We start from the raw sequence: 142,485 nt of genomic DNA on the forward strand, positions 1-142,485 counted from the left end.
CTCATACTTCCAGCTCGTCCACTTCCAATCCCACCGCTTGGGAATTCCTCGTCACTCGTTCGGAGCAAAATCTCAGCCCAACCGCCTTGAGTATGTACGTGAAATTTACGCGTCGAGAACACAAATATGTACACCATTTTTTTCACTTTGCTTGCTGCGCTGCGCAGTTACATAAACTACACCACTTACTTTGTTTTTTCCCTCTATACGTAAAGGGGGTTGACACAAAAATTAAACTTTTCGGATTTTCCGCCAATATTTTGTGATCAATATTTCCGGCTTGCAATTACACTATCAATAATATTGTCAATATTTATAAGGGGCTATTCATTAGCTACGCAGACAGTTTTGTGGGATTCTATGCAGCCGACAGCCTAACTAATATTACAACGACGACCACAGCGACATGCAAAAACATGCAGCAGCAGCGACACTAACATGACCTCCTCGGTCGATTGCTCGGATAGCACTCCAAACGAGTTGTGGCACCATATACGATTTAATCTGTAATAAAAAAAATCATTTTGAAAAACCTTATGATGTAATCCGATTTAATTTGTGATACAGTACGATTGTAGTATCGCGTCCTCCTCGCTAGCTGGTCGTAACTTGAATCCCCTCTCTATCTCAATCTCTGACCGTTCTCGTCTATGCTTTCACTACCTCGTTCACTACCACACCCTTATCATGGCCAAGGTAGCTTAACCCAAAGGCAGTCCTATATTCTTAGAAACAAAGGTTGTTGGTAAAGGTATGGCTAATATACTACAACGATGGAAAACTTATTCATCGCATATAAGTCGGAAATTTGCATTTAAACATAATGCGATGATATTTTTATATGCGATGTTGACTTAAACTTTAGCAATTAACGTTACTGTCGGTTCATTGTTATACGACCTCTTGATTTTCTGGGTTCTTTCATGATGATGATACTCAAGATCTCCAGGATATCAAAGATCTAAAGGAAGTCGTCTGAATATTTTCTCAAGACTTCAGTATGGTCATAGGTATTAACTGTCCCACAATTCAAGTCACGTTGCTCAGAATTTATTTTCAAGACCTTCAGAAGATCAAAGATCTCAAGGAATACCTCAAGATATTTTCTCAAGACTTTAGGATGACCAGCTTTTATTATGAAGATCAAGAACTGTCCAAAAAGCACGTCTCTCAGATATTCATTCATGACACCAGGCTGCTCAGAAAATAGTCTGAGGACCTTCAGGATATCAAAGATTTAAGGACGTCCTCTGAATATTTTGTCAATTCTTCTGGATGGTCATGCATTATTTTGGAGATCTAGAACAGTCCAATAATTCAAATCAAACCTTAAATATATCTGCGCCTTTACCGACTGAGCTAAGAGAGGTCTCAAAACAGGGAGCAGGGAATAGGTAAAATATGTTTATCATAACACATTAGATAATCAACGAGAACTTTTCTGAATCTCAGTGGTAATCCAAGAAGTTCACGTAATACCAGAGAAGTTTAAAGATTTCTGAACTTCTCGCAAGTTCACCAAACTTCTGAGGTGGTAAATGAACTTCCGAAAAGCTTTTGTTCTATTTGGAAGAACTGTTTTTTAGAAAATTCTCTAAACTTTCAGAAAAATTCTGATCTTTACGGAAGTTTTTCGAACATCAAGAAAACTTTCTAAAGTTCTCGGAATGAGTCTGAACTTATAAATTCAATCCAATTATTTTTTACTACCGGCTGGATTGGAATCCTAGCAGCGCCGTAATGTAGTGGTAAGTATGATTGCCTCTCACACCAAAAGGCCTGGGTACAATCCTATTCAGCGCCGCCTGGATTTTCTGAGGCATAACATTTCTGATCAGGGAAGTAACCCCGTAGGTCCCCAGTCCATGAGTTGATGGGTCGATAGGTACGGTCCAGGTTTGGGAGCTGCCTCCCTGGCGTCAGTAACAATGGTACTCAGTACGGATAACAAGATAGACGGAAAACAAGATCGACAGAAAATAAATCAAGGAAAAAAATAAATGTGAATCATGCTTTGCTGACAAATACTTCCCAATAAGATGTAATTCTAATACTTGCTTGAATTTCTCACCAAGCTTACGATGAACTTATCGGGAGTTCCTTTAACTTATCGAAAGTTTCAAAAACTTCAGGGAAGTTTGTTACTTCAAAAACTTCAGGGAAGTTTGTTTGTGGCTCTAGACCAGGCTCTTTTGGTTTAGCTCACGACTCTTCCCCAGGTCGACTCTCGAGAAAGGCTGGGATGGTGAGGCTGATCAGGGCGCAAATAACACTGAACTCGGTCTTCTTTTAGGCACTTCTTCGAAACGTCTGTCGAAGTGCATTCGTGACGGAAAGAATTGTTTTTTTTCTTTTTTATAATAGTCTCTTTATCGGTCTTGGGTCAGTCGTGACTTGACTGGGAGTGAGATTTGAACTCGTGACTTTAGCGTGAGAGGTATGGATTCTAACCACTACGCCGGAAAAATGCTACTTTTAATTTCGTGTTCACGTAATGGAAAAAATTCTTTGGACATCATTTGACTTCAGTTTCGACTTTACGATTGTATTCTTCATGTGCTGAAGAAATGGCTGTGTTGAATTCATTGCATATGTTGCGATAGTTTTACAAATTCTCAGATGTTTTTTTTTTTTACTTTTTGTATAATTTATGCGATTTCTGTTTCTGTTCTTAAAATGTTTCAGTTGCGGGTTGAACCACACTGGTAATTTAATACTATGAGTCCTTCTTCTTCTTCTTTTTACTGGTACAGTTCCAGAAATTAAGTTTTTCATAATTGCATGAAATTTGTCAACTTCAGTGTTTGCATTTCCTGCAATACTTATTACATGTTGCCAATTAATTGTACTTAGTCTACTTTTTACTGCTTCATAATTTGTATTATTATAGTCCAGTACTTCTTCGTATTCCCAGTCGCTGGGGGAGGAAATTTTATGAATAAAAATTGAATACATACACAGAAGTCCTCAGTAAAATTTATAAATAAAAGGTCTATATATGAATTCTGTTTATTTTTTACATGATTCCTGCTTTAAACTCATAAAACCACTCAAACGTCAATTGATAGCATGCTTATGCATGTTGTATTAGTTTTCCAACCTCTGATGCACAAACGCGGAAAATCGGTGTGCGTGATTATGGACGATGAATCATACGTGATCGTGGATCGCTGGGCGGATGACCCGACGGATGATCTGCTACTAGCTTCGTCGCTCAGGATACTGAAGGGTATGAAATGATCGCACCAAACCTCGTGCTGGTCACTGGGTATCACCAGCTGCCGTTTTCCAACTACCAAATCGCGATTTCGTGTCTCCCGACGCTTGCTTGGTTGACCGCTCCGACGGTCTAGAAAGCGTTCGGTGGCTCGACGCTGAACAGCGGAGACTTAAACTGGTTCTTTTGATTAACGCGTTCCACATTTTTTTTTTCCACTTAATTTAACTGGAAAGTCACTTCAACTTGAATTATCACTTGTTTAAACACTTTGACTTTTATCTGCGAACTATTCTCCAAACCTCCTTCGACAAGAGCTGAAGTGGAAAAGCACTTGCCCATTCGATCTGACCCATTAGTAACCTCGATTTTCTCCTATTTGAACATACTCCCTGTTTCCACCCGTCGTACTTTCCATTTATTTCCCTCTACTATGATCCGATCCTTTTTGTGATATCTGTATGGGAAGTGTACCTTATGTTTAACAAATTGTGTTCTGATAATTTTGATTTGACGGTATTTGGAGTAGTATTTTTAATCTGTTCTGTTATCTTTTACGCATTTTAATTTGTTTTTAATAAATGAAGTTTTATAACACAGCACATTATATAAATAAACAATAACTTTCTGTATAACAGTTAAATAAATAGCTTAATATAATAAATAACTCAATAGCATATTGATAGAAACAGTCGGCTATGTTCGTTCATACTTAATAGCAGTATTGATTGCCGATACCTACACTCACTCTCATCGCTCAGTGCTGGTGATATAGGGTAAACTACCCTAACGATAACAAGCTCCGTGAACTTCTTGGAAGATTTTCAAACTTCTCGGAAATTTTCGGAACTTATCGAATATCCGAAACTATCAGAAACGGATAGTGCTTACATGCTAACCCGGGAGCTCAGCTGCAATAGTTAGACCGTAACTGGAGAACACAAATGTTCAAATCTGTGACCGGGCTTGGTTCGAATATGGAATTAATCCCTAGGATCCCTTTCTTAGCTAAGATAATCTCGATGAATGGGAGCAATGGGAGAAGCATTGTAGCTGAGAGAAATTCCTAGACTGGCGAGTAGCCTTCGATCAGTCCAGAAGTGAAGTGAATTATGTGGTTTGCAGCCGGAAATTTGTCAGTATTGTTCATCACTTCATGTCTCTGATTCTATGTCCGCAATGTGACGTACTGACAATTCCAAGAGCTTTTGAAGAGGAATATATGTACGAGAAGTTTACTACCATTCCTTCCGATGAATGTAACGATGGGACCAATCATGTGTGACCTGTGTTGTATAGAATAATTAGATGTCGGAAATTCTAGGCCTTAATTACCCTTCTTCCTTCCTCTATAATCGCTTACTAATAGAATATAATCAAACACGTTTAGCATATTTCATGTATGCATGAAGTTCAACATTTCAACTTCTAGGGTAGAGCGCTACTTCGTCGTAATCGCTCATTTCCGTTCTATCGATCAGAAAAGATCAATAATATCAATGATTTCACCGTGTACAAATCAATAATAGGTTTGTTCCGATACGTAAGTTCATTAGCTACAACATAAATCCTATAAGAGCGCATTGTATGAATATTTACGCTCATTGTTCTCAAAACAAAAAAAAAAGCGCACCTAGCGCACCCCTTTTTTTCTACGTGTATCCGTAGGACGAAAAAAATCTAATGGCGTTTCAATGCGTTTGGACGGAATTGAAACTTGTAGGACGATTTTAGAATGAAGACGCAGTATTATAGTTTAAACAATATCTCAACAATTTGTAACTCTTTACCAAATCTAACGGTACGTATGGAAAGGTGAATAAATTTAAAAGTCATCTTTGACATAAATATTCCAAAAATATTTCAAACCCGTTCAAAAAAGAGAGGTTAAACACGGGTTGTGCTAAGTATGACGGAAATTAGATCAAAAACCCTATTACTTCTGGCTTAAAGTAGAAATAAAATACCACAAAGAAATAAACCCTCCTAACGACATAGAATTTTCCATAGCGGAGCCGTGGTGTAGTGGTAATCGTGATTACTTCTCATCCCAGCAGGCCTGGGTTCAATCCCAGTCGCCGCCGCCGGGATGTTCTGAGGAATTGGTCATGTTTTTGGTCAATGGTTTTTTGTCTTTTTCATTTCGTGTTCTATCTACGCTTTTGACTATACCAGTAAGCTTGTCGAACGACGCACATTGTAGAACATTGTAGAACGACGCACACACTTGTCTCGAATCTCTCCAGCAGAAAAAGCATACGAAGTCGAGCATGCGAGAAAATGAGCGCTTCATGTTTGCTTTTAGGCTATCAATATACAGGAGCATGGAGAGAGCAGTGGAGAAAGCACAGGTCTGATAATCGCAACGTTCGTGGTTCGAGTCCAGTCGGCAACCAAATTCCTATTTTTTTTCGACACAATAAATTTACCTCACTAATACACTCTACATTTTTCGGTCTCCAATTTTCTTGCATTGGACCGCAGCTAGGTATATCGCATCCTCGGTTTATGCGGTCTCCACTTACATCCTCTGATGATGAATCCCACATAATTGTAAGCGAATCTTACATCCACCGGTTGGGTGTAGGTTTTTTTTTCGTGTATTGTGTCCGAGCAATTTCGATTATCGTTTCAGTGTTATAGCGTTTTTCGCTCCCACTAGTACACCCAACCGGGGGATGTAAGATTCTCTTACAATTATGTGGGATTCATCATCAGAGGATGTTAGTGGAGACCGCATGAACCGAGGATGCGATATACCTAGCTGCGGTCCAATGCAAGAAAAGTGGAGACCGAAAAATGTAGAGTGTATTAGTGAGTGAAATTAGTTATGTCGAAAAAAAAGGAAACAAATTGCCGCGACTGGACTCGAGCCACGAACGTTGCGATTATCAAACCTGTGCTTTTTCCACTGCTCTCACCATGCTTCTGAATATGGACAGCCTAAAAGCAAACATGAAGCGCTCATTTTCTCGCATACTCGACTTCGTATGCTTTTTCTGCTGGAGAGATTCGAGGCAAGTGTGTGCGTCGTTCTACAATGTTCTACAATGTGCGGCGTTCTACAAGCTTTCTGGTATAGTCGAAAGCGAAGATAGAAAACAAAATAAAAAAGACAAAAAACCATTACATCGCCTGCATGGTCAATTTCTAACATTCGTTGCGATGTTCATGAACAGAGGATGATAGGAAACGGAACTAACATTCATTGTAATAGATTTTTGGTTTGCGTGTACGGCAAAATGGACATTTTGTCGCAAGACGAAATGGACGTTTTGTCGCAAGGTGACACTACTTTGCCACGCGATGGCAAGAAAGGTCGAAAACGTACGTCATCTCAGAAGACAGATGATGCCATCCCTGGTTCGTCGTATCAGTCTGGCAAAGGTCAGGCTCAGAAAACCCCCGATCGCGAGCCTATCCAGATGACTCGTCTGGCCCATGGGTTGTCTACTTTCAGCCCAAAAACAAACCTTTGAACGTTGTTCAAATCTCAAATGATTTTACGAAGCGATTCTCGGCCGTGACCGAAATCACGAAGGTTAGGCACAATCAACTTCGTGTGTCCATCTTTAATGAGATTGCTGTTTCCCAGCTCTTTACGCTCGAGTATAGAGTTTACATCCCAGCTCGTGATGTGGAGATCGAAGGTGTGGTCACCGAAGCGAGTCTGACCCCCGAGATTTTGAAGAAACAGGCGGTTGACCGTTTCAAGAACCCCTTGCTTCCCCCGGTGAAGATACTGGATGTCCAAAAACTGGGCTCAGTATCTGTCAGCGAGGGTAAAAAGAGTTTTACCCCCACAAACTCGTTTCGTGTGACCTTTTCTGGGTCAGCCCTTCCTCCCTACATCGAGCTGGGAAAACTTCTATTACCTGTGCGTTTGTTCGTTCCCCGGGTCATGAACTGCCAAAACTGTAAGCAGTTTGGACATACGGCTTCTCACTGTGGCAGCAAGGCACGCTGTTCCAAATTCGGGGAGAAGCACGAGGATGGCGTCTGCACAATCACTGCACCAAAATCCGTGTACTGTAAGAGAACTCCTCATGGTCTCGTCGTGTCCGGTGTACAAACAACGCGGGGAGAGTGCTTATTGGGTACACATCTAGTGGAAGAGTTTTCCAAAGTGTGGTAAAAATTTGAGCCCAAAATTATAAGAAATAAAAAATACCGCCCATGGTGAAAATAGGCCATTTTTTGACAATTTGTATACCTGCTGGTAATCAACCTTTTACTGTAGTTACTTTAACAAAAACAAAAATTTTGTACATTTATAAAAATCTACATTAAAAAACCTTCAAATTGACGTTCTAAGATCACAAATAACTAATTTGGTTGTGGAGTACTCTCTTCTGAAAGTTGAAATTTTAAAAAATCTCGTAGCTCAGAAGGATCTAGGCACTTTAGAGCAAAATCAAAAAAGGTGTTTGTTCAGAATGCCAAAATGAGCGTTTTGGCCATGTTTGGCTCAAATCGGTGACATCGACCACAACTTTTTTAAATTTTGTACCCACTTGAGCTGGAATGACCCTAATACTAACCATGGTAGAGTTTTATAAACGAAAGAGAATGGATGCGTGCTTTCATAGTTTAATCCTGGGTACTGCGGAGTCGTTCGATTTTATTTTGCAAGCCAATGGAAAACTGCTTGAAAATTTTCTTAAGTTTAAAACTGTTTTGCTAGTTCTCAGTTGATTCTCTCTGACTCTGTTCAAGTTTGTTTACATACATGTTTGGCCAAATTATGTTTTACTGCAATTGAAAACTCAGCTGAGTCATAAAAACTATGCTGGTTTTTATTTTTTTCATCACTGAGCCAGCTGGTTTTTAGCTTTAAGCTTAAAATTAATAATATGAAAAAGTATGGAGAATTTCCTTGAGATTACAATGCTTGACGATGGATAAGAACAGTAACTGCATTTGTTGCTTCTGAATGTTTGGCTACCGTTTGACAGTTCACACTGGCTCCCAAGTGATAAGCACATTGAGTGAATCCGCAGTACTCAGGTTTAATCGTCTCTTGGAGCTTACCGAATCCAGGGTGAGGATTTAATCTTAAGTCGCGTATTATCCTCGATGATGCTTACCGCTATAAAAGTATATATGTAATCGTAACGGATATTTAGGTATTTTGGAACCCCCAGGCTCGCTTATGAAACTAAATTCGATTTTTTTAGGATTTTTTTTTCAATTATTTTTTTAAGTTTCTCCCAAAGAGTAAAAGTTATGCTATGTCAATTCAAGCTGAACATTTCATTAGTTCCTACGTAACATGGACATATTCTCTTCGTCGACTTTCTCATTGTATCCCCACGGCCATGTAAAGACTTTCCTAGGTATTTTCAGCTCTCAGATCGATAAAAGAAACTTTTATCTAGCATCTCATACGACAAACACAACAAGAAATGGTTATGTGCTCAAGTTATTAACGAAACAGAAAGTCGAAAAAGAGAATCGATCAATGTTACTTAGGACCTAATGCAATGTTAAGGTTGAATTATCTTCACTCGTTTCAAAATCTCTGACCTGCGAGAATACATTCCTTTCCTTTTTCCGGCTACTTTCTCACCATAGCATACCGAAAACATTGTCATACGAAATGCTTCCACTGAAGTCGGACAGCTAGAAGGAAGCATCTTTTTCGGTATAGGATGAAGCTTGTTTTACTACAATCACTCCGAGCTATGCTCCTTTTACTACACTTTTCTCTAACTTTAAGTCATAATCTTGCAAGCAGAGAAAGCTGGGAGAAAATGGAAGAAAGGAATTTAGGAATGTACTTATTCATCAGTGAGCTGAGTGCAATTTCGCATTCAAGGTTGAGGATAACAGGGTGTGGTGAATAGTTTTCACGCATCACTGGTTATGATGTCGTAGCCACGATTGTAACACAAAGTGTTTTATGCTTGAATTCCTTTGTGCCATTAATTTTGTTACTTTGGCAACTTTGAGGTGAAACATAATCAAATATATTAGGGAAAATGGATGTAATGTCGGCCTGAATGCCCCTAGTTTGGGCCCATACATAAATTCAGCAATCGACTAAATTTTCAATAGCGACTAAAAATATCCATAAGTACCGTCCCAATGACGCGTTCTTCTTGATAAAATTGATAAATAGTAGATTTTTAGCGATGGGTCCAATCTTAGATCCATAGGCCAACATTAGAGCCATTTCCCCTATATCTGCTGTTGTATGTACGTTTTCCATTATTTATGTGGTGTGACTCACTCATAATCCATTTATATGACAAAGGTGAACAAAAAACGAAAGTGTAAAACAAAGCTAGGAAAGATAAAAAATAACTTTTGTCATTGGGCAGCTGGAGTTCTACCTTTTTTGAATGTGCGTAAAACAAGTAGCTCCTTTCATCGATCTCTTTCATTGTTAGGACATTTGAAAAGGATAATCCCACCAGACAAGAAACCCTTTTGACAGTCTATTAAACATGAAACAATGAATCATCCTTTTGGCTAGGGGATCACTGCGAGGGTTTTGGTCCCAGGTCAGCCTGTCTGTTACCAACATGGAAAGCAAAAAATTAAAGAAAATGCCAACAGGTAGAGGAACTCGGAACTCGTCAATCTAAGCAGCGTCAGCACTACAATGACAATTTACACAGCGTCACGCACACATACACAACAAAAATAGTATTTTGATAAAACATGCACTTGGATGCACTTCAATCGTGTCAAAAATATGGTGTAATATTACTTGCCAAAAAGGACTAAATCATCATTAATACAGTGCATGAACAGACATTACGCTACTTTTACTGCATTTGTTTATTTTTGTGGCCATAAAAATTACATGAGATTTTCGACATGATTGAAGTGCATGTAATATTAAAATTTATTGTATGCTGTGTATGACGTGTTTGTTTGTTTACATTTGCATATGACGTGTTTGTTTGTTAACATTTGTCTACTCCATACATTACAATCGACAGAATTGATCAAAACTCTTTGAGACCGTTTTTAGAATGCTTCCAATTTCTCAGATGAGTGTGTCTTTTGTCGGTAACCTTTTATTCATTTTCAAATTCTAATTCAGCGAAGTGTTTTGGTGAGAAAAAACAGTGAAAATAACTTGCTTAAAACAGTCAATGGGTGCTGAAGCCGATATTTCCACCAATCCACATGATGCATTTACTGATCACCATTTAATATAAATTCTCTGTTATTTTTTATTCAACTTATAGACGGCAGTAATAATTTGACATAACCAATTTCACATAAAGGAAGTACTTTTACATGGTAATAAAATGTTTTACCAAAAGCTTACAACAAATTTCTTTAATATTTTCATGAGATCATTGAAAATAAACCAAAAATGAGGCTCTTGGCGTTGCACGGGAATTTCATGATAACGAAATCTGTGTGAAAATATTGTTATTATCTGATAAATTATTAGTACATCAAATAAGGTGGGAGCATTGCATTATTTATTCTGAAAAGAACGCTTGACTTACTTAATGTTTACTCCCTACACCGTTTGAAAAATTCACTTAAATTTCTACGAGATATAGCGCAGATAAAATTAACGCTAGATTTGGCATAAATTTACGCGATATTTCGTGTAAATTTAAGCGTAATATCGCATCAATTAGCAATATTGTAGCAAGCTTGTAAACGATTTCGCTGTTTATGCCAAGTATGTATAGCTCAAAATAAAACGAAGGGAAATTTTACGCAATACACTGGAGTCGCTTTTTACGCGGTTTTTTACACGGTTTTTTACGCGGATTTCGGAATTTACGCGATTTTTTACGCAGATATCGAAATTTACGCGGTTTATCGTTCTACACTGGAGTCGCTTTTTACGCGTTTTTTTTAGCAGATTTCGGAATTTAAGCGGTTTTTTACGCGGATTTCGGAATTTAGGCGGTTTTTTTTTACGCGGCGCGTACCCCCGCCTAAAAAGCGACTCCAGTGTAGTTAAAATTCAGATTTTTTTTCTGTGTATGTGTGAAAGTCTTAAAGTTTGAAAATATGAACAATATATCGAATAGCTAGCAAATTTACATCACTTAAAACTCCTGGATACTATACAGTACTACCTGCACATGTAGCATCGGTTGTATATATTCCTTAGCCTTGTAATGCTTATGTGTTGCATATTTTTATAATTTTCAAGGATAATCAGTTATTTTAAATTTTAAAATACCTGTCGCTACGCTCGACGAACAAATAAAGGGAGATGTGTCCGAGAACCGAAACATGACCACGTTATTGGCATTTCTCCTAGCCACTGGTCAAGCCAATGGAGGTCATCTAGAATGGGTTGCATTTGTCTCTTTTACTTGCTAGCTGAACCTTAAGGCCCCGTAGAATAAAGGTCGGTTTTCGGTTTATCCAGTAGGTACTTATAAATCGCCATAAATAACACTAGTTTACAAATAAAATTAAAAGAAATGAACCTCAATGTCTTTCCTTTAATTTGACGTTACAATAATTGATATAGGTTCAATCCTTCTGAGTTTTTTTCTGACTACGTTTTTGGATTCAACATACGATTTTACGTGGGAAATGACCAACACCGTACATAGTTGAAATATCCTTTAAACTGGTATCGGAAGGACAAAGAACAGCAATTAATATTGTTATTACCTTACAGAAAACTGAACACAATTGTTATTCTTGAAATCCTGAAAGATTTTTATTGGATAATTTACCACAAAGTTTCGTCTATACGTAAGGTAATGTTATGGTGACATGTGCGTCAGTTTTCTTTACAATTAGTTTATTTATTAACGCTCAAATGTTCATAATCCTTCTACGGAGTAGAAAAACAGTACAAAAATTTAAAATATACAAACATATTCATAAGAAACATCATTTATTTATTCTCCTTATAACGTTCGTCTACGAGGGGGGAGGGACGGTATTTGTCACAGTCTACGTAGCTTAAATTTGTTTTCCAAAATTTCGGATTTCTCATAAACTGCAAATTAAAATTGCTGCAAATTTCTGATTCAGTGCGATCTCCGAATATCCGAAACATTTTTGACAACGTCTTTGTTGACTATACTGAGGTGCAAATCAAAACATCCTGTTACGAAATAGTGTCTGGTTTTGAACGCTTATAACATGGTTATTTATAAAAGAACATCAATTTTAATTACACCTTTTGATTCAGCTTAGGTATAAGAACTGTTTGGTATAAATATGATGATGAGTTGTTAATCAATGGTTAGCTATTGAAAATTGATCTAACTTTTAAGCCGTAATGAACCAATCACGTGTTTGCCCTTCATTTCACATCCATTGAACCACTTTGAACAGTCATCTCGTTGTGGCATATATAGCATTGCTAATAATGTTTATATCTATATCTTTTCCGGTACCATGGAATCAACAAAGTAAAAGTAAAAAGAGAGCAGAAAAATTAAGCTCATGTGATACGGCAATGGAGTGAAGCTCGTTAAGAAAATACACAGATATAAATTCTGAATTTTAATTGTGATGTAAACATTCATGCACGTAGACTTGTATTTCATTTCACGCAACCGAGCAACTTGCAAACAATATTGTTTACAGGGATGGGCTTTTGAATACAATATTTGCTACATTGCATGAAATGTCTTAGATTTTTACATGATATTTAATGTAAACGTATATGATATGTGACGCTCCATTTATGTGCATCATATTGATAAGAAATTTACACTACTTTTTCGAACTGTGTACCGGGAGATGGACAATGTCTATTTTTCACGCTGGTGTTACAGTTTTATAAGACGCAACTAGGAACAAATATAATGGACTTGCTTCGAAATGACGTGGAACACATCAGAAATAACATGGTAGACTTTCGGGAGACAAGACTGGAGAAATACGAAGTGTTGGTTTATTTCTATTCAAAATAATGCACATAAATGTAGCGTCACATATCATATAAGTTTACATTATAAACCGTGTAAAGCTAATGAAGTGTTGCAAATATTGTATGCAACTGTTCATCTTTGTAGGCAAAATTTATTGCAAGTTGCTGGTTTACGTGAAATGAAACATAAGTTTACACGCATCAATGTTTATAGCATAAGTAATGTTCTTAATTTTTTGCTGTGTAGGTGGATGAATTCAGTTTTTTTTATAATTGTTCTGTTTCTTATATCTTAGGGGCTGTTCATAAACTACGTAGACAGTTTAGAAGGGGGGGGGGTTGACAATTATCCACGGCCCATACAAATTTAAAAAAAAATTGTCTGAACAACTGTCTATGCATGGGGAGGGGGGGGGGGTCCAGAATCATAAAAACCGTCTACGTAGTTAATGAACAGCCCCTTATTGAGAATTCTGTTTCATGCTGGTGTTTTACGAAAATACATGGAGTTTTAACGCCTATTTCAACAAGTCTAATAATCACAAATTTGCTTGCCCCATCAGGCATCATTAAGGCAACACAAATTTGATGAAGAGAATGAATAAGATAATTTTATACTTGCCTCTGAGGGGTTTAATTCCTATTCTCCTTCCCTTCACTGTGAAACTGAACTAACGATTATTCTTTCCGTTACTTTTGCACAACCCCCCATTTAGAATCCTCTTGTTTTGGTTACGAATACCACACAGATAAAAAAAAGTCTGAATTTTAATTATGATGTAAGCGTTGATGCGTGTAAACTTGTATTTCATTTGACGCAAACGAGCACCTTGTAAGCAATGTGGTTTACAAAGATGGGCTTTTGTATGCAATATTTGTAACAGGGCATGAAATGTCTTAGAGCTTTACATGATATAAATGTAAACTTGTATGATATGAGACGTTCCTTTTATGTGCATATTATTGAACCGAAATTTTCGTACTGTACATAATATGGAATGTTAGTTTACTTCCCAACGGTAAAAAGAATCTTCGCAAATATTTTCATATAAATAGCTGCTCTCAATTGTTACTGATAGTGATGAACATGGGCGACAAAAAAAAACAGTAATGAAAGCTTAAACATTCCTGGGAATTCTACTAACAGCGGACAAACCGCAATCGTTATCGCCATAATGAAGAATAATATTTATTTAACACGCAAGGGCCTTTCATGTGGAATCCACTGGTCTGGGGCTTCCACATTGGCTACCTCCCACGCGGGAAAACACAGCCACACGCGATGCGTCGTTCTTCACCGGAAAGTGATCCCCTACGCCGAAAATTGGGCTGAAAATTTGGGTGCAAATAAATTCTTCGTTACTCGCGCACTGCTTGGTTTGGTGTAATGTTTTCTCTTATTTTATTTATGAGATAAACAACGGTTAAGAGGGGAATTCAATGTGTTGCTCCTTTTCATTTATTGTGCGGTTTTGATCGGATGGTAAAGTGCTGACCGCAATCCAGAATGGAATTAAGTGTTTTTTTGGCCAGAATTTCGGCAGTGTTTATTTTTGGTCAGAACAGTCGCTGCAAAGCTGTCATATGTCAGGACTGTTTGGGGTTGAAGTATATTTTGCTCAAACATACATAAAAGATATTAATCTTATTTTCAAAAAGCAACATTTAATGGAAATATATTTGCATTTCATGACATAAAAAAAAACAATTAAATTCCCTTCGTTTCAGGAGCAGTATTTATCATAAACACCAATGACAACACATGACACATCTAGTATTAGCCCAATCAACTGCGTGGATAGAGGTCTTGATGTCAAGTTAGACCTTTAATTTACTTTTCGACCACATTACAAAATCAAACTCAAACTCAAACTCATCCTCCAGTTTGCTACTGGATTCCACGATCCTTTTTGCGTATCAAACATTTGCTCAGTAATTCATCTGCTTGGAAACGATATATTTTCCAAGCACATGGCTAAACAAAATCAAATATATGCACCACATTTAGTCACACTCGAAAGATAGGGTTAATAAAAAGCATGCATATTTTAGTGACACTTTCCACATTTCAGTGCTCTGCCCAAAACACACATGGCTGCCTCGAAAAAGCCGGAAGAGAGTCGCCTGATGTACGCATTTCATTTTCATGAACAATCTAACAATGCCACATTCCTGTTTGTAAATCTGCATGTGAAATTTCCTGATAAAACTGAACTCATTTCGAAAGCGACAGCAGAAATAGGAAGAGCTGTGTCAACCTCGAATGAAACTTGTATTTCTATTCGACGAAACATGAAGGACACACGCTTCTGCTGGTACTCGGCAGGGCCCATTCTGGAGGGAGAGGTACCAACTGTAACTGGGAAACGGAAGCAAAATAGTATGACCAAACACCAGGCACAGATTTGGAACATCGGTATCAGACTGCCTCTTTTATGTAGTTCCATCTGACCGTTCAGGATTAATGTATGCAATTGTCGCAGATATTTTTCATTTATGCAGGCGTTCCACTTGCTCTTACTTCTTCGAGTTAGATATGAACTAGTTGCAAATCTCGTAGTTGTTTTGGCTTGAATAAATAATTACAATTAAGTTGTTTTAAGTGGAGTCAAGCGAAAATTTATTAGGCTTTCAGAATCCAACACAAAAAAACACTCACTATTAGTAAAGCGAAACACTCATGGGGAAATATGCAATTACCGATAAACCTGATGAGCAGCAACGGATTAAGTGAAATAAAATAAAAACACAAACTATTAAGAAGAGGCAATTGAATTTTTTTTTTATTTCCTTGATTTGTTTTCCGTACTGATAACCAATGCTACACAGTTCGAAAAAGTACACAGCAAAAAATAAATTTCAACATTACATCCAAGAGGATGCACTTCAATCATGTCGAAAATCTCATGTAATTTTTATGGCCACACAAATCAACAAATGTAGTAAAAGCAGCGTAATGTCAGTTCATGCACTGTATTAATTATAATTTTGTCCTTTTTGGCAGTTAAAATTTCACCATTTTTTCAACACGATTGCATCTACTTTGATGTGATATTAAAATTAATTTTTTGCTGTGTAGTGTAAATTTCTGTTCAGTATGATGCACATAAATGGAGCGTGACATATCATATAAGTTTACATTATATATCATAATTAACTGTATTAACTGTATTGAATATATTTCTCTAAATTTGTATTCGGTTTGATATGAATTATGTACATTGACGTCATTCTATTTACAAACAAATAATAAAAATATACGGAGGCAGCATTACAAAAGTGAATCCGGATCAAATTTACTTATTCTACTTACAAAAATATACTTCCCATTCTGCATTACTTTGTATTCGGTCTATAGTAACAACGAATATTGGAATTAACAATCCTTTCCAATGGAAGCTGCATGGAAACTATTTTCGGTGTATGATTATCGTTATACACTGAACAAAAATGTTTTCTGCTCGATAGAACGAAAATGGGCGATTACGACGAACTAGTGCTCTACCCTATGACTCATTTTGGTACGTTTAAGGTGTTGAAATGCAACGTATTTGACGTCTGAAGATAGTTTGAGCTTTTTGTTGTCAAACATCTAAGCCCTTCTGAGCTTTTTACGAGGGAAGTAAAGCCGTTGATGCTCAGCACGGAAAACAAGATCGACGGAAAACAAATCAAGGAAAAAAAAGACCCAATACATTTTGGGACATAAATTGAATATAAATATTGCACTAAAATCCGATTCCAAATTTGCTGAATATGTAAAAATGAGGTAACGTTACGCCACTGCAACTGGTCAAGCTCATCAAAACAAAATTCCATCAGATTTTCACAAGGAGTTCCGATGAACTGTAACCAGTTGGCTACAATCCGTGGATTTTCGTTTGTATGAGTTGTTGTTGTTGTTTGGAAAATTCACTTATTTTAATATCAAAGACAGAAGGCAACGCACAGCAGCGAGAGGGTTAGTACCGCTGCAAAAACACTCAAGCGATACTAAAGGGAGGAAAATCGAAGCCTTAAGCTAATAGTGGATGCGCACAAAATTGATTGAAGAGAGCCATCTTAGATATGGAAAATTAGGCAGAAGTAAACAGGCGCCCGTGTGAACAAGACCATAGTGAAATGCAGTGAAATGATTTATACCCCCCCCCCCTTTTAGGGGCTCGGGATGAAAGGACTGCCTCCGTTCAGGACCTCTTGTGCTTTTGTACATCTTGTACACCTCGCACCGTACAATAAAACGGTCTCACACGGCTCGGCTCGGAAGTCAAGATGGCTTCCGAGCTTAATCGTTAAAGATCCTCGATCGTCCATCAGGGACGATTCCCTCAGGCCGGTGGCCTTAACTGCCTAGGAGGGTCCCGTCTCGGCTCGACCAAGGCGGCCATGCCACGGTCAGCCGATGCCGTCAACGAAGGAAGACGCCTGCCATCCCAACGAGCCAGCAACGCCTGCTGAGCCGTATGTGGATGATGAACGCCATCAGATCCGCCATTCTCACAAAGCTGCAACAACACTGTCTGCAGCCCGTGCCGCAAGTTTCCGCCCACACGGAAGTGCAGGAGCAGCCGTGTGGGCCAACGCCAGCGTCGCGACGCCGTAAGAGATCCCGCTGCAGCAGTTAGTACAGTGCAAATTTTAAAGCCTCGCATACACGCCCCATTCTATATGTGAAAACCCACACCCACACCCACACGTCACAGAAAAGGGCAAATAAATGTTTTAGAAAATGTGAATATTCCTGTGTTTCATACTTTTTCCGCGTAGCTCCTCCGAATACCCAGTAACATGTCGGCCCTGCGACACAGTTCAGGGGTCTCATGCTACTGAGCTAGTTAACCGGGAGTGTCTGGTCATGCCATAGTCACAGATCAAAACGTCACAACTACTGCTGAGATGAACTAGAATCAATCATTATACAATAACATGCTGGGACTAGTAAAATATCAACTAAGAATAAAGCAGGTACAGACAATATTATCCAACAAGTCATTCAAAACGCGCCATCCCTCCATGAGTACTGGCTAGGGTTACCCACGAAATAGGAATTAAAAAAATTAAAAACGTTAAAAAAAAAATTACGGGATCTTGGGGATAGTTGCTTTTATTTTGGTCGGAATCGATTTTTGAAGCAAATATTTGTGGAAATGTAGGAAACATGTTCAAATTCAGTTGATATCGGCAATAAAATAAATTATAGTGACCTCTCTTTATCTCGATATTTTCCTTAAACAAATACAAATACAGGCTACTTTGACCACATTTCCCATACAAGTATCAACAACTTACCTCGCTAACACGATATCCTCCCTAACTCCATGGACCCGCCATATCTAGTTAAGGAGAGTTGACCACAGTTTAATTTTTTTTCGAAAAGGCACAAATTTTACAGTTGTTTAGACTATGAACCGATTGCCGAATTAAATTGCACACATGTCACTGAACAATTGTGGTTACTTGTGTGCCACTTATTCCAGTCACAATCAAGTTGCAGCAGCTTATTTCGATCAAAGTGTGCTGCTTGGGTAGTCAGGTTAACTCAGCAATTGGTTCACAGCTTTACAAATAAATTCTTCAGTCATGAATTGAAAATGCAGCAATGTTAATTGCACCTTTGGATTCTGTAATTCCGCGTTGAGTTCAAAAAGCAAGTTTCTTTTGCATTACTGCATTACTTTGTTTTTTGTTTTCTCCCGTAGAATCAGCTTTGGAAAAAGCTTAAAGGGCATATTCATGTCCAATTGATGCGATTTTGAGTCCACCCTATGATGACAACTTTTGTGTTATGGAATGCTGTTTGAATTCGGATTAATTTGAATGACTATCCTTACATAGAAGACCTGTCAAAAGTTTTACTGACATCAAATTAAATCGCACCGATTGCAGTCTAAATTTATGAATTATTCTATCTTTTAATTTTGCCGAACTTCTTACAGACTCCCTTTATGAAGAGCTTTGAGTGTGTTGGTTTCTGTCCCTTTATTTCCGTTATAATTGCTTATCTTTTAACAGATATGCGTATTTCATCTAGTACTTGCAGACTTCATCAATGCCAAGTACTCAACACCACTTATTCTATATAAACATGGCCTCTTTATAAAAAATTATAATGTGCAAATGATAAATCAAACCGTCGTTTTTTTTTTCTAGCGACTGAGTCAATGGCATAAAACGATCAAGTATATTTAATTTAATGCACCTGGTAGTCAACTTGTATGCCAACAGAAAAAAGTGGATTATTGATCAATTTTCTGAACGTTCAGTTCAACTAAGTTGGACGCCGAAATTGAAACGGCTAAACTGGAAACAGATATAGGTACGATTATTGTTGTTGATTTATTTACATACTTTTTATTTAGTGTCAACATTAAACACAAGCAATATATCTCACTAATGATACATTTCAGTGCAGAATCTCAATCAATCTTTGAATAGATTTCCCGAGGAAGCCCGGGAAACAAAAATTATGTTCCCGGGAATCGGGAATCCCGGGAAAGTTAATTTCTCTGCGAAATCGCTCCCGGAAATGCAAACATTAGTACTGGCGCATGACAATCGTGTTCATAATCCACGTAGACCAAAACTTTATACTTTTTAGCCCCTCCCTCGCCCTTGTAGACTTGAGTAGACTTTTCTGAAATACCTCCCTCACCCCTCTAAAGTCTACGTAATGTTGGTGTTAGTTGTATCACCAGCTTTTACCTGTATTATCTATTCTGCTGCTAAAATTATCAGTTGGGCTATCGTATTGTTTTTCTAAGATACACTGTAAATCAATATTTCACCATCGCATATTCAAAATAGTAGAACACACCAAAATACGGGAGTGATAACGCAACCAACGGAAATCACGCAAATATTTAAAATAAACTTACATGCCATCTAAACGCAATACATTCACTGCCCAAAGGCAAATTTTTCCATTCATGACAATTATAAGTACACCATGTTTTCGACGTGGTTGAAGCGCATCCTTTTTGAAGTGATATAATTTTTTTATGTTTTGCTGTGTAGCTCAACGTTCTTGAAAATTAATCAGAAGATTAATCTTTAATGTAAAATTGTTGCCATAGCCACAATGTGATAAGATTTTATTACATCTATTGATCCTTCACGATACAGTAATGACACGATTTTGTCAGCCCCTCCGCGCATCAATAATTTCACGTAACCACAATTCCAAACATTTCCCGTTCATCTTCATGATGGATGTTTAAGGTAATAAGGGCACTGAAAAAGTGCATGGGCTTCGTAGAACATTAGAAAAGGTTTTCAAAAAGGGGGCTGACAAAATCGGGTCATTACTGTATTTCAAATTCATTAACGGCTTAAAAATATGTCAGACTGTGTCGTGTAATCAGACATTCATTATCCACAGCTAAAAAATGTTTGAAAAGGTGAAATTGCCAGTAGCTCGCATAAACAATTTCAAAATACGCCTGCCGGAAAAGGTAGATTTAGCTCATCATAAGCGATAAGCAAAGCCACCCTGATAGCATTCAATTAATATAAAGTATTGAATTAATTTTCACGAATGAAGCATAGGAAATAACAATAACAACAACACCGTGCATCGTAAATGCATGAAACTGGTTCCATTGGTATTATAATAGCAAAGTGGGCGTTTTCAAAATCAGTGACATAAATTGAGATATCAGTACGCATTTTGTGTTTCGGGGGAGGCTGGATTTGCCATTTGCATTATTCATGGCGCCAACAGGAGAGAATGAGAATGCACACCGAAACGGTTATAATTATGCAGAGGAAGTACTTCATACTCATGAATAAAACACTTGTCATTGTATATTGTAGGCATGCCACGATCTGATGATACAATTTCCTATTTGCTATGTGCTATTGTCTCAAAAGTGTCGCAACCATTGTAGAACGAATGAACCGAATCGTTAAAAATGTTCATTTGATAAACGAGTAAAAGTAGTGATGCCTACGGTGATGATCCGAATTTATCAGCTCTTTGCACATAATTACGTCAATCGTCTCCTATAATTCTATTCAATATATACCGTGCAAAGGATGAAGACGGAGCATGCGTCAATATATACTTTTTTATGGGATCGTCATATGGGGCCAATTTCCACCATGCACCTAAAAATCCTTTGCTCACGAGACTGATGTAAAATAAATTCTAATGGGATGTCGAATTAGCAATTTAAGGAGAATGTACCGAAGGGAAGTGAAGTATGACGAAAGTGTTGCACCCTAGTCACAGTCACTCAAAGGTATTTTAGGTCATTCGTGACTCTTCCGGGGATAAGATTTGAATTCTTGACCTTTAGCATGAGAGGCATGGATGCTAACCACTACACCAGACCCATCCTCAAGCATGCGTCTAGAAATTAACCAGGGAATAGGCCATTCTTTCAAAACTCACTAAATGTCTCCAAATGAGCATTTTTGTCGAAATGAAAGTTAGCATCTGTTGGTCTCAGATTAAACAAATTCATCAAAGTTTACTAGGCATGGAAAAAATAAATGTATTTTTACGTAACATGTGATAAGGACTTATCTTTGTTGATAAACTGTGTTCATCGACTACAGGTAGCCAGGACATTTTCTTATTTGCAAAACACAAAGTTCGTAAGGAAATGCATCTTCAGCTGTCTTGCCTAAGTTGGTTAAAAAGCCCGTTTTGCAATAAAAGGCTTATATATGACTAATAGAAAGTTCAGAACAGATGGTTTAAAAAATTAAAATTAAGTGTGATTGCAATAAAATAAGTCTGATATGATATTAAGCTATCATTATGCATAATTTTTGAAATAAAAGCAACTTAAATACACGTTTTTCTGTCATCGTGTTGTTGAAATTTTTATTCAATCTACCGTTCAAGTAAATATTATTTTTTGTTTGTTTAAAAGATGAGATTAGATCTCATGACTTTCAGCGTGAAAATCAAGGATACTCATTCCACTTAAACATAACGGAGACAAAATCAGAATCAAATTGATTTAACTGAAAGCAAGATTAATTTTCTTTTTGCTATGATATTAACCGGTAATTCATACAAAACGAGATGATCTGGAGTAATGAACAAAAGTTACATCAAAACAGTAAATTTTGATTTCAATTTAATGCTTTACTCGAGATGCGGGTCAGTAGCTATAGAGATGGTCTAGGATAAGAGTGGGTGTCCACCGTGTAGCCGGTTCAAGAAACCTGATACTATGATGTGGGTATTACATTTCATGTTGAGCGAGCTCCATAGTTCAGTATCTATGTTTTATTATTATTTTTTATTTAATTTCATTTTCTACTTTATACACCGACACGAGTACTCGAACGTTGTTAATACAAGATAAAACCGATGAAGAGAACTGATCACGTCATGTAACTCGAGAGTACAGCACTTACTCACTTTCAAAACCTTAAAGTCCTCATTTTATTATGTGTCCCCTAAACAAAGCCAATTTATTTTTGGTACGGAATTCAGGCTAATGTTAAGTCAACACAAATTCAACACAGACACATGGCAAGCACTCCAAATGCGTCAGCACCCTTTCTACATTTTCCAATTACAAACAAATTGGGTTAGCAACAAGCCATAGGCAGATTGCCAGCCGTAACACAAAAGCGACGTAAAATTTCGTCAAGGTTGAAAACTTTTTCTTTTCCCGAGTGTGTGACTTGAACCATGCAGCAGTAGCTGTCCTGTTCTTAGAAACTTGATTACCTACTGCTGCAGCACGGAAACAAAAATAAAATCCACCCAAGCAGAAGAAACCGATTGTTACGGTACGTTTGAAGCTTTTCATTCGGCGCTTTCTATTTTTTTTTTTTTTTTTTTGATTAATTTACCGTCGATATGCTAATATTTTCAATTAAGCAAAACTTGGTCTATTTTTCCCAAAATTGTGATTCAAATCTATCTAAAACAAATTAGTTTGAGTAAAATTCCAGTTTTAACTCAACTTAAGTACACAATTGCTTCTGACAGTCGCTCACCACCAGAGGGCGAGCCGCCTTTAAACGCATTGATTTTTGGAAATGGGATTTTTTATTGTCTACATTAACTTTATACAATTCAAAGTATCCAAACAATCGTAACCAATGGGGGCCTTCCTAAGCTCTGTCGGTAAAGGCACAGCTCGGTATTTACAGAATAAAAAACAATAAACTAGATTTTATGACCAACCAAATACCTTTTGTTTTGTTTGATTCTTAACCTAAGTTCCTAATTCTACTTTGAATACAAACTTGGACAAATTAATATAATCACACAAAGACATCACTAACATTGTTAAACGCCCTTACACAATTATCAATAGGAATGTTATACCCGTACGTGGTTCTATGCCACCTGACTAAAAACAAGTCTCGTTCACGAAGATGTTGCACCTATTTTATGCCAAAATTTCGTAATTGATCGCGAATATCTTGCGATCCCTTAAGGAAAACCTCAATACTCCTTTTATCTATCGTCTGAGCAAAAACCTTTAACTAAATATTGATTATTTTTAAAGATTTCGTGTGTTTTGTGAACGCAATCCATAATTTTTCATAAAACATGGGATGTTTTTGTTGTTTGGATAAAATGATTTCCCTAGCAAAGACAACAGATTTCGTCTGTTTTGTGCAATACTGGCACAACTCAAATATTTGAATTCTACCAATCATTTGTTCCAATTTTCGTAAAATTTCTTAGTTGCTTAACTATTATCAATATTTGTAATAGGGTTACGGTATGTAATGTGGGTCTAGTCCTTTCATTCGGCCTATCACGCAAATAAATAATTAATTAAGGAATATTACACAAAAAATAAGGAAAATATTGATCACTGATGGTTGATAAATGTGTACCACACACAAATCAATTTATATCACAACATTTCAATACATTTTCAGCTCTCGTAAGTAATAAAACTGGTTGAGAATATCACAATGTTCGGAGTTTTTAGCCGCCATGACTTATAAGGTTAAGATGGGAAGGTTGACTGACGATCATCAAATGGCCTGATTATGGCATTTATTGATTGGAATTACCTGATAATACACACTAGACGTAAAACTTACAGTTGCTGTTTGAATATTTTATGTTTATTTTAATTGTTTAACAACGTTTTCACAAGTAAAACATGGACCCAACTTTAGGGACACATTTCTTTTCTATGTTCCTAACTATGGCCCATGAAATTCATTTGACAGCATATAGCAATAAGAGTAACGTCAACAATGTTGTTTTGCATTTGGATGATAAGGAACGAACAGGAAGGGAGATTTTTTCTGCCAAACCTGTATAATGAACATCACAATGTTCTGATTTAGATATTCTGCGGTCAAAAGACGATAAGCGAAATTTTTAATTTTTAATTTTTAAATTGAGTGATTTAATGTAGTTTTCGTAAAATTTTCTCTAAGAAATGTTTTGAGGAATGAAGAGCATTAAGTTAACAGTGATAGTGATAAAAAAAAATACATCAGAAAACGTTACCAAGAGCGTTTTTTTGAGGATCAAACAAGATAGGACGAAGTTGCATCCATAAATAGACCCAATTTGGGGACAATAGACCCATATTACATACATTTCCCTCGTGAGTTATTGTCTTAAAAAAAGTAAGTTTTTCAACTTTTCGTGGTTTCTGATAGCAAACGACATGATAAGCATATCTAAGCATACCATTTAGCAGTAGAATATCGTTTGCAGGTAAATTCATTGATGAGTTATGATTAAAAACGTAATCGATGGCTGCATATTAGACCGAGGTTAGGGACGTATACCCTATATGCCAAAACATTGCTCCCCATCGAATAGCTTATTGCATGATGATTTCACATTAATGCTTTTGTGAAATATGTGTTTGAAAACATCCCCTTTTCCGGTACATGACTCATTTTCGATTTCTTTATGTGACCCCCAGTATAGTAAAGAAAGACGTAGTCCTACGTCAGAAGTAGCGTAATTTTCTGTTCAATTTGATGCACATAAAAGAAACGTCATATATCATATAAGCTTACAATACGATGATGATGATGATGGTCCCACCTCTTACCCCTACAAAGGTTTGAGCGGACGATTTATCTTTAAGATAATTAAATATGACATTTTAACCACACAGTTCGAAAGAGTAGTGTAAATTTCTGTTCAATATGATGCACATGAATGGAGCGTCACATATCATATACGTTTACATTATATATCATGTTAAGTTCTGACACATTTCATGCAATGTAGCAAATATTGTATACAAAAGCCCATCTTTGTAAACAACATTGTTTGCAAGTTGCTCGGTTGCGTGAAATAAAATACAAGTCTACGTGAATGAAATTAAAATTCAGGATTTTTCACTGTGCAGGTTAGCAAACAAAATCGAACTGGTTTCAGTTACAGATATAAATTCCCTCTAGAGTTTACAGTTGCTTCACAGCGATATAAATGTGGAAAAACTCAGGCGTCCACCTCTTAGTTCGCCTCTTTGTCCACCTAAAATATTCATAAGTATTACAAGCAATCAAGAGTTAATGAACAATCAACAAAGCATCCTATTATACTAGCAACCATGCAATTTTCAGCAATGTCAGGAATGCTCACGAACCCCCAATATTTGCCAGAAAACTTACTTCTAACCCAAGGTATCTTCCAAATAAGCTTCAAAATTGCATTTTTTTTATCAAATGTTAAATTCCGTCCTCTATATCCGTAATACGCGCGCGAGGCTTAAACCTTTGTAGACTACTTTTTTTAATTTAATCTCCTGCTATTAAATCAAATATTACAAATCCATAATCACCATCGTGGTGAACAGAAATAGTTTTTGCAGTGCTACAATAATTATTAAAAAGTCATTATGACAGCTATCCACATAAAATAATCCGTTAGAGATAACTTCGTCAAGATACATAATTTGTCAATTCATAAAAAAAAACACTGGATAACTGTTCAAAAGACAGTTTTAACGTGTGAAATGCAGTGTCTTTTAAATTATGTAAGTGTTGCTGAACGTTTGATATGTCTAGGCATCGAATTGAAAACATATTCCTTTATAAAACCATAAATTTTGTGAAGCATAAGTCAAGAAATGTGGTGTTCTTATTTCAACCGAGTTTCTAGTATTAAATCTATTAGCGAATTCGTTTATTCTTCAGTTCCAACCTGGATCAGGTATCAAGATTGGGTCTGCTTGTTTTCTGACAAACGTCAATTTGCTAGTTTGTTTTTAAAACCTAGCTCAGGTTGAGGTTCGCACTGACAAAAAGTTCAGTTTCGCACTATCACTTCCTCTTTCAATTCGATCATACAAATATCGAGGCAGCAAACCGTTAACTACTTTAAAAATGAATACCATAGTCAAATAAACAATTCTTTGCTACACCGAAAACCATTGTAAGGCGTCTAGCATCAAAGTTGAGGAAGTGAATCTATTATATCTCAAAATCAAACGCATTATTTTATTCTGCAAGCGCTGTAATCTCGATATTTGTGTTGCATTGGTAAGAAATAAAATGGAAAGGAAAAAGTCTAGATGAAGAGAGATGATTGATTTGTATAGCTGTATTTCACTGGCAATAGTTAAATCGTTTTTCAGTCGACATAGAAGTCCATACTTCTTGGAAATTTTCTTGATGACATTGTCAATGTGATAGTTGAACTTAAGTTTGTCATCAATAATCACGTCAAGATATTTAATCTCCCGAACGCGATCAATAGTCTCATCATCAATTACAACAGAGAGGTTCTCATTTACACTATTCCGCGAAATTACCATAACTTTAGTTTTACTTGTATTCAATTTCAACTACTTCAACCATCTACTTAGAGAACGCAAGTCTTCATTCAAGTGTAAAACGGCATCATCTAAATCCTTAGCTGCAACGAATAACACAGTATCATCTGCAAAAAAATTAATGTCGCAAATCGTGTTAAGTTATGAGTAATTTAATGGAATATTTCAAATATTGTATGCAAACTACAATTTTTATGCAATATTTCAAGCAAGTTGATAGTTTGCGCGGAAAGAAATACAATTTTCCACGCATAGATGTTTACATCACCACTGATACTTAGATTTTTTTTTTCTGGGAAGGTAATGAGACCTATCTGGTGTTAATTGTCGATTACATGTTGATTATTCGCCGGAATTTAGTCAGCATCGAAAATTGTAGATCATTTAACAAGGAAATGTAAGCGTGATTACCTCTCACCCCAGCAGGCCTGGGTTCAATCCCAGTCGGCACCGCCGAGATGTTCTGAGGCATAACATCTCTGATCACGTCTTCCTTCGGTAGGGAAGTAAAGCCGTTGGTCCCCGGTTTATGAGTTGATGGGTCGATAGACAGGGTCCAGGTGTGGGAGCTGTTATCCTGGCGTCGGTAGAATTGGTGCTCAGCACGGAAAACAAGATCGACGGAAAACAAATCAAGGGAAAAAAACAAAAAGGATTGGAAAAGTGCAAAGCTCATCAAATCTGTCAGAAAGCCTTCACACCTCAACGCATGGGAATCAATGTGCATCATAAACTCACAGGAGCCGTCGATGAATGAAGATGATCCTCCCATAACATCATGCCTGTTCAACTTGACAAAGCTGAAAATTCAGTGACAGCTCTTCTTCTTTGGACGTCAGTCGGAGATTGTCCCGTAGATGGGCAGCATCACGCCCGAAACCGGTCGACAAAAAGGTAATTTTTAATATGTTTTAAAGTTGTAAGAACGATACGTGTTGTGTCTTGTCTCGCGTCGCGTTTTGTGAGTGTTATAATACAGATCTGTTCATTCAAACAAGCTCATCCCGATCAGACTTTATGAAGACTTCAAAGGTGAAGATGAAGATACATAAATAAATTAAGAATTATATTTATGAAACATACTGTGGAACAATGTATAGTGGCGGTAAGTTAGAGCCATGGCCCGTAAAGTGGGTAGATCACCTTTTCGTGGTACGTTACGGGATGTAAGATCTACCACCGATTCCTAGTCCTGACTACTTCAAACTAGGGGAACAGGATTTTTCAGTAATCCAAGGAACACATCTTAGTGCTTGTTACTTTTATGCCTTGTTGATAGTGACAAAACTCGGCTTTGCCCACCGAGGATGATCTTGAAACAAGGAAGAAATGAGTTAGTTAGTCTTCATCTATGTGATTCATAATCTTCTATTCGTTGATCTCTAGTTTGAAGTGGTGGTTAAGATTAGGGTTCTGATGCATGGTCATTATCGGTGTCATTCCTTAATTTGTTGCTAAGGAATCCAATTTTGATTGACAAAGGGGCGCGCCTTTGGATGGTGTTTCAACACTCCGAAGGGTATAAATAGCGGGATCTTTCAATTAGAGTCGCATCCTTGCGATAAATACAAGAATGAAAACTGTAAAAAAATCGAATACTTCATCATTTATCAATAGTGATGAAGTAATACGACATGCACTAAACTAAAGACACGGGATATACTACAAAAGATCAAATTACTGATCGCAGTGGTGTTAGGTCCCGAACAGAAAAAAAAAGTTAGAGCCATATACATAAATATTAATGTCAAATTTGTTTGTATTTCTATGTCAAATCTCGAAGCTCAATTTTGGACTCGAAAAAATATCATAACCTAATATGGAATCAACTTTTAATAACCATTAATGTTATTGCGTTGAAATACAAAGGCACGCATTTTAATCTGCGCTTGTATCGAAACGGCTAATGACAAAATCAAATGCAATGATAAAGTCCAAACCACAAAAGTATCACTTTGCAGAACAGTTGCGAAAACCACTATAGCCCGGTGCGGCGAAGATAATGGTGATGAGAAAAGCCCAAACGGGACTGAAATTGTCAACACACCTTGATAGACACGGGACTGGCCAAAGTTGCTCGCTTAAGCCTTTGGTTTCCCGGTTTATTTTATGTCTGTCACAACATAATTATTTCTTAATGTAAATAGAGCCACGGCAAACATTTAGCCACACCAAAAACGAACACCACAACTGTTTGTTGGTAGTCAAATGGAGCAACTTTGGGAAATGTGCGATGCGAGAAAAGCGGAAACGTAAAATCATGGAGATTGGTGGGAAAAGTTTTATCTTTGCTACCCATAAATGCTTCACTCGGTGAATTCTGGTTGTTCTGGCAGCTTTTAGGAATTTCTGCGTATGACAGAATAGCGGACGAAGGCATTTGCTGCATAAAACGCTAGTGGGAAAAGTTTAATTTGGATAGGTTTTAATATAAAAAATGTTTTATCAACTGCAACAGGAGTGCATCTACTGAAATTAAAATGAAAAATCCCACCACCATTACCATTTAATAACTCATTCTTCACTTCACTACAACATTGAACCATGCTTTTCGCATCATAAATCCTACCAGGAATACACCATCGGACCGGTGTTTCTATCATACACTTTCCGGTTTAATGGAGGGATATAAATATGTATCTCCTTTATTATGGTCTGATACGGGACTGGACGGGCGAACATTTCACATTGAGTAATAAGCAGATTAATGCCTTCCATTTTTTACGATTTTCCACTTGAACATTCAGACCGACAGCGCTCTTGGACAAGCGCCATAAATCATTCATTGGGGCATTAAAGCGAGGAAATTGTCAAAAAATAACAAATCGCCTACGCAAAAGCTATCAGTGCTGGTATTCAGTGCGGTCGATGATGATGGCAAGTGTGAAAAAGAAAAAAAGTTTGCCGGTTATTTTTTTTTTCGAGTGCTTTTGTTTTCAAACTGGTGCCGTATATAGAAATAGCGTATTTTCATCTGAGGAACTTAACAATTAATTCATGGGTGGTGTCATAATCAGGTTTGTCTGTATTCTGTTCCTCATCTGAACCAATTGCAAGACAAGAAATAGGTTACAAAGAAAATTAATCTACTATCTTTTTAGTCTATTGAAGGAGCAATGGTATCATTTATTTAATTTAATAAAAAATGCTTTTCTAGTTAAACTTGCGGATCTTTGAGGTTAACTGAAAGCATTGTTAGAACACATTACGATTTTTGTAAATTTAATCAAGCTTAATAAAAACGATCAAAACATTTGATAAGATAACAATTCAATGATTTTTTTAAAAATCCAAGAGAAAAAATGCCACCATAGCATCTTTTTAAACATTCCGAACGAAAACACCATCCTCAAAGCAAGAGAACCGTCTGTACTTTGTTCAGCCTACACGTAGTTTCCACTATCGTTCCACTGCCACTAGTATTTGAGCTGTCGGTTCGACTGAGGCCAACGTTCAACAGTCTGCTTCCACTATCAGCAGAACAAGTGTTTGCAGAACCCGCGTCTCGCTTACGCACACTCTCGGTTTGGCAAATATTTCCCCAGCGAATTTCATGTTAGATTTGACAAGGTACACAAGTTTTTCCATTGTTCTCGAAGAGCATCACCACCAACCAACTTTGCGAGGCTGATATGCTGGCCGCCCACCAGGCTGTGGATGAAGAATGATAAACACCGACTCTGATAGTTTTGAGAGAAACATCCCGCACGCAGTTGAATTCGCAATCAGTTTGAATACGGGATGTCGATTTTCAGCTTCGATGATGATATGATATTCATCCCAGCGAAATGCCAAGAGAATGCTAAAGCATTTATGCGCAATTGTTATAATCCTATTCCGGCAACGGTTTAGCCTTCTCATGATAGGACATTGGAAGACATGTCGTCCTGTGATGAATAACAATGCCGGATACTTACGAAAGGATTAGAGTTTATGCTAGACCGCACTTGAAAACTGGATTACCGCTTTGCATCACAATGGAGGACGAGGCTTTCAAACGAAGCGAATGCTTCCATCTTACTTGAGGCTGTTTCAGTTTTCTACCTTCATGCATTGACTTTCCATTCTGAATATGAAGGCGACCGCATTATCTGCAGGTATGTCGACTCCTATCAGTTTGGTAGAGCAACAATTCAATAATTGTGGACAAAAGAGATGTGATTGATGAGTAATTTCCTACATGATATCAGGATACTGACAAACACTGATTACCAAATGCACCGAAATGATATAATTTAATACGCATGAAAAGAAATGGTCAATATGAACCTTGTTCCTAATGGAAAACTGTCGGAATAGTCAGTCAATAGAAAATAATCCACTTAGGGTGAGATCTGATTCTTACTAATATAAATGCCGACATAAGTGCTAATATAAATACCGACATAAGTGCTCATGTGATTTGAAATATTTGATGATTGATTTTGAACCTGGTCGTAAATTGGCCACTTCTCCGGGTATACCGGGAGCATGTCCAGATGGGCACTCCAAGAGACTACAATTGAACTGTTTTTGAATTCTCTTGTTTTTTTAGGTATCGCATGATGAGTTTAATTCAGCAACTGGCCGCTTCCCCGAGGGTACCTAAAACATGTCCGGATGAGGTCAGTGCAGTCCTGGGCACTCCAAATTAGTTCCATTGAACGGGTTTTTTTTTTTAATTATCATGTTATTTGATATATCACACGATGGGTTTTATTCTGTGGGTCCTGTGGGAAAGTACGAGTAATTTGAGTTGAGGAAAATGTCAACGAATTTCTCTTGTTAACGAGTCGTGCATGTTTCAAGCGTCCGAAGCAATTTGATGATTTATGAGTTGAGCTGTACAAAACAGCGTTTCATGGATGCTACACCTTCCCCCTTTAGGAGAATGATGTAACGTAGAGAAATCATTCGCTCTAAGTTATACTCCAAATATCTCTAACAAAATTTTCTTAATTTTAATTCTAACCGAATTTCTCATTTCTTAGTATCAGACTAAGAATTTTTACCTACCCCCATTTGATTTTAATTTTTTGTTTTTTTTTCATTCTCTTTTTTATGGGAGTTAAGGCTTGGTGGGTCTATGTATCAGATTAATTCTAATGTTAGTATGAGTTTAGTGTTACAATTGTTTATGCTTTAATTAGTCTATTTTTGTGTACTGTAATACAATTATTGTCTTTTATTAAATGTTGTTTGATTTTACAATTTGGGTCATCTATTTCCACTATTTCATAAGGACCTGAATAAAATGAATCGAGTTTTCTTCTGTTTTCTACGGTTAAATAAACAAGATCTCCAATTTGTCATTTGATTGTATTTAAACTTTGATTTGCTTGCTCTGTTCGAATTATTTTGTGTTGCTCTGTTCGAATTATTTTGTGTTGTATCAAATGTTTCTTAGCTGTTTCATTTGACTTCTGAATTTTAAATTTAAATCATAATAATAGTCGTTATAAATATAAATTGGTTCAATACCTTTTTCAAAAATTTCGTTTGGTAGTTGGGCTTTTTTCCCAAAAACTAATTCAAAAGGTGTAAACTGATGATCAGAATGTGGAGTAGTGTTGTATGAGAAACTATAGAATTTCAACCAATCATCCCAATCCGTATGGTTTTCATTAGTGAAGGACCGCGCTTCATTTTGAACTTTTACGCACGAACGAAGAGCTTTATGATGGCATGAACTTTTTTCACGCATGCCAGTAAGATCATTTAGTTTTCATGGTTGCCAAAACAACTTTTTGTGCCTCCGTTTATCTATGGAATCTATAGTACCTATAGGTATCATTTGGCACATCATCCACAATCCTACTAGTACTGATGGCAGCACTGATCATTCGGATCATCCTACCATTTGTGTCACGTAAGGCTACATACATCTTTACATCAGGAAAAACCAACACAGAAGACCTACCCAGACAACCACAAGTCGTATAACAATGTACAGACAGTATCGTAAATTGCTACAGTTAAAGTCAAAATCGCATATAATAATGGCAAACCTCGCATTATGTTTCAGTTAAATCGTATAGGATGCAAATTTCCGACTTATATGCGATGACTCATTTTTCCATCGTACTGTATCACAAATTAAATCGGACTGCACCGTAAGATTTTTCGAAATGAATTTGTTATTACAGATTAAATCGTATGTGATGTTAAATCAACTCGTTTAAAATTAAATTGAAATATGCACGTATATGGCCTCCACTTTTGTACGTATAAGCCATTTCTTTGCATTCTTTATGAATTGTTTGTTTGTATATATTGTGGCTGGTGCCATATTATAAAAATCAAAATGTAAAAAGTTGTACATTAATTGAAATTTTTCAAACACCATCGAATTACCCCTTAACGCATGAAGCGTTCGCAAAAAGTTCACTCACCGAAATGTTCATTAGATGGTTAATGAGTTCTCTGTACCATTTCGGGCGCCAAAGCGTAATTCGATAGCCAAACGAAGAGTCTAAGCAAACCACGCGTAAACGCACGGACATCGACCTGCACAATTCTGCTTTCAGGATTTGTTGACCCGTCCCATCCTTTCATGCACTTCGGGTGGGAAGCGAATTGGCATATGCGTTAACTTGATAGAAGGAGAATGCTTTCCTTCGTATTTTTTACAAAAAACTAGTATGCGTGAAGGCGATTTTTTGAACTTCGTGAAAATCAACTTCGTTGATTTCACGTAATTTCCGGCGACGAAGATTGCAATTCTTGCACCTAATCTGAGGACCTTCAGACTTGATTCTTTCACAACGTTCTGTTTTGTGGAAGAGGTGAGAGCGGTGTGAGTTTCAGTTATCGCACCGTGGTGTGTATTTAAAGGTGAATTAGTAAACGTGAAATTGTCTTTAAGTTTGTTAATTTAGATTTTCTTTATAAATTCCCTAGATTAGTTCGTTAGTTTTCGAAATTAAAGCAGAAAGTGCTTAGTGCGTTAGTTCGGCGGTTAGGAGTGTGCGAAGGTGTTTTGAAATCGAGGTAATTTTGTGTGCATAACTTTGTTCAGTGTGCAGACGGAATTTCTCTTTGGCAGATTTGTGGCAAGTTGCGAAGCTCGTCACACCACCCACATCAGTCAGCGACCGTTTTCGACCCCATTTTCCAGCTTCGAAGAACACCCGGTGGTACCAGAGGCCGGAAAAGGGCAGCAAAAAGGTTTCCGCGCCCTAGGCACAGCGAGCAGCAACCCACTGGTTTCGAACCGGTGACCTCCCTCTCCAGCGGCAACCACTTTCCGCAGTTTCCCGTCGACGGTGACGACCATCGATGCGACGGCCGTACCCCGTATAGGTAGAAGACAACAACTCAGCGTGTGAGGCGTAGTTGGAAAACGACATCGGCTATGTGCAGTCCGCAGTAACATAGTTTCGGAGTCCGTAGGAGTATCGCGTGTGGTACACGTGGGTCCAACCGGCATCATCGAGCAACCGCCAATTCCTCCACGCAAGTAGCGAGTCAAAACGTGAGTAACATGCATGTTAACAAAATTCCCATGCGCATGGTGAGTTAAAGCCCCTAGCATAGCATAACCGCTAGCGTGGCCGCTGTTCGTTCAGCCGACCCATTCCGATCCGCGCAAGCGTCGGTAACGCCAAACAGCTTTTTGTAGCACACACAAAATGAACACCATTCGTCGCACAGCACACTAAATAAATACCGCCAGAAGAAGAAAGAAGAAAAGGATAGCTAACTAGAAGGAATGAATTTGAGATAGGCCTAGAATAATAAATTGTCGATAACGTAGGAGTACGAAAATAAACCATGATGAACAAGAGGTAGTTTGAATATGAATAGGATGCGTTTTCAATAAACCAACACACTACAGATAAAAAGTTTTTGTTCATCATTTTCCAAAGTGATCTAGAAAAGCGAATGTAAGGCTTTTTCACGTTTCCGGTTGTTTTCTTTTGAAGTTTTTGCAGAGTTTTACTGGGGAAGTTGGCCCCAAAACCAACCAGGATATCTCTCTATTCGAACGGCATCCGTTCGAAGTGTTGTGTCAAGCCTGCTTGTGATGATAAAATCCACGAGAGCAATTCATCGGTGGCAGAAATCGTTTTCGTGAATGCTTCATTCTTTTTATTGATTCTTTCACGACCATAGGTCGTGGGCATTCCCGTCCTTACCGTAATCGATCAACAGCCAACTTGCTTCCCGCTCATTCATTTGGGAAAAACAGAACCTTCCCTGAAAGGTCTCATACGGTCGGGCAACCCTAGTCTCGGTAGATGGTCTCCCTCGGGAGTGGCGCTTAAGCCATTTTTACTAAAAACGAGAAACTCGTAAGGCTGTCGGGTTACAATATGTTTGTATATCACGAAAACAACTTTGAATATACGTGCATTCTGGTTGTCTGGGTAGAGACGGAACCACCAACAGGACCTGGAATCAACCTACTCGAAACACAGGGCACCCTATCAGGCAACTGAGTTTCATCCGACAGGAGTCGAGGGCCACGAAAGGCGAGGACAACTTTCAAGTAAACGGGCGATCGTTAGGAATAGTATGATAGGTGAATTGACCAATCAGGAGATTCAGCGCAGGTTGGCGCGAAACGCGGCGTATCACGCCACGTATCGTACCAGTAATTACGCAATTTTGTCATGTAAGCATTCTTAGTCTATAAAACAACTGAGCACACAAGGCTCCTTTCTCTATACAGCGATGACTGGTGAATAAACTGTGTTAGAATTTAAAGTTATTTTTTAAAAGTGACTTAAGAAGAAAGATCCCCTGACTCAGCAAAACACAAGCCTCCGCAATCTCTTGTTCTCAGGAAGATCCGGGTGTAGGGTACGGATGAATCCAATAATAAAATAAATAAGTCTAAAACTATTGAATTACAAATTCATCATTCGATTAATAAAAGAAAAAGGGAAAGAAGCTGTTCTATATCACTGAGAATATTCTCTCCTCTAATAGATTGCCAGTACGGTTCTATAACACTGGGAAGTTGCTCTCCTCTGATTGGTTGGAAGTACAGATCTTTTAGGTATTTAAGCGATATTCGTTGCTCGAGTCAATCATGATTCGCTGCCAGACTGTTGAGCAGTTCAGTCGATTTGAATTCTCTCTAGTTTCGTTCGTTCGTTCGCAAGTCGAATTAGCTCCGCGTTGTATAGTGACGCTCTCGCTGACCCAGCCATGGGTAAGAAATCGCGCGGTAACGCGAGTGCCGGCTTACCGGGAAAACAGACTCTCCCAGGAGACGGCGCGACCACCGAGCCAGCTCAGAAGAAGCAGAAGAAAACCCCATTGCCCGTCCCGACAGGCGTTGCGGACCCGCAGCCGGGGCCTCCCGGAACTAAACGACCCAGACCTGAAGACATCAGCGCCACCGCATCGGCAGCAAAAAAGCTGCTGAGCAACAATCCGTTCTCCGCCCTGCAGAACGGAGCCCAGCCGCAGTCGGACCCTGAGACGGTGCCTAAAAAAGTTAAGTTGCCACCCTTCTATGTGAAGGGCTTCCCTCCCGGGCTATGGGAGCAGCTGGATTTCTACATTAAGCAGGGCCTTCGCTGCACCATTCAACGGTGCACGGAAGGCTACAAACTGATGGTCTCGGCCGAAAATCACTACAACGCAGTCCAGGCCCTCTTGGACAGGATGAAGCTGGAGTACTTCTCCCACGACGTCGAGGCCACCAAGCCGCTGAAAGTGGTGCTGCGCGGGCTCCACGACATGGACACCACCACCTTAATGGATGAGATTAAGGCGAACGGCCTCAAGCCGGTCGAAATCCACAAGATGACCCGCAGCAAGGCCATCAAGTATCGTGACCAGCTCTACTTGGTCCATCTGCAGAAGAACTCCACAACCGTGAAGGATCTCCATACGACACGCACACTGTTCCACATCGTAGTGAAGTGGGAGCGGTATAAGCCAACCCACCGTGGCGTCACTCAGTGCTCGAACTGCCTATTGTTCGGGCACGGCACCAGGAACTGCCGCATGGCCAGCCGCTGCATCAAATGCGGCAAAAACCACAAGATCGACGACTGCGACAGCATCGAGGAAGCCGCTCCCACATGCGCCAACTGCGGTGCTGCCCACAAGGCCACGAGTAAGGCCTGTCCGAAGCGGGCCGAATACGCCGAGATCCGGAAGAAGGCCTCGTCCAACAACCAGCCCGGTCGCAAGAAGGTCCCGGAAAACAACGCGCAGAACTTTCCTCCGTTATCACCGGTCCAACCACGGCCAATTCCAGTGTTGGCGCCGCTCCCGCTCAACCAACAGTTGGCTGCTGCCCAGTCGGCTGCCGCTGCAGTACCCAGTCAAGCCTCCGGCCCATCGACGGATCCCCCTGCTCCGGGATTGGCCGGTACAACCGGTGAAGCTACAGACGATTCTCCGCTGTCAACGGATGAGATCGTCACACTGTTGGCCCAGGCCATCATCATCAAGCGCACCTGCGCAACAAGAACACAACAGCTCCAAGCTATCATCTCCTTCGTCGCTAATTATGGACCGTGAACCCATAAAGATCGCCAACTGGAACGCTCGCTCCGTAGGGGCGAAAAACATTGAGCTTGCAGACTTCCTCCGCAAGCACGACATCGACGTGGGCCTTCTCACCGAGACCCACCTCAAGACCGGTGACAGCTTCTGGCTGCCCGACCACAGCATTGTCCGGCTTGATCGCACCAGCTCCAGGGGGGGCGGTGTCGCGGTCATCATCAAGAAAGGCATCAAGTACTGCACCCTACCCCACTACCGCACTTCCATCATCGAGGCCGTCGGCGTTGAGGTGGAAACATCGACCGGAAACGTCCGGTTCATCGTTGTCTACTGCCCCCGGCAATGTACCGTTAGCAATGGTACAGCACAGCAGTTCAAGAACGACCTTGCCATCATAACCCGCACCAATGCCCGCTTCGTAATCGGAGGGGACCTGAACGCCCGGCACGAGGCCTGGCGGAACTACCAGCAGAACCAAAACGGCCGCCTGCTATTCGACCATTCCCAGCATGGTCTCTATTCCGTCTGGTTTCCGGACGAACCAACCTTCACATCACCGGCGGGCAACCCATCGACGCTGGACCTGTTCTTGGCAAACACCAGATTAGCCAAGCCGGTTGCCGTCAACGACCTGAGTTCGGACCACCAACCGGTGCTGACCGAGCTGGGCTACAACGTGGCCCCTGCACCGTGCCAGCGGAAGGACTACCATCGAGTCAACTGGGTCCAGTTTCGACGCGTGGTCGACCGCCACATCGACGACAACCCACCACTCGACACAGTGGAGGACATCGACCGGGCTCTGGAGGGTCTCCATCAAGCCATATCCGTGGCTGACGAAGAGTGCGTTCGACGAGTTCCTGTGAGGGGTAAGTTTCAAGCAATTGATTCCCACACCAAACTCTTGATTCGGCTCAGAAATGTTCGTAGACGCCAGTTTCAGCGGACTGGGGATCTGCAGCGTAAATACGAAATGGTCGATCTGAATCGGCAGATCGCTTCCAGAATGGTCTCAATCCGGAACGAGAGTTTCGGGCGGCTCGTTCAGAACCTGGACGACCGTTCCAGACCATTCTGGAAGGTTGCCAAGGTGCTGAAGTCTCACCCCAAGCCCATTCCACCACTTAGAGTCAATGACGAACGGCTTATCACCAACGAAGAGAAGGCCAATGCAATTGGGGAGCACATTGCCCAATCGCATTTGCTTGGCTCTACAATCCCAAGTCCACTCGAGAACCAGGTTGTGCAGTGCGTCCAGACGTTAGATACCTCCCCTTGTGCCGTCCCTCCAGAAGAACGGATTACAGAGGAACAAATTTGCTCAGCGCTGAAATATAGTAAAAACATGAAGGCTCCCGGGTTTGACGGAATATTCAACCTAGCGTTGAAAAATATCAGCCCGAGGGTCCACTCGCTGCTGGCTGCCATCCTCAACAGATGCTTGGAGCTGCACTACTTTCCAAGCATCTGGAAGGTGGCAAAAATCATCCCGATCCGCAAACCTGGGAAAGACCCTTCACTACCGTCAAGCTACAGACCGATTAGCCTGCTCTCAGCGCTGAGCAAGCTGTTCGAAAAATTGATCCTCAGCCGACTAAACAAGTTTGTGGAGGAACATGACATTCTTCTTCCGGAACAGTTCGGGTTCCGCAAGGGGCATTCCACCAATCATCAGCTAGTGCGGGTGATGAATAACATCCGAAGTAACAAAGCTGTATCCAAGTCCACAGCCATGGCCTTGTTAGACGTCGAAAAGGCGTTTGACAATGTCTGGCACGACGGACTTATATACAAGCTTTGTAACTCCAACTTTCCACCATACCTTGTGAAAATCACCCGTAACTATCTCCAGCAAAGGTCGTTCAGGGTGTCGTTGAATAGTTCCCTTTCGGGACAATTTCCGATCCCAGCAGGTGTTCCGCAAGGGAGTCTGCTGGGACCACTGCTTTACAGCATCTACACGTCGGACATCCCTCCTCTAGGAGACGGTTGCGTGTTCTTTCTGTTCGCAGATGACACCGCGATAGCCGTCAAGGGTAGGATGCCTCGTGAAATTACGAACAAGCTGCAACGATGCCTTGACACCTTTACTGATTATGCCACCTCGTGGAAAATCAAAATCAACGCCTCGAAAACCCAAGCGATCATGTTCCTTCACAGACAATCACCAAAACTTAAACCGTCTCCCTCCTGTACCGTAATAATGGATGGTACAAGGGTCGAGTGGTCCACTGATGTTACTTATCTCGGGATGTTGTTCGATGAGAAGCTCCTGTTCCGCTCGCACATAGAGAAAACCCTAGTTAAGTGCTCCGCCTTGGTTAGGTGTTTGTATCCGCTCATTTGCCGCAGATCCCGCCTCTCAAGGCAAAACAAACTGGCTGTTTACAAACAGATCATAGCCCCCGCGATCTTCTATGCCGCCCCGGTGTGGGAATCGTGCGCTCAGACCCACAGGAACAAAATCCAGGTTGCACAGAATAGAGTGTTGAGGATGATCCTAGATCGTCCATTCGACACAAGAATAGCAGACCTCCATCAAGAGGCAGAAATTCCCAAAGTAGATTCCAAAATTGATGATATGACAACTAAATTTATTCAAAAATGCAATCTTTCTGAACATGCTTTAATAAGCAATTTGTACATAGTAGGTTAAGTGTATATAGTAGAGTAGGTTAGTTTTAAGCTGTAAATAGTAGTATTAAGTAGTTTCTCTTCAAATTCTAAAAACAAAACAAACCAATCCCACCAAGGTGGTCGACCGTGTACTAAGTCTAGGACTAATCCTGTAAAACAAATTTTAAATTTTGCCCATACCTAAAGATGAAAAAAGCAATTAAATCACTTAGTAAAAATTTATATGGTAATCGTCCAAGTTAAACTAAAATAAAGATCATTTAAACTAACTCGAGTCAATCATTCTATTCTCGGACGCCGAACAGTGCGCACCTAGCACAGCTAACCATAGCAGAGCGCACCCCGCAGAGCTAACCCTAGCAGAGAACCACAAACCAGCCGATACCAGTCATGGAATCTGGCAGATCGATGCCAAATCACGACACCGGGTATGATAGATTATTGACGATTTGATAAAGCTGATTTTCTCTTGCCATCCTTATCGTCACGAAAAATTGCTCCAAGCGCTCTTCATACAATGGCCAGGAATCTCCAACATTGAATTCCAGTGGCTTGACGAAGTTCATTTCTGGTTAGTTTTTGCTTCTCAACGCCAAATGTGATTTACCACAATCAAAAAGCAAATATTAATTAACAACAATGTACCTATTATGGTTTATCACAGTGAAATATATTGTTGTGATCATTGCCGGTTCCGCTGTTGTTCGCTCCTAGGATCTCCAGAAGAAGTAATATTTAAAGGATCTCTAGAAGAAGTAATATTTAAAGTACATAGCATAAAATTATATCTACAGCGCAATCGCATTATCCTAGAACGCCCGAAATACGAATGTAATGACACAACAAACGGAAATCTTGCTGGTATGATGAGTAAATTTACATCGATGTGCTCAATTCCATCAAATGTCAGTACATTTGCCGCCTACATGCCATTTTTTTTCCTTTTGTGGCAATTAAAAGTACACCATATTTTCAGTGCATCCTCTTTGACGTGATATTAATGTTGATTTTTTGCAGTGTATGTTCAAATTGCTGCTGATTATAATCTAATCGAAGTCCAATTTGTATCGCTCTGGCATGGATTCTTATTTGAAGTGTCCTATGGGATTATCACTTTAAATTCTTTGCCAATGGAGAGTGCTTCAAAATATCAGCTCATCAATTTAATTATGATTTTATCTCTACCGAAACACAAACTAACCATCTGTATGAAAACCTTCGTAAACATGAAGGAGGGCAGCTAGAACACTGGCTTGTTTTATATTCATAGAATGGTTTAACGCGACATCCTCCAGGATTTTGAGGTTCACCTTTTTCGGTTATGTTGCTGGCACGATAACGATAAATACGAAAAACCTCCTCTTGTATGCTACCCACAGCAGTAGGGCCTGGCCTGGTGAGCTGCTAACTTTTTATGGTCGACTCGCCACGAAGCTACTCTCGGAAGCGGTCGCACTATCTCTACTGGTGCTCCTATTTCACGTTTCATTCCTGTCCCGATCCCGGTCTGCTGGGTACCTACAGTGTACAGTGTCGGGAATTTCCACCAGCCAACACATAAAATTGGACGATTTTCAGCCAAGCTCAAGCGACGGGCGTGCGTGAGTCTGCCACCGTAAAGTGTTCAACTGGCGCGTGAAGGGGATGTGGTTTTTGGCGTCTGTTGATAATAAATCACTCATATTTTGGTTTATTTAGTTTTTCATCCTGGCCCTGTGGGCTTTCGTCGATTTATTCGACGCTTGTCCCAAAAACATTTTTCTTCCTCAGGGTCTATGGAGGAGAATCTGTTCAATGAAGTGATTTTTCTGCTCCCTGTTGTGTGATGAATGCTTTGCCCGATCGTTTGTCATCATTGATAAAAAGAAATCATTTCTGTGCGCAATTGAGCGGAGGTTTGCGTCGCCGAGGCTAAGGAAAGTGGACGATAAATAGATGAAATGTCCTTTTTGGTTTGTGCAAGCTGCGGCTTAAGTATATTTTTGGTCCTGCATACTCTGCTACTCACTTTCATCCATGGGAAGCTATGGTGGTGAAATGAATAAAGACCCATTGCAGGATATAATTTAATGAATGGTCCCACTGTGGCATATGCTAGAGTAAATCTGAGATGCTGTTCAATTTCCATTCTACATTGCCTTTATCAGCAGGGATACGCTGCTCAACAGAAAGTGAGGCAAAAACTACTAGCATACTGCACAGAATGAAAAGAAATGAAGGTAGGGTATGTGTACCAGTAGCGGCCCTAAAGAGTATTTTAGATAATCTGTCTGTTTATAGTATAACATGTATTTCAGTTAAAAACTTTCTATTCAGCAGCTTAAAATAGATTTCGAAACTCGGCGGAGACGAACCAGCCCAGGGCTGAAAGTCTCCTTAATAAAGATATAAATTTTTTTTTCGAAATATTGCTTCTCTAGGTGGGTCACTTTCTTAGCCGTACTGCTAAAATTCGAATATTTTGCTTAGCCCTATTTCAACCGAAAAATTCTAAATTTTGATGATCTTTATGCTCAATCGTGATGAATATAAGTTCAATAATAATCATAGAATACGAAAAAATACGATTTTATTCTATATTCCATGATTTTATAGTGCGGCCAAAAACTTGTGTTTCTAATCATAGTGTGCGCTAATTGGCACTAGAAGAACCAAGAAAAGCTAATAGCGCAGTTTCCCGCGAGAACAAAGACTTTAAAGAGGATGTCGCGGTCTGGTCTGATCTAGCTGGTAAGAAAACCGTTTCCCTTGTTTCCGGTAGAATAAAAAGTGTAAGCCACAAGTGTTCGGAATCACTCATCTGCATTAATACTGCAGGACCAGGAGCACAGGTGAAAACGATACCCCAAACCCATCAGATTTGACTCACCGAAAAGGAGGCCGTGGAAGTCGTCTTCTGTAGGGCACACTGTTTGTCCCTTACCACATATACCAGCTTTTAGTTTCGCATTTCCTGATCTGTAATACCTGTTATTAAGTGAAACTAATTCAAGACAAATCTTCATTATACTTATTTCATGTCCACCAACCTAAAACTTTCAATCGAGTACCAGTGCCCTGCTTCTTTTGGTTTTGTGCTACTTATATCTCATGTAAAGATAAAATTTACTGATCAACCTACCAGATTATGAATATTTTTACAATACCTTTCATATGACATCGGGTAATTCTTAGATCACAAAACATATCTTATAGTTTTTTCGTCAAGCCAGCTTAACAAAATAAATTTTGATATAAAAATAAGTATTTTCACAAGTCGTCAATTTGACATGATTGATAGACAAAAGTCGAACTTTCAAGCCATGAAATGTCTGTTGGGGTTTTGAGTGGTTCTCCATAGTGGAATGATATTTACTTAAACTTTCTATGAATTTATGAGATATGTATTAAATTCGTTTAAAAAACTGCGTGATTTCATTGTTACTATAAGAATGCTCTGTTGAAAAAATCGCTACGGCCAAAAACTGGAACACACTTGCGACCAATAAAAAAACAAATGATGTCAAAACTGTTGCTAGAGCCAGAAGTTTAAAATACATTATTAATATTATTGTGATTGAAATATAACATCATTCACATCGTTTCACTATTCGGAATGCTTTAAAATACAATCCATCGGAATCAGTTGCTACACAACATGGGCGTTTATATTTTATAAAACGAGAAGCTGAACCCCGTTGTAACTTCTTTGTTGCTGCCTGTGTGGTTGGGGGGGGGGGGGGGTGTTGTTATTACCTCCCATGTATTTTTTGGCCCACTTCGCCTGCTGGTCTACTCTTCTATAATTTAGTTGTTGTACCCACTGGTTTGCATGCGATTCACCCCACTTATTTTGTACAAAATTCAAATTCTACTAACCTATCATAATTTTTACTAACATTTACTAACCCTACTACTAACTCTAATTTTAACCCAAAACCACTTTACTCTAAAGACGTGACTGTACACAAAATAAAAGTACGAATTAAAAAAATACTACCAATTTGTAGCAGTCGGCTACAATTTAGAGCACTATCCCTCAATGATTTTCTGTGTTTGTACGTTAAACATTAGGAAAGCCTTTACCAACTTTACCGAACATGTAAACTTTCTAGAAGGTCAGGCTTGCGAGATCTAGCACATACTCAAAGTTCACGTTCATGCTTGCGCCACGTAGAAAATTGTGAACTAATTTGTCTGCAATCCAGAAAGTGTTGATCACTTGAACATTACAACATCAACTATACTATAACAAAGAGTTGATTGTTCAGTAAACCAAAGAATGGCCGTCTTACCCTGTCGTCCCCTACGAATATTAAAAAATATATTATTTTCAAGCAGAAATTAAGCACTGATTGTTTGCGAGTCGTATTTCCTACTTTCTTCCGTACAACGATGAAAATACCCTAGCGTTTCAATTCGTTGAAACGGAACAGAAAGTTATAAGACAAATGCACAAAGACAAATGAATGTATTAAGTATCAGTGATATTTTTAATAAAATAAAAACATGTTAAATATTCGACTTTCTTTTCATTTTTATCCGTGGAAAGGTAGGACGACAATTTGATCAAAACCCTATCGGAAGGGAAGAGCAAGCCCATGAGAAAAAATATTATGATAAACGAAGACTTCCTTCCCGAAGCAAATCCATCTTACGGTTATTGAACAAGAAGTTCATTAAGTGGTTGGAAAAGTTTTCCAAACATCCACCGTAAGATTTTTTCGATTGGTTTCAGATAAAGGAAGCAAGTAGTTTCATGAAGACGTCCCTAGAGCCATGGTAAAGCTCTTGGTTTATTGATGTAAACATTAAAGATGTCTGTTTTTATTAAAAATCGGAGCAGAATTGAAGAAAGAAGCGTGAAATGTTTTTTAATATCATAAAATAAGCTAAAAAGTACCTCATATTGTATGTTAACTTCTCTCAGAATAACTATAGGTAGAGAATTCGCTGAATGGGAACATCAACAGAGGGATATTTTAGATCTTGTTTATTTTGCATCAGTCTCTTTCCCACATATTTATTCCAATCACCGAAGCCATAGTTGTACACAAGATGTTGAATCCATCAAGACGTGAGCCGGGACCAACGGCCTAACTTTCCTTGCTAAAGAAGGTGTGACAAGACATTTTTCTCTTCAGAAAACTCGCATATCTTTGCTAAAAATCTACATTAGGGTGCCAATGAATGTGTAGAAAAAAAGTTACTATAGAATTCTACAAACGAACCATATACACAATGATTATTGGCTCAAAAAAATACGTATTTGGCTCAATCGGTCATGAATTAGAGGTGCCGCAAAGCGGCCATAGAGAAATACATAAAATATTGGAAATCGAAAAAAAAAATGTTTCCAAAAATGCATAACACGTCGAGATTTCTTGTTATTTTATTTCTGCTTTTTGGAAATGTATAGGGGAAATGGCTCTAATGTTGGCCTATGGATCTAAGATTGGGCCCATCGCTAAAAATCTGCTATTTATCAATTTTATCTAGATGAACGCGTCATTGGGACGGTATTAATGGCTATTTTTGGTCGCTATTGAAAATTTAGTCAATTGCTTAATTTATGTATGGGCCCAAATAAGGGCATTTAGGCCGACATTACATCCATTTCCCTTATAACATGGAATACCATAGCAAAAAAACAAACAAATGAGCCGCTCGATGCTAATGTCACTATGTACAGTCAAATTTTCTCTTGCTCAGAGAGAAAGCATTATGCAATCTATTTGCCATGGTTGAAGCCATTAGCTAATTAATCAATCAAATACATTTCTGCTGCTACTGCTACTGTTATTCCTTAGGAATTGGTGGTACTACGTACCTGAGCTGCTATCATCAAGTTAGAGTTTCCCTTGAAAGCAAAACGATTGGATTCGTTAAATATTTACTATTTTCTGGAGTAGTACATTTGAAAACGCAGCACGCAAGTAAAAATATTGTCAGTACTTGATATTATTGTCAATTACATTCGTACACATATTGAAGCAGAATCATTAAAGTTTGAATTCGTTTTCCAATGTCTTTCCGTCTCTTTGACTTTAGATAAGAGCAGTTCCATGGCGTCTTCGACATTTTTCAATCCAATTGTAGCTCTAAAACGTGCATTTGCACCAAAGTTTACACTAAACATCCATTTTGAAGATGTATGAGAAAGGTTTGGAATTAAGGTTATGTTAAATTATGGAAAGATAAAAATCTGATGCGTGGAGGGTTTGACAAAATTGGGCCATTACTGAACTGGCACTCATTTACTTGTTTGTGCGAATTAGACCAGAAGATTTCAGTCAGCAACAGAAATGAAAAAAAAATACGCAGTATAGTGAAGAAGTGAAATAATTTGTCATTTTTATCCATAATATCTACCTAACCAACATTAAATCAAATGTCGCTACTGGAAACGATGGTTGTCGTTAAAAGGGGAGTAGCATTTTTTTAACCTTCAGGAATGGAAATTGTTCATCGCGGAAGGGCGATGGCCATTAGATTGAGCTTAGAGCAACGCCACCCGAGTAGGAGAAAATAACATATGAATACCTAATTATTAGACCTGTTCATTTTAAACGAAATGTTCGGAATGTAACGGGTCAACCGTGATTACTGTTCGTCATGTTAATTTGAACTTCTGTGCAAATTTTCAGCAAAATCGGTGATGATTTAGAGGTGCTTCAAGTTAATTTTATGTTTTTAAGGTAATTTACGGCTTACAATATTTGTATCTCGAGACTGAAACAACGAAAGCTGCTGTAACAACTTTCATAGCAAAGTTTAATGTGTTATGTATCAACTTTGTAACCAAAGGTTGACTATTCGAAGTGATTTTATTGAAGTTTGACTTAGTTTCATGCTCGAAGATATCTTAAAAAGTGAAGAATTTTAAAGTATTTGTTCTACGAATTTTCCACCCATATGATATAAAAATGTGTAGTGTACGGCATAATGTTCCTCATATTGTTCTAGAAGTTTCGTTCCAACATAGTTTTCGTGTATATTTCATAGGTTGAGAGATAAAAATCAGAAAAGAGGCCGTTTTAGCTAAAATTCACAAGACAACAGAACCAATAAAAGTCAATTAGATTGACAGAACATAGTTGCATTGCTTTTCAATGACGACCGATGACTGTTTCATTGATATATGATTTTTTCATAAATATGAATCCTCAGTAGACGTGTTTTTTTTATCAAAGGCAAGTGTCACTCGAACCATAACAGCAATTTATAAAATAACGAACATTTGAATGGCTCGAGTGACGCTTGCCTTTGATAAAAAAACACGTCTACTGAGGATTCATATTTATGAAAAAATCATATATCAATGAAACAGTCGTCGGTCGTCATTGAAAAGCAATGCAACTATGTTCTGTCAATCTAATTGACTTTTATTGGTTCTGTTGTCTTGTGAATTTTAGCTAAAACGGCCTCTTTTCTGATTTTTATCTCTCAACCTATGAAATATACACGAAAACTATGTTGGAACGAAACTTCTAGAACAATATGAGGAACATTATGCCGTACACTACACATTTTTATATCATATGGGTGGAAAATTCGTAGAACAAATACTTTAAAATTCTTCACTTTTTAAGATATCTTCGAGCATGAAACTAAGTCAAACTTCAATAAAATCATTTCGAATAGTCAACCTTTGGTTACAAAGTTGATACATAACACATTAAACTTTGCTATGAAAGTTGTTACAGCAGCTTTCGTTGTTTCAGTCTCGAGATACAAATATTGTAAGCCGTAAATTACCTTAAAAACATAAAATTAACTTGAAGCACCTCTAAATCATCACCGATTTTGCTGAAAATTTGCACAGAAGTTCAAATTAACATGACGAACAGTAATCACGGTTGACCCGTTACATTCCGAACATTTCGTTTAAAATGAACAGGTCTACTAATTATGTGCATGATACCAACATTTCGTGTTGATCAAGAGGTAAAATATCAAAGAATAATTCCAAAAAAATGCATGCAAAATACTATCTAATTAACAAAAATTGATGTGTTGATACCAAAAGAAAACCTTTGTGGTATCGTTTTGGTATTGTATTTGCTTAATTCGGTATTATAATGATATTGTGGGAGCATTTTGTTGTTGTATTATGGTATTTTACATCTTGTGTCATGCTAATCCATTCCAAATTAATGTATCGGAATTTTCGTTCCTGTTCGGGCATTACTATTGTGAAGCACAAACGGATGAAATCAACTAGTGTTTCTATTTCTCGGCGCGGCTCGGTTTTGGCTACCCGTGCTTCAAAAAATAGTTGAAGGCTTTTCCCAGGAATCAGGAAATATGTTTATGCAGTGACCAGATTGGGAATAACTGTCACAAGTCTGGTTGTAGCTAGATTTAACCACTGAATGTGTATTCTCTCAAAGGTTTCGGTTGAATTACTTTGGAAAATTCTTCTGACTATCTTTGGAAGCTTTTTCCAACTTTCTCGAGAAACTTCTTCGACTTCCACCTGAATTTTCTTCTGACTTCTAACTTCCTGCGAGTTTCCCTCGAAAGTATTTACCAGCTTCCTCTAGTAGTTTCTTCCGGTGTACCGGAAGGTTCTACCAACATCACACGATAGTTTTTATCTTAGGAAATTTCCTCAAACTTTCTCCATCCAATGGGCTTCCTCTGAAAGTGTGAATTGTAACCAATTTCCCTCGGAAATTTATGTCAACTTACCACACCGAAACCACGAAATATACACCGGTTTTCTTTGAAACCTTCTTTCAATTTCTAAGGAACTGTTTTTCTGGAAGTTTCATCCAACTTCTCCTGGAAATTTCCTTCGACTACCCCAGAATTCCTTCTGGTTTCCTCTGGTGTCTTCGGACTTCCATGGGAAATTATTTCAAAGTTCCCCAGGAAGTTGCTTCTGACTTTCTTCGAAACTATCCTCTACATTATCCCGGAAGTTAATGCCAGCATGCTCTGGAAATTTCTACCAGCTCCTGCGTATAGATTCTTCTAATATTTCTCAAAAAATCAAATTAGTTAGTTTCCTGGATGATGTGATCTATATTAAGTGAAAATGATTGTCAAAATAGTTTTTCTTGTATATTAAAGAATTCTGCGAAAATAGAGGGGGGCGACTATCGAACATTAAGGAAAGATTTTGTCTTGCGATCGTGAGATGCGCTGCGCCGGTGGTGTAGTGGTAAGCGTGATTAGCTCTCACCCCAGCAGTCCTGAGTTCAATCCGAGTCGGCGCCGCCGGGATGTTCTGAGGCATAACATCTCTGGTCACCTCTTCCTTCGGAAGGGAAGTAAAGCCGTTGATCCACGGTTCATGAGTTGATGGGTTGATAGGTAAGGTACAGGTGTGGGAGAATTGATATAAGGTAGATATAGGGGAAATGGCTCTAATGTTGGCCTATGGATCTAAGATTGGGCCCATCGCTAAAAATCTGCTATTTATCAATTGTATCTAGATGAACGCGTCATTGGGACGGTACTAATGGATATTTTTGGTTGCTATTGAAAATTTAGTCGATTGCTGAATTTATGTATGGGCCCAAATTAGGGACCTTACGTCGACATTACATACATTTCCCCTACCATATTGGAACACACCAATACACGCCATAACTGGTACACCCTACATGCAAAATATGAAAATGGGTTTTTAGACCAAATTTAATATAAATTGTTTCAAATAATCAGAAGAAAATCAAAGAAAAATATGATGGTATTAAAAATGACATAGGGGAATTAAAGTATTCTCGGCAACCTAAGCAGCGACCTTCTTTCTATAGCCTTTTTCTCTAAGGAACGCACACATATGCACTATTGGTTTGTTTACAATCTTTTGCTGCCAGCTGCTCTAACAATTTCAGTCGAAAGAATTATCAAAAACTGTTTTGAAACGCTTTTACAAAGCTCCAATCTTCTAGTGAGAGCGAGTATTGTCGGCAACCAGTTTTTCTTCGGCAATCGTTCCATTCAAACTGCATGTAAATCTGCTGTTCTATTATCGGCAACTCGAAATCAGCTACAATTTGTAGTGCCTGTGTTTCATTTCAAGAAAACCTTGCTAGATTGCTTTTTCTCAGTGGTTAAATTATAGCCAAATTGAAGCTGAAAGCATAAAGAATCGTTTGCATGCATTCAGCGAAGTGTTTTCGTAAGAAAATCCAGTGAAAATAGTGTTTCAATTTGGGTTGCCGAAAATAGTCTGTCATGCCGAAGCCGTCAATTCCCCTACCCATCTTGTATGAGGGTAAAATTTTAAAAACTAAAATCGCGTAAAAACAGAGTTGAGTGTACATTAAAGCAGAAAGATGATCTTATATCAAATTCGTTTATTATTCAGTTCCAACCTGGATCGGGTCTATTTGCTTTCTGACAAACGTCAGTTTGATCGTTTGTTTTTAAAACCTACCTCAGGTTGAGATTCGCACTGACAAAAATTTCGGCTTCGTACAATTAATCATCTCAAATGAAACAAGTAGTTCCATTATCCCCAAAGGGGCCTATCACGTGCATTTCAGCTATTCTTCGATAATAAATTCACTTTCCAGCTTTTCCGTTCATTCTTGCCTCAACCATAAGCAGGAGGATATACGTTGGTATGTTATATTGAGACTTACACCTTCATCCACTACCAAAGTCTAGTGAAAATGATGAAAGCAGAAAAAATTATTATGTTCAAAGCGTTTCGGTCTCACGATTTCCGGCTTCTCGCCTTTAGCGGGCATTTGCGAAGTCAGGCACATCATGCTTCCAGTGAGTGCCACGAATTCCTAAACAAGCAAATACACATGCAGCGCCAAATACACGGAGGTAGCGTTCTAAGCTACTTTCGTGACTTTATGAAAAAAAAAAAAAGCTCAAACGATAGCGCTGGCGTCTGGCCTCGAGAAAAGCTGAATAACTCTTGTGTCGTGCTGGCACTGCTTTCCTTCTGTTACCACCATACCATAACTATTAGAACTGCGACGATGTGGGCTGCGATGCCTGCAAGCTGTTCATTAATTTTTTAGTTTTCTATAAATTTTAACACTGAGCATGAAATATAACCCCTACATTCATTGCGAAAATTATTGCCACTTGCATAACTCTGTCCTTGGTTCGAGATTGTTATCGAATAGGGCTCTGTTTATGATAGCAGCTATGATATGTTGTTTTAAACTCAGAACTTACAAGTAAGATTTGTAAATCTTTATCTCGGTACATGCCATTGCTTCCTATTACGATTCATAACAGTTCGTTTGATAGCATCGCAAACACGTTGACAAATATTAATATAAAGCAAAATACATCGATGCGTTTCAGCCTCAGAATCTTTTGAACTATTTACAGTTCTTTTTATTAAATGTCTGCATAGCTTGTTGACTTTCTTAGGAGTAACGAAATTTTCGATTAATTTTCATCTTGTTTTGCCCAGGAGTCTGCTTGAAGTTTGTTTTCCAAACGCAACCATGCTTCAATCTGGGATGAGAGTTTTGAATATATAAATATGAGGGCGAACATCCGGCTGAAGAAACCACACCACCGCACTATGGGATGGTTAGAAAAGGTCGCCAAAAATGCTGCTCTGACCTTGAAGCTTTCTCCCTGATTCCTAAGGGGAATGGCTTTCAAGAATTTAAGTACTTGTGCATGTGATAGAGAACATATTTTATATAAGGTTTTCATAACGGTGATTCGCTGAATATCTGCACATTGTTGAAGAAATCTGGGTGGATGAAATTAAAGTAAGGTAAAGTAAGTAAATAGACTATTCTCTCTTCCTTCCCTTCATAGATTTGTCATTTTTGGCTAATTCATCCAGCTGGAACTGACAATAATAACAATAATTGTTTGGCGACAGCTCCGGCGTTGTGGTTAACATCCATACCTCGCACGCTAATGTCACGTAATCAAATCTCATCCCGGACAAGTCACGAATGACCCAAGAGTGTTCAAGTGACTACAATAAAAAAAATATTCTGGAAATGGTAATTTTTGTTCAGTTAATTTTGCATCCCGTTGTGCGCCACCAACCGGTGTTTATTCATAAACGAAAGACGAGCCAGCAAAAGCCTCCGGGCGATGAAGCAATATTGCCAAAATGTTTATCCTTCGTCTTCCGTTCACCTGTAGGGTCGTTTCGGTGTTTGAGGTTTTATGATTATTTACAAGGTTATCATGCTCACAGCAGAGTTTTCAATTTTGTTTACCTTTAACAATGTTTGGTTGCAGCTCTCACCGCTTGTTAACGCAGTAAAGTTCTGTTGTTTGAAGACTATTCCCTCATGTTCACTAGAATTATCATATTTCTTAAATCTGGTAATGCTTACTTCATAATTTATAGAAAACTAATTCAACGGTGAACATTTAGATCATATTCACTCAATAAAAAATATCATATTAAAAAATCCGTAAGAAAATATATCGTGAAATCTTATGTAACGACGCACTGGGGAAAAAAATATTTTTCGCGTAAACACCATAAGAATTCAAACAATTGAAAGAGACCGTTGGATTTTTTTTCCTTGATTTGTTTTCCGTCGATCTTGTTTTCCGTGCTGAGTACCAATGCTACCGACGCCAGGGAGGCAGCCCCCACAGCTGGACCCTACCTAACGACCCATCAACTCACGAACCGGGGACCAACGGATTTACTTCCCTTCCGAAGGTAGGCGTAATCAGAGATTTTATGCTACTGAAAATTCCGGCGGCGCCGACTAGGATTGAGCCCAGAGCCCCACAGGCAATCACGCTATACCACCACCGCAACTGCACTGAAGTTCTCGGAACTTACCCTTAAATATCTTTAAACTCTCACAAAGTACTGTACTAGTTTACTCACTAGTGTTCTCACTAGTGTACTCTCACAAAGTACTGTACTTTCCTGTAGTTCTCGGAACTTTTTTGGATTTATACGCGGAGTGCAGAACATTTTTCATAGCATATTTGTAGGCGAGATATTTGTCAAACGTTTTTGAATTTGTAATATTTTATTTCCACGCTTTACGGCGCTGATATGAGAGGTATGATTTGCAACGCAAATCCTTCATATGAGTGTACATTGATGGATGGGCGTCCAAAACTTCCCGGGCGCACAGTATTTTTTATTAGAGGAACGTATGTAGTAACATATCGATGTTTGCACCCATTTAGTATTGATTAAAAAAAAAACAATTCGGTTTTCATAGCTGGCTACCAGAACAGGCCTGATTGGCATTCGCTTACGGAAAAGAGACTGGCGAAAAAAAAAGAAAAATAAAATAGTGAAAATCCGTAATCTCTAAATTGGGGATAATCGCTGTGAATCGTATTCATTGATTTTATATTCTCACCCTTTAAGTCCGTGTACTGAGTTGGCAATCATGGATTTAATTGGAAAATGTTACAAGAATATTGTTCCTTCTGAGCATTTAGTTTGAAATATAGTCACGGTGAACTAATACAAAATTGTGTGATCTGCCTAGAATTCCTTGTGGAGCAGCTATTATGTTGATTGCGTCGATGTCCATGTCGGTTGGTAAAAAAATCTTACCTAAACCATAAATTGACCCATGCAAATTAATAGCAAAACTAATTAATGCCTCATCCACATTCACCATTTTTCACTTTATCACGACCGTTGACAGCATGTAGCAATAAGCGCATCAGCAATGCTTTACTCTCTGTCGCTTGTTTCACACTGTTTTGGAAGTCACATGGCGTCTTCTCAGCTGCCACCCTCTTTGCCACCCCCTCGTTGTAGACTATTCACAGCATCGGTCTGGGCGAAGGAAAACAAAACGTATAGAAACAGGAATACAAGAGAAAGTTAGCTAAACGTATCACTGACATTTTGACAGACACCGTGTCACAATTATATGTGATGCTCATTTCGGTACTCAGCTCTCTCTCTCTCTCTAATAAAATGACCCAAATGCATCCATGTAAGGAGCACGAGATAACATCATTCTAAGTGCTCTGAGATCAAGGCTGCCTCTGGTCCAGCGCGCAAACTCCACGAAAATCTTGGGAAAACATCTACCACAGATGAGAACAGTGGCAACATCCTCACATTGGATGCTGGTTAGTTGAATTCGGTACGTCGTTATAGATAGACGGTTCGTTACGAGAGCTCTCCAAAGAAGCATCCTCTAAACGCGTATGTGAAAAGGAAAGGCGTACAGCCACCGTTAAGGATTTCTGTTGTGCAGGTCCGGTTAGTACGGAAAAACCAACGGTGTGTGATTAGTGGTTCCCACCGACTGCTTTAACGAGCTACTGAGAAATGGGGCTCCACACAACACGTGGTGTGCTCGGGCCGTTATCGTTACTTGTGCCGTTTGGATACACCGGAATGAAATTGGATTATTGAATTAAAACACAACTTTCTCGTGTTCTCATACACGAAACGATTCGAGTGGATAATGGAAGATACCGCTCTTCGTACAATTGTGTATGACTTCAAACGAGGCTTGGCGGAAACAATTCTATTGTTAGTGTTGCCGAGAGGTGGAAGCCCAAATGAATTTCTATGTGCGATTCGCGTACGAGTGCTAATTGTCATAAACGCAAACTGGTGATTTAGCTCCTGTATATGCACGAGAGCAGTTTGCCGTAGTGGGGGGGGGAGCACTAAACACCCTCTTTTGTGTGAGGATACTAACCACCTACGGCTAGGCTGTATAGGTTAGAGTGGCTGGTACCTTCGGCTGTGCAACCGCGAGATATGTTACACTGCCGTTATGGAAGACTGACGTGTTAACGAGGAAAATGGAATCACTTGGCACACATTATAGTGACGTTAATTAATTTATCACTAACGATATATGATAGAATCGTGTGGATTGCGGAAGCAGAGCGCAGTAACGGTGGAGGCAGTCTGATGCATGCTAAACATGAGTAGTGAGCGAACATATTAGCAATAATTTTCCAGTCCTTGGATGCCCACATCTGCCATGATTCATCGGAATTGCACCTAACAAGGAATGATTATCACACTCTAGGTGCCATAAATCAATACTAGTGCGTTCCATTAAGGTAACCCCCATTTCGTTCACTACGAGGATATATCCTACACCAGCATTAACCAGTCTGTAGATACATTGCGTTTACAACCAAGAAGGTCATATAAAAGCCAAGATGATGTTCGAGGAGGGTTATGTTACTAAGAGCTTTTCCCCATATGCTATTCCTTATCCACCACTTGTTTGAATTTTAGAAGAACTGAGAAGCAAGGGTAAAGACATGCTCGTTCGTTTTTATCCCCTAATTCAAAATGTGTGCGGCCAATTCCCAGAGCTTCCAAGTTGTGAGAGAAACTTTGTGAACCTTCACCCAAAATATTGCTGTAGTGTGGAAATTAATCGTTAACGAACCATGCATTGGATTTCAAGCGAAAATGGGTTGAACCCTCACGAGTTGTTCATCTTAAATTTGTTTTAATTACATTTGAAATCATATAGAATCTCCTCACAAACTTTCGGTCATCCAATCTGAAATTTTTTAAGTTGCGCTTAAAGCAAAAACTTTTCCATCCCTTTCATACATCAAGCGGTTCAGAAAAAAAAACGTACGAATGAGAACCTCACGTACATTGGTATCCATTACTTATAGAGGCACATATGTCTAAGCTTATCAGTCAAGTTTTATCAGGATGTTCTTTCTTATCACTTCGTTTAATTGCTGCTGGACGGTTTTAATCAATTGGTGTTCCGTGACTGGCTAGAATCTGGTTTGAAACTATTATTGTTGAATCTTTATATAACACATTCAAACCTTTTATCATCGGTAGTCTTCATGATTCGATTGAAAAGAGCTTTAATTTCAGGGAATTCACAAACCAATTTTAACTGCTCGATAACTTCAAAAGTTTCTCCAACTTCAGTGTAACTATGGCAAGATACCGTCGGATATATTTGCGTTTATAATGAAGCTCATTTAATTTTGGTCTTGCAGTTTGTGTTATGTAAGACCGGATTGAGAGCGGAAGTCATCAAATCGTAGCGAGTATGCTTTCAGATATGTAGTGGCACACAAGATTCAGTTCACTGGAAGAAAATGTATTTATGCTATAGGGAGCATCAAACGGTTGTAACTTGCGTTTTACCGCCGCTTTTCGGGAGTTTGGTCACGTTGGGGTCTCTGATCGAAACTTATATGTTCAGTAAAAGTAGCAGCAAATAACCTTATTTTCAAAATACTACAGGGGCCTTACATAGCTTAGTAAATTATGGAACGGTTTTATTATGACGAAGGTGGTGGAGTCGATTCCCGGTCCGGACTAGAAAATCTTTCGATTTTGAAATGATCTGGCATTTTTTAAATCTACACTCTACGGACTCGAAAAATAATTATATTGTATAGTTCATACAATATTCCTAAGAAACATTATGTATGAGTTCTTCTTAGTTTTGCTTGGAGGTGACATGAGCTTTGCTTCCACTTTCTCCATTTTTCTTCCAACCGATTTTCCTTCCACAGCGCCAGCCGCTTGCCTCCTCTTCTTCCTTTATTCACTCCTTCTCGGTATAGTCTACTATTCCGAATTTGAAGAAATAATAGGGGAATATGGGGTAATACACGCTCCTAAGGATCGATTTTCACTTCTAATTAATGAAGAAGCGAGGGTAATATGCGCTACCACGTTGGTGTTATGCTTTATGCTTACATTCATGTAAGTGCTGTCCGTACATTATTATTTCCGGTAGTATACATTTGGGCAGCATTTAATATACCTTTATAAGGTTTCCACTTTCTATAACTCCTCCAAACCAAGAACTTTTTGACGAATTTGTCCACCTTCTTCTTCATTACCTCCTCAGGAACGGCCAACCGTGATGTGGCAATGTAAAACTCCTGCCCCGGCAACTGCTTTGTGCCCACCTTGATGTTTCGTCAGCTACTCCCGGTACAGCTTCCTGGTGTGGGTTGTTCACCGTTTTTTGTTTGTCGTTCCAGTTGGGTGCCTTCAGGACCTTGTAGACGTGGATGCTGGCGCATTTAATCGTTTTTTGGTCAAACCACATGAAAACATTCGCCTTCTTCGACGCATCACGAATCGAAAGATTCTGCCGACGCTTGAACAGACTCAACACCTTCCTGGCCTTCACTGGGTAAGCTGTCTTCGGGTTTCAGCCGTAGCCTGCCCGCTGCTGGGTCGTCTTGATCTCTTTGAATAACTTCAGCACCCGGAAAATCGTTGAATGATGGATTCCCGATCCATCTGTGGGACGCAGTCTGATTTTACATGACGGCGCTCAACATTTTTATGGCGGATCTGCTCTTGCTCCGATGCCTTCTAAATAACCACTTACAATTCTGCCAGCGGAAACATTACACTCTTAACTAGTTTCAGTCCAAATTTCAACAATTTTTACACACACGCTAAAAAGTTACAATTTTTTTCAATGTGTGTCACTTTTTTTCTAGTACAGTCTTTAACAGTACCTAAAGAGACTTTTTTGTTGTTAGCTTTTATGGAAGGACACATGATGAGAAATCTGAAGAAAAAAAAACACATCGGTTACCATCACGTTTTTCGCACATTTTCTCATACACACGTGTCCTGCTCGTCATGTGTGCTTTACTTCTCAGTATCTGTTCTTCAAATTAAATCTAAAAATAATTTGACTAAATAGTCGATTAACCCTTGCAGGACGACATGACATAAATAATTGAAGATTTTTTTTTTTTTTCATTTTACAGTATTTGTTTATGGATTTAGAAGGAAAATTATGTTCATAATGATTTATTTGTATGAGCTCCTGGCTCACCATGAAGGGACTTGAACGACATTGCAGCGATTAATGAACTGTTCTCAAATTTAATTCCAGTTCAGTATTACCGTTCAACACCAACTTTTAGGTGTACAAGTTTCACTGAAATTAAGAAATACAGAGTGCAACGGCGGCAGCTTTTATCGCAGTCTATATACGTGGTTTTTCAGAAGGCAGGAGAGTGGGGTAAAAATAAATTTAAAAAATGTTGCATGAGGCTTCTAACGCTATGAGGTGGTCTCACATGTCTCAAAATCTGTTCACGTTGCAGGCTCTTATAAATGTTACAACAATTTATTTTTAAAAGCGGCATAAAAATGTTTTGAAATCTAAATCCTCCTTAGCATTAAACAAACATCTATGTTTATTAATAAGAAATCGGCGGATAAAGTCATTGCTTACAAAAGCAGTCTTTCATGATTAAGAAGAATTATTGAAAGTTAAAAATTGTGAAAAAGTTAGGGATTTATGAGTAATCGTTAGTCATTACAATTATCAACAAACAACACACTTGGCTTTATAAAACGATTGAATTATATTTTTCATGACCGGTATACAACACATTTCATATGTGAGTGGAAGATTGCAGCATAATTTAGTAACCTTTCTCAATCACGCAAGAAGAACGATTAGAATCAGTACAAAAGCAATTCTTATTATTTGCTCTTCGTAAATGATGTAGGATAAAATGTTCTCTTTTATCTTATGAAGCACGCTGCATGTTCATCAACGTCAGACTTTAGAAGAGCATCGGGAATTTTCAACATTAATTTCAACGTTCCAGCCAGAACAACTCGACATGCTGATTTACTCCGCCTTCCTGTGCACCGCACGCTCTTTGTCGTCGTTTTAATGAAGTGTTTGTTTTTTTTTTTTTTAACTCTTTATTTGTTCCAAATTCAAAATAAATTACATTTCATTTTTAACCAAGGTGCTCCAGTTACTACAGTAACTTACCAGCCTTAATTGTTATGATATATATCTAAGTGTTTTTACATTGTTCCTGTCTTGGCAATTCAGTATTTTAAACAGGTTTTTTAAACCTGCATGTCAGTATAACAATTGATAGCTTAAAACTAAATAACTAAAACTAAATCTTATCTAAGTATAAAGGGAATTAATCGTTGCAATTGAGGATTATAACGATTTTTGCCGGAAATTATTAATTATTTTGTTGGACATTTGTGCTAAAGTCTCAACATTCGAAATTTTATGTACTTCGGTAGTACTGTACCAGGGAGGCAACTTCAAAATCCTTTGAAGTGCTTTTTTCCTGGTACCATATTGGCACAGCGTAAAGCATGGCCGGTCTAAAAACTTGTTTAAATATTAGAAGTTTATTCGTCAGGCAAAGTTTGGATTTCCTGTTTATAAGAGGATACAAACATTTTATATATTTGTTACATTTGGCTTGAATGCCCTCAATGTGATCTTTAAAAGTTAATTTATGGTCAAGTATTAATCCAAGATATTTCACTTGGTTTGACCAGGAAATTGGAACTCCGTTCATAGTGACTATGTGACTACTACTAGGTTTCAAAAAGGAAGCCCTGGGCTTATGTGGAAATATTATAAGTTGAGTTTTGGAAGCGTTGGGAGAAATCTTCCTTTTTTGTAAATAAGAAGAGAAAATATCTAAACTTTTCTGAAGTCAGCTGCAAATAACACGAAGACTTCTTCCTTTAGCGGAAATGCCTGTGTCATCAGCGAACAAAGATTTGTGGCAACCCTGAGGCAAATCAGGGAGGTTCGAAGTGAAAATTTTATACAATATAGTCCCAAGAATGCTACCCTGAGGAACTCCTGCTCTAACAGGTAGTCGATTAGATTTGGAATTTTGATAATTTACCTGCAGAGTTCTGTCAGTTAAATAATTTTGAACTAATTTCATAATGTAAAGTGGAAAATTAAACTTTTTCAATTTAGCAATCAAACCTTCATGCCAAACACTGTCGAATGCTTTTTCTATGTCTAGAAGAGCAACTCCAGTTGAGTGGCCTTCAGATTTGTTTGAACGAATTAAATTGGTAACTCTCAAGAGTTGATGAGTAGTTGAATGCCCATGGCGAAATCCAAACTGCTCATCTGCAAAAATTGAGTTCGTATTGATGTGAAGCATCATTCTATTCAAAATTATTTTTTCAAAAAGTTTACTTATTGAAGAAAGCAAACTTATTGGACGGTAGCTAGAAGCTTCAGCTGGATTTTTATCCGGCTTCAAAATTGGAACAACTTTTGCATTTTTCCATTTATCAGGAAAGTATGCCAAATGGAAACATCTGTTAAATAATTTTACCAGGAAAGACAAGGTACTCTCTGGGAGTTTTTTGATGAGAATATAGAAAATTCCATCATCACCTGGAGCTTTCATATTTTGAATTTTTTTAGTTATAGACCTTACTTCGTCCAAATCAGTCCCCCAGGAATCATCAAAAATATTTTCCCGAGAGAAAATATTCCGAAAATCCCGAGCAACCTGATTCTCAATAGGACTAGTAAGACCCAAACTGAAATTATGGGAACTCTCGAATTGCTTAGCAAGTTTCTGAGCTTTTTCCAAATTTGTGATCAAAATTTTACCACCTTCTTTAAGCGCTGGAATTGGCTTTTGAGGTTTTTTCAAAATTTTTGTGAGTTTCCAAAAGGGTTTGGAACTCGGGTCTAATTTAGAAACATTATTTTCAAAAGTTTTGTTCCTCAGGGCAGAGAATCGCTTTTTAATTTGTTTTTGCAAATCCCGCCAGATAACTTTCATGGCAGGATCGCGTGTTCTTTGATATTGTCTCCTACGAACATTTTTAAGACGGATCAAGAGCTGAAGATCGTCGTCTATTATAATTGAATCGAATTTAACCTCGCATTTTGGTACTGAGGCAGCTCTTGCTGCAACTATAGAAGTAGTCAGAGATTCAAGAGCATAATTAATTTCATCTTTGGTTTGCAAAGGAATGTTTGGATCGAAGTTATATTCCATAAATGTTCGATATTGCTCCCAATCAGCCCTATGGTAATTGAAAGTAAAGCTGTTGGGATTAGAAATTATTTCTTGGGATATTTCAAAAGTTACTGGAAGGTGATCAGAACCGAAGTCAGCATGGGTAACCAATTGGCTACAAAGATGACATGAATCAGTTAAGACCAAATCAATAGTTGAGGGATTTCTTGCAGAAGAAAAGCATGTTGGGCTGTTTGGATATTGAATAGTGTAATAACCTGCAGAACAATCATCAAACAGAATATTACCATTGGAATTGCTTTGAGCATTATTCCATGAACGGTGTTTTGCATTAAAATCACCAATAATGAAGAATTTAGACCTATGACGGGTAAGTTTCTGGAGGTCACCCTTGAGAAAATTCTTTTGCTGGCCTACGCATTGGAATGGCAAATAGGCAGCTATAAACGTAAGTTGTCCAAATTTTGTTTCAACAGAAACTCCCAAAGTTTCAAAAACTTTGGTTTCAAATGAAGAAAGAATTTTATGCTTGATTCGTCTATGAATAATGATGGCAACGCCACCACAGGGTCCATCAAGACGATCATTTCTATAAATCAAGTAATTTGCGTCCTTCTTAACCTTATGGGCAGGTTTAAGGAACGTTTCAGTTATAACGGCAATATGCACGTTATGAACTCTCAAAAAATTAAATAGCTCGTCTTCATTATCTTTAAGAGATCAAGCGTTCCAATTTAAAATGTTTAATGCTTTAAAATCCATTACTGAATTCTAAAGTCATAACAATATTATTAGCAAATTTTACTCCAGTTTGAATAGCATCAAACATGGAGTTAGATTTAAGCATATCAGAAATCATGTCAATTAATGAATTCTGTAAAAATTCCATTTTAGGGGCAGTAATGCTTCCTAAGTCAAAATTGTCAAAATTTCCGTTAGAACGGTGGTTAGTATTTTGATTTCTACCCGCTGCAATAGCAGCATAGGTAGCTCCATTAACTCGCTGAACATTGTTAGCAGCGAGGGGAGTAGGTACAGATGAAACATTTGAAGCAGGGGTGATATTTTTACCTACGGGTACGAATGTAGAATTTGTTCCTCGCTGACCGTTGTTAACAGCAGAGGAATTTGTACCTGGTCGGAAACGTGGAGCGTTTCCTACCTGTCGGTTAGAACGAGATTGTAGGATCGCTTTGCGAGTCTTACATTCCCAAAAATTGGATTTGTGGTTTTCACCACAATTTGAACATTTAAATTTCTTAGGATCTTCCTTCACAGGACAGTCGTCCTTTGCGTGAGAGGAATCACCACAATTCATGCATTTAGCTGGCATGTAGCAATTTTTAGTTCCGTGACCCCATCCCTGGCACTTACGGCACTGAGTGAGGTTTTGGAAATTTCCTCCAGTCTTCCTGAAGTGTTCCCACTTCACTCGGACATGGAGCATAAGGCTAGCTTTTTCTAAGGCCTTAAGGTTGTTTAGTTCACTAGACTTGAAGTGAACTAAATAAAAATCATTAGAAATCACGTTGCGTGAATCGCCAGGACGGGATTTCATTTTCATTTTGATTACTTGGAGTGGCACAACTCCAAGTAATTTTGCCAGTTCATCTTTGATCTGATCCAGGGATTCACCACTGGGCAGTCCTTTCATGACAACCTTGAACACACGTTCAGTTTTGGTGTCGTAAGTAAAAAATTTGTGCTTCTTCTCAGTAAGATACTTGAGAAGACATTTAAATCCGTTCAAGGTTTCAGCCAATACACGGCATTCACCCCGACGTCCAATTTGTAGTGAAAACTTAACTTTCACGAAATTCAAAAGTTCCATGCGAAGAGCATGGAAATCGGTAGTGGTTATCACAAAAGGGGGAATCTTTTCTTTCTTGGCATTAAGCCGGGAAAGTTTACTAGAATTTTTCTTGGATGATGGATCATTCTCATCATCCGTGAGCAAATCAAATTGATTACTCAAATTAATTTCATCAGAAGGGGGGTCAAGAGTTTGCCCCTTTCTTTTGCGTTTAGGCGGCATGGCGGCAGTAAATTTTTATCCAAATCGACTTCCAAGCAGATTACTATAAGAATCTGAAGGATCGAAGAGGAATTTTCCAAATCGATATCCAAGAAGGATTACCTCGGGTAGGGTCCAAACAAGGATCGAAGAGGAATAAGAGGAGTTGAACAAGGTAGAAATTTTTTACAGTTTAAGCACTGAAAAGTGCGATTATCCAAATCGACTTCCAAGCAGATTACTATAAGAATCTGAAGGATCGAAGAGGAATTTTCCAAATCGATATCCAAGAAGGATTACCTCGGGTAGGGTCCAAACAAGGATCGAAGAGGAATAAGAGGAGTTGAACAAGGTAGAAAATTTTTACAGGTTGAGCACTGAAAAGTGCTGTTTAAATTTGTTGTAGCTTTAGGTAGTAGTAACACTTCCTTAAGCAAAAAGCAAATAGATCCGTACGGCAAGAGAGCACGATGCGGACTGGAGTTTGTTAATTTTGATTTTAATATTTCAAAGACAACGCATGGAAATAGGATTATTTAACAGTTTTATCGGTCTGTACGATATAAATCGAAGACAAGTAAATAAATAATTAAATTTGTTAAGATAATGGTATTGACCCAGTAGGTCTCTTATCAAAGCTTAATTTGTATCTACCTTCTCGGCAAGTGCACACTTAGAAAAAATCATGTAAATTTAGGTGCTCTGAGAGTGACATATACGAGCGTCAATTTTGACATAAAGTTGAGTCATAACAGACGCGAAATACATCTCAATCAAACGTAATTTTAGTCGAGCAACGAACTTTTCAGTCTCGGAGCACTTAATATTACATGACATGTTTGTTTACGTCTCATCTTTTATGTCAAAGATGGATTCCGTCACGGGTAAAATTAGTTTTTTCTAAGTGTGTGGGAAATATAAATATTTTTACCACAAACCACCATCGTGCTAAATTTGGACCACTAAATCAAATTTCGGGTGCTTACAATAAGCATTGTGAAACACTACCGACGCCAAGGAGGCAGCTCCCACACCTGGACCCTACTTATCGTCCCATCAACTCATGAACCGGGGACCAACGACTTTACTTCTTTTCCGAAGGAAGGCGTGATCAGAGATGTTATGCCTCAGAACATCCCGGCGGTGCCGACTAGGATTGAACTCATGCCTGCTGGGGTTAGAGGTAATCACGATTACCACTACACCACCGGCGCCGCTTAAACTATAGACTTTATGCCGCGGCTACACTTGTATGACAAACTATGAACATGAGCATTATTTGTATAATAAATAATGAGCACATCCATTGTCACACCTGTATAGTTTTTGTATAGTTGTTGTATAGTGCTTATAATTATTATTCAAATAATACTCATGCTCAATGCGTTTTGTCATCCAAGTGTATCCGCGGCATTACAATGACAAAAGTCAAATCCAAGCAGTATTTTAATTCTATTCGTGATATTAACACCTGAAAATAGTTGGTATTATAAATAAGACATAAATTGTAACAAATTATACAAAACGGTATACATCTGATTGACGGCAATAAATACATTAAAGATAGCACCCGGAACATCCGCTCCAGGTGTCCCCCAGCCATGCTACGCCACTGCGAAACGGACCCGTTCTTTAAGGGGTGATGTGTATATTATAGCACGGTTTAAGGGGGAGAGCTGGTGTCAGATTAAGTGACAAGCAATGCATTAGGTCATTTTTCATTTAATTCCTTTACTTTAGAGTTGGTTGGAAATGCTAACATGAAGCTTTAGTGTGATACTTTATTAGCTAGAGAATGATCTTTAGAAGAGAGTAGGTGGATAGTACCGTTAGAGTACGGCAGTATGAAAATTAAATAGAAGTTGAAAATGAGCGAAGGGCCATTAATGCGACAGTTTTTAAAGGTAGACGCACATCTTTTGCCTAACCCGTACGATGTACGCGGAGACTTGAAGTATGTACGCGTATGAAGTAACGTAAAAACACTTTGAATGTCCTTTACTTTACTTAAATCATTGTTTTTTTTTTTTTTTTTTTGGTTAGGTAGGTCCGATTCCATACATTGTAGTTTCATTTTTATACCTGTGATCTTGACATACTTACCTAGGGGATTATAGTCAAAATACGTATCTGTCATAGATACCAAAATTAATTAATTGAAATTAAATGGAAAATAACCTTTCTTGCTGTTCTATATAAGCGTTCCGCTAACAACCCAATTTCATTACTTCAATGCATTAGGTATTGGAAAAAACGTGACTTAAGGGGAGAAGGTAGAAATAACTAATTTTACACGTGACGGAATCCGTCTTTGACGTAAAAGATGAGACGTAAACAAACATGTCATGTAATAATGCTCCGAGACGGAAAAGTTCGTTGCTCGACCAAAAGTACGTTTGATTGAGCTATATTTTGCTTCTTTTTCAAGTGTGTATTGTTTTTTAGTTTAGTGTGACATAATTAATGCACGGCTCATTTTATAACTCATATTAAGCATACGTTATACAGAATGCATAGTGGACCAGAAATGCAATTTAGGCAACAAAACGAATAACGCTGAAACGAAGTATTTTCGAGGCTTGGTGTTTTCGAGGAAGTTCCTCATTATAATAAGGACCATCTATTGGCATACAAAGATAGTTCGAAACGCATTCGCATAGATGGAGCTAAAATCAAACTTTTTACTCTGACCTTATGGAGACTTGACGATACCGAACAAAACATTCCTCACGTCATCATCATGTGTCTCACACTTCATTTTGCACTCATTGTGAAACACATCCATTTTATGTGTGAATCTTATGCCGTGAACCATGCAGGAACACTATTGATTTGAATTGTGACACACTTGGATACTGTGTGCCTCAAATGTTTGTATCAATAGATTTTCACATCATAGTTCAATGTTCTACTATATTCTGCTACATTACGAACTCTAAAAATAAACATATAAACAAAGCTGCCAGAGAGGGCAGAGCATTGATCCTGGACTGTTGGGTTTTGATGCTGCCGTTGTCTTCGTTCGATCTCACTGGGCCACGGTTGTTTTTATATATAAGGCTGGTTGATAGCATGAAGTCACAACTCTTGGTTGCGATGTTTACCTTTCTGAACAAGCAATTCACATCGCATTGAAATTCAAAACACTTTAAATCCATCTGTTTTGAACAGTAATGTGATTCAATGTGCAATACACTTGAATAGATAATGAAAGATTTTCAACATTTCAAAGTTTAAAACACTACAAATTTACGTGTATAACACATTGAACCAAGGTGAAGTACACTTAAAATAAATGTGATTGTGCATTTAAAAAATCATGTTTATAAACACTTCGATCAGATGTGTGGAATTTTTGGAGTGTAAGGTACAAGGTGGTTTAATCCACAAATTTTAGATAGTATGTTTAAAAACTTCAAAATTAACGCTAGGTTGAAATTATTATACGCATGCTGTTGGTAGATATATGCAGGTGGTTCCAGGTCAAATACTTGGAATACTGTAGCTTTAAAGTTGACCATGTAAACAATAGTTATTTTTACAATTAAATAATGAATTCAAAAATAATATTCTTATATTCATTATTTTAGAACATAAGCAATTAACCCTTCAATAAAATTACATCACCAGCTTCATACAATAAAAAATACATTTCTTGCAAAAATTGTAAATCATACCACCATATTTAAATAAAATATCATATTTAAATGCAATCAAGATTGATTGAGGTGTGGAAAACTGCCAACTGGTTAAATCCAAAGTACATTTGATTTTTGTCGCAAAATTTTAATTTCTGGCTCATGGTGGAATGGTCCAATTTTCAGAAAATTAAATTTAATATAGGTTTCGTAAAAGCACGGGTCCTACTTATCCTCTAACTAGCAAATGAGTGGCATACCAAAACCAAATGCGTTAGATTGGATTAACAGTTTGGTAATGGAGTTAAGTTGGCACATTTATTGACATTACTAGGTACAGGACAACATTGTGCGTGCCACACAATAAAGCATGCTTCATTTAGATTAACAAGAAATCTGCTCAATTTTAGAATTGGAAGTCAAATGGTTGTATTAATATATTAAAAAATAGGATGTCCTTGTATGTGCTTTTCGATGAAATAGGGTAGGTTTAGGGTAAATACACAAATTTATTTTAGTTTTCAAGTTCACTAAATATTTTGATTTTTAAATTAAATTATTCCATTTGATTACCGATGACCCAAAACGGATAATGGATTGAAATTAGTTTGAAAAATTGTGTTGTTTCTAAGAAATCATTGAGAGTGTTCTCTTAGCTGTCGACAGAAGCAGCAGTGTGTTTGTAGGAGCTGGTCACGTGATAGTACGTTACTCGATACCAACTACTGTTGCGGTGCATGCATGAGTTTTGCTCATTGTTGCTCGTTCGCTTTTGTCGTTTCCGGTGGAAGCAAACAACTTGAGTTGTCCTTCAAGATAGAGCAGACGATCAGATTCAGCTTCGTAAATGGAAGTGCGAATCCCTCTATGGGTGAATTCGTAAATTTTGTGAAAGCGCTGGACGTGGATTCCGCTGATTGCTACATATCGGATAACGGAGAAGAAATCTATGTTCATAAAAATTAAGTCCGAAGAATTGATCTTTCATTGCTTGTTGCATAACCGTAAACATTCAATTTTACATTATGCCGATGGAAAAGTAGTAGGTGTTGCTGAGTTGCAATTAACACGGATCGTTTGTAATAATTTCTCGATAACGATACAACCCATCGACTTGATTCGTAACACATTATCCGTGACATGGAATCAAAATTAAAAAAAATCAAAAGATTTTAGCATGTGAAAAATCATAATCTTGGTGGTTTATTTTTACACGATACTAAAAAAGAGCTGAATGTATATGGACGTAAAATAGGAGATTCCCAACACACTGCATTTCCTCAATTGGAAGGGGAACATTTAATATCAAGGGAGCAAGCACTTGTGTTTCTTTTGTAAGATGGAGGGGCAACGGATGAATTCCTGCTTTAAGCGAAAGGACCGCAAGCAGCCAGTAAAACAACAAAAATAAAACAAAAACCAACAATGGAGCGAAGAACAGAGCAGTAACACTACGTATGCTGGTGTAGTGACTGGAGGTGCATCATCAATTGACAACAATGAAGACACAGAAGAAGCTGTTGAGGTGCTAGCAATTGATATGACGTTACCGGATGAGAAGAACAATCGAGAAGAAGCAAGTGATGCTCATTAGCAGATAAAAGACGAAGATGAAACCAAGCGGTTGGCAATGTTAAGGTTCTATTTACTTTGATGCATTTTTTTAAAAATCAAAAAGCAGTTTTTTTCGACGCATTATTTTAGATTGCAAAAAGCTCGCGTGATTTTGTGTAAAATATCAAAACGAATCGAATAGTGCGAGCTTTTTGCAATCTGAAATAATGCGTCGGAAAAAACTGCTTTTGAAATTTTCCAAAAAGCATCAAAGTAAATTGAACCTTAAAGGAATAAACTGAGAGTTGCGAGCACTACAGAAGCAGACCTCAAGTCACCTCTCAGAAAAAGTATGAAGAATTAATAAACAATGTTACTCATCGGCATTTTATTGCTATGTAATAATAAAATAATGTACTGATTCTTAGCTCCGTAGAGTCGTCTTGCACATTTGACCATTAATAAATAAACCGTGAAAATCGTGGTACAATAAAACCGCCTAAAAACCGAGTTTAAAAATACTTCAGTGTACACCTTTGAGTTCATCATCTTCTTTGCGATGGAAACCTGGATTTTTGCGGGCACAGCTTCAGATACCCTGTCAGATCATCAGCTTCCGGGCGAATTTATCGTCGAAAACGAACTTATGCTTGTCGGATATTTCCTCGTGCCGTGGCTATTATTGCTTTTTTTTTCTTCATGCTGAGCATGTGAATTTTCAATCAATTTAATCAAATCTTCTTTATGTGTAGTGGTAAGCGTGATTACCTCTAACCCCAGCAGGCATGGGTTCAACCCCAGTCGGCACCGCCGAGATGTTCTGAGGCATAACATCTCTGATCACGCCTTCCTTCGGAAAGGAAGCTAAGCCGTTGGTCCCCGATTCATGAGTTGATGAGTCGATAGGTACGGTCCGGGTGTGGGAGCTGCCTCCCTGGCGTCGGAAGCATTGGTGCTCAGCACGGAAAACAAGATCGACGGAAAACAAATCAAGGGAGTTTTCCTTCTAGCACAACTGCGCGATTCGTAACGAAATTTTCTGCACTAAAAGAGGAGCAATGCTATCAAAACTTTCCAAAACCTTAGTGGTCGGGTGCTGCTTTTAAATAAACTGTGCTTCCGATTTCTGAATGATGCATCTTTATACGAATACAAAAATGGTACTGGCACAGTTAGCTTTCTTTTAACATATACGGAAATGCTCCTGGAACATTAAGTTCAGGGAAAGTGTGAACTTCCAGATGGATCGATTTAAATTGAGAAGAAGAAGTAGAAGAAATATTCAAAAATATCCGGAAAGAATATTCACTATAATGCAATGCAATCAAACTTACTTCATTTCGTATGTCCAATACCACAAATCTCAACTATCAAATTCAATCAACGAACACGCTGTTACTGGTGATATGTATCAAACACGTTTCCGGTGTGAAAGAGCTACCAATCTTCCGTGATTCAAATTGATACCCTTGTTAGAAACATCTGTGAAGAAAGGATTTCTAAAGTGTAACCCTTTTTGCAGAAACATTTTTTTCCCAACTAGTGTAGGTATTTCATTCTTGTCGCTACAACGACGACAGGCACAAGCTGCATACGTGAGATGAAAGCAAAATGAGAAAGCACCTGCAAAAAAGATACCTTTCTTGTTGAATCGATGTGTCGGCACAAACGAAAGCTAAAAATGATACGATATTTTTCAAAAATTCTGCACTCTTGCAATGGTGGCAGACATTCGTTGCAAATGACCGAGCCTTAAAAGCATATGTTTCCGCCCTTTTATAGTGATTGCGCAATCTGCGAGATTCCTGTAGAAGACTGGGGTGCCCTGTTGCACGGTAGTCAAAAACATTGTAGCTTTGAACCGTAAACATTTTTGTTCATAATATTGATCCTTATTAAGAGCATCAGTAGATTCAAACCACCTCACTGTAGACAACTTATGATGATTAAGATTCACCGTTTATAATCACTAACAATAAAGTTAGTTGATTTTCCTTTTCTCTTTTATCTGTGTTCAATTAAATATCTTTCAAATTACTAATTAAATTTTGATGTTGCAAAGAAATATATTTTTAGCAAAAAGAACCGATGCCATCAAATAGCTCTTATGTATCTGGACAACTTTTTCTAAGACAGCAATTACATTAAGAAAATAAGTTACTAATTGATTCAGACGCTGATATTTTTCTGATATGATTAATCGACTGCGTTCAAGGGAACACGGCATCTTTAACATGACATAGTAGCCTGGATTTGTTGCCCTATTCTTTGCAGCAAGTACATGGCCCTAGATGGCACTGTGAGTATTCAATTTTCTTGGTGTGAAAAATGAAGAACGAAAGGGGTATGGGGAACCACTTTGCCAAAGACCAGAAGCAGATCCGAGTTAACCCAGAAAAGTTATTAGCATTTGAACTGAACACCACCTGCTTTACTTATGGTGAGGGCCTAACGCACAGGCATATGAACATTAATGTTTGCATGTTTAACTTTTTAGATTGGTCATACAATTGGCCGAAATTCTCACAGATAGTAGAAACACAACGCTATAATATAATTTTACACACACTAATGTATACTGTCATGGTACACGGTAAGAATCAAACCTCCATTTATGAGTAGAATTTAGCCCATTTTCAATAAAAGTGGTACTACTCATTAACGAGTAATTATTTATACCCATTCATAAGTAACTGTTAGCAGCTACTCATTAATTGTTAGAATAATTTCTTAATCCTATAACACAGTCGGGTAGAGGAAAATTTCCCCTACCTGTTCATTTACTTGATTTTCGTTGACGGATTTCGGTTCGCGGTAAAATCAACAATCAATACGAAACTAACGATTTTAAATTGGCTCACTACTTGACTAGCCTATTGGTCCCAAGCAAACGATTAACGTACTCCATTCTAGTCGAAATTCTAGTACTACACAATGTTTGTTTTGATTCGCTATGAAAGTTTGACAGATAAAATGAGGGGTTAGTGGATTTTCCTATGTTTCGAGGGGTGAATCGACTAGCTTGAGACCGAAGAGAGTACCAGACCTGAGCCAAAAAGTTGAGCACGTTACTTCGGGACCTTCTAGTCTTAGAGTTACCTCTATGGTAAAATGGCCTTACAAGGTTCGTTTCCAAAATGGAGTTGAGGCCTTTTCAATTGTTGGTCTTGAATTGACACTTCTCCAGGTGCCCAGTGGATTTTATAAGAAACTTCAGGAGATTTTTATAGAAACTTCTGAAGAACATTGCAAGCACATTTCTGGGAAATATTGAAGAAGCTTTTAGCAAAGAAGATTCATTTGGAAATGTTCGAGATCTTCCGGAAAAGTGATTTCAAATCAGGTATCAGTAATTCTTCCAAAATTTAGTTCATTTGGATGTGAACACATCCTGCATATTTATAAGGGAATTACTATGGGAAAAGTGAATTTTTTATTCTCATCGTTTTATTTCTTCGCCATAATGATCTACGGAAAACTTTGCTATCTGTACTAATGTAATACCCGAAATCGAAATTTATTTGCCTTAAAACATCCTCGCAAAATAAGGACCATTAAACCGCATGATGGCCTCTTACAATCAATACTGCGAAACTTGACTTGACAATGTCTCGGCATAAACTAAAACAATGTTTTTACTCCATAAGGCATTATAACTCATAAAAAATAGGAAAGCTGACACTGCTTAATTTTTATTAAAGAAAAAAATTATACTTTTAACCTTTTGTCCAAAGTTGACGAAAAAATAAATAAATTTAATAAAACAAAACTGTATTCTAATATGTACTAGTCTACGTTGGTTGACGAAATAAATAAATAAATAAATGTGTAATTTCCCCAGCTGCAAATCTGTTATAGACTGCATTTTAATTGAACGTCAAAATAGTTGGGTTGTTTAATTTCGAAAAAAACATACCGGTTTTTATATATCATCTGAAAGAGCTTCGTTTTCTGAGCACTACATTATTTTTATCATTCATCTCGATCTTTAAATCACGATTGAAATTTATAATATTGACACTAAATCTATTAGTTGACAGCTGACAGTAGCTCTCATGCAAATACCGAGGGACGCTATGATAGTATTTTTTGCTAATTTAAACGCACTTTTTTGGATTTCGATTCCATTTTAAATGCAGATTACGAATATGTATTTACCTCAATAACCCTAAGCAACCCTTTAAGTTGTTAAGTAATTAGGAAGATGATATTCTACTAACATGCTCCATAAACTGCTCAGCAGGCAACATTGGTGTACGTGGTGCAAATAATTGGGCAAAACGTCCATGATACCACTATGTAGAGTGATCTTCATGATTGATCATCGGCATTATCCCAAAATGGAATTGCACTTCGAATGAAGTTTATAACTTTATTGGGTATACTGGTCCAAATTTCTCCAGGTACGGTGAGTCCTTTGTCAAGAAATCTGCATCGTTTATTAAATAGTGCAGCGGAATCACACAATAAATGTTCAGAGCTTTCGCTCTCCAACTTTTTAAAAATGATATTTACTAAGACAATGTCCTGTTAAGAATCCAGTGTAGGTGCTTAAATCTTTTTTGGAATGAATGAGAAACATTTGCGTACTCAAAGCGTTGGGCTTAATTAATCGTTTAGATTGCCGGGCTGTTGAGGTATTATTCCAATTGGATTGTACCTTGTTTTTTCCCAGTTCTTTAATTTCATTTTCAGATTAGAAGGCGATAGACCAATAAACGGTTTGGGACCAATAAATTGCTGGGATGAGCCAAGCTTTTTCATTTCCTTCAATGCCGCAATGACCAGGAACCCAATATAGATTTACTTTGTTACGACAGAGGGGTTAGTGGGGGCCTCATAGCCTAGTCAGTAAAGGCACGGTATTACCAAGCCGGAGGCGGCGGGTTCGATTCGCGATTCGGTCGAGGGAATCTTTCGGGAAATTTTCTCGACTTTCCTGGGCATAGAATATCATTGTGCTTGCCAAAAATATACAAATCCATGCATTGGTATTGGCATCGAAAGCTCTCAATTAATAACTGTGCATTCAGTGCTGCTTGACTGTCCGACAAAATGCATATGTTTGCATTCCTATAATTTCTTTTTAAACATATTTCTACACATTCTACAATCGCAAATATCTCTGCTTGGAATACTGTTGGCCATTTACCCATTGCTACAGAACAGTTAATTCCGGGATCTGTTATTGCTGCCATCCGTGTAGAATGTTATAGACCCAGGACGAATCAACGGCCTCCGGTATCCCAGTCTTTGCGTGTTGTATTAAGGGGAGGTTTACTTGGATTTTTTCAAAAAAATTGATTTTTTGCATAAAATGAAAGCTACAAGTGTGTAGAATATGTGGCCAAAAGGATTTTACGATCCGAAACATATTTAGCGAGTTATGGCGCTTTGAGTGAACCTTTGTCATGCGCGCTGAGGGACGCTACAAAAACTTTAAACGCGTTTTTCTCGAAACCATATTTTTTATAACAACTTAGAGCATAGGGCTTGAAAAAATGATCCGATTTACAATCGGAAAATTGCGCTTTGAAGGATACTATTTTTTGTATGGCTTATACCTAAACTGAAAAAAATGTTAGTTACTATTTTTTAAGCAAGGTCAAAGTGAGAAAAAAAGGGGTAAAAAAAGCACTAAATTTTCAAATGTCCATAATTTGGTCAATTTTTGTCGGATTTCGTTCTAGTTAGGTATAAGCCATAGGGAATATTATCAACTTTAACCACAATAAAAAAAATTCATTTCAGTTCACCACCAGAGGGTGTGCACTCGAAGTTCTGCAGCAAAACCTGACTGACACTCCTCCACGCGAGCCGCCATTTTGAGCCGCCATTTTGTTTATTTACCTTCAAAAAATATCCAAGTATTCAGGAATAGTGGACAAATATAATTATCGAAACCGGAAGTTCGTATGTCTTTTCATTCTCCTGAAAAAAAATTCCAAAGTTCAACTGTTTTTCAGCCAAATCCAAGTAAACCTCCCCTTAAATACATTGACCAGATGGTTGAATTCATGTGTTTTTGCTGTAAAATCTTCACTCTTTAATATTAGTAGACTTAATTGAATCTCTTTCGAAATGCTCATATGATTTTTAAGATATCCTTCAAAGAGCTCTTTTGTTCGTCTGAGTCTGAGAGCATTCTTTATTGCATCCAGTTGAATGAATTGATGTAAAGGAAGACGATTAAGCAAAGCTTCTAAGGCTTTATATGAAGTACTGCGCATTGCTCCAGTTATGGAGGTAGTGGCCAACCTCTGCAGTTTGTCAAGTCTTTGTTGAGCTGTTTTATACACAGTTTTTGGCCACCAAACTAGTGATGCAAATATTGTTCTTTGTTTCACTATAGCCGAATAAATCCAATGTAGCATTTTAGGTGTGAAAAACGTTGCAGCTACGGATATGTGTGAATGGCAAAAGCTGTCAGCAGTTAGTTAGTAAGTTTATTGTTAGTTTATGAACATTGATTTTTTCATAAAATTCAAAGTTCTCCATATATTCTGTGCTACTTTTCTCGATGCCAAATTTTTGTTGTTGCTACAAATTTACAGAACATATCGAATCTCAATAAACGGTTAGCATTTCACTCGTAACGATATCCTTATTTGGGGATTGCAATGTCGTATTCCATGGTTATACTTTTTTTTTCGAATAATTACCTCGACAATTATTTACAGGCTAGAGAAGCCAGTCGGGTGTGGTTATGTTTGATAGAACTACTGCAGCGGGCATATCAGCTCATTTCTGTAAAAATAGGTAAAGTTAACCCAGTTAGCAAATGTCAACATCTGAGTAAACGTTACCCAGTTCCTGCCGCAAGTACGTTTACCCAGATTTGGGAAAATGCTTGTTTACCCATTTTTGGGTAGGGTTAGTTTTGAAAGATCTAGGTGGATTCTACCCAAATTTGAATAGTTTTGAAATAGCGTGTAGATCAATTCTTTGACTGTCCCACCAAGGTATGCCGTCTACCGTCCTTCGAGTTGTTTGTGCCTAAAAATAGCGATAGATACATGCTATAATCTACAAAGTTGTGTATTTTTGCATATTTCCTGTACTTTGTAGAACATACAAATTTGTATAACATCCACAAAAATGGTTATAATACAAAAATTATATTTTAAGGTGTAATATATATATATGAAAAATGCAATTCAACTAACGTAAACGAGCAATTAGAACGTTAGTGTATTCAGCAAACTTTCTTGTAATCCTATGTTCTACATTTTATTGTTTGCACTAAATTTAATTTTTTATATCACTTCAAGGGGATTAATCATAAATCAAATAGCCTCAGAAGTTAGATATTTCAATTTCAAGCAACTTTTCCGAATGCTCTACACACTTAATAAAACATATTCTGACTCAAATCTTAACCGATCACGTTTTTTTTCGGTTGTGGGCCACTGTGCGCTGGATAGAAACGCGGAAACATAGTAAATTTCCATCAAATCAATAAATAAATAAAATGTTAGAAGCATCCACCAGCGCCAACATTTTGAAGCTCAATACAAACTATTCAACTTATTATCATCATTCTATCAAAAATAGCTACTCCTTCGCACTTAATGTGGCGTATTTATTGACGGTTTCTCCGGCGGAAAAAATCCACCCACCAATGGAGGTGTTGAATCATGCAAACAACAAGAATAACTTTCATGGTAAATCACGCTTCACAACCCATCTAAAAGGAGATAGCTTCCAAAAGATTGCCGGTTCCGCTGAACCTTCCACGAAAGCACGGGTTTTAAAAAATTTAAAAATATTTTTGCGTTCGCATTCTTGTTTTGCTAAGTACAAAGTTGGGCAAGATTGTTTGCTGGCTTTCACGTAGTTTTCTTTCGATTCTTCTTTTGCACATTGTTGCCCAGAAATAAACAGGTGCAAAACAACCTGCGAAAAGAAAAGTTTTCTTTATCTAGCTGGCAAAGCCGGAAGCGACGGGGCTGACATGAAAACCGAAGGGAATGTCATGGTTTTGGCAATCGTTCAAGAAAATTTGCCTCGATATTGCACAAACTGTCAAAGATGCTGTGATATAAATTTTCTTTATTTTTGCTATTTATCATTATTAAACGTGCATGCATCTAAACAGCTAGGAAACCACGGGTTGTCGCCGCGGTGAACCCTCCAGGGTTCGTTGAGAATATTTCAGAAGCACGACGGTGGCGATAGTATCTTGAAACATGATTGCAATATTTTCCCGAAAGCCAGGGCAAAACAGTGAAAGCATTTCCGCCCGTATGTAGAGCATAGACCAGCAGTTAGGTGCTTTCTACGGAATCGAAAGAAAATTTATGACAGCAAAATATTTATGGATGATTCCATTTTGCACGCTGAGACCAGCTGGAGACGGCAAATTGTCGCTTTGAGAGGAACCGATTTTTCTTGGTACACGAGGTATTCATTTTGTCTTGTTTTGTACTTGTCGTGGTCCACGTTGGAAACGATGACGGTTTGATAAATAGATGTAGTGTAATCGATACATTTTTCATTTTTCTCCTCCAATCACACGACGTGCAATCTATCGGGTGGAAAATGCTATCTAGTTGATGGATAACATGAGTTTAGTTGTGATACACAACAGTTTTTTTATTTTTATTTTAAGTGGAGAGAAAAATGTGTGGTGAATTTTATTTTGACATACTCGTTTTCTCTTGCAACTGACAAGTTGAATTGATTATTGGAACAACATTCGAGGACATGAGCATAGATGACCGTAAGTTTTGTAGTTGCCACTCCGTAATTGACAATAACCAGAAATATTGCACATATATCCAAATGGATGTGGCTTGGGTGAGCTTACTATTCTTTATGCACATAAGGGTAGGACAACATTGTAATCCGGATCATAGCCCCCTGCTCCCCACTACTCTTTTGATCAATATTAATGCCCTAAATAACGGAACCAAATTTTAACGAATTTGGTGACGATCTGGATTTGCGAGAGAACATTAAAGTTGGCATGGGAAAGTAAATGGTAAACGAAATGAAATTATTCATTTGCTTGTCGAAAAATCAAAAAAAAAATCCAAACCACCCTTCCTCTCTTGTAAGGCACTTTATGGTTATTAGTATGCCCCCGCTCGACCCGTTGACCTGACCTCTCGTTGAATATAGAGGAAAATTCAGGTGTTTTAGCATCAAATCGTTTAAAATCAAATTATTGTCTTCCTTCTATTAAAACTTATGCAAGAAAATGTCAACCCCATTATAAGGAACTGTATTCTCTTACATAATTTTTGGATGACCCTAAAGCGCATTTTTTGAATACCATAGATTATACATTTAAAAAACTAAATTAATCTGTGATCTGAACTATCTAACTTAAGGTGCACCGGGACAAGTGGGACCTAAATATTTGATAGTTCAGCATTATGTGATTTTGTTATCTAAAATAATCATTCGTTTCAAATTTCAAAAGCACAGTATTTTGTAGAACAAAGTATACCTACAATTTTTCAACATTTTCTCATATGTTTACAACTTCTGAAAACCAACAATTAAGATTTAATAATTTTGATTCTTCTCTGTCTTGTAATTTTAAGCCATTCTCTAGCAGGTTTCATTCCATTCATTTCAATCCAATATGCAAATTGGTAACACGTAAGACAAAGTTCGATTTGACCTGGTCGTTTTTCAACACACAACTTAACACTTTTTTCTAATCTAGTGGTCTGGCAAGTTCAAAAGATAAGGGCTTTAGCCTAAATGCTTCCACAAATGTGTATGTTGAGGGCCGTTGAAAAAAAAATTCACTTGTTTACGTATGGTGTTTTGTTAATACGTTTGTTTAACGACTTACTTTGAATGTTTATTTAAAAGATATTAGTTTGACAATCAATAATTTAAGCATTACATAATTATGTTTTGATTATAATCTTTACATATCTTCTTTCCTTTATTTAACATCGGTCTCTGTTCCGCAATCTAGTGCCAATCACCGACGGACATCGATTGCCATCCATTGACGGCAATCGAATGTGCAGGAAGGCAGCTTCCACACCTGCGTAGTATATCGCACCCATTCATTCAACACACACATGAGTTAAGATATAATTAATTATGAGTAAGAGACCGCATGGGAAAAGTGTATTTTTCTGTTTGGCCCTAGATACGGCTAGCTAGTTTAGCTAATTAATTATATCTTAACTCACGCGTATGATTGAAAAACTGTGAACAACAAAGTTTAAGGAAATTTATTGGGCTTTTTGTTAAAAATATTTTCAAGATTGAACACTCAAGAATAACATCTCAAAAGAGTAAGAGATGAACTAGCCTCAGGCTAAAAATCTCTAAAATAAAGAAAAAAAAAAAAAAAAAATCTCAAAAGAGCGAAAATTGCTCAAATTATGCGATAAGTGAATTTAACCTACGAGTATCTCGAAAATAACAACTTTGGGCAATGAGCTTTTTTGTTGTAAATTTAATGTGTTTTAATATTAACACCAGTGTTGTGAAAATATCAAAAGATCTAATCTCACCAATGTGCATAATCTCATTTGAGTATCGTTAACCAAAAACTCAACACGCAAACAACAGCCGATGATATTACAAGCTGTGATACGGTTGCTATGATATCATGCTGACAAAACTCCCCGGCTACAATTCTCACCAAACTGTGTTGCGTTTGAGCTTCAAGATTTTTGCTGTACATCCGAACACGAAACGAAACTTCCATCACTGCTGGTAGCAGTAACTTCGTGTCTGCCATCTGTGAAGCGTAAAGAAAGATAGCAAACTATGCTTTCTCTTTCTAAAAAAACGATGTGCAAAGGAATCATTTTTTTTGGTCAGTCAACTCGTGGCTGCAATTTTACATGTTCTGAATAGACTCGCAATATCAAAGGAGCTTGTAAAAACAATATCATGCTTGATATTTTATTCCAATATCATGCGTGATATTGGGAGCCCTTGAGAGCGAAACAAAATCATTTGAGTGAGGATTATGCCATCACTGATTAACACTAACGGCGCCGGTGGTGTAGTGGTAAGCATGATTGCCTCTCACCCCAGCAGGCCTGGGTTCAATCCCAGTCGGCGCCGCCGGGATGTTCTGAGGCATAACATCTCTGATCACGATCACTTCACGGATAGGAAGTAAAGCCGTTGGTCCCCGGTTCATGAGTTGATGGGTCGATAGGTAGGGTCCAGGTGTGGGAGCTACCTTCCAGGCACGTCGGTAGCATTGGTGCTCAGCACGGAAAACAAGATCGACGGAAAAAAAAAAAATATTAACACTATTTCAAATATATTCGATAACTATCGGTAGTATTATGGAAAATACTTATTTTTTCAATAATTCATAACTTTTTTAATTATGATTTGCCCAGCAAATACACAGTGTCAAAAAGTATTTCATTACCTAAGCTACAAAAAAAATTTAAAAAAAAATATTTTAAAAAGATATGCAATTTGAGTAAACATCTCAAAGGGCAAACATTTCTTAAAATATGCGATAAGTGAATTTTAACCTACGAGTATCTCGAAAATAACAACTTTGGGCAATTTAAGCATTATGAGCTTTTTTAAAGATATTCGATAACTGTAGGTGGTATTCTGGAAAATACTTATTTTTTCAATAATTCATAACTTTTGATATTTTTATTTTTTTTTTTGTAAAAAAATTATAATTTTTTACAGTGTATATTTTTTCTTGAAAGGCACAATACTTGTCCGCAACTTCTTCCAAGACACCATCTTGATCATACAAATCGTTTTTGCATAAGCCCTTTTCAGGTGTTAGTCGTGTGCAAAACTAGGGAACCATATATGTAAAATAGCATGTTGGGCAATAACAAACAACTGCAAAGTTTCATCATAATCGTAAATGGTCGATCCGAAACGATTTGCGAATCTGTGTGGAACTGCTCGTGAGTGTGTGTGCGTGCTTCTTCGTCGGCTTTATCTCTCCTAACCAGAGGTGGCAACAGTACATTTTTTGAAAAACTATCGTCCAGAGCGAAACAAAACAGCCAGCACACGGGCGGCCGTTTATAACTACATTCCAAGCGAACAGCGGAGATAGAGAATAAATAAAATCTCGCAGCCTGATTTTTCCAAACAGTTTATTGTAATGAAATTTTAGCTTCAGGCTTGCGTGTGACAGTAAATTACCAACTCCCTTATTTACGCATAATTTTAACATCAATGCTTATGACTGGTTAGTCTTCATTCTTATCTTTTAATTCCATGCAATAAACATCAAATAAATGCAGTAATTAGCCAGAAATCAGCAAAATTCTACACGACATAAATTTATGTCGCGCGTGCCGCCGGTCTTGTCTGCTTTTTTGTGCGAAAATGTTCTGTCGCTGGCAGAAAACAGTTTAGAAATGTCATGACATTTTTGCCGCTTGCCAGTTTGTTTTTGTGTGTCGTCAAAATGGTTATCGCAAAAAGTATCAAATGTTAAGGAAAAATGTTAAACTCCAGGACTCGTGCCACCACTGCTCCTAACACACGATGCCTCCGGTAAATGTGTAACGGTAAATTGACAATGTTTGAAAAATCATTGGTCAGCATTTAATCAATAGATTTTAAATCTGTTGATACCGATTTTTTTTTAAATGATGCCAATAGGTTTGAAATTCGTCAATAAATGACTGAGCTATGATTGTTCGAACATTGCAAGTTTGTCGTTGCACATTTTACTTCTTTACACCCGTTGAATTTGGATGAATTTTTCCGTAGTTGAATAATCGTTTAATGAATAAACAATAGCATCCAATAAAACGTTATTCACATGAGCATCAAGCGCATACAGTGTAGCTGTTAAGGGAAGCAATGAAGTCTAATAATCACTGATTAATGTAATCAATCAGTTCAATAATGTGGTTGAATGAATTCTCCAGTTTTATGTGGACAAATCCGGAAAAGGAGTTATTAACGGGTGTTCAATAAAAAATGAGAATGATTTCAGTGTCGTCCAGTGCTCTTGTGAGATCATCGCGACTAAGTTGCGTCGTACGGTTGACCACCCGCTTCTTCAATATTCATTGACGTTTTTTTGAAGAATAAACATTATTTTTTTAATAAAAAATACTGAATTCGTTGAAAAAATAAATTTTTACTAGCTATATAACTGAAAAAATTCTAATTTTTTATTGAAAACCCGTTATTTAAAATACAACAAGTACTATTCTGCATGTAGTTGAATAAAATCATCAAGAAGTCGTTTCTTCAAAAGTTAATTGTTTGTTATAACTCCAAATGTTTGGTGTCTTAGAAAAAGTTAAAAAATAAAACAGCAAAAAAGGTTATCTTCCAATTAATTCCACTTAATTAATCTGTTTAATTAATTAAAATAAATTAACACTTAATAGTTTGAATCTTGTTCCAACAAAAATGTGCGACGTGGTCTATGCTATGCTACACAGCATGGACAAAAAGATGGAAAATTTTGCAACACTTGCACACACGTTATAACGCTAGATTTCACGTAAATTTACAAGCTATTTCATGTAAATTTAAGCTTGATAACGCATAAAGCAGCAATGTTGTATACAAGCTCGTAAGCAATTTCGTTGTTTATACCAACTATACTGCCCATAAAAGCATATCAGTCTCATATGAATTTTCACCATATTTGATTTTTTCACTCCAAAACATCTTATTATTATATTCATTTTATTTAATATTTTTTTCCCCTTGATTTGTTTTCCGTCAATCTTGTTTTCCGTGCTGAGCACCAATACTACTGACGCCAGGGAGGCAGCTCCCACACCTGGACCCTACATATCAACCCATCAACTCATGAACCGGGGACCAACGGCTTTACTTCCCTTCCGAAGGAAGGCGTGATCAGAGATTTTATTCCTCAGAACATCCCGGCGGCGCCGACTGGGATTGAACCCAGGCCTGCTGGGGTGAGAGGCAATCACGCTTACCACTACACCACCGGCGCCGCTATTTAATTTAAGAATTTAATTTAATTTAATTCATATTAAATGATTTTAAATCATTTAAAAAAAAACAACAACAATTTGTTCTAAAACTTGGAGAAAAAATACGAAACATGATCTGTCTTATATTCAAAATAAAGGTATATCATATAACTTCAGATACGAGGCAAAATTTGTATAATGTGACTCGAAATAAATAGAAAAGCATTTCTCTTTTTTTTTTAAATAAAATCGAGACAAGCTTTTGAGTATGATAATAACGAAAAAAGCGTTATTTAGTTTCAAATGAAGTCAAAAGTTTATGGTGGATGTGAGTTTGTCTTCTCTGGCAACAAATCGGGAAACGTGATGGGCGGTGTCTGCTTCGTTCGTTTTTCCACGGCTGCATGGAAACTGTCCGCAGCCATAAATGTGTGCCCAGATTTAAAGAATATGAGAACAAGTTTCTTCACCTTATTTGATTCTGAGCAGACTTGGTAACGGTCAGTTTGGTCAATGACTTTTGACGAAAACCAAAAATAAATTGTAACGGTACAAAAATCATCTTTCCATACATCCTTCGTCATTCGCATATTTTACCTTCACTTCTCTTTTTTTCTATCATGCATTGACAAAACAAATAGCAACTACCGTCGAACGTGTGAGCAGACTAGTTATGGTACTATAAGCACTTCTTATTTCATTTAGCCTTTTTCATTTTCCCATGGGTTGATAGACCAGTGGTTAAGACACATGCCTAATAATCAGAACAGTCGGGGAATCCGGTTTGTACACCTCACACACTTAGAAATAACTAATTTTACACTAGACATAATCCATATTGGACGTAAATCATGGAACGTAAACAAACATTTCGTGTAAAATTTAAGTGTTCTCAAACCGAAACATAAGCAAATTGACGAAGAGAATTGATTTTCTTGTTTTTTTTTAAATGATTCTTATGTCAAAAGGGCCGCTTACATGTGTCGGTCTCCTAAATTTACACGACATTTTCGTAGTGTGCAGATTTAGTTTTTTTTTTTACATTTTTATTGCTTCCAATGACCAGGGTGGCCAGACCTACCGATTTATCGAGAGTCTTACCGATTTTTGGGATGCCTTAAAAAAAACCGATTTTTCACTTTTCCTACCGAGAATCACAGATTTCAAGGCTGTGTTCCATTTGGTGAATTTTCACTTAAGCTTTACACTTCGAAATAACTTAAAGTATTCGGAAATCCCTCTGTTGTTGATCGTCCAATTTTTGAGAAGGTGTTTTTCAAGATTGATTTCTGATCGGTCAGAAATAGGTCTGCTGGAATAGCAGGTTTATTTGGAAAGTTTACATCTGTCAAATTTAAGTGAAAATTCACCATTAGAACACAGCCTTAGTAATCTTGAAAAATGTTTAAAACCTACATTTTGTTTTCCGTGTAGTCAGTCAGCGATGTGTTTTGCAACTCCAATCCAACGTAGGTAAAGCGGGTTAAAGTAGTTTTCATTTACTTGTGTGCAGGGGTTGAACCAGTCGACGTTTCTTACTACACTCGCTTCGTTGTCGTGCGCGACAGTTTGTTTGTATTCGTACATCCATGCTCTACCATCGTCTCTCACACAACACAAACGGTAGAATAACATTCGAGCAAAAAGAAAATTATCAAATAACTATCATAGAACATGTGTGATTTCGTTCTAATTCCTCAATTTGATGTAAATTAAACCATTTCTGATTGGACATGTTATTCCTAGGACTTGATTGCTTGCTATTTTCAGAATTCACTCAAGCACAACATCAGCAGCTCTTATTATGAGTAAAACTAAAATACATATATTCGTGACGGTCTTCGGCGACAGTGTCGTATGACAGAGCCTGTCATATGACATTTTAGTTTGGCACTGTACTATGATAGCTTGTTTTGCAAGTGTCGGAGACAAAGGCAGTCGATTATCACAGAAAATGTGTCGACTACCGTGACCGCTTACAAGACTGCTTGTGTGGTATTCGTATGGCATTTTCCACTAGCTTTCTACTCAAAAGTAAGTTAGTTGCACCCAAAAGTAGGTAAATATGATTATGCTCAACGTTGGGTTCCCACACTTTACTACCCCTGTGGGGTGGTTTTACTCCTCCTCGTTTTTGACATCATAGAAAGTGAAAAGGAGACAAACAAGTCAAAAGTAGGTAAAAGTGAACTGGCCGTTGGGTACTTTTTTCTTATTGTGTACGAATGAGTTTTTTTTTGCGTTTAATCGACTTATCTGATTCTCCCTTTTTTGATTTCGTGTTCCGTTCGTCCTACTCGCACTTACTTGTTATTCTTAATTGTTATTGTTAATATTCGCATATTTTTTAGGGGTACGAATTACTCACTACGAACTCGATGGCTTTAGGACTGATCTCTTTCTGTTTAAAACTAATAGAATGTCGGAAACCTACACGCTAAGATGCACATACCTTAAAGTCGGTAAAGAATACCTAAATATCGGTATAAATTACCGATAATCGAAGAAAGTGCACATACCTAAATTATCGGTAATCATGGATTACCAATAATTAACGTTAAATATTACCTAATTTATAGTAAAAAATAGCCTATTTAGAGTAAAAAGTAACAATTTTTATCGGTAAAAAATACCGATAACTTTTTACCGATAATTTTAGGTAATCGTAGCTAAGAGTATAGGAAATCGTATAAGGGAAGTACACCAGTATTGGCCATAGGTTCCTATTTTGGCCACACATCAGAAAACCGATTAAATTACAATATTCGTGCATTTTGTGGTCAAAATGTTTATATACATCGACAAATATGATTTGTACCAAATTTGAATCAAATCAATTTGAATCAAAGCAAAGCCAAAACTGGTCATGCGACACCTAGTTTTAAGATCCGCAATGGCAAAAATGATGATGTACTAAAAAAATGTTATGCAATTTGACAGATATCAAAACATCATTATAATTTTCACCCACTCGATCTGTGAGTCAATCGTCACTTTGATTCAATTGCGCGTGATTTGTTTCCATCAACCCCCCGATCTCCGCTCATAAACGTTTCAAGTTTCGGGAAAGCCTTCTTAAGACGGCCTACCGATAATTACCGAAAAAAGTTTTGAGAACCTACCGATAATGAAAAAAATAAATAATCTGGCCACTCTGCCAATGATCATCTTTTTTTGTCAAACAACACGGAACGGCTGACTAAAACGTGCAGTTTTTAAGGTGTATTCAGATCTGAAGGATATTTCACGCGCGGAGAGAGATTTTGCGAAGGTACGAGAGGGAGAAAAGTACTAGTTGTCTCTCTCATTCTAACGCAAATTTTGCTCCGCTCCGGTAATGTACGCTTAGATCTGAATACACCTTTAATCATCTTCGAGTAACCGATAGATCTAAGAGAGGGAGAACGTACTGAGATAGGTTTTTTTTACGACGTAAATGAAAAATGACAGTCTACCTACGGAATTTGTCATGCGGTGTTTGGAGTGCGACGAAGATAGTTATGAAATATTTCTCATCACTGACTTAGCTCTCTCTACGTTGATGCAAGACAGCCCTGATTATGAGTTTATATGAAGAAACATGTTCCAATTTTTGTTCTGGGCAGCACAATTATCCAACCCTAGAACAATTTCATGCACATCACCAAATCGATCGATAACACGGTGGAAGCAACATAAAATATCGCTGGAAAATCTTCCGCTGTTTGACTCGTCCCAAGCGCAGTTGTATGCCTCTGTGAAAAAAAAACGATAAATTGGCATACACAGCTTTGCATACACAGTTTTGATAACGAACTGCTCATTAGCTAATAAATTTGCACACAGTTGACACTTTTTAAAGCAGTAGATAGAATAGAGTTTAAGATTTTTATAGATACGTGAAAATGTAGATTTTAGTTCTAGTAATAAACTGTATTTGTTTTTACTTTGTAAAAATGAAGTGAGAAATGCTCGCTGCACATCTCGGACTTTAAGTGTAAAAATACATTGGTGTTGATTCAAATGTTAAGATTTACTGACTCTTTGCATATCTATAATGAACTATGATCCTAATCTATAAATTACTTTATAGAAAAAAAAATTCAACAACTTCATCACCATCTTCACGGTAAGCGGTGCGGGATGAACAAGCGTACCGAAAGTGTTCTGCTTAACTGTCACATATTGAACGAGCGGTTTCTTGGTCCGTCTAAGGCCGACAACATAGTAGAAGCGATTCGAAGCGATTCGATTCGTTGGCAATAAGCGGAGCGCTTGCGTGAAAGCACCCTCTATGAGCGTTCTATGGGAATCGCCCAAACCAGCCATAGTGTAAGCGATGCGAAGAGGTGTAAAGCGTTCAGCAAAGCGACAGAGCTGTTCGTGTTGTGTTTTGACGCCTTCGAACGCAAGTGGACTGATTCTAGTGAGGAAAAATGGACACCGAAAATTTGAACAAATATTTTGCACTGCGCGCGCGACTGTAATGTTTTCAAAAACGCTTTCACTATGTCATAGGTTGCTTCGCTTGCCGCTGCATTTCGCTTTGCCAATTGCTATCGCATCGAATCGCTTCTACTATGTTGTCGGCCTAATTCGAATGACTCGTCTGTTTTCCATGCAGGGTAGATGTTACGCAGGTTTCGCACTGTTCGTGTCCTGGCTTCACAAGCGAAATATTCATCTTTCTCAACACTTGACAATATAAGACATAGTTGACATCCAAATTTTCTGTATTCATAAACTCGTCGTGCATCTTCTTCTCGTTCAAATCCGACGCCAGATATAAGCGATTAGCCGCTCACGTCGATAGTGGGAAATCGTCGGATCGAACAACGAAATATGTGCTTTGATTGCATCACGCTTCGAATCATTTCGCTGATATTTGCCACGCTTGACTGGTTATGGGTGGTCACCATCAACACTCCGGTAAAATATGTTCCTGTTATTATTTGAACGCTTAATTATTAATATTTTTTCAAAAAAAAAATCAAGTGTACAACTTACCCGCATTGTTCGGCATAGCCAAGAGTGTTCAAATTAAATTTTCGGTAGTAATGTTCGTGATCTATATTTCTTAAATTTGTGTGGTTTACATGTATAACTTATCAAGTGACACAGATGCGTCTTTTCAATTTTAGTTATTTTGAAATTTCAATTATTATTAATTACAGTTCCTAGTCCTATCAGGCCTGTTTTAAGAATGACCACCTTGGTGGGATTGGTTTGTGGCAGTAATGTTCGTGGTTCGCACATGGTATTTATACGTTTGGCGTTTGCGAGGGCCATCACCGATGTGCATGTGACGAGCTTATTTCTTAATCTCCACCTGTTGCACATTTTGACGGATAAACTTGACCTGTTCGGTGGGATCAAAATTCCAGTACGTATGGTTTGCTGGTATTCTTTCGTCTTTCGAGACATGTTTACTATAGTCTTTGAGACAACAACAGATGTCGTGAATAACAAGATGCTGCAGGCGACGTTTTTTTGGTGACGTACCTCCTTTATTTTCCTTCAACGACATCTTACGTTTTTTAACGAGGTCTTGAAGTTTCGCCGAAAAAACTTCTTTCGGAATCCACTACACTGTTTCCGTCAGCTGAGGAATTTGGAAAGGGTGAACGTTTGCCCAAAATACTGTTGAAATCATTCCTTTGTGCAAACCATTCTTAAGTTCCTGCTATTGATCTGATCCCAGCAAATTCATCTTCTGAACAGTATTTCGAAATACTTCCGTACACCTTCAATAATTGCAGAGCGGCCATTCCGAGATAGTAGTGAAAACGAACTTATGAAATGACAGGACAGCAAGAAATAGAATAAAAATAGCGTTGTGGTCTAAGCATGCTTGTTATGCCTACTGACAAAATAAAGTCCCAGGTTTTATTTTAACATTTTAAGGTCTTAATACTTTCTAACACAAATTATGCAGCTCTAGTCAGGATATTGTTGAAAAACACTTAGTTTAAAACTAAAAGGATACACTAATAAAAATGTTATGGTTATTTTGCTTAACGACGTGTTCGGGATATCATCCAAACCATTTGTGGAAAAGATCGACTATTCGTTCGTTTATGGTATTTGTTTATTAGGGTATGCAGCGCAAAAAGAATCAAAAATAGAAGTTCATTTGCAGTTTTCTCAGTTGCTAGCATTTAAATGTGGAACTGATATGCTTTTCTAGGCAGTTTACACACTTAGAAATTATTACCGTATTCGGTAATTTTTTACGGCAAACGGTATATTTTATGAAATGTCAAAAGTACCGAACGGTTCTGTGATTTTTCGCCGAACGATTCAGTAATTTGTAACGAACTATTCCGTAAAATTCTTTTTTTTTTTTTTTTTATGAAAATCGTCGTTATTGGTTTTTTTGATCAATTTGAAGAAAATGCTATTTGTACAATAATATTTGAAACGTTTATTTATTTCAAATTATTATCCAATATGAACAAGTAGAATTGCAGAAATGTCCAGCAGAAAAACACAGAATCGTTGGTAGTGTCTGAAAACAATAACAATTACTACATCAACATTTTCTTATTAAATATTTGGGTGATCCTGTTTACCTGCCTCATTACCGGTGCCGCTCAAAGTTTCACCGGAATTTTCTGATCACTGTCCACTACTCACTTTTACAGTTGAAGTTGAACTACAGTTAAATGTGAACATGGCTTGTATCTTGATTTGACAGCTTTAAATACTTCACAGGAGTTCGGTAAACGAGTTTGTAATTTGCAGTATATTCGGTATTTTTCACCGACTTTGGCGTTTGCTTCATTTTACAGTTTGTTCTGTAAATGGTTTTACAGAGTTTTTTTAATTTAATAATCAGATTACCATAGAAGCGTACAATTTAAGTGGTTTTTTTTTGTCAGTATTATTTTTTCCGGATCCATGGATTCCGTTGGATCGCTAATAAGGCTGCCGATGCTCAAGATTCTAATAGTTCGGATGAAGGAATACGGGTAAAAAACCATCCAGGAATAAGGATTCCCGATTGCATATGTTTATTACAACAAATGTAATGGCAGTTCTTGAAATGGACTGCAGCTTAAAGGGTTATACGGTCAAAATTTGATCAATATCAACTTGACGTATTTCTTTCAATTTTGCATTTAAAAAACCTGAACACCTCTCATTTTGAAGGTGTGTGTGTGTAGAATGTTGCTCCTATTTTGATTTTGGAATTCACTCTTCAGTTGTCAAAATGCCGTCCAAGCAAGAACAGCAGCGTATCAAAATTTTGCTCGCGCATCGCGAAAATCCGAGCTACTCGCACGCAATGTTGGCAAAATCGCTAAAAGTTGCCAAATCAACCGTTACAAAGTAATTAAAGTGTTTGGGGAACGTTTGTCGACAGCCAGGAAGTCTGGATCGGGGGGAAATCGAAAACCGGAAGCCACTGAGACGACAAAGAGAGTTGCCGGTAGTTTCAAGCGAAACCCTAATCTCTCTCTCCGAGATGCCGCAAATAAGCTGGGCAGGCTTCCAAAAAGTACAGCCTTCTCGCGACAGTTGGTTTATACCTGAATTGACTGTTGCTTTGTGTGCTTTACTACCGCTTGCTACCGTACGTTCAGATCTGAATTCGAAGTGTATTGGTAACAGCGCACACACGAACGAATGAAAGCTGTATTAGAACAGTCGCATCTATACCCGCTTTGCTAAAATCATCGTGCTTGGAACGTAGTGAACCGAATGGGCTGTATTTATGCATTTCTTTATGACCAGGTTCTCAATGTTTCTGTCGTCATAACAGCCTTCACAAACCGACGACATCCCTCAGCTTACCCAAGTGGCTGTCACGAAAAGGCTGTCACGAGACATTATATACAATTGATATACGGCAGTGGAGTATAGAAGAAACCCAGAAGAATGATCCCGAACATATATGTCGGCCCGATGTCGGATCAATGTAAGGTCAATTTATGGTCGACATCGGTCAAATGTCGGGTCGATGTCGGGTCAATTCTGTGTTTATGTCGGGTCAATGTCGGGCCAACATCGGGTTGGGGTTTGGTAGAAGTCAGGTTGGTGTCGGGTAGGCTTATATTTTTCGCCGGAGACCGTGCGTTTTAAAAAAAAAATATCGGATGAAAATTTTGCAATGGACAGCACGAACGTGATAGCAACCGAATGAGCTCCGGCGCCACACTGGTAGTGTAGTAGCAGTCTTACGACACACAAACAAAATTTCAAAGACAGCAGCAACGAATCGGCAGTTTGACGGACTGCTTGTTGTATGTACGAGGAAAGTTACGAATGACCATCCGAGGCTGTCATAGCCGAACGAACAAAATACATGACTAAGAACAAGCTGTCGTGAGCAGCACAAGACGGCAACGTTGCATGTCGTATAACAGCCTCACTGTGGGCTGTCGCTTATAGCTCAATCTCAAGGCTGTCGTAGGGAAAAGAAAGCGACAGCCGTTGGAATACTGTCATGAGGCGGTACTTTTGGTATGCCTGAAGCTGGGTGTATCGTCTACAACCGTGCATCGAGCCAAAAAACGAGCCGGACTATCGACTTACAAGAAGGTAGTGACTCCAAATCGCGATGATAAACAAAATACGACGGCCAAAGCGCGATCCCGGAGGCTGTACACGACGATGCTGACGAAGTTTGACTGCGTGGTAATGGACGACGAAACCTACGTCAAAGCCGACTACAAGCAGCTTCCGGGACAGGAGTTTTATACGGCAAAAGGAAGGGAAAGGTAGCAGATGTTTTCAAGCACATGAAACTGTCAAAGTTCGCAAAGAAATATCTGGTTTGGCAAGCCATCTGTACCTGTGGCTTGAAAAGCAGCATTTTCATAGCTTCCGGGACTGTCAACCAAGAAATTTACGTGAAAGAGTGTTTGAATAAACGTCTGCTGCCTTTCCTGAAGAAACACGGTTGTTCCGTACTGTTTTGGCCGGATTTGGCATCTTGCCATTACGGTAAAAAGGCCATGGAGTGATACGCCGCCAACAACGTGCAGGTGGTTCCCAAGGACAAGAACCCTCTCAACACGCCAGAGCTCCGCCCAATTGAGAAATACTGGGCTATTGTCAAGCGGAACCTAAAGAAGACCAAAAAAACTGCTAAGGGCGAGCAGCAGTTCAAGGCAAACTGGCTTTCTGCGGCGAAGAAGGTGGACAAGGTGGCTGTACAAAATCTGATGGCAGGGGTCAAGCGTAAGGCCCGGCAATTCGGATTTGGAAAAGCGGAAGCCTAACTGAATATTTTTCCTGAATTTTATACTAATTGAACTTGAAAAAGAAATTTAATTTGATTTTTTAAATAAACGATTTCACCGATTTACACGCGTTTTCCCTTGACCAAATTTTGACCGTATCACCCTTTACATGCAAGTTTTTCCAGAAGGCATGTTTTTGTATAAAACCTTCAAGAGATGATTTTCTATACGCAATGCATTTGGGGAAACAAACTTTGTTCGTAAAATAAGTTAACATCAAAATTACAAAATTATTTTCAAAACTTTCCGGCAACCAAAGTACAGAATCTGTTTGTATTCCGAAACATTGCAAATTCTGTATACTTTCCATGCAAATCTGTAATAGAATATAAAATTGCCCGGTTGAGTGTTAAATATCGAGTTGAATTGAAATCCCAAAAAATAGGTTTTATCCAAGAGTTTGTCCGTTCTGCACCAGTGTTCAAGTTGGGCAAGTTGAAGCGTATCTATAAGCGGAAGGGAATATTCACTCTTATTTGTGTGTGGCTTTGAGTGCTAGAATTTAAAATAATCACAATGATTATTCACTTCCACTTTCCATTCCAACTTCTACGCGTATTTCAACTTGCCCTTTACTTGCATGAATTAAGCCCATATTTTTTCAAAAAAAAATTCCAAAAAGTTTGTGCGTTTCAAAAATTCTACGCATGAATTGAGCAATTTTTTTTTATAAAATCATAGCATATTTATCAATGGGGGAGCAGAAAAAGCACAAAAATCCTAGAAAATACGTACATTTGTGAATTTAATCCCGTTTTTCTAATAAATCGTGCTTGCTAAATTATCACAAATTATCTACGTGAATTATGAACATCTCCTTATAACTATCGGAAAGCTTACCACCCCTAAAGAGAAACGTTTTGAATTTTTCTAAAAATATTGCAAAACTATTTAAAATATACCTTTGTAAATAATTTTTTTTTTTTTCGTTTTCTGAAGATAATTTAAGCATGTTTTCTGTCTCATCACGTCAGAAAAATTGACTAAAAAACCGAAAATATCGACCTTATTTTTTATTTATAGTCCAACCTTATTTTAGATAGAAACAATGTTTTTACATGTAAGTTTTCTCAAGAATCTAATAAACAAAAAAAGTTTTCTTAGATTTTCGAAATCTTGCCAGAAAAAAAAATTTTATTGTGTGGAAAATTTTCCCATGCTAACAAAATGTGTAAGGGTCACCCAAATCAATCATTCAGTCGAGCAGTTTGAAGGTGTCTTTCTTCCAGAGGTGTTAAGAAAATGAAGCAATACACCAAATTTGTTAGACTTAGCACAAATAAAACGAAGTTCGGGAAGAAAATATATCACAATATTGCTCCATTGAAAAGTTCGAGTGATTTGAATCGTAATATTCAACTCCTTGAATGATTATTTTAAATCTATTTAGTATCTAACATACTAAGACCTACTTCAGTGTTTTCTGTGAATATTTACTGTGATTATCCCACTATTGCGACACATTGAAGCTTAGAAGACTCAAAATTAACAAACTGTGAGTGGAAAATTACTAATTGTCCTGAATTATGGTTGACCACCACTGCTAATTAATTTGTTTGAAATATCATTACGCATTCACTGCGGTTGATTTATCCTAGGGTCAAAAAGCACCCGAAAAGATGAATAAAAGACGAAACTCTTCCTAGCTGCCCAACAGATGACGACTTTCCCTAGCCTGGCCTGAAGCCTCCGTAAAAAAAAATGGGGAAACGTGTAATGAGTTTATTACGCCATCGTTAAGGGGAAACTGCGTAAAGCGCTAAAAAGTTGCACCCGGGAGCTGGCAGGGTGAGTTGAGTTCAGCATGGTCTTCTCGCACTTCGCCTTCCGTTGCTTTGGGGGATTCCTTCGCACGGGTAACATAAATTATATTTCAGTTTTAATTTTCTGCGTCCCTATGTGCTCCAACTGGTGCGGTGTCATCGGTGTCAGTGTGGTTGTTTTTTCATTGTCACACAACATACACAACTTGCGTTGATACCTACTAGGAATTTCGTCATAGCACAAAATTTACCAACGACACAAATGAGCGCTGAGAATTCACATGACACGTGGAGCTATGTTAGACTGGTTCAAACATGTAGCTTGGAAAACTGATCTAATTTTCCCAAAATACGATTATTAATGAACATTATTTTACAAATTACCAGTCTAAAATTTAAAGTAAAAAAATCTCATGAACGGCTGCTAAAATATGTTGCCACTATGAACCGACCTAGTATGTATTGTGGTGTGGATGCTATATATATATATAGCTAATAGCTATGTAGATCCCTTTGTGCCAGCCGCTGGGTAAAGTTATTCGCGAACGTTATATCGCGGGAATATGGTCACAATATAACTACCTATACCTACGCTGTGTACGTATATCCAGCATCAGTAGATGGATCATGATACCTTGGTTACGTCAGAACACGCTGTCCGGATTCACCAGAATATTCATTTTCACTTTGGCCTGGGCTGAGCTCTGACCGGCAAACACAATGCAATGCGTTAAATTTCATTTGCCCCATTGTCCTAGAGGTGGCTCACTCTTTTGGCCTCTGCTGCTCGGTGATGAACCTTGACGAGGATTATGCGACAAGTGTTCCGTCGTCAGAGGGTACTTTCGTGTTGAGTTGTTGCGCTTTTGTTGTGCCAGAAGCGTATTGTTCCGGAAAGTGCACTTCTGATTAAATGCATACGTGCTTATCAGATTCCTGCTGCAGAACCTTGCATTCAACTGGAAAACACTCCAATTGAATGGCGGAAATTCTTTTGAAGCAATCCAAGCGGTTTGTTGTGCAATGTAGACAGTGGAAGGTGCCGATTATTTTAGGAATGGGTTGTACACGTGGAATACCTGGTGGAATTATGGTTCCTAATTGGAAGATTTTGCTTCTAACTGATTTACATTTAGCGAAAGACCTGACATGAAATTGAATTACCTAGGATTCAAGTTGTTCGATTGGTTGCCTGCTTTCAACCGTGTTTGAAGGAATCCCCAAGGGCAGGAGACTTAAAAGCTTGCTGCTTAAATACTTTACATCGATGATAAATTAATAGAAATATTAATTCACGAGTAAGATGATGGTTTCTTTTTTATAATTGTCTTCATTTCATCATAGTAACGCATAGTAACAACCGTCCAGCCCTCCCTTGACACTAATGAGGGATCATAGGGATGAGCAATTCCAAGAACTTCAGGAAAATTACAGGAACTTATAGAATTTCCTAGAAACTCAGGAAAGTCCTCAGATATCTTTATGGAAGATCCAAAATATAAAGGAAATTCCATATTGTTGGCGAAGTTAAAAGATCTTTATGCGAAAGTTTCAAAAACTTAAGGGCAGTTCCGTGAACTGCCAGAAAATTTTGGAAACAAACAGTACGGGACAAAAATATGGTTCATCGTGATTCTTCATCTATTCGAATCGAAAACGATTAATTCGCTGTAATATTCCAGTATGTACATCAAAACGTTTGTTATATTGACTGCTGGTTGATCAACTATTTAAGATTTATCGATATGATTAAGGGCTTGCTTTGCCCTATTTGCACGCTTGTCACTGAACAGTTGTGGCTACTTGCGTGACTGCCTATCACTTCAAAGGGCCTGGGTTCAAACCCAGCCGTCACCGTCGTTATTTTCTGAGCCATACAATCTTTGATCACGCCTTTCTTCAGAAGGGAAGTAAAGCCGTTGGTCCCCAGTTCATGATTTGATGAGTCGATAGGTAGGATCCAGGTGTGGGAGCTGCCTCCCTGGCGTCGGTAACATTGGTGCTCAGCTTTTTGCAATCTGAAATAATGCGTCGGAAAAAACTGCTTTTGAAATTTTCCAAAAAGCATCAAAGTAAATTGAACCTTAATATCAAGGTTGAAAATATGGTGATTTTTCGATCATCGTGAGACATTTCTGTCGGTTTCAGATTTTGTATCTGCTGCCGTACTTTCTTAACTTCTGTTTGCGTAAGCTGAGAAGTTTCTTTAGAAAAAATAAGCTTGATTGGCCTGCATAGGGAGACAGACGATGGCAAATCATTGTTCCAGAAAACCTTATGTTCATGTTCTGAGATCTTTGTGGAAATCTGAAGAGGAACCAGAGCAATAGAAAATATGTGTGAATCATTGTAGTCAACTAATTCACCGTCCTCATTTTCATCAAAGAAATTCTGTTTATAACGAGAATGGTTACTGCTGCCGTCATATCCCCATTTATACTTGATCTCGTATTCATTTAACGATAAACCAGTTAGAATGCTCTTTTGGCTTTCGAACAGACGCACATTAGTGTGATCTACTAAAGCTTGCAGCGAAATTTCAGCTGCCGATGGCTTTATCGTTATACCTGTAATTCAAACACAATACATTAATTATTGTACTAAACATAACTCAAACACAAAGCACCTGTAGGATACGTAAGTATTTTTTCCTCCAAAACCCTTTGGTAGGAAGGATATAAATTACATCCTTTCTGCAGGCTCGATGCACGGATGTCTTTGTATTGACTTTTAGATAATCCGTTCTTACAAATAAACGCCAAAGCTTCAGTTGGTGAATATTCTTCCACATCACTGACTACATTCATGGACTGCTTTACACTACCTGCGTTTTCCGGAAACTCCGATAGATTTTTGATGATCTTTCCTGCGTCTCGAAGGCCAGAATTTGTTGCACTGGTTGCCGCTGCAAACATTAACTCCGCATAAGGAACTTCTACGCTGATATCGTGCACTTTTCTAAGCTTTGATCTCGTACTTGAGGTCTCGAAAGATTTGCGTGGTCGTCCTTTTTCAGCTTTCGGTTCTGCTAATTCGCTTGCAGTTTCACACCTACTCAACCAAACCTTGTTATGCTCAAAGAACCGTTTTCTGTTTCGACAGCTCTTTGTCCACAATCTGGCAAATTTGTCTGAAAGTCTCTTTAATAAAGAAAGATATGATAAGATAAGGTATTCTATGTAGAATTGCGAGACACTAATGTGTTTCAATGCTGCATAAAAACAGTACAAACCAGTAAACATAATTGTAAAAATCATCTTTCTTAAAACCCCCTCCCTCGACTTAATTCGTGACGTAATTAATAAATGGCCCCTCCGCAAGCAGGATTATTGTAAATATGATCAATTTGAGTACAAAATGGGAATTCGTTAGGTGCCATTTCTATTCTGGAAATATTCAATATTCGTACACAGTGAACAACATTTTAAAATTCTAACTTGTAAGAGATGATTTTTTTAAGATCTCTTATTCCGATTTATCTTGAATCATTCATTAAATTCAGTCTATTTCCGAGTAAAGTCCAGCATCAAAATGACAGTATATGGAAATCAAGTTTTGATATCAACATCAAACTGAAATCATTATTTGAATTCAGCTTACGCGATTGACAATTACATAACAAATTTTGATTTATTTCGCTATGTATTTGCTCTTCAAATATAAGTTCTTGTAGTTTTGTTTTCATTCCCTTGGCAGAACATCAAATTATCAACAGAAAAATATACATCAAATTGAGTTTTCAATTTGTTCTAACTGATAGCAGAATTAGTTTTCAATGTGATGTCACATAAATATTAGTTTGCTCTCGATTTTGATATTTTAACCGTTAAAACAGCCAAAACGACAGCCGAGCAATTATTATTGGCGACATCATAACATCAAATTTAATCTTCAATTTGTCTCTGGTTTTGCTCGGGTTTCCTTTGTTCACTACATTTTATAACACTATCATCTCAAAATATTAACTGATCTAATCATGAAACTTACCAAATTGGCCTTATTATGTGTTTGACATGAATGTTTGGATCCAATAAAACATTGAATGTTTTAAATAAATAATTCATCGTGAAACTTATTGGTTGGTTAATTTGTTGGTTATCTTTTTTTAAGGCGGTAATTTGAAACTGATTGGTTGTTCTAAGTATTATAAGTTTGTCATTATTACTACACTTTAAAAAACATCATGTTCCATTGAGGTAAGGAATCGGAGTCGACATAATTGCACCGACTCGTACTCCGACTAATCAGTTTATTAAATTTCATCCGACTCCGACTCTACAATCCTGGAATGTAAAAAAAGGAGTAAAAAGATTTATCCAGCCAGTTTCATTTGATGAAACACAATGTTAAATAGCATCCCAAATAACGATATCATATTTCGAACAGCTTGAGTTTCATCTACCTCCTGTTTCATCATGGCCCGTTTGATATCAAACCCACTGGGACAGCTAGTGGCCGCCATCATTTAAGCCGCTTACTCATGGTGTAGCATCGGATTGTTCCTCTCGGTTGCGTATTTATATTTTTCAATGTCCTGCATTTTATGAGATTACCGTCGTCAGCTAAGAACCACGCGATACAATTCGGTTCGTCGCTCTTCACGGAAATGTGACATTTTAAGATTAAATCATGACGCCACTTCTCTTATATCTTGACACCCGCCCACAGAACGGAAATGATATGGATGAACCATTACGACGATCGTGAGCCTTTCCATGGTTGCTGCAGCCAGACTGGAGAGACTGGATACGTGCAGAAGAGAACGAAATGAAGTTCGAACAAAATTCAGTGTAGTGGATGATAGAGAACAATAAATATAACTCAAGATGCCATGCAGACCAGGGAAAAGGAAAGTGCATGGTTACCAAGAAAAATGAGCTGTATAGATATTAAATTCAATTACAGTAAGTGAAGTTGAATAGAAGCTGGGTAGTGAAGGAGAAGTGCCACAACGATGATGACAGGCAAATTCAAAAGATGCCAAGGAGAAAAGTTCCATTCCGATGTTTGAAAGAACGGATGCTGAGAAGATACGAACGATGTGGAAGTGAAAACTTTTTATAGAGAAATATGTGCCATCAGTGATTGTGATAAATTCGTCTTCAAGCAGAAAATGTAGAAGAGGTAAAATATTTTGTGATGACATCGTCGTACTGCTTGCATCATCAATGTAACAATGTCGCGTTCGCGACTATTGTCTTTCTGCTCACGACGATGATAGGTAAGTACGATGAGCACTTGATCGTTTCATCATCATCTAACTCAATCACGCCACAAGATAATAATAAATGAAGGTTGCCTTTTTTTTTTACATCAATATAAACGACTGTGCTGGAAAAGTTTTGGATTATATTTTATGTTTGGTAGGATATTTGCTATCTTGCTATCTGCCAGAGCAATGACATTGATAAATTGAACCTTCAAATGTACAATTCAAGCAATATATTTTCATTTCAATTTAGATGACAAAATAATAAGATGAAATGTGTTATGGTCTCGAATTGACGAATCGGTAAAGGCACGGTCGGTACGGTCTAGAAAATATTTCGGGTTTGGAAATTTTCTTCTCTTCCCTGAGCATAGAGTATCATTGAGTTTGCCATTTAATATGCATAAAAACCTCTCAATTGAAAACAGCGGAAGCACGTCAAGTTAAGTCACTAAGTTGAAAGCCCACAACACGCAAATTTTGTATTTATTCTATAAGAGGAAAAATATCTTGAAAATATTAATCACATAAAAATAGAATTGAATTTCAGATTATTATCTGTTTGTGTAAGTGTTACTAGTGTTTGCAATCTGGAAAAGAAGTTACATTATTCTGGGTACCGAGTCACATTGGTATTCTAGGAAATTAACAAGCCGATCGCGAAGCTAAACGAGCACTGTACTACCGGGTTGATGAGACGGTAGCTGTAGATCATTGGGAAATAAAAACAAATATCAAGGCTACACGGCCACTGAAAACAACCCACAGAGAGAGCCATTTCTAAAACTACAGGAACTCAGCGCTGAGTACCTGCGGTTTTTAAAAAATTCTTATACAACTGAGTATAAGTGACTGGGTTGTTCTCAGTGGCCGTGTAGAATCATTTCATGACGGCAAGAACAATGGGAAGCAAAAGAGGGAATTAAGTTGAAAGAAATTAAGAATACTGTAATTCCTTTCAGAGATATGATTCAAGAAGAGACAGTGTTGTGTTAACTATATTACGACCCAAGCAACACACATGTCCTGTAATAGAATATATAACCTTTGTATGACTGGATTTGGTTGTATAGCAGTTTACTCAACATAATTAAATGAATTTGTTTTACTTGGGGCATAGGTCATAAGGCCTGTACTCGAAAAAAATGCACCAGACAAAAGTGTTCGCCAAAACTTTATTTTAAGTCGGATTTTCTTGAAACTTTCAAGGAATAAACTAATACATATGGATTATGTTTCGGCATAATTACTTTATTCAATCGCTTTCCATCGCTGAAAGCCCGCACCTTTCCCTTAAGACCCCTCATTACATTTTGTGCAATGGTGGAGCCAACCTTTTTGGTCATTTTCATCCATTCTTTCTTCAAATCCAGCTCGTTCTTAAAAACCTTGGACGATTTTCGAACTTTGGCCTTCATTATGGCCCAAAATCTTTCCACCGAACGAATCTCTGGTGAATTTGGGGGGTTGGCGGTTTTTGGTACAAAACCAACGTTATTGTCTCTATACCAATCCAACGTCGATCGCGCGTAATGGCATGATGCCAGGTCCGGCCAAAATAATGTCTCACCTCCGTGGGACATTGGCATATGGCCTGCCAGAGCAAGTATTTTTTGGCGAATTTGTCCACTTTCTTCTTCCTTATGTCTTCCGGAACATCACACCGTGATTTGGCAACGTAGAACTCCAGCCCCGGTATCTGCTTTGCGTCTGCCTTGATGTAGGTTTCGTCATCCATAACCACACACATCGGTTTCGTTAACCACTCTCGATACAGCTTCCTTGCGCGGGATTTGGCCGCCGTGTTTTGTTGATTACGCCGGTTCGGTGCCTTCCGGCCCTTGAATACACGAAGCCCAGCTCGTTTCATGGTTTGCTGAACGAACCAGGCGGAACACTTTGCCTTCAGAGCCGCGTCGCGAATCGAAAGGTTCAGATTACACTTGAAATAATCCAACACCTTCCGGGCCTTCACAGGGTCAGCTGTCTTCGATTTTCTTCCACTTCCAGCCCGCCGCTCGGTCGTCTGGGACTCCTTAAACGATTTAACCACCCGAGACACAGTTGTATGGGTGATTCCCAGTTGTCTTCCGATCCATCTCATGGTCGCAGTCGGATTTTCCATGACGGCGCGCAAAATTCTTCGGCGATTTTCTTCTTGTTTCGATGACATCTCAATAACCACTGAACCGATTGTTATGAAATTTTACACATGTAAACAATTTACTCCAAACTAGTTATACCCAGATTTTCATCAATTTTTACCCACGGATAAAAAAGTTACACACGGATAAAAATGGTGCATTTTTTTTTTCGAGTACAAGCCTTACAAGCTTCACACACAAGCATATTTTTGGAAAGGCAATAGCACCAAATTGTCAATGGTGTAATTATATTATGGCTGTGAAACATTGACAAGTAAATCGTCCTTCTCTTGAAAACGAACGGAAAAGGTAGGGTTAACAATAAATACTCGGGAGATATTAGCAGATGAGGAAAATCGAATGAAGGTAATATACTACATCTTAAAAGTTTTAGCTTATATGACAGTATATAGATGTAGCAATTTGAATTATTTTCTAGGACCTGAATGACTATTTGGTAAATGAATAAAAAATAAATACAAAATGAGCTACCGCAAAACGAGGGGAAGTTGATCACTTTTTTCTGATAAACCTGAATATTTTACTACCATATGTTTAGCACACAAATAAATACCGCTCAAACCTTTGCAAGCCAATACTTTTCTAATGTGCGAATTTAGTTTATAAATTACATGTTTGGTATGTATTTTAGAATTAAAATTAGATTTAAAATGCAATCTTCAATTTAGGGGTGAAGTAGATCATGCAGGTTTTTATTCAATGCAATATTCAGAAGTTAACATTTATACTTGATTTGTGTTCACCAAAAAAAAATCCTTCAAAAGTTCTGGTCAAAATAGTAAAAAAAAAAAATACACCCAAATGTAGGCAATTTAGTACCATTTTTATGATACTAAATTGTTGATTTTAATGAAATCTGACTTCAGATTCAGCAACCCAAAATTAAGTAAAATATTTTTCATTTACGGATACACAGCACCGGAATTCATTCTGATTATAATCGGATTTGAAGAAAAAGTTGAAAGTTGTATAGGGAAAATGGCTCTTATGTTGGCCTATGGATCTAAGATTGGGCCCATCGCTAAAAATTTGCTATTTATCAATTTTATCTAGATGAACTAATGGATATTTTTGGTCGCTATTGAAAATTCAGTCGATTGCTGAATTTATGTATGGGCCCAAATTAGGGGCATTTAGGCCTCATGGTTTTTCATCGTGTCTTTTTTTTTCTGGAAAGGCAGTCCAGTTTTCTACATCTTTTCACAGACGTCATTACGACTAGATGAGCCATTTTCGTGCTATGATTTATTGAAAAAATAAATAAATACACCATTATGCAAAATTGGGCTGAATTCTAACACAAACTTGATGTATTGACCTTAACGAATAATTATGCAAAGTTACATTCAAATTCGGAAAGGCAAAAATAAAATCGATTCGCGAGTTGGTTTGGAATTGATCACAGCCAAGATTAAGATTCTTCATAACTTCTAAATATCCAAGATTATTGATAATGATCGAAGTTTTAAAGCAAACCATGGTTTATAAAACTATGAAAACAAAAATTGTTACTTTGGTTAGTATTCTCGTAGGTGTCTCTTGCCAATGTCAGTCATGATTTTACTATCATTGAACTTCCTTAATCTAGTACATCGATTGTGGTACTAAATCAAAAGAGTGTTTCTAAAATAATGTTTGTCACAGGTATTTCATAATACCTATGACAAACATGATAAGAGGCTGTTTCTATAGGGTAGTAGAAATGCAGAGTCATAAAAAGGAAAAAAATAAACCCAGTAAAAAATTTCAAGTAATTTTGGGTAAAAATAAAACAAAATTGTTCAAAACATGCATAGCAAAATATTACCCACTGCAAGGTTATTTTAATATTTACATTATAAAGCTTATAAAAATTGCGATCTTCTATGAAAATTTCAAGTTAGACACTTAAAAATTAAAAAAAAAATGCAAAACAACAACTTTTGATTAAATTTTTGAACTTTTTATATTTTTTTTTTTTTGGACATTGTATATAAGTTCTTCTTACTCTTCCTCGGAGGTGACTTAAGTTTAGCTTGCGCTTTTATCCGTGCCTTCAACTCCCTTGCTTCTAACAATTGTTTTTCCTTCAGCAGCGCTCGTCGTTTGGCCTCCTCTTCGTCTTTTCCACTTCTTCTCGGTATAGTCCACTATCCAGAATTTACTGAATGAACGAGTATTGAAGTGGTACATAAAAATTCTCGCAATGACCGAATATCACTTGACCTTCACAGTTAACCAGAAACAGGGTTTCTCTAGGACGCTAGAAAAAAGCAGAAAAATATCGTATTTATATGATTGATCTTAGCAAGAAATTCCTCCAATAAATTTTCGCTGTTTTAATTATCTATTGAATGAACCAAAAATTCCGCCCGTTTTGTGTACGAAATGCGTATTTTTTTCATCCGAAAACGAGGCGTTTCCGTAGCACAGTTGCCGAATATTGATATCGAGCACGTAATTAACCACTTCATTCGAGCAGTCAAAATTACGTTTACTACCACTCGAACTTTGAAATAAAACATTATTTTGAGGTTTATTCTTCTAGAACCAAGAGAAAAGTAGCCAACATTGTGCGTTTCATGAAAAAAATTAAATTAGTTGGTCCTGATTTGTGAAATTGCTGGTAGAAAGTTATGCCAAAACTGCTTGACCACTTTGGTCAAATCTACGGCCGTGTATTGAAGACAACCTCCTTTTTTATTTTTACCTAAAATTACTTGAATTTTTTCACCATGTATATTTTTCCTAAAAAGGAATTATTTATTCCTATAATTTTTCTCAGACGTTATTTGGAATGGAAGTTAAGTTTTCGTGTTATAATTTGTTGAAAAATTTCAAAAACACAATTTTTAAGCTTTTTGTGAGATTCTGGCCGAATTATAGCTGAATAACTGATCATAACAAACAATCATGAAAATAGGAAATGATCGAGTCAGATCGGTTCGGCATTTGGTGGGGAACTGCTCAATGGCCTTTCATACCGATAGCGATGTAAAATATGTATTTGGAGGGCCATACATATTTCAGCCAAAATGGACTGACAAATCAGTAAGTGGCTGTTTATATGTATACCCAGTTTCTAAAGGAAAGGGGGTTCGCAACTGTACTCTGTCCTTATTAATAAATAAAATATGAATAATCGTCCACGAGGGGATAGCGCAGATGAGGAGGAGTGGGGGGCGGGGTTTCTTAAAGTTATCAAAAACTGTTCACGTCACGCCTCTAAATGCGCTCGTGAATTCATGTTGATAAAAATACATTTTGCCGTATCTTATAGGTGTACAATAATTAGATACTAAATGTGCAATAATAGAATTTAATAATAGAATTTGAAAGTCAATGATGCGTACAACAATTGGGCACTGAGGCACATTCATATTTATAATAATGTATTATATGGAATAGGTTTTCCAATATAATTGGCTGATGAGCTTTGCGAATGCTCCATGCATCACATTCAAAGGTTTCTTGAGGAATGCCAGTTAAAACCTCATGGTTTGGTGATACGTTTTTAAAAAGGATAAAATTAGAATTACGAACTTACTCGACTGAAGGTCTGAACTGGAATGATTTATTATTCCAAAGCAAAGAGTTACAACGTGGTATATACTAAAGGGTTTAATGAAAAACGCTAAGTGCGCGAATTTTTACTTATATGCTATCTATGTTTTGTCTTCTGCTGCTAACCGTCTCGTTGTCGCTGATGGATGGTCACCTCGTGGAAAGGAATGGGAATGCTGATATACAGAAATATGATTATGCATTGGGAGGTAGTTCTGCTGTTGTTGTTGTTGTTGTTACTGTTGCTGTTGTTGATGTTGTTGTTGGTGCTGGAGCGTCTTATTCTTGCTGATATCGACTGAAGTTCCTGTCGATAGTGTCGTTACTGTTTCTCGGATTTGTTGAATTGCTTATAGTTTTGGGTTCTGGTATGACTTCAGGAAAGTGCTGTACTTAACTTGCCTACTTCAAAAACGTTTACAATCTCGTAACAACACAAAACAAAAAAAAAACAAAAAAGTGATTAGCTTTGCAACAAATGGCAAGCTACTCTAGTGGTAACGTGGCAAGCGGTATTTGTCAAAAAGGGGGCATAGATAAACATATTTTGTGATTTTCAATCACCAACTGCAGCAGGATTTCTAAATATAAAATTACAATCTAAACGATATGAAATTCAATGAATTAATGCTGAAATTTACATGGTCATGGAAATTTATATCGTTGTGCGTTGGAATTAAAATCTATTTCAATAGAACTTTTCACTGTAAATACGCAAATTCAAATTAACGGATTATTTAATTCTTTCATTTAGAATAAAAATCTCATTGCCGCATGTTTCAACTAAATTCAGATCATACACCAATGAGTCACAAATTAATATAACGGGTGTTCAGTGCCGTCCAGCGATTTTGTGAGAGCATCGCGACTAAGTTGCGTCGTACGGCTGACGAGGGCCCCTTCTCCAATATTCATTGACGTTTTTTGAAGAATAAACATTATGTTTTTAATAAAAAATACTAAATCCGTTGAAAAAAAAAATTTTTTTTTACTAGCTATATGACTGAAAAAAAAAATATTTTTTATTGTACACCCGTTATTTTTTGCTGTGTGATGCATACTCTATGGCAGATTTGCATAAAATGGTGGATTGTATACAAACTTGTTTTAAATTTCGTTATATCATAAAGTGTATAGCTGCTCCTCCCCCGACTTGGACAATATTCCATATACACTGGAGTCGCTTTTTACGCGGTTTTTTTTTACACGGTTTTTTTTACGCGGTTTTTTTTACGCGGATTTCGGAATTTACGCGGTTTTTTTTTACGCGGATTCCGGAATTTACGCGGTTTTTTTTTACGCGGATTTTGGTTTTTTTTTACGCGGATTTCAGAATTTACGCGGTATATCGCTTTTTACGCGTTTTTTTCTTACACGGTCTTTTTTTACTCGGTTTTTTTTTTACGCGGATTTCGGAATTTACGCGGTTTTTTTTTACGCGGATTCCGGAATTTACGCGGTTTTTTTTTACGCGGTTTTTTTTTACGCGGGACGTATCACCCGCGTAAAAAGCGACTCCAGTGTACATTTTGAAAAATAAAAGGTATGGATCGAGGAAGGGCCCTCCTAAACTGTCCACGTAGTTTTCCAATGACTGAAAGTCTCTCTAATAAAGAAAACTAGATTGTCCACGTAGTAATTATACAGGTTCGTACCTTTTTTGCATTCCTTTATTGTGTGGCTTACATCGAGAAGTACGGGAACAGACCTATGGTCAGGGAAGTCGAGAAATTTTCCTGTTCGATAAATTCCTGAACCGGAGCTCCGCGGAACGTCAATCAAACACAAACCGTCAAATATCAGGAAGCTGTTGCACCATTTAGTTTTCATTCATAGTTTAGACTCCTTTCCAAAAATCACGTTCTCACTTCGCACTTATATAATCTCGTGGAAATCGCAGGTACTTCTATTTGAAAATAGGAAAGCACGAAAATCAGAGAATCCAAAATCAAACCGACATGAAGATGCATTTTCACAATCCTTCTCCAACAGACACATGTACAATTTTAAGTCGGATGATACGTGACGACTGAACATGATGTTTCTATTTTTCTGATTTCAGATATGAGAGAACAAACCATGTTAACCGAACATCCTACAACAACAGAATACGTACCATATTCTAAACAAATCACTTCCAATAGCAAATTGTCGACACCGTCGGTGCCATCGTCGCCGGAGAAGATATTGCGAAATGTGACAACGACAGACACGGTGACGTCCTCGGAACTGAACGAGGACAGGTCTTCTACATCTAGTGCTCAGCAGCAGCACGAGGCAGCGGCCCTATTGCAGTCTACACCTACAACTGCGCTGCCAATCTCTACTGCGGAACTACCAAGAGCCACTGCAACTGTGGCACAAACTATGGATCAATACAAAACCAGCTATAGCATAAAATTCACAACTTTTCGACCATGTAAGATTGATAGCTGAAGCGCACTAACTATAGTTGCGAACGAGAGGCATCTAATTTGGTGATTTATTATTGCAGTACTAGTACCTACTTTACCTGATATTCGACATAGGATTATTCATTCGATGCCTTATCAGTCCAAGCATCATTACGAGCGACATTGGGGTCCATTTTTCGAAGAGCCACTCAACGTGACTTCCGGAGCATTGCAAGTGGGCTATCATTTGTCAACGGAAGCAATTCTCAACTGTAGGGTAGGAATGCTCAAGGATAAAACGGTAAGCCACTACATATCTCAATTTTGTTCTAATTTCGTTTTGAATCAGGTTTGCTTTATTCCATTCGCATACCAAGCGTGAATCTCAATCACATTCAGAGACTAGGCCACAGAACGTCACCATTTATCTTGACAACCTATTGACCGATACACCTCAGTTTTGAATTCTGACGTTTGTCTCATTTTCTCTTTTCATCACGATCCTTTTCCCGTGATAATCTCAATCCCAAAAACCAGGTGATGTGGATCCGAAGAACGACCGATAAGGTATCCCTCCTGACGGTAGGTAACAACACGTACAGCGGCGATCCAAGGATAAGGGTTAAATTTCAATATCCGAATAATTGGCGCCTACATATCAACCCAATCAAGAATGACGACGGTGGCTTGTACATGTGTCAAGTATCTACGCATCCGCCCCGAGTTTTCGCCACCAATCTCACAGTTCTTGGTAGGTGCCAACAAGGGTAAAGGCGTTCCGGCACAATTGGCAGCTTCAACAATGGGATGGCTAGAATGATTGCTCCATTTTCATCGGCTGTCTTTCATTTTCATTCGTGTGAAAAATTGTCTTGCTCACCATTTCGAGCGCTTTCTTGGCGCTGGCTGAATACATAAACCATGGCAAACAATCGGGTGAGCCAAGAAAGGGATTAATCTACTGGCATGAAAAACGGAAATAATGTACTCACGATCCACGGAAACGGTAGGATTTATTGCGAATCCTTAGATGTGTTTGAGCCTGATGCGAACGAAAATTTGCCTCTAAGATGAATTATCGAGCAACGTGCCAATCCTGAACATTACCAGAGCAAACCTATTGTGTGGCAAATTTTCTGCCAGATTTATTATGAAGAATTAACGCAATTGAGCGTAACAACTTACTGTGCTAAGGAGAAGTATTTATGGGCAACAATAAGTAACTGTCCTAACAAGAGACAGAAAAAACGGATGTTTTTCCTTCTGGGGGTATTTTATCCACAGTCAATTGCTTGCCATTAATGTGGGCAAAATTAATTTCTTTCTTCTAATCTCCGTTGTGCTGGATACGCTCCAACAAATTCTAATTTATTTAAGATTAAAATATAAAAACAATCAATCTTGTTCTTGTCTATCCGCTTTTATTTCTCTACAGAACCAGCAGTTCGAGTGGTAGATGAGATGGGATACGAATTCTATGATCGGTACTATAAATTAGGTAGCACAATCGATATATCATGTCAGGTGTCGTTATCGTATTTGGCAACACTGCCAACCAAAGCAGCACCAGTGTTGGCCAACATTCTGCAGCTGATGCCAACGGGGGAAACGAGAACGGCCAACTCCAAGCTTTTCAACGAGGGAGCGACAACTAGCAATAACAATAAAGATAAGACCAAGCAATCGTTACCGCAGAACGTCGTTTGGAAAAAAGATGGCGCCGCGCTACCGAAAGATATTAAGCTCAGCTCAAGGTAAAGTTTCATTCCCAACATCATGCATGGCTCCATTAAGTGGCTTACTGAATTTGCTATCAATGGGTTCATTTTCCGCTTCCATCATACGATGTGATACGTGTCTCAAGTAAAGTGTGGTGTGGAACAACAAGCGATCAATATAAACTGTTTCGAGAAGCAACCTAAACGACGGTAACAGTTTCAACAATGGTTCAGGGATGTTTTTTTTTAAACTATATGGAGCTTTTTGACGTTTAATCGTCTTTCACGGGGATGAATGGGTTCATTGTTTTCCCACTAATCTGTTCCCTCTTGATTGGACTTCTTCGATTGATGGTGCAGTAGTGTGCGCCGATCAAACGTCAAAAAGCTCTATCGTCGTGGAAATTGGTAATTTAAGTTTTCCATGATCATGGGGCACCTAAGACATGCCGAGAAGTTTGATGCAGGGTCCGATAAATATGCTGACCGATGGGGTGGCCAGGTGTATGAGAGACATGTGTTGCAAATGTGATAACATGAACTGTAACTTCTAATTTCTGAATTTCATATGAGGATCACTCATACTTCACTAATAAGTTGAAAGTGTACGACATTTATAAGGATCTTTCATTATTCATAAAATGCTTTTACCAATCTTACACTCAACCGGCAAACAGTGTTGGAAAAGTTCGCGATATTTCACAAAGTTCTCCAAGGGCAAAGTTCACGAGTCATAGTGATTTTTTGCGAACTTTTCCATCACTGCCGGCAAATGTAACCTTCTACAGTAAAGTTCGATTTGATAACGGTCAAACAATTCACGTGATTTATTTGCATTTTTTTTTCAGAATGAATATTTTCGTATAAAATCATCACAAGAAGATTTTTCGCCGAACTGCATTTGAAGGAGCAAAGTTAATTTGTTAATTTATCTAGCTTAAAAATTACAAAATTATTTAAAAAAAACCTTTTGCCAACATCATTACTGAATATATTTATGCGGCGAAACATTGCTTATTCTGCAAACTTTGTATACAATTCTGAAATATAATCTTTAATTTCTTGGTTGGGTGTATGAGCCTTGAACACTACCTTCCCCCGCTTTATTTAGCCTAATTATGGATCATGATTAAGGACACTTTCAAAGATACAGATGTCAAATTTCACGAATGCCACCAATCGAACTGAATGGTTCATTAGATGGAAATGAGGAAAGTGAGAGATTTAATTATGAAAATGGAATGTGGAATACTTAAATCTTGAGCGAACATATTCAGAGGATTAATAAAAATAATACTTTACACAAATATAAGAGAATTGAACTCTAAAGATAGCTATGAAGAAATTTTGAAGAGGAAAGAAATGTTAAGGAGAATTTCAGAAGACAATTCTATGGAGTATTTTAAGGGATTGTAAGAATAGTTCAAAATACATTTCTAGGCAGTTATTAAATAGGAGAGTTTCAAGGGAATTGCGAGATGAGCTCTAAGAGAACTTATAAGAATATTCAAAGAAAATGCTTTAGAAAATTTCATGAATTTTGTGTGTCATATATCGGAGTGAGTTAAGTTATAACAGATCACCTTCATTTGAAGCGTACCTGGACAGTTTGCCCCGATACGAACTGAACGTGGCGCTTCTCAACTTTTCTCAGAGTGATATGCTAAGCAAAGTGTAAGAAATTTTTTGAATGCCTCGTCCTCGATTCACTTTATCCACACGTGCATCATATTATTTCCGAGTTCCCGCATGGATTGGTGAAAAAACGCTCTACCACTACTAACCTGATGGCATATGTTTCTTGCACATGCACTGGAAAAGAGACAACAAATCGATGCCATCTATATTGACTTCACCAAAGCTTTCGATAGAGTGTCGCATTCTTTGGTGGTAGATAAATTGGACAGAATGGACTCGCTGAATACTTTCCTACCTAACTGAGTGCAGTGCCTACGTAAGCATTGATGGAACGAGCTCGGACCCATACGATATCACATCTGAAGTGCCTCAGTAAAGTTATTTGCCAAGTTGTTTGTCAACGATTTGTGCAAAACGATTAAATCTCCGAAGGTAATGTTTGCCGATGACCTGAAGTTCCTATCCAAGCTGACATCGACGCATTACTAAACTGGAGCCTGCTAAACGGAATGGAAGTAAACTGTAACCAGTTGGTTACAATCCGTGGATTTTCGTTTGTATGAGTTGTTGTTGTTTGGAAAATTCACGTATTTTAATATAAAAGACAGAAGGCAAAACACAGCAGCGAGAGGGTTAGTACCGCTGCAAAAACACTCGAACGATACTAAAGGGAAGAAAATCGTAGTCTTAAGCTAAAAATGGAGAATGATCGGCAAAAGGCATGCGAGTGGCCATCTTCTAAAAGATAAAACCTTCTAATTGGCAGAAGTAATCAGGTGTCCGTGTAGACCGGTATCGTTAAGTGCAGTGCCATTTAGTGTACCCCCCCCCCCCTTTGTGGGGTTTCTGGGATGTTGAACTGCCTCCGTTCAGGGAATTTACTTTTTATTATCCTGACGGAAAATTTCCCTGAATTATAACAATTCTCAGGACCTCGTACCGTAAATAAAACGGTTTTACACGGCTCGGCTCGGAAGTCAAGATGGCTTCCGAGCCTAATAGTAAATGATCCTCGATCGTCCGTCAGGGACGATTCCCTCAGGCCGGTGGCCTTAATTGCCAAGGAGGGTCCCGTCTCGGCTCGACCAAGGTGGCCATGCCACGGGCAGCCGATTTTGTCAACGACGGAAGACGCCAGCCAGCCAAACGAGCCTGCAACGCCTGCTGAGCCGTATGTGGCTGATGAACGCCATCAGATCCGCCATTCTCCCAAAGCTGCAACAACACTGTCTGCAGCCCGCGCCCCAAGTTTCCGGCCACACGGTAGTGCAGGAGCAGCCGTGTATGCCAACGCCAGCGTCGCGACGCCGTAGGAGATCCCGCTGCAGCAGTGAGTACAGTCCAAATTTTAAAACCCTCGCATACACGCCACATATATGTGAAAACCCACACCCACACACCACAGAATAGGGCAAATAAATGTGTTATAAAATGTGAATATTCCTGTGTTTCATACTTTGTCCGCGGAGCCCCTCCGAATACCCAGTAACATGCCGGCCCTGCGACACAGTTCAGGGGTCTGGGTTACCCGGGAGTGTCTGGTCATGCCATAGTCACAAAACGTCCAGAAATGTAATGTCATCACATTCTACCGAAAAAGGAGTGTAACCATGTTCGATTATAGAATGTCATCAACTAGCATCGCCAGAGTCAGCACTGTAAAGGACCTCGGGGTGCTACTTGACAGTAAGCAGAAATTTACCCAACACGTAGCAGCAATAACCGCCATGGCGTACGCGGTGCTTGTGTTCATCTAGCGAAACACGCAATAGTTCGTTAGCGGTAGCGTTAGCGTTGTTATGATATACTTCGTAGATTGGATACTAGCTACACTCACGTCTCTTCTGAAATTCTCAGTTAGACTACTCTCAGGAATAATGCTGGGGAGTAAACATTGGTTCCAATCTAAACAAGAGTAACAGAAGCATGAGTGTCGCTATTCCCAGCCACGCCCATCTTTACCATAACTAGGGATAGGGAAGGAAATGTTGATGTAGTACTTACTTAACGAGAGGCCACCGACTAAGCGACACCCTCATAAGTGCTACGGAGTTGGAGGGTTGGGTAGGGTATTCGGTTAGGATTCACCTCAAGTTGGCGATGCAACCAAAAGTATATATTGTTTATTTGTTGTTCATTTAATCTCTCGATAGCCGACTATCGAAAGAAAATATTCATTTTGTTTAGTGATCATGAATTTTAAGAGTCATGACGGAGAGCTTGGGATTAAACGCATGATTTTCTGCTCAGTAAGCAAAAACGATCCCTCCATGGTCATCGAGCATCTCAGAACCATAACGCTTCGCGACAATACAGGACTACGTTTTCGCTTGATATGCAAATAGTTTCCGAGGTTAATGTTCAATATCAAATATACAAATGATGGTGGCGATTTACTGTGCTGTGGAAGAGCTTGGGGTTAAATCCATGATTTTCTGCTCAGTAAGCAAAATCAATCCTTCCAGGGTCATCGAGCATCTCATAATCCACAGCGCTTCACGTCATAGTACGAATATATGGATGAACTATCTATTATTGAATAACTTTTATTTACGATAATAACATGAAAGAAATAAAATAAAACTACAAACAAAACATGACTACTAAAATCTCAAAAATATATGCTCACAAATATATTACTCTGCACATGTTAGACACAAGAAGAGGCCAAAAAGCAAGCGTCTGACACACGCTCACAAATCATAAAACCGCTGACTGCAACACTCTGAAAGCAAAATTGACTGGCTCTATGCATCAAACACCCGCCTACAAATCTCCTCACTCATCTATAGCAAGTGAGTGGAAGCAACCCTGTATGCAACCGTTCTTCATGATACACTTTTTCTGACTATCTTTCTATTAGGCCTGTGGACATGCGTTAGCTTCGAAACTTCTAACCAACCTGGGAAAATTTCCAGATCACAAAAAACAAACTTGATAAAAAGCTTTCAAAGGGAATTACAAGTAAAATAATTATTGATTATTTTACGCAAAAACGAGCAAGTAATATTAAATCTCTTGTATCGTTTGCTAATGCAAATTGACTGTAACAAAAATAATATGCTTAAATTAAATTAAATATTAATAAATTACATGCAAAATTTACTTTATTGGTGAGAAGTTTCTAATAAGCCCTCCCAGTTCCTCTGTATACAAAAAAAATCTGATACTATAATCAGAATTGCTCAGTCTGCATGAAGCAGCCGATTTCATCAAGGAAGTTCTATTAACAACCAAGAATTAATTGTTTGAGGCATACTGAAGCATTAAGAAGGTGATATGTGTCACTATAGGAAATCATCATCATCGTTGCAAATATAAAGAAATTAAACATAGCCCTTTGCTTCAGTACCGTCAACCTCCTGGGGAGGATATCAAGCGAAACACGCAATAGTTCGAAGACATATACTGCTTAAATACTCTCTACAGCGCCAAAGCTGGTACGTAGCATACTTGAAAATGGCGTGCTGGTGTGGGCATGCCATTCAGATTAACCGGATCGAGCGTATGCAACGAAACTTTCTTCGATTTGCGCTTCGCTTGCGTCCGTGGAATGATCCTGTCCGACTTCCACCCTACGAACATCTGCCGACCTTGGCTAATAATCCTGTTGCAGCGGCTTTTCATGTTTGACATTCTGAATAACAACGTAGACTGCCCGGTACTGCTGTGCAACATTCATCTCAACGTTCCGTCCACCGTACTATCTTTGGACAGATTAATCCATTTGATGTTTGTTGTCGTCGTTTTAATGAAGCGTTTGTCAATTTTGATTTCAATATTTCTAAGACAATGACCCGGATTTTTCCCCTCTTTTTCGAACGGATTTTTTCACAAAATGGAATGTTTCTACCACAGATGACTACTAAATTAAATTACCTCACCAAAATTAATTTAGGGTAGCATAGTGAATGCTCGAAATTGTTTAAACCAATTTTGGGCAGGACGAAACTCACCGGGTCTGCTAGTTTTGTTATAAGCTCAAACGGATGTGATTTATACCGATCTGTCAGCAGCGTTCGATAAGCTAAACCATGCTATTGCTATTGCTAAACTAGACAGACTTGGGATCAATGGTAACCTATTACAATGGTTTCGATCGTATGTAACCAGTCGCCAACTGATGGTTGCCATAGGCAATTACCGATCTGATACTTATCCTGCTACATCGGGGATACCCCAGGGTAGCCACCTTGGACCTTTGATCTTCCTGCTCTACTTCAACGATGTGAATTATGTGCTTGACGGACCTCGACTATCGTATGCTGACGATCTAAAAATCTACCTTCGGATTCGTTCCATTGCCGACTGTCACTTTCTTCAACGCCAGCTTCATGCTTTTGCTGATTGGTGCACCTTGAACCGAATGGAAGTTAACCCGGCGAAATGCTCAGTAATCTCCTTTTCTCGGATAAAAGAACCAATCATCTTCAACTACAACCTATTGGGTTCAGCAATTGAACGAGTGAGCCACGTGAAGGATTTGGGAGTCATTTTGGATTAGCAACTCACATATAAGCAGCATATTTCGTATGTCGTTGATACATAGCAAAAAATAAATTTTATTATTACATCCAGGAGGATGCACTTCAATCATGTCGAAAATTCCATGTAATTTTAATGGCCACAAAAATAAACAAATGCAGTAAAAACAGCGTAATGTCAGTTCATGCACTTTATTAATGATAATTTTGTCCTTTTTGACAAGTAATATTACACCATATTTTCGACACGATTGAAGTCCATCCACTTTGATGTGATATCAAAATTAATTTTTTGCTGTGTAAAGCTTCCAGAACACTAGGCTTTATCTTTAGAATAACCAAAAACTTTACTGATATTTATTGCCTGAAGTCATTGTACTCCTCACTGGTCCGATCAGTCCTTGAATATTGCTCAGCAGTTTGGAATCCAAGCTACAACAATGGTGTTGAAAGAGTCCAGCACCGATTCTTACGCTTCGCCCTTCGGCGATTGCCTTGGAGAGATCCTTTCCGTTTGCCTAGCTATGAAAGCCGATGTCAGCTGATTGGTTTGGAAACTCTTTCGACCCGAAGAGACGCTGCAAGGGCTTTACTTGTTGCCGATACATTGCAAGGGAGAATCGATTGTCCTACTATCCTCGAAAAAATCGATTTGAATGTACGACCACGTGCACTAAGAAACAGTCTTATGCTGAGACTTCCCTTTCGTCGCACGAACTACGGAATGAATGGAGCAATAAACGGACTGCAGCGAGTTTTCAACAGAGTTGCCTCAGTGTTCGATTTTCACGTACCACGTCAGACGCTTCGCCGTAGTTTCACCTCGATATTTTCGGGCATAGGTAACCGTGAATAGCAGTGTAATGTTTAAGTTTTAAGCACAGACAATCATGTTGTTTTTTGTATTACTTAACATCATTGGGGCTTATTGAAGCCTGTTGATGGAATCAATTAAATAAATAAACTCAGCACTGCTTCTTGATTCCAAATTCGACCCACGGGTTTCAATTTCGTAAAAACGCGTTGAAACACCATTGAATCACTTCGTCATACAGATTAAGACAAAAATGGAATGGAAAAAACTACCTCACGGTAACGATAAACCTATGTTTTGCACAACCGTTAATCAGACCGAACAGCCTGCATTCCGATATTCACAAAGCCACTTGGAGATCACCAGAAGCAGCACTACCAATAAGGGGTATTTGATAAATCTAGCTGGCCAAAACTATATTTACGCTGTAACTATTTCAGATGTAATTTTAATACCTCTATAATGGCTCTATGACCACCTACATGGGATATGTTCAGACTAAACACCAATTACCAGTACCTACACTACCAGTACCTACACCGTACAACAGCAGCATCAGCTGTAGAAATAATAATACTGTTGATTGTCGACCGAACCGATCCATCTTGCACAAACGTAATCTGCTCTGCTTACGCTTGCTTCGCTTGTAGTACTCCTAGTCCACAGACTGAGGTGTAACAAAATTTCGTGTACTTAGTTATGTTATTCCATATTGAGTTTTATACAATTATGGCGTCCAAAACTTCTTCTTACCCAATTAAAATTTAACCTGATGATTTAGTGCATTACCTTCTATGAAATTTTAAAAGATAGAAAAAAAACAACATTTCTGAGTTGATTTCTGTCATTTTCATATTTATTTAGGATAAGTATAATTGCAGCAATGAGCTAGAGATACCGCTTGTCTATTTCAATGTGTGCTATTGTTATTGGTTTTATTGGTTTACGAGATATCCACGAAGAATTAAAAGTGTTTACCCGTACAGTAAATAACCTTCAAACTGCGGTAAATAAAATAGCACGATTTTCATACAAGCTAGCCAACTTGGACATGTTGTACTTTTGTACTGTTATGACCAATTAAGCTGAAATTTTGGCAGAACCATTTTTTAAACAAACGAGATTATTATGACATACATAAAATTTAAAAATGTATAGTTGTGGTGCAGTTAAATATAAATTTAATCAAAATATCATAGAATTGAGCTTAAAAAAATGCCTCCAGCGTATTCGGAGGCAGTTAGCAGCAAGGGTTTTTTGTGGTAACAATAAGCAAAGAAAAATTGCATCAACTTCTACTGATTCACATCACCCGAATCCACCCGAATACAAAATAAATTTATATATTTTAGCATTTTGTGGTACTTATTCACAACACCGTTAATAACTCATGCTTGATTCTAAATTATATGCTCCCAATCACCTGCCTGAATGGTGTCTACCCTAGATGTCTTAAAAAAATATATCTTGAGTTGACTAGTGGAACAGAGTCCTCAACGACGCGACACAAAATTGCACGAAATCACACGACCAACTACAATGTCAACTTTGAACTGCTACAGCAAGCGAACAGAAATGAAAAAGAGTAAAACAAGTGTAGGGTATTGTTCACCTATTATCAACGTGTTCAATGCACTACTTCATTGATAGTTAGCTCTCTTTTGAAAAAAAAAGTGCAATGGAAGAGCAGCTTGGTGCAGCAACTCTTGAAGATAGCCATCTGATCCACCATAAGTGATTATGTAGTATAATTGTGTGGCAAGTACAATCATACTCTATACCCAGGGAAGTCGAGTAATATTGCAACTTGAAAAATTCCTAGACCGGACCGGGAATCGACTCCACCCTACAAACATTGGAAGCAGAATAATAGCTTATTCAGACAAAAATATGCTTTTTCAGCTAAAAATGGCTTATTTAGTCTTGAATCAGCACAAATTGTTTGATGGGCAGTCACATCCAGCATGGTCTTGCTTAGTAGTAATCCCTTCACCGACTGAGCTACAGCAATTGGCACTAGACATGGCCTCTCCGAACCAATGACATAACTGGTTTGACGGTGGAGGAGAAAAACGCAGCACCGGCAGAATGCCCATTGGCCAAGGCGACGATGGATCGTGTGTGTTGTCCAAGTTTCGGGGACACTCTCAAATCCTTTCGAATCTCCAAGAGGGTTACGGCAAGGTGATGGGCTTGCGTATTTTCTGTTCCCCGAAGAGCGAGGATAGACATTTACCGATGACATTTATTATCAAAAATGAATTCAGCATATCAAAATTTCCTTTACCTATCAATTTCATCGACATATGCCGACGGTGTCGGTGGTATAGTGGTAAGCGTGACTGCTTTCGCACCCCAGTAACTCTGGGTTCAATCCCAACCGAGGTAGTTAGGATTTTCCTGAGACGAATAAATCTCTGGTCACATCTTCCATCGGAAGGAAAATAAAGCCATTTGGTCCTGGCCCATGTTTTGATGGGTGCGATACCTACCAAGGTGTGGAAGCCAGCTCCCTGGCCAATCGATTGCCGTCAATGGATGGCAATCGATTTCCGCGGTGATTGGCACTAGAGAGGTTGAATTTATAAAGAGATGACGTGTCAAAATTGGAACAATCGATTATATGTCAAAGTCATAGGAAAAGTTATTCCAATCGCCTCTTTACCCAATTCAGTCTTTTTCATTTTTACATACCTTTATCAACAGTCACAAAAGAAGTGCAGCCTAATGAAGAGAAAACGTCCAACAAACGTCAGAAAACATCCTTTTTTCATCAAAAATCCTTAGATTTGTTGCTTTGAAAATTAGATCGAGGAAAGCTCCACCGAACGTGAAGTTTGTTTATATTAATTGATTTGACGTTTCGGAAGTTAGGGAGCTACAAGGTGTTTCAGAATGATAAAAACATGTCGTAGTAAAAATGAATGAAACTTTGGTCATTATTTTTGGAAACGGTGTAATTATTTTTATTAAAATAAATGTTCACGTAATTAACGTAATTAAAATTTAATGTCGTGTAATTAAAGTAATTTAAATCATTTAAATGTAATTAAAAATGAACCCGATCCTTTCCAAGGAACCATTTGCAAACAAACCATCCTAAAGTAAACTCCAAAGGAAACCCACAACACATGAATACATTCGAATGAATTAATTTATTCAAAAAATCTTCATACATCCAAATACTGCATATATATATATATATATGCCAAACCAGTCCCTATTTTCAATAGTAGTTTAACTACTAGGTACAGATATCAAACGATTCCATTCTCTAGATGCAACGAGTAAGCTGAAATGCCTCAAAATATAGATAATCTATGACACGGAGTTTTTTTTATCAGGTTAACGAAGTTAAGGAATTCCTGATTCAAGTGCATACCGAACATCAAGTTGGTGTACTTCACTTAGACGTTTGTGCCTGAGAACCACTGAGAGTTGTGGGGCAAATTGAAGAAGTTGTTTTATTGGTATCCCTTTATCAAATCGGAAGAATATAACTCTTACGAGTAGATGCTAGAAGGGCTTGCGCTTATTAGATTCTATTCATACGATCAATAGTTTACTTCTGATTACTAACAGCTCCCGATTTATTCGAGCTAAGGATTAATTTGCTTTTGTAAACAATAGCTTTAATTGTCGATTTCACACAATCTCGCAAACTTACAACGGAATCAAGCAGGAGAAGCATTCGTCAAGCAATTTTTGTACCTTTTTGTGTGAGATTGAGATTTATTTTGCTGTTGCTTCTTCTTCTTCTTATTCTTATTCTTCTTCTGCTTCTTATTCTCCTCATCCTCCTCCTTCTTTATCTTCTTTCCTTTATTTAACGTGCCAATCACCGCCGGACATCGATTGCCATCCATTGACGGCAATCGAATGTGCAGGAAGCCATCTTCCAAACCCGCGTAGTATATCGCACCCATTCATTAACACACATGGGCCGGGATCAACGGCTTTGCTTCCCTTCCGAAAGAAGACGTGACCAGAGATTTGTATGACCTCAGCTGGGAGTGAATCCAGACCCATTGGGGTGAGAAAGCAGTCACGCTTACCACGCCGGTAATTGAGTTTTCAAGTGAATGAAATGAGCGACTGCATTATTTGTTTACAAAAGCAGTTGCGGTTGCACCCTAGGTTGCTCCCGAATCTCGAATTACTATAGATCTAAATAAATAAAGAAATGATTGGATTGTTACAGGATCCAAGCTAGTTCCAGCCATTTCTCAGAAGTCCTCGAATGGTGGAGGAGCGGGTATGGCACACAACATGAAGTTTATAGTTTTTCCCGATCTCTATGAAAACATAAAATTAATAACAAGAACAAAATCGAATGCTTCGTTGCTTCTGCTACACTGCAAAGGCACCTTAAAGGCTCACATCACAGGGTGAAGTGTTTTTTGTTTTGACATATGCTGATGCACATCCGAAAAGGGCCCGTGATTTTTTGGTTTTTAAAAACCATTGCAATAACATAATGTAAGGTATTTTAACTAATCATGTTTATTACTACATGCGTAAAGTTAACGATTTACATAGCTGGAGATGCTTACGTCAAATATTAGACTTAAAGTGGACATTTTATACGATAGATGATGAGATGAAAGTAAATAGTTGATAGTTCCGTTGTAGCAGGGCAGTGTGAATATTGTGTATATAAAGTAGTCTTCCCCTATTAGGCTCACAACATACGTTGGAAGTAGATCTTTAGAAATTCTTAGATTCGTACTGCGTAGCACAAGATTTGCTTTAAATGCGAAACATTACCATGAAACCGTCATTACAGAACGATACCATTTATTGCTCACACGGTCGTATGCTAAAAGACTGAGTGAAACCTCTTTTGATTTTCCTCACATTCGAGAAGTTTTTCCTGGATAATCGAGGAAAGTTTTACGAACTTTTTGCAAAAATTGAGTCCAATCTAGCTCAGTCGGTCTCATCGTTCGTGCATCTCTGACAAACTCAGATAATTCATTTGCACCGCTATAGGGTAAACGCACCAATAGTGGAGGCACGTTAGTGCAATGTGTTCATATAGTGCCCTAAGCCACTAACGTGCCTCCACTATTGGTGCGTTTACCCTACTATTGTTTTGGTGAGCCCTTCATGTTCCGGTGAATCTCACTCTGACTACGATGATAGCATTTTCAGTTGCCCAAAATTGCAAACACTGTTACGATAATTCAATTCGAACCTTTTGTCCGTGCTGCTGAGTGCCAAATTGAAATACTCTAATCATTTTCAGCCTTTCGAAACAATGGTTCAACAGCAGGCTGTCCATAATACAGGCCGAACGAGCTCACAGTGGACTCTACACTTGCACAGTGGCCGACAAACAGACGACATCCGCACAAATCCAAGTGCTGAACGGTAGGTGAACTTGTATATATTAGTGTTATTTTCACGCACAGGATGTGCCTTCCCACTGCCCTAATGCGATTTTGTGATTCACCAAAACCTTTATCCAATAGGAGAGAGAGAGAGAAGAGGCACATGCTGTCCATTTCATGCACACACATATCTAGACTCCATGCATATGATTCACAGCACAGAGCCCGGTTGGGGTTTGCTAATGAAAATTTTATTTGAAAAATTTAGGTGAGACTCCAGCTGCGGTTCAACACAACGGAGCAGATAAAGAAAGGGCTATTTCGGCACTTATCTTCTATTGCGTCCTCTGCTGGATTCAGTTGCACATATCCTATACGTAATGTTGCCGTACGACCCGCATCCAGCTAGCGACAATATATCAATCACTCCGAAACGCGCTACCATCAAGATTAATTATTTCGCTGGCAGCAAGTCACTGTCTCTGATTCACTGATTTCTGACCGACAGAGAGACGGCCGTCGGGCATCAACATTCCTTCGCAGATGGTCATAATCAGCGATATTTTCGACAGGCATCCGATTAGGAAAGACTTTGGCAGGAATAATGAAGCGCCTCCGGTGATAAAGGGAAAAGAATGGAACCCAAAAGTCATGATTTATGTATCATTTTTCATCTCTAGTACAACTTGACCGATATCATCCTGAATAAGCGCTCGTTTAATCGTCGTTTTCAGCACCATTGTTATTCTATTGAACCTTCATCCTTTTCCATCTCTCCACCTCCCACCAGACTTCCTTCCGTTCGCTATTCCCTAACGAGAAATGCAAATGCGGGGCAACGACGACCATTCACTTTCGCACATTACAGTGACTAAAACCCAATCAAAAAATACAAAATCAAAATGTACATTATTTTCTAGGGATTGAATTTTAACGAATTGTTAAACGTTTATTAAGGATTATGTAAATACACGTAGTTGAACAAGATGTTTCGAGTCAGCAAACCAGACGCGAATGATCAGTTTAGGTGTCTGAAGGATTTTGGAGATAAGGGAGCATCATCAATTTCATCTGAACGAATGTTTGAAGCAGAATGGCAGACGAGCAAAACAAACAGTGTTAGAAGTAAATATATCTTCAAAGTAATTACTACCAACTCTATATATATATATACATATACCGAACACCCCACACAAACACACTTTGACAAAAGCCAACTGTATCTACTAAAATGAATGTATTATGTTCGAAATGAAAACAAAAAACAACAAACTGGATGAAAAATTGTACCATTAAACCAAGAAAATGAAGACAACACAAAATATACGAACAGAGAACTAAGACATCTCAACCAGCGTATATAATGAAGCGTAAAAATTGGTTTTTCATTCTTTACCGAACTCCCTTTCGCCTTTCTGACACAGATTGCCTCATCGAATCGGGCTGGTAGGTTGGTTATTTGTTGTTCTGATCTGAATCCAATTTTCTTCGAGCCTACTAGCTGCTAGGTACAGACTCAGTTTGCGTTCTTCTTACTCCTCAGTCGTACCTACATACAAGGGTGGTTGAAAGAAAAGGAAAAGTGTGGGAAATTGTGCAGCATTGGAGTAACTCAGTGACCGAGTCGAATTCGTTTCAAAAGTGCAAAGAGTGGGTTTACTCAGTGAGTGAGTAATATCTTTCTTGAATTTCCAGGAAAAAAATCTCGTCTACGAATATGAAAATAAACAGATATTTCACTCTGCCTATAAGAATACTCCTAGCCGGTTTCTTGGAAATGTCAGGAAAATTGTACTGACTTTTTGCAATTTTTTAGTTACTATCATCGGTCGTGTAGTCCAACAATTCTGGTGAGCTCAACCGTCGCAAATCTACCGTATAACGAGGTAACACTAATCGTTTTAGAAGTTTTAATTAAAACAGCAAAAAAAGGTTATCTTCCATTTAATTCCACTTAATTAATTTTGGTATCCATGACAGATACGTATTTCGACTACAATGTGCAGTCTTCATCAGTGTCATTCCCACTAAAGAACTTATCAAAATCTAACCCCCTTAAGTACTCATCCCCTAGGTATAAAAGTCAAGATCACAGGTATATAAATGAAACTACAATGTGTTGAATCGGAACCTACCTAACTAATTAAAACCAAAGATTTAAGTAAGCTAAAGGAGAAAAATCTATTTAACTCTCTAATAGTGGGAATGACACTGATGAAGACTGCACATTGTAGTCGAAATACGTATCTGTCATGGATACCAAAATTAATTAAGTGGAATTAAATGGAAGATAACCTTTTTTTTGCTGTTTTATTAAAGCATTCCGCTAACAACCCAATTTCATTACTTCATTATGATGGCTACCAAGCCTTTGGGATTTTCCTTATTAGAGAGTTAAATAGATTTTTCTCCTTTAGCTTACTTAAATCTTTGGTTTTAATTAGTTAGGTAGGTTCCGATTCAACACATTGTAGTTTCATTTATATACCTGTGATCTTGACTTTTATACCTAGGGGATGAGTACTTAAGGGGGTTAGATTTTGATAAGTTCTTTAGTGGGAATGACACTGATGAAGACTGCACATTGTAGTCGAAATACGTATCTGTCATGGATACCAAAATTAATTAAGTGGAATTAAATGGAAGATAACCTTTTTTTGCTGTTTTATTAAAGCATTCCGCTAACAACCCAATTTCATTACTTCATTATGATGGCTACCAAGCCTTTGGGATTTTCCTTATTAGAGAGTTAAATAGATTTTTCTCCTTTAGCTTACTTAAATCTTTGGTTTTAATTAGTTAGGTAGGTTCCGATTCAACACATTGTAGTTTCATTTATATACCTGTGATCTTGACTTTTATACCTAGGGGATGAGTACTTAAGGGGGTTAGATTTTGATAAGTTCTTTAGTGGGAATGACACTGATGAAGACTGCACATTGTAGTCGAAATACGTATCTGTCATGGATACCAAAATTAATTAAGTGGAATTAAATGGAAGATAACCTTTTTTTGCTGTTTTATTAAAGCATTCCGCTAACAACCCAATTTCATTACTTCATTATGATGGCTACCAAGCCTTTGGGATTTTCCTTATTAGAGAGTTAAATAGATTTTTCTCCTTTAGCTTACTTAAATCTTTGGTTTTAATTAGTTAGGTAGGTTCCGATTCAACACATTGTAGTTTCATTTATATACCTGTGATCTTGACTTTTATACCTAGGGGATGAGTACTTAAGGGGGTTAGATTTTGATAAGTTCTTTAGTGGGAATGACACTGATGAAGACTGCACATTGTAGTCGAAATACGTATCTGTCATGGATACCAAAATTAATTAAGTGGAATTAAATGGAAGATAACCTTTTTTTGCTGTTTTATTAAAGCATTCCGCTAACAACCCAATTTCATTACTTCATTATGATGGCTACCAAGCCTTTGGGATTTTCCTTATTAGAGAGTTAAATAGATTTTTCTCCTTTAGCTTACTTAAATCTTTGGTTTTAATTAGTTAGGTAGGTTCCGATTCAACACATTGTAGTTTCATTTATATACCTGTGATCTTGACTTTTATACCTAGGGGATGAGTACTTAAGGGGGTTAGATTTTGATAAGTTCTTTAGTGGGAATGACACTGATGAAGACTGCACATTGTAGTCGAAATACGTATCTGTCATGGATACCAAAATTAATTAAGTGGAATTAAATGGAAGATAACCTTTTTTTGCTGTTTTATTAAAGCATTCCGCTAACAACCCAATTTCATTACTTCATTAAGTTTTAATTTTTAATATATCTGTGTTTCTATGATATAGGAATTTACTCAATTTTCAATATTTCGGGCCATCTCATTGCATAGTGTAGTTAAGTTAGTTATTTAGTTTCTATTGTGCGATTTAGTTAGTTTTTTTTTCAATAGCAAAGAAACACACATGATGACACTTCACAGATCAACATAATAGATATACTGCGCAGTGGGTCGGATCAGCAATCTAGTTGGACAAAACTAGTATGTAACTCCTCGACATCTCCCGTAGCGATGTGCATGACAAATATCAGTTCAGTGGATATATTTGCAAACAGTTCTGTTATGATTCTTGTTAATGTATAGAGTTCATTCCTGGGACAAAATTGGCTTTGCGATTACGCTGAATAAAGTTGCGGAAGACATCTAAACAGACAAAATGTTGTTGACTTTGTAATACTACAGCAAAAAGGCTGACTGTCCAAACAGTTAATCAGGCCGGACGAATTTTTATTAATCTCAAGACTCGCACGTGATAATTCGATTCAATTAGTTTTTCTGCATACGTTTTATTTTTGAGTGATTCGTGTAGTGATATGCTTGGCCTCAATCGTACGTGAGCTATTGTTCAGTTGGTCTGATAAACCGTATGTTCGTATGAGCGCGGTGCATTTTTTTAAAGAATAGATTACGCGATAAACATTTAAGAAATGATGTCAAAATGAGGGTAAAAGTCCCCGCTTTCGAATGGTGAAAGTTTGCAGAATGCCAATAATTTGCCATCGTCAAAAATGTTGTGCCGGAAAGTGACCTTTCAAACAAATGTCGAAAGGATAGGTTTTATTTTGCACGGGCTTCGTAAACTTTAAAACGACCTTTTTCCGCAATCGAACTTCGGCAGCTTTACACTATTTTATAATAAACTTTTGCAATTGTAAAGTTATGAATCGGTCATTCGTAAGCATTTAATTTTTTTGTTGAAATAGCGTTATAATTTGCTATAACATTTATGTTAAATGTGCTTACCAATGCGTTACAAAATATATATGTTTCTATATAAACAAACGCTTAACTCATCGCACTACAATCAATAATGGTAATAAATTTAATATTTTACGAATGCTTCCATTAATACTTATGGTGCGGATTCAAAAACAATGAATTAGAATTGCACCAAGACACCCTGATTTGATCTATAAAATACTTGATAAAAAATCTAATTGTCCATATTTTCCGGAATTCTATAGTATGTATAAAAATTAGCAAAAGTTAAACTTTTCTCACGTACCAAGCCGCAACAAGCAAACACGAACATGCGCGATCGAACAATGGAACAAACTCACCAAATCTGTCCATGCTCGTTGAACATCGGATTTTATACATTATGAATTCAAATTGCACCACATTTACCGATTGATGATGAAATGTTAAAAAACCGACCAGGAACCTGTTCAACCCATATAAAACTTAAACATTCTGCATAATATACCATATTTACATCGCTCCTAGCGAATCCATTTTCTGCTTTCATCCGTATGCCGAAGCGAATCCCATGCCGTTTCAATGTGTTTGGACCAAATTAAAACGCTTATGCCAGAATTGGAATCAAGGAGCAGTGATAGATTTTAAACATTATCGCAATAATGTGTGACTCTTTATCAAATCCACCGGTAATCTTTGATAAAAATATTAATTTTTTTATCAAACCGGTTCGAAAAAGAGAGGTTATCAATTGCGGGTTGTGCTTAGTATGACAGAAATTAGATCTTAACCCTATAAGCCTGTATATTAGGGTGGATCACCGTGATATGGAAAAACGCAACCACCTCATCAAGCGAGAACAACCCTATTTTAATTCAATTTGGGGTCCCACACAACTATGCAAAATTAGGGGACGGCTGGTTGTAACCCGGCTTTCTGCATTGCGTTTGACATTAGTATGGAAATCAGTATGGGAAATCCTGCTTTTTACATTTTATCCCTAAAGATCACACTTTTACTTGACCCATGCAACTATTACAATATAGGCCAGAAAGTGCCTAACAGCTTTGCCGAAAGAAGTACGGTGCTAGAATAGCTCTACAAAACGTTATAACAGTTCAAATATTTATGGTTTGAATTAAATGCCAAAAAACACCTTGTCTGCCAACACTGGAGGTTTACCAATGGACGTCAAATTATAATCTGAAATAATTTCTGAGTTTCTTATCTTATCGATATGTATGTTCAGATGAATTGTATGTTCAGATGAATTATTCAGAAACAATTGCTCTATCTCATTTGCCTAGTTTTTTATTGCTTTATTCACAAAGTTTTCAGTCAGGGGTTGATACGCGTAGTTGTATAGGTGGGGACTCGGCCATCCCCTCACTCATATCAATGGAAGTACCGTTTTAAACTGAAATAACTTCTGAGTTTCGAATCAACAAGATAGAATTGGTATGTTCAGATTAATTATTCAAAAACATTTGCTCAATCTCATAACAGTACATAGTTAGAGAAGTGAGGAGCTTACTATACCAACCACCCCGCTCGCCGATATCATTTAAGTGAAGCTACAAATTGAAATAACTTCGGTGTTTCTCATCTTGCCGAGTTGGTATGTAATGATGTGTTATCCAAAAATATTTTCTCAATCTAATACGCGCAGTTGTATCTCCTCCACCCCCTCACTTATATCAATGAAAGTAAAGTTGCAGACTGAAATAACTTCGGAGTTTCCCATCATCTAGAGCTGTCTCTAGCGAACAATTATGCGAAGTTTTTCTGAGAAGTAAAATCTGCAAAAAAGCATCTCCAACTAGGTTCTCCCATACTAATTTCCATACAAATTTCAAACGCAATGCGGCAAGCCGGGTTACAATCAATCGTCCCCAAATTTTGCACAGTTGTGTATTTATTTATTCAGGTGGGGATAATAGGTTTTTGCATGTTGGCGATGTTATTTTCAAAAGAACCATAGTGACGAGAGGTGTGTAATTCGGTCAAAACGACCCAAGCAGAGGTTTAAAGGAGTTGGGGTGAGTAATTCATTTTTTTTTTTTTTTTCTTTTTGGTTTGTTTTTTCCGTCGATCTTGTTTTCCGTGCTGAGCACCAATGCTACCGACGTGCCAGGAAGGCAGCTCCCACACCTGGACTCTACCTATCGACCCATCAACTCATGAACCGGGGACCAACGGCTTTACTTCCCATCCGAAGGAAGGCGTGATCAGAGATGTTATGCCTCAGAAGATCCCGGCGGCGCCGACTGGAATTGAACCCAGGCCTGCTGGGGTGAGAGGTAATCACGCTTACCACTACACCACCGGCGCCGTTAAGTTATTCATTTATAACACAAATATTGGTCAAAAGTTTATGTTAAAAAAATGCAGTGAATAACATAAACTTTTATATGATTTGTAGTATTAACATATAATATCAATTTCACATTATAATCTTTAATAACACTATATTCAATTACAATGGGGAAGGGGGGATAAAGGGTATCAGACAAATTGTAGGCTGGAGGAGGGAGTCGTGGTTGCCAGGCCCAAATCATAGGAAATAGTCAGTCCGCATCGTGCTCTCTTGCCGTGCGGATCTATTTGCTTTTTGCTGAAGGAAGTGTTACTACTACCTAAAGCTACAACAAATTTAAACAGCACTTTTCAGTGCTCAACCTGTAAAATTTCTACCTTGTTCAACTTTATTCCTCTTCGATCCTTGTTTGGACCCTACCCGAGGTAATCCTTCTTGGATATCGATTTGGAAAATTCCTCTTCGATCCTTCAGATTCTTATAGTAATCTGCTTGGAAGTCGATTTGGATAAAAATTTACTGCCGCCATGGCGCCTAAACGCAAAAGAAAGGGGCAAACTCTTGACCCCCCTTCTGAAGAAATTAATTTGAGTAATCAATTTGATTTGCTCACGGATGATGAGAATGATCCATCATCCAAGAAAAATTCTAGTAAACTTTCCCGGCTTAATGCCAAGAAGGAAAAGATTCCCCCTATTGTGATAACCACTTCCGATTTCCATGCTCTTCGCATGGAACTTTTGAACTTCGTGAAAATTAAGTTTTCTCTACAAATTGGACGTCGGGGTGAATGCCGTGTATTGGCTGAAACCTTGGACGGATTTAAATGTCTTCTCAAGTATCTTACTGAGAAGAAGCACAAATTTTTTACTTACGACACCAAAACTGAACGTGTGTTCAAGGTTGTCATGAAAGGACTGCCCAGTGGTGAATCCCTGGATCAGATCAAAGATGAACTGGCAAAATTACTTGGAGTTGTGCCACTCCAAGTAATCAAAATGAAAATGAAATCCCGTCCTGGCGATTCGCGCAACGGGATTTCTAATGATTTTTATTTAGTTCACTTCAAGTCTAGTGTTAGTTCATTACAACCTTAAGGCCTTAGAAAAAGCTAGCCTTATGCTCCATGTCCGAGTGAAGTGGGAACACTTCAGGAAGACTGGAGGAAATTTCCAAAACCTCACTCAATGCCGGAAGTGCCAGGGATGGGGTCACGGAACTAAAAATTGCTACATGCCAGCTAAATGCATGAATTGTGGTGATTCCTCTCACGCAAAGGACGACTGTCCTGTGAAGGAAGATCCTAAGAAATTTAAATGTTCAAATTGTGGTGAAAACCACAAATCCAATTTTTGGGAATGTAAGACTCGCAAAGCGATCCTACAATCTCGTTCTAACCGACAGGTAAGAAACGCTCCACGTTTCCGACCAGGTACAAATTCCTCTGCTGTTAACAACGGTCAGCGAGGAACAAATTCTACATTCATACCCGTAGGTACAAATATCACCCCTGCTTCAAATTTTTCATCTGTACCTACTCCCCTCGCTGCTAACAATGTTCAGCGAGTTAATGGAGCTACCTATGCTGCTATTGCAGCGGGTAGAAATCAAAATACTAACCAAAGTAATTCTAACGGAAATTTTGACAATTTTGACTTAGGAAGCATTACTGCCCCTAAAATGGAATTTTTACAGAAATCATTAATTGACATGATTTCTGATATGCTTAAATCTAACTCCATGTTTGATGCTATTCAAACTGGAGTAAAATTTGCAAATAATATTGTCATGACTTTAAAATTCAGTAATGGATTTTAAAGCATTAAATATTGTAAATTGGAATGCTCGATCTCTTAAAGATAATGAAGACGAGCTATTTAACTTTTTGCGAGTTCATAACGTGCATATTGCCGTTATAACTGAAACGTTCCTTAAACCTGACCATAAGGTTAAGAAGGACGCAAATTACTTGATTTATAGAAATGATCGTCTTGATGGACCCTGTGGTGGCGTTGCCATCATTATTCATAGACGAATCAAACATAAAATTCTTTCTTCATTTGAAACCAAAGTTTTTTGCCATTCCAATGCGTAGGCCAGCAAAAGAATTTTCTCATGGGTGACCTCCAGAAACTTACCCGTCATAGGTCTAAATTCTTCATTATTGGTGATTTTAATGCAAAACACCGCTCATGGAATAATGCTCAAAGCAATTCCAATGGTAATATTCTGTTTGATGATTGTTCTGCAGGTTATTACACTATTCAATATCCAAACAGTCCAACATGCTTTTCTTCTGCAAGAAATCCCTCCACTATTGATTTGGTCTTAACTGATTCATGTCAACTTTGTAGCCAACTGGTTACCCATGCTGACTTCGGTTCTGATCACCTTCCAGTAACTTTTGAAATATCCCAAGAAATAATTTGTAATCCCAACAGCTCTACTTTCAATTACCATAGAGCTGATTGGGAGCAGTATCGAACATTTATGGAATATAACTTCGATCCAAACATTCCTTTGCAAACCAAAGATGAAATTAATTATGCTCTTGAATCTCTGACTACTTCTATAGTTGCAGCAAGAGCTGCCTCAGTACCAAAATGCGAGGTTAAATTCGATTCAATTATAATAGACGACGATCTTCAGCTCTTGATCCGTCTTAAAAATGTCCGTAGGAGACAATATCAAAGAACACGCGATCCTGCCATGAAGGTTATCTGGCGGGATTTGCAAAAACAAATTAAAAAGCGATTCTCTGCCCTGAGGAACAAAACTTTTGAAAATAATATTTCTAAATTAGACCCGAGTTCCAAACCCTTTTGGAAACTCACAAAAATTTTGAAAAAACCTCAAAAGCCTATTCCAGCGCTTAAAGAAGGTGGTAAAATTTTGATCACAAATTTGGAAAAAGCTCAGAAACTTGCTAAGCAATTCGAGAGTTCCCATAATTTCAGTTTGGGTCTTACAAGTCCTATTGAGAATCAGGTTGCTCGGGATTTTCTGAATATTTTCTCTCGGGAAAATATTTTTGATGATTCCTGGGGGACTGATTTGGACGAAGTAAGGTCTATAACTAAAAAGTTTCAAAATATGAAAGCTCCAGGTGATGATGGAATTTTCTATATCCTCATCAAAAAACTCCCAGAGAGTACCTTGTCTTTCTTGGTAAAATTATTTAACAGATGTTTCCGTTTGGCATACTTTCCTGATAAATGGAAAAATGCAAAAGTTGTTCCAATTTTGAAGCCGGATAAAAATCCAGCTGAAGCTTCTAGCTACCGCCCAATAAGTTTGCTTTCTTCAATAAGTAAACTTTTTGAAAAGATAATTTTGAATAGAATGATGCTTCACATCAATACGAACTCAATTTTTGCAGATGAGCAGTTTGGATTTCGCCATGGGCATTCAACTACTCATCAACTCTTAAGAGTTACCAATTTAATTCGTTCAAACAAATCGGAAGGCCACTCAACTGGAGTTGCTCTTCTAGACATAGAAAAAGCATTCGACAGTGTTTGGCATGAAGGTTTGATTGCTAAATTGAAAAAGTTTAATTTTCCACTTTATATTATGAAATTAGTTCAAAATTATTTAACTGACAGAACTCTTCAAGTAAATTATCAAAATTCCAAATCTAATCGACTACCTGTTAGAGCAGGAGTTCCTCAGGGTAGCATTCTTGGGCCTATATTGTATAACATTTTCACTTCGGACCTCCCTGATTTGCCTCAGGGTTGCCACAAATCTTTGTTCGCTGATGACACAGGCATTTCCGCTAAAGGCAGCAGACTGCTGAAAAGTTTAGATATTTTCTCTTCTTATTTACAAAAATGGAAGATTTCTCCCAACGCTTCCAAAACTCAACTTATAATATTTCCACATAAGCCTAGAGCTTCGTTTTTGAAACCTAGTAGTAGTCACATAGTCACTATGAACGGAGTTCCAATTTCCTGGTCAAACCAAGTGAAATATCTTGGATTAATACTTGACCAAAAATTAACTTTTAAAGATCACATTGAGGGCATTCAAGCTAAATGTAACAAATATATTAAATGTTTGTATCCTCTTATAAACAGGAAATCCAAACTTTGCCTGACGAATAAACTTCTAATATTTAAACAAGTTTTTAGACCGGCCATGCTTTACGCTGTGCCAATATGGTCTTGTTGTTGCACTACCAGGAAAAAAGCACTTCAAAGGATTCAGAACAAAGTTCTGAAAATGATTTTGAAGTTGCCTCCCTGGTACAGTACTACCGAAGTACATAGAATTTCGAATGTTGAGACTTTAGAACAAATGTCCAACAAAATAATGAATAATTTCAGGCAAAAATCGTTGCAATCCTCAATTGCAACGATTAATTCCCTTTATACTTAGATAAGATTTAGTTTTAGTTTTTAGTTTTAAGATATCAATTGTTATACTGACATGCAGGTTAAGAAACCTGTTTAAAATACTTAATTGCCAAGACATGAACAATGTAAAAACACTTAGATATATATCATAACAATTAAGGCTGGTACGTTACTGCAGTAACTGGAGCACCTAGGTTAAAAATGAAATGTAATATATTTTGAATTTGGAACAAATAAAGAGTTAAAAAAAAAAAAAAAAAAAAAAAAAAAAAAAAAAAAAAAAAAAAAAATAGGAAATAGTTATGCCTTCTTTGATGGCAATCCTTGGATCGATTTTATCGAGGATATAGTTATCTTCTAACGGTCTACAGTGAGTCTGATGCACCCTATTTTGAACAAACCACCAGACGGAAATCTTAATGTGTATTGCATTCTATGTATGTCCTGTAATAAGAGCGTTCCGTTGCATCAGCTTACAGGTCCACACCTCCGTTTTTGGCCCTTCACACAACGGAACAGTAAAGATTGCAGTCTTGCCATTAAGAGGAGCCGTACGTTATGGCAAGTCCTGCACTGGTGGTGGCTTCTAATCACATCACATCACATCAGTTGTGTATTTATTTATTTATTTATTTGTCGTCAATCAAGAGTAAACCGTAAATATTTTATGTCTTAGTTTTGAACAAAATTATATCCAAGAAGCTAGACTAAACAGTATATAGAAGTAATATAAATGAAGTATTGCTTTAATTTGGCTTTGTCATTGGCTATGCTGGACGAGTTCCGGGTCGTTTTCTACCATTTCAGAATCTAGTGCAATATGATTTCATAATGTATATATCCGCACTATTGGACAACGATCACGGTTGGATTTGGTGAGTTTGTTCTAGTTGAAAAAAGTTCTTATAGATTTGTTATCATTGTTCTTGATTACTTGATTTGGGAGTTTTTTAGATTGGCCTTTAACTAATCGGAGTATGTGATTGGTATTGGTGATTTCTGTTATTTACCAATTTATCTAGATGAACGCGTCATTGGGACGGTACTAATGGATATTTTTGGTCACTATTGAATTTTTTTTCGATTGCTGAATTTATGTATGGGCCCAAATTAGGCCCATTTAGGCTAACATTTCATTACTTTTTTGGTTTTTAGTGAAATTGGTTGAATCTGTAAGAAGATTGAGCATTTTTAGTGAATCGCTTCTTTTAGGAGTAGGCCTATAATTTTTTGTTATTGAATAGATTTTCACTGCCGCTCATCGCAAGTCGGTCTTATTTGCGTTTTTGTCAAATTGAGTTTTTCGATCGAATCAGTAGCTAATCACTCATATTTCCATGATACTGGATGAACTCAACAACTTGGTTCTAAAAAAAGTTTGAAAAACAGCAAAACTGGATGTCCCATTACAAAAGAAGCAGTGGAATAAAGTAAACATAAAACGCGTTTTTCTCGGCTATGGGATGGACTTGCTATGAGGGGCATTTCAGCTCTTTAAAAAAAATTGAATGTTCCAGGTACAATTGGGTCACCTGAACTACTTATCAGAAGACATCCTCTTCCTAAATGATCATAATTTTGAAAAACAGCTCATAGACTGAACAGGAGGCTCACATATGCACTTATCCGAAACGGTTTGCCGAAGACAGCAAAATTCTAGAATTTTAGTATAAGCGGTTTCAATTTATTTAGTTCATAATAAAAAACCAATTTGTGTCAAAAGAGGTTATATACTTTTGTACGCAGAAAGAAAAATCGGAACGGAGAAAAGTATATGGGGTGCAGTACTACTTCAGCATATGGAACCCATTTCCATTCTTTGCTCACTACTTAAATTACGAATGATGTAAAAAAAATCTACGAGACGGTCGAAAGGTTGAAAGGCCGAAGTGAAGTAAGGTATGCCGAAATGGTTCCGCATCTAGCCATTTTTTTTTCAAACGGGTAAATCAATCAAACTGTCAAAATTTGTTTTTGTACTGAACGTATTTTAGTGAAAGAACTGTGTTTTGACTATCAATGAGCGTTATTTCAGCATATCTGACTCACTGTACTTCAGAAAATTTAATTTAAAAAATACTCAAAAAAGATGCGTTTTACTAAAAATATTCAAACTTCTTACAGATTCGACCAATTTTGCTCAAAACTGTACAATGTACATTTAAATCTCGAATGACCAACCAACAGCCAAGATCACTTTTTAGCAGAGAAAAAAACAATTGCTAAGTAATATACTTATGTACGGTGCTGTACGTCTGTAGGTATGCACGGAACATTTGGCCTAAATTAAAATCAAGATAACTATTTGCACAAAAGTCGAATTGATTTGCGGTCTTCCACAAAATTGTTCTGCAGTTTTATAATCGAAGTCTCATGGTCAAAAATAAACAATGTGTGAATTTATGTTTCTATCCGTTTCCCATACATTTGTTCATACAAACTTACTCTCGCAAATTCAAATTGGTTCCAAATTCGTTCAAATTTGGCACAGTTGTTGGGGATTTCAATACATATCAAATGAGCATTGGGGAGCAGGGGTTTGTGATCCATCATACAAACTTGACCCACCCTAATGTTGAATGGGGTGAATCGTATTTTATAGTACTGTATTGCAAATTAAATGGTTATTATAATAACGATTGAATACATTATATTCAATCGTTTATGATGTTTAATCAATTTGTAAATAAATAAGTGCGCGTAGGATAAACGCTCCTATATGGGTCATGCTCCTATTTTGGCCATGTTTTGGCGATAATTAACGTTTTTTATAAGTTTGAGGTCTTGAGTTCTATTAAGATTGTTGATTTAAATCATACTCTTTGGGCTACACATACATATTGCCACAAAACGCACGAAGATTGTGATTCAATCGTTTTTCTGAGGTATGGCCAAAATAGGAACCTATGGCCAATACCCTATATGGTCTCCTGTTTTGTCCATTATATCCGATTTGTTTGCAAGGTTGCAAATACTCATTTCAAATATATTTTTTTAAATTATGAAATCATGTGTTTCGATTATATTTTTTATTTGTTAAGTTAATTTGGTTTATTTAAATAGTTGGAGATGCTTAATCAGACTAAAAATTGCTCATACCGTAGTAGGCTGTGTATAAAAGAAAATGATTTGCTTAGTTTGACAGTTGCACCATGACGAAGTGGCAGCGTATTCGTGATTTGTCCCACGAGCAAATGTCAAAAAAAGACATTTCAATCGCCGTGGGAGTGTCCCGGTGGACCGTCGAAAGGGTTTTAGACCGAGGGTTATCGTTGCCATCAAAAGGAAGACTCGGGTGAATCCAGTGCGTTCAATAAGGAAAATGGCAAAGGAACACGGGATCAATGACTTTACGGCACGGAAGATTGTAAAGGAAGATTGCGGGGCGAAGTCGAAGGCACGGAAAAAAACTCACATGATTACCAACCGCATCCGGGAGCTACGAGTCGAACGATGCAAGAAAATCTTGAACTTCCTTAAGCGAAAAAATCCGGTAATCCTGTTCACCGACGAGAGCATGTTTACCGTCGATCCCGTATAAAATTCCAGGACCGACCGGTATATTAGTTCTCTTCCGGTAAAATACGTGGCCGACGAGCATAAGAACGAGTATCTGACCAAGCATCCTTCTAGCATTATGGTGTTTGGATTGGTGGCTTCCGATGGCAAAAAAAATGGACCTGGTGTTCATTCCAGAAGGCGACAAGGTCAACACGGAGGTCTACATCGGGATTTTAAGTAAGTATGTTCTTCCGTGGATCAAAGAACAGTACGGTCCGAAGCCAAATGTTGTATTTCAACAAGATGGGGCTCCGTGCCACACCTTGAACCGCACTCAGAAGAGGTTGCAGAAACATCTTCCGTTCTGGGCGAAGGATATGTGGCCGCCATCCAGCCCCGATCTTAATCCACTGGATTACTCAATATGGCGGCCAAGGCCTGTTCTAAACGCCACCCGAGTACAGCAAGCCTCAGACAAACATTGACCCGTACCTGTAGAGAAATTGATTCAGACTACATTATTAGAACCTGCCGTACATTCCGGAAGCGTGTGGAGGCCGTAATGGCAGCAATTGGAAACTCGATCGATGATTAACATAGTTTAAGACTCTGAGAAACATCCCCCCTTTAAATAAATAAAAAAACGAAATTTTTGAGAATTTTTTAAATTTTACTATGCTCAATGGTGCAAACATTATCACGCATACGGTAGAAAGCGAGCAATGGTCAATGGTTGATCATCTTGTTTATCAAACTCCCCCTTTGGGGAGGTATGATGAAGGGTATCCCTCTTCTCCCCTCGCTCCTCCACCACTGGCAAAAGAGATGTTCGCCGATTTGCTCATGTACCTTCGATGTGCGGAAACAGTTCTATTGCTTCACGCTCAAGTCGCAATCTGAAGTAAGCGATAGGTTTGGAAATTGGAGCTATTGTTGCCTCTACCACTGTATGTGCTCCTGTATTTTTTATTGTTAAGTTGTCAATTTCGCTGCCTGATAGTTGCAATCAGCGATTTTGTCAATTTTCACTTACTCACTCACTCACTCAGCGATCATAAAATCACAGATTGACCCTCTTAGAAAGCAAAAAACTGCTAGGTTTGATGTGTCAAACACATACATTGCAACCTCTTTGTGTAACTTTTTAGCAAAACATGTGATAACAACATCTTTTGATCTTTTTCTCCGGTTTATTTGGCATGGACAGTTTGCTGTACGAAGGTAGCGTTATAAAATTGGACCATAAAATCTACACAAGGAGAAGCAACTTACTTTGATGTATTTTCATAAATTTCTTTCCCAGTTTTTTTCGACGCATCATTGCAGATTGCCAAAAGCAGTAGCAATTGGTTTTTCTGCTGCCATTTAATATACGATGTCAACCAATCTAGCCTCTGAAATAATATGTTGGTTTTAAACTCTTTATAAAGTTTTTTTTTTTTCACTCCAAAACACACATGCTACCTGAGAGTTCAAGTGCCACCGCCCAGAAAAGGTTTTTTATGCTCTCGAACTCACATTCAATCGTTTACTATTATAAGAGAAAATCACCCTCATTTCCCCGCTAATAACTATTTTGACCCGTCCCAACCAGATGCTGAAGGACTGTGTTTTTTTCCGGAAGGCAATAGAAATTTCCGGTTGGCTACCGTTTTGCCACGTGTCTTTGGACCCGTCTTGAATGTTTTGAGGAATCTGAGTGCTGTCTAAAAGTACCATTTAGTCTCTTAGTTACGGCACGACGGTACTCAACTTGGGTTCTTCCAGCAGCAGGTGGTATAACATCATAGAAAAGGTAAATCATGATGTCGGCATATTTTGGTCATGGTGCGTTGAGACAGTTAAGCGCGTGGTACGTTGACTGCTACATCAAACAAACCACAAACGAAGTATGGCCGTGGGGGAGCACAAAAACATAGCGACAAAGAATTTAATTTTCGATATAGATCTTACCGACATGAAGAAGGAAGAACATGTCTGCTGATAGATTAAATTGTGTACTGCTGAAAACGAGTTGTTGGAGGTGGTCTTATTGCTTTTCTATTTTTGAACGTGGAACCAATTTATGAATTTAATGTTCATGCTACGTACATATGTGCGATAAAGCTTGAAACCTCTAGGTAACGATGAAAGTATTACGCAATACAGAAGCAGTGTAAAAAATAAAAAGAGGATAATTTTCCAGTAAAGCTTTTAGCAACAGCAATACAACATGACAGTAGGGTTTGTTCAAAATGTGTCGTTTCCATTAATAATGTTTTAATGTGCCAAGTTGGTGTTGAGCTATGCAATCAATAAGTTACATTTCATGATTAAATTTCAAGATACCCATGTCACACGCTTACTAATATCTAAACAATTAACTGTTATCAATAAATCATTAAATGCTAATTACTACACGAGTGAAAATGACTGTCTCTGCCCGATTCCAGAGCCTTGAATTGATTCATGCTCCCGTGATACGCTTCCAGCACATGTTCGGATGGTCGCTAGGGGTGAAGAGAGTGACATCATTAGCAGATTTACTATCCAAGTCGGGTGATGCATAGTAGTATTAAGTAAGCGAGAAATGATGACAATAAGAATAGGAGTCACGCGCTCTGTGTCTGAACCGGCCACTGCCATTTGCTGTATAGCCAGAAGGCTCGCTCATCGTTCGGTCAATAGAGCTAAATCATTGTTATCAGTTCTATCAGCAAACATCATTTATGTCGTATTTCCAATAATGGACGCTGATTCCGCTAGCAATGATCGGTAAGAGTGAGAGGCAGAGCGAATAACAAACAGGATGGAAGGTACTCACCAATACCAATGTTATGGCCGTGATAAGGCGCGGTAGAGCTTGTATTTTTTTTGTTGCTTCTTGCATTGGATGGCCGTAAACCGGTCATTATTGTATCAAATAACCATTAAATATTTATGATGAATAATGGGTTCGTTCTTTACCGACAGAATACAAATGTATAGAAAATTTATACATTGCAAAGTGACATAAAGCTTGCAAGGGCTTCCATAACAAGCTAATGTATTTTGTCTAACAGAAAAATGGTTCTGAAACTTTAATCACAACAATCAGTACATAGGGTTACGGTATGTAATGTGGGTCTAGTCCTTTCATTCGGCCTATCACGCAAATAAATAATTAATTAAGGAATATTACACAAAAAATAAGGAAAATATTGATCACTGATGATTGATAAATGTGTACCACACACAAATCAATTTATATCACAACATTTCAATACATTTTCAGCTCTCGTAAGTAATAAAACTGGTTGAGAATATCACTCTGTTCGGAGTTTTTAGCCGCCATGACTTCTAAGGTTAAGATGGGAAGGTTGCACTGACGATCATCAAATGGCCTGATTATGGCATTTATTGAATGGAATTACCTGATAATACACACTAGACGTAAAACTCACAGTTACTGTTTGAATATTTTATGTTTATTTTAATTGTTTAACAACGTTTTCACAAGTAAATCATGGACCCAACTTTAGGGACACATTTCTTTTCTATGTTCCTAACTTTGGCCCATGAAATTCATTTGACAGCATATAGCAATAAGAGTAACGTCAACAATGTGGTTTGCATTTGGATGATAAGGAACGAACAGGAAGGGAGATTTTTTCTGCCAAATCTGTATAATGAACATCACAATGTTTTGATTTAGATATTCTGCGGTCGAAAGACGATAAGCGAAATTTTTAATTTTTAATTTTTAACTTGAGTGATTTAATGTAGTTTTCGTAAAATTTTCTCTAAGAAATGTTTTGAGGAATGAAGAGTATTAAGTTAACAGTGATAGTGATAAAAAAAAATACATAAGAAAACGTTACCAAGAGCGTTTTTTTTTGAGAATCAAACAGGATAGGACGAAGTTGCATCCATAAATAGACCCAATTTGGGGACAATCGACCGATATTACATACATTTCCCTGGTGAGTTTTTGTCTTAAAAAAAGTAAGTTTTTCAACTTTTTGCGGTTCCTGATAGCAAACGACATGATAAGCATATCTAAGCATACCATTTAGCAGTAGAATATCGTTTGCAGGTAAATTAATTGATGAGTTATGATTAAAAACGTAATCTATGGCTGCATATTAGACCGAGGTTAGGGACGTATACCCTATGTCGGTTTTTGTCGTTTGAAAACGAACTTGTATATAACTCTTTGTTTTGTTAGTATGGTACCATTTACTGTTTTGTTTTTTATTTTTCCATTTTTTTTTTTGACACGTAACCCGAGCAAAGTCCAGCATCAAAATGACAGAAAATTTAAATCAAGATTTGATATCAACATCAAATCAGTTTCAGTTTACGCAATGGACAAATTTGATTTTAAATTTTGGTTTCATTTTGCTGTACATTTGCTCTTCAAAAATATGTTGTTGCGGGTTTGTTTTCATTGCCTTAGCATAACATCAAATTGAATACTTGTTTTGTTATCAACAGGAAAAATGGGTAACAAATTAAGTTTTCAGTTTGCTTTCCCTGATAGCAGAAATAGTTTTCAATGTGATGTCACAGGAAGATTTGTTTGCTCTCAATTTGGATATTTTAACCGTTAAAACGGCCAAAACGACAGCAATCTGAGTAATCATTATCAGCAAAATCAATTTTAGATTTCAATTTGATCTCAGACTTTGCTCGGGAATTAATTGCAAACAGCAGTTGTCATCAGCGTGAAAAGAAGTATAAATTTTAATGCATGCATCACCAGGAATATTCAGACTTTTTTTTCTGTGTGCGGGCCACAATTTTCAATCAATCCAGCCAGCTAAGCTTAACATAAGTGGCGCTAAATTTTACTTTGGCATATGTTTTTATATTTGTAAATAAATTATACATGCCCAGCCCACTTTTTTTAGTAAATCTATGCATGCAGATAATTATAAATAAATAAATAAATAAATTATAAGTATATAATAACAAATAATACAAATGTAAATAAAAACAAAAGTCGGCAAAGTCCGCATAGTAAAAATCTATTAACCCCTCGACAACGGCTAATATCGGTCGGTTACATCAGATGTCATTTATGCATATCCAATACTGGAATTACCGAAAAATGAGAAGAGGAGAATTCTTACTAGAGAGAGAGAGAGAGAGATAGGATGAAAGGGAAGAGAGATCGGAGATACTGAAATAATTTTGGAAAAGCCGACAGAAAGTGGGCAAGAGTTCAGACACAGACAAACAGACGTAACTCTTCATTGTGTATCTTCGTTCATGCATTTAACGGTTGATTTGAATATTATCAGTTCCGCGAACTACTCGCCGCAGCGCTGGCATCGGATCACTTTGACGTTTCTATACATTCTATAGAACTTTTATGCAATATTGTTTGCGAGCTAGCCAGCAAGCTTGTTTTCCGCGAGAAGCCCGAGAGATGTCGTTACTGAGGTCATATGTTTTGAGATACTATGTTTTCAGGAAAAACTTTTTCAAAGAGTTACGTCTGTTTGTCTGTGGTTCAGATGAGTGACTGGCGGAAAATTAAAAAGAAGTGTATTTCCACTGAATGTCAGCACTTTATATCGAAAAACCAAAAGCATCGACTGGATTCAATCCCTCCGGCTAGTGTGATTGCCCAACAGTGTGCAAGAATTCATCCTGGCCACGCTTTGGCCGAAGGTAGAAAGACTGTGTGGAACCCCACCTTTGGTGATTCAGACCCTACTCCGTCGGAGAGAATTCGAGGAGGTACGCCGAGCTACGGATCTGCGTGACGACTTCGGCCACATATCGGTGGATGGAAAGAAGCACCCAATTCCCCCATGGAGACCAGAATCATTAGTGCCGGTTGGAGTAGCTAACCATCATCTCAACAGAGGTAACCACGCTACAAACTCATTCTCTCTCTCTACCCATGCGTGGTCCCACCGTTTCCTGATCGGCCCTACCAAAAAAACCCTCTTACATGATGTATCTTTTAAAACCACAATACAATTATGAATAAGTCTATTTTCTTTGATTGTGCTTTTTTTCTAGAGAGATCGTCTTGGTCCATGTCAATGATTCAAGGTGTGGAACCTCAGCCAGCTTGCTGGTGTTAGCAGCAAAAATATTGTAAACATTTCTGAACAAGCGAATTATGACGTCACGTCATCATAACATTTCATACTGCGAACAGCAGACGTGCCGTCAAAGAAAACAGCTGTTTCGTGTAAAAAGATAAATATTGCTACGAACACCACTAAACATTTCCACATTTCACTAATCCCAATAAGCCGGTTGGGCAAGACCTTGTATATTTGACATCGCGTCTTGGTATCCTGTACTGTTCTGCCTAATATTATTTTGTTGGTTGGTGGTATGTGAGGTGTCCTTCTGAGCGAGTGTAGCCTTAAAAGAAACCCGTCGTTTTGAGGTAGCCAGATATCACAGAAGCTCATTTGATTTATTGTATGAATTATGCCTAATGTTGACAATGAACCACACCTGCCGTTGGATGTTTCATACAATTAACACCACCCAGCACCGGAATCTGGAATCGAACTACCACTACCACGAACGACACTACCAACATGTAGATTTTTTTGTACACCAGTTCAAAGCGCAGCTAATTAGCTACGCTTTGAACTGATGTAAAAAAAAACCTACATGCACTTCTACAACAAGATCGCTGAGTAGAGGCTTTATAATAGTTCATATGAATCACTTTCAGCTTTGTAAAAGAGCGGAGTATAAGCTTTGAAACTGCACACGTCTAAAAATAAACCTAGTTGACTGTAAAAATGCTTCCAAAGTAGCGCTAACACAGTTTATTAGCTGAGTACAGATTGTTTAGTTGTTGAAAAAGCACTTTTTATGTTTATTTTTCTGAGGCATGAAATCTCAGATATCACGCCTACCTTCGGAAGGAAAGTAAAGCGGTTGGTCCCCGGTCCATGAGTTGATGGGTCGGTAGCATTGGTAATCAAGATCGACGGAAAACAAATCAAGGAAATAAAAATGTGTAATATATTCACTTGATTAGCTTTATTTAGCTACAAGTTAAAAGTTGATTAATATTTGCATAGAAGTGACATTAGCGTTTATTGTCAGTGCAACTGACAAATTGAATAATGGTTGTGAAAAAGTTGAGTGAACGCTCTCCAAAACTATTGTGCTACGTTTTGCTTGCAGCTGTATCTGTAATTTTTTTTTCAAGTGCTTTACAGCACAATACTGGAAAAGTTGGCTTATAAAGCTAAAAATGATAGTTGGAATATGTACAACGAATACTGCTACTTCGGTGAATGTTCCCAAATGTGCAAACAAGTCTTGGTATTAAATAAAACGATTTGAATGCAAATGTGCTTTCGGCTCATTTCTGCAATCCCAAATAACCCAAAAAGATCCACTCAAAAGCCTTTCTTATGACATCGAGTAATTGACTAGAAATAAAATATATGCTTACAAAAATCATACAAAAATATTTAGTTGCTCAAGTCGATCATATCATTCGAACTTTTTAGTATAAGTTTGTTGGGTATCCGTGTGGTCCTCTTTAGTGAAATGGTTTTATTACAATCTTTCCATGAGTAAAATGCTGAAATTGTTGCATAACCAGCGTGATCAGTAATGGTGGTTAAAACTCGTGACCCTCCAGAGTAACCAAATATTGAAAATATACATTACTAGCAGACCCATCCAAAACGGAGTTTTTGTTTTAAACAATTTAGAGCATTCACGATT

At 37.9% G+C, this 142,485-nt stretch overlaps 1 protein-coding gene across 7 annotated transcripts; it reads left to right on the top strand.

Moving 5' to 3' along the window:
- Nucleotides 1-53,910: 53,910 nt before the first annotated feature.
- Nucleotides 53,911-121,263, top strand: dpr18 (defective proboscis extension response 18). 7 transcript variants are annotated; one of them, XM_065226367.1, is made up of 8 exons: nucleotides 53,911-54,000; nucleotides 97,274-97,826; nucleotides 105,585-105,941; nucleotides 106,017-106,216; nucleotides 106,453-106,666; nucleotides 107,351-107,669; nucleotides 119,818-119,942; nucleotides 120,171-121,263. In XM_065226367.1, exons 2-8 carry the CDS (start codon nucleotides 97,745-97,747, stop codon nucleotides 120,281-120,283), a joined length of 1,410 nt encoding a protein of 469 aa, XP_065082439.1. In that variant the 5' UTR covers nucleotides 53,911-54,000; nucleotides 97,274-97,744; the 3' UTR covers nucleotides 120,284-121,263. The 7 variants fall into 7 exon arrangements, with proteins under 7 accessions (XP_065082439.1, XP_065082437.1, XP_065082440.1 ...); XM_065226365.1 differs by having other exon boundaries at nucleotides 53,917-54,365; XM_065226368.1 differs by having other exon boundaries at nucleotides 53,917-54,028.
- Nucleotides 121,264-142,485: the final 21,222 nt, after the last annotated feature.

This window comes from Ochlerotatus camptorhynchus, unplaced genomic scaffold, assembly GCF_037179485.1.
Source record: "Ochlerotatus camptorhynchus isolate MF236.1 unplaced genomic scaffold, CSIRO-AGI_Acam_v1.1 ptg000249l, whole genome shotgun sequence".
In the NCBI taxonomy this organism is placed as follows: Eukaryota; Metazoa; Arthropoda; class Insecta; order Diptera; family Culicidae; genus Ochlerotatus; species Ochlerotatus camptorhynchus.

Excerpts from the sequence above, each read along its gene's own strand:
- dpr18 (XM_065226367.1), top strand. The coding sequence starts at position 97,745 with ATGACATCGTCGTACTGCTTGCATCATCAATGTAACAATGTCGCGTTC. Across the intron at positions 97,827-105,584 it reads TCTGCTCACGACGATGATAG|ATATGAGAGAACAAACCATG; the intron begins GTAAGTACGATG and ends TTCTGATTTCAG. Across the intron at positions 105,942-106,016 it reads ATTCACAACTTTTCGACCAT|TACTAGTACCTACTTTACCT; the intron begins GTAAGATTGATA and ends TTATTATTGCAG.